Source organism: Parasteatoda tepidariorum, chromosome 12 (assembly GCF_982258835.1).
Source record: "Parasteatoda tepidariorum strain Cologne lab strain chromosome 12, Ptep-v5.0, whole genome shotgun sequence".
NCBI classification, from domain to species: Eukaryota; Metazoa; Arthropoda; class Arachnida; order Araneae; family Theridiidae; genus Parasteatoda; species Parasteatoda tepidariorum.
The window spans coordinates 33822912-33967090 of NC_141766.1; the positions used below are offsets into that span (position 1 = coordinate 33822912).

The 144179-nt window shown below is 27.0% G+C and overlaps 4 protein-coding genes and 1 long non-coding RNA gene across 17 annotated transcripts in view; 2 read left to right on the top strand and 3 right to left on the bottom strand.

Moving 5' to 3' along the window:
• The first annotated feature begins 7240 nt into the window (after nucleotides 1-7240).
• On the top strand, nucleotides 7241-25136 carry BNIP3 (BCL2 interacting protein 3). Its single transcript, XM_043041024.3, has 6 exons — nucleotides 7241-7797; nucleotides 14733-14916; nucleotides 17290-17353; nucleotides 17674-17750; nucleotides 20210-20350; nucleotides 22475-25136. The coding sequence occupies exons 1-6, from the start codon at nucleotides 7755-7757 to the stop codon at nucleotides 22521-22523; spliced, it is 558 nt and encodes a 185-aa protein (XP_042896958.1). The 5' UTR covers nucleotides 7241-7754; the 3' UTR covers nucleotides 22524-25136.
• Nucleotides 25137-25771: 635 nt separating this feature from the next.
• On the bottom strand, nucleotides 25772-66034 carry LOC107450998 (hexokinase-2). 2 transcript variants are annotated; one of them, XM_087155980.1, is made up of 10 exons: nucleotides 65924-66034; nucleotides 40711-40873; nucleotides 39067-39206; nucleotides 37378-37593; nucleotides 34833-34932; nucleotides 32506-32749; nucleotides 31233-31388; nucleotides 29776-29915; nucleotides 27491-27627; nucleotides 25772-26118 (listed from the first exon to the last, which is right to left on the bottom strand). In XM_087155980.1, the coding sequence occupies exons 1-10, from the start codon at nucleotides 65945-65947 to the stop codon at nucleotides 26041-26043; spliced, it is 1398 nt and encodes a 465-aa protein (XP_087012106.1). In that variant the 5' UTR covers nucleotides 65948-66034; the 3' UTR covers nucleotides 25772-26040. The 2 variants fall into 2 exon arrangements, with proteins under 2 accessions (XP_087012106.1, XP_015922437.1); XM_016066951.4 differs by lacking the exon at nucleotides 65924-66034 and adding an exon at nucleotides 65601-65750.
• Nucleotides 66035-82063: 16029 nt separating this feature from the next.
• Nucleotides 82064-94803, bottom strand: LOC107438956 (uncharacterized). Of its 5 annotated transcripts, none has more exons than XR_015430704.1 (6): nucleotides 94082-94803; nucleotides 92418-92564; nucleotides 89121-89241; nucleotides 87940-87999; nucleotides 84352-84880; nucleotides 82064-83442 (listed from the first exon to the last, which is right to left on the bottom strand). It is a non-coding gene; the product is annotated as an uncharacterized LOC107438956 (long non-coding RNA). The 5 variants fall into 5 exon arrangements; XR_015430705.1 differs by having other exon boundaries at nucleotides 82064-84880; nucleotides 94082-94318; nucleotides 94490-94802; XR_015430703.1 differs by having other exon boundaries at nucleotides 82064-84610; nucleotides 84724-84880; nucleotides 94082-94802.
• A 4306-nt stretch (nucleotides 94804-99109) lies between these two features.
• Nucleotides 99110-115055, top strand: LOC107438957 (uncharacterized). Of its 8 annotated transcripts, none has more exons than XR_015430867.1 (4): nucleotides 99558-99694; nucleotides 100159-100233; nucleotides 101148-101242; nucleotides 105438-105563. XR_015430867.1 is itself a non-coding variant. In XM_016051382.4 (4 exons), exon 4 carries the CDS (start codon nucleotides 109999-110001, stop codon nucleotides 113665-113667), a length of 3669 nt encoding a protein of 1222 aa, XP_015906868.1. In that variant the 5' UTR covers nucleotides 99558-99694; nucleotides 100159-100233; nucleotides 101148-101242; nucleotides 109931-109998; the 3' UTR covers nucleotides 113668-115055. The 8 variants fall into 8 exon arrangements, 7 of the variants coding, with proteins under 7 accessions (XP_015906867.1, XP_015906868.1, XP_042896959.1 ...); XM_016051382.4 differs by lacking the exon at nucleotides 105438-105563 and adding an exon at nucleotides 109931-115055; XM_043041025.3 differs by lacking the exon at nucleotides 101148-101242 and adding an exon at nucleotides 109931-115055 and having other exon boundaries at nucleotides 105438-105559.
• Nucleotides 115056-116517: 1462 nt separating this feature from the next.
• Nucleotides 116518-144179, bottom strand: part of Pka-R2 (cAMP-dependent protein kinase type II regulatory subunit) — a 47589-nt gene continuing 19927 nt past the window's right edge. The window contains exons 3-12 of the mRNA XM_016051383.4: nucleotides 141440-141523; nucleotides 140116-140157; nucleotides 138654-138718; nucleotides 138214-138370; nucleotides 134944-135045; nucleotides 133186-133260; nucleotides 131444-131509; nucleotides 128907-128967; nucleotides 122682-122750; nucleotides 116518-121422 (exon numbers count right to left, since the gene is read on the bottom strand). Of these exons, the coding sequence (XP_015906869.1) occupies nucleotides 121292-121422; nucleotides 122682-122750; nucleotides 128907-128967; nucleotides 131444-131509; nucleotides 133186-133260; nucleotides 134944-135045; nucleotides 138214-138370; nucleotides 138654-138718; nucleotides 140116-140157; nucleotides 141440-141523 (852 nt within the window). The 3' untranslated portion in view covers nucleotides 116518-121291. The remainder of the gene's footprint in view (nucleotides 121423-122681; nucleotides 122751-128906; nucleotides 128968-131443; nucleotides 131510-133185; nucleotides 133261-134943; nucleotides 135046-138213; nucleotides 138371-138653; nucleotides 138719-140115; nucleotides 140158-141439; nucleotides 141524-144179) is intronic.

Genomic DNA, 144179 nt, shown 5'->3' on the forward strand with positions numbered 1-144179 from the left:
ATTGCAATATTCTCTGAAACAATGAATCACTGCAAAAAATTTTATTTTCCTTCAAATTTCAACCTTATTTTCTACATTTATTATTGGTTTTCAAATAATGTAAGAAATCTTATTTTATCATATTTTGCCATTTTTTTCGGTCTTCTTTTCTTTCTTTTTTTTCCGGTCTTCTTTTTTTCGGTCTGAAGACTCACTACTGATTATGTACTTATCTTGTTTCTTTTTACCACAGTAATTGGCTTTTGTATTCAGATTTCAGTACCCAATCCTTGACATACACAAAGCACCCCAAGACCTTCTATTCTTAGAATTGCCTCCCTTATCTAATAAGAAGTCACTGATTTCATATTTACCTATATGATTTCATATTAAACCATAATTAACACACTGCAAATTGAATTTTTATGTAATATAAAAATAGATTTATAGTTACTAAATATATAAGATTGAAATTTAAAAAAAATTTATTGTGCCCCCAAAGTATGTAAATCCCTCGACATAATAATATATCCCTATACAACAATATTTATTAGTTTCCTGAAATATTGTTGTAGCGAGATTTTACTGTAGTTAATAAAAAAAAAAGCTGTTAGACTATCCGAATTATGTTTGTACTAAAATATAAAAACCAAAAAAAGTAGTTTGAGAATTTTTTTCTTCATTCATATTCAAAATTTCCTCAAAAATTGATTATGTTAATTTAAGAAATTCCAATTATGAATAACTGTTTCTCTTACATCATCTGATTATTTGAAAAGTTATTGATTGGAAATAAGCCGTGTTTGAAAGACTTTAGCTTTAACGCTGAAAAAGACACCGACGTTTCTTTTGCTGTATTTCATAACTATAAATTATTAAAATGTTAAATATAATATTCTTCTCTTATTTTGACCTAAATTAATGCAAAATAATAATTAGAAAAATTATGAAAATTTGTTAAATGAAAATTCGTGTTCAAAGGGTTAAATATTCTTCATTTTTTTTTACTATACAAATAAATCATTTGGTAAAAAACGGTTTTAAATGTCTTTATATTTGTATATCTCTATCTACCTATATATCTATATCTATATGCCTATGTATCTATATATCTATATGCCTAGGTATCTATATATCTATATATCTATATCAGGGGTTTCCAACTGGCTGCCCGGGGACCGCATCCGGTCCGCGAAGCCCTTTTTTGTGGCCCGCGAACTAAAATGTATTAGTTGTCATTTTTTTGCGGACAATTTTCGTAAAAAATCTATATGGGTTTAAAATACTTTTCTCATTAATAAAAACCTAATTTCTTCGTTTCTGTAAAATTTAGCATACCAACGGTACAAAAAAAAAATTTCTCAGGTTCTGCATCCAAGAAAATATTTATTCAAATACAAAAATAATCGTGTATGTTGCTCTTTTTTACTTCATTTTTTTTTTCTTTTTCTTGTATTTTGTGAATATAATTTAGCATGTGTGTATCAGAAATTCTCTCGAAGAAATTCTCCGATTTAACTTTTTGAAACCGCTCATTTCGGACGAAAATATTTACACACACATTTGTAAATTTTAAATGTAAATATCTATTCTCTGGTGGTTGCAGCAGACAAACCTCAATTTTCTCATTGAACATTTTGTGTGCAACTATGTAGGTTTTAATACCAACCTTTTTAAAGTAATCTTAACAATTAGATATCTGTTGCACATTAATTGTTTAATACGTAGGTGCACATTAAAGTTATTGTAGCCCGAATTTTTATTATTTTTCAGTATTTTTAAAAATATTATTAATGACAATCAAATATTTTTAAAAATATTATTAATAACAAATCAAAACTCAATCCCAACCACGTTGGCAGATGCAAATGCTTATGCAAAGTCAAGACTATTCACCCCTTTAAAAATCAAAGCCCACGATCAAATAACTAATCTTGACATCGATAGGAAGACAGCCACTACTCTCATCAGACTAAGAACAAAACATCATAAAAACATGAAAATTTCTACAGATAAGACTAGAAAATATCAAAACTGTGGCAACTGTCTTAATGTGGAACTGACACCATATCATGTTTTTAACTGCCCTGCAGTCGCTGCAGGCCTTCACCTCTTAAACTACCCCACAGAAGAGGATTTGTATTCTTTTAATGCCATAGAAATAACAAAAACTATTCAAGCACACCATGAAATATGATTCTATAGAGGATACGACACCAACCAACCAACAATTAAATATTTTTAAAAATCTAGTTCTAATTTTAATTTGTAATTCAATACTTTTGTTTTGTACAACTTGGTAAAAATCTGACAGTAATATTTAATGTTCCTTCAAACATAAAAGAGTCCTACATAAAATTTTGATAAAGTTGCGGCCCGCCATTTGATTTGTGTTTTCAATTGTTGCCCCCGGCCTCATGTAAGTTGGAAACCCCTGATCTATATCTATATATCTATATCTATATATCTATATCTATATATCTATATCTATATATCTATATCTATATATCTATATATCTATATATCTATATATCTATATATCTATATCTATATATCTATATCTATATATCTATATCTATATATCTATATCTATATATATATCTATATATATATATCTATATATCTATATCTATATATCTATATATCTATATCTATATATCTATATATCTATATCTATATCTATATATCTATATCTATATCTATATATCTATATCTATATATCTATATCTATATATCTATATCTATATATCTATATTATCTTTATATTGATTTTTTCACTATAATTCTTGTATTTTCTCATTTACCTAATAGATGAAAGAGATAATGTTTAAATATCTTTCTTTCAATTTCCTAATCATACTTTATAAAACATAAGTCTAAATTGATTTTGATATATCATTCACTCAGTGTTAGATATACTAGAAAACACAGATAGCCGATAGTATATCATCCTGATTACATTTCTTTAAGCGAATTAACTTATTCTGCGAATCCATTAATAAATAATAATATTTGAACTGAATTTAAACAGGCACTTTTCAAATGAAAACAATAATGTTAACAGCTAATTTTGGAATTCTATTGATACTTATACTATATGCACTAAACATTCACTACTCATACCTTTATATTTAAAAACACTACCATTACAGTAATTTTTTTAACTCAATTTAGGACACCCAATTATCTGAAACAATAAATTTAAGAATTTATGACCAAGTTATCTTGCCGTTGCTTACTGAAATGTGGAAGTATAGTTTGTCTATAAAAAGTACTCCCTCGTCATTTGTTTGGACCTCTTTCGGTGACTAAGGCTATGAGGTTTTACTATTTCCAGTAGGGTTGTTGGGTCAATATTTAAGACACATTGTGCCTCGAATTGGTGATAAAAAGCGAATTCACGATAGCAACACAGAATTGTTATTAGAAAAATAAATTTTCTTACTGATTAAGTGATCAATATTATACGAAGAAGATTTAAATGGAAAACATTTTTATTTATTTCTGATATCAATACAGAAAAGTTAAAAACGAACATCCTTTCCTTCTTACAATAGATATGTCCAAGTTAGAGATGAACTAGATCAGTGTCCCACTATCATTCAATCAATTTCCGTTTGCACTATTCCTATAGGATAAATCGTATTCATATCCCGATAGAAATGTATTCGTATTGGTTGCTCCTGTATCTGATTGATCATTGATGGATTTCCAGTGGACAGGTAAGTAAAGTTACGCCATGTTATACATCTCTATTTTTACCCATATAATAAAACAATGCGAGTAGGACCACCGGTTAAGTTGTCTTCTTTCCAACAAAAAAAAATTCTATCGCTATTTTTAATATTTCTGACGCACACATAAAAAATTTTACTTTTGTTGACCACATAACTATCAGGCTCCCTTATTTCCCTGAATTACAACTTACTATTAAAAATAGCATTCATTGTCGTTAATGAAGTCAAAAGGCACTTTATTTTATTTTATTTTTATGATTTGGAAACTTGTTGTTTAAACAATTCTGCTCTAGAAATTTCTGTATTTTATAAAATACGTAATTCAGTCTACAATCTGTAGGGGAAAAAAAGTCTACTAGTATTTTAAATTAAAATAGATGTTCATTATAAAAGAAAAAAAGGTCCGTCACAACGGACTATTACTGTACTTTCTCTCATATATTTTTTTTAACCAGGATTCGCATTTTTGACTCAGATTACAAGCAATAGCCAGAAAATGCAACCTAAATAAGGTAACTATGAAAGCATTCAAGCTTCTGGGTGTATATTTAACTTTTTGCATTTTACTTGAGGCATTGTTTCTGATGTTTTTTTTTTTTTTTTTTTTTACCGGAAATTGAGTGAAAACAAGCTTGAAACTTTCTGTGAAATAGTTTAGAAGGTGGGTTTTTTTCAGTAAAAGTGCAAATTACGCAACTGACATAGGTATTTATACAAGTGAAGCGCTGATTTCTATTCATTTTTTCGCGCTGAATCGAATGAAACTATTCACAAATCAATGGAACAAATAGTACAAAATTTAAAAGACTTTTTATTGTATAAAAAATACTTCTTTTGATTTGGACTTATGTACACTTCTTACATGGCTATGTAAAAGCTACATAAATACGAAAATGATATTTTTTGAAGTAAGTTTTCATGCAGCATTGAGATAAAACACGAATAGATAAAATAAATAGCTAATATGTTATAAGAATTGTGCGTGTGCGATCTTGTACTTGCACTTGCATGCACATCTCATTATGCTATACAAACAAGTGAGGTATTATTTCCTATGTATTTTTTTTCTCCCTTAATTGAATGAAGAAAATAGAGAAAGGGATTAGTATTTCAAAAGTTGCAATGTTTTTTCCTACCTATGCATAAAAAGTGCTTTTTTTTTATTGTACTTATTATGAAGAAATTCCTTATAATTTCAAGGTTTATTTATTCTATCAGCTTAAATTTTATCTCTTTCAATTCTACATAAAATTATTACATCGGAATATGTAACTTACATGTTTAGAAAGCTTCCAGATACCAAAGTAAAAAGCGTAGATAAATGCGTGTTTATTCCTTGAACAAAATAATAAATAAACTTAAAAAATTGGAAAAAGGGAAATGCTCCTACAACCCTTTTTTATTTATTTTAATATTTGACACACATTAACCCTTGATACAGAGTTTTTATTAAACATATTTTTTTTTCTTTATTTTGTATCAATATTTTATTCTAGGTCAAAATAAGTGAAGAATATTATATTTAGCATTTTAATAATTGATGGTTATGATATACAACATGAAACATCGGTATATTTTTCTGCGTTAAGGGTAAAATCTACCAAAAACGAAAAAGAAACTCACTTCCAACAATAGTTTTTCAAACTTGCAACGACTTGCAGTTATTTAGATCTAAAACAAACATTTATTCATCATTGAAATTTCCTTAATTTACAAAATCAATTATTGATCAACTTGCAACGATTTGCAGTTATTTAGATCTAAAACAAACATTTATTCATCATTGAAATTTCCTTAATTTACAAAATCAATTATTGATCAACTTGCAACGACTTGCAGTTATTTAGATCTAAAAAAAACATTTATTCATCATCGAAATTTATTTAATTTACAAAATCAATTATTGATCAACTTGCAACGACTTGCAGTTATTTAGATCTAAAAGAAACATTTATTCATCATTGAAATTTCTTTAATTTGCAAAATCAATTATTGATCAACTTGCAACGACTTGCAGTTATTTAGATCTAAAAGAAACATTTATTCATCATTGAAATTTCTTTAAATTACAAAATCAATTATTGATCAACTTGTAACGACTTGCAGTTATTTAGATCTAAAAGAAACATTTATTCATCATTGAAATTTCTTTAATTTACAAAAACAATTATTGATTAATTTTTGAATGAAAAATAATTTCCTACAACTTTTTTTTTTGGGGGGGGGGGGATTTTATATTTTAATACAAATATAACTCCGATAATCTAGCAGATTTTTTAAGCAACTATTAAAGAGTTTTTATAATTAACAAATACTAAAATATATTTTTGCTTGTCAGTAAATATATATATATATATATATATATACATATATATATATATATATATATATATATATATATATATATATATATATATATATATATATATATATATATATATATATATATATATATATATATATATATATATATATATATATATATATATATATATAGTTATATATATATATATATATATATAGTTATATATATATATATATATATATATATATATATATATATATATATATATATATATATATATATATATATATATATATATATATATATATATATATATATATATATATATATATATATATAAGGAAGACCGATGTCCGATCTGCGTCAAAGGTTTAATAGCAGCCCTTCTTACTTGTGAGTGATCATTATTTTACCAAAAGCTTTGTTCACCAATTTATGAACCTGATTTTTTTCAAACAAATATTATCAAGCCAAAAAAGAAACTTGAAAAGCAAAATATGCTACAAGACATATTTATGCATAAAAACCTTTTTTTAATAACTTATAGGACATAATTTAAATTCGCAATTTCCATAAGATGCCCAATTCCTTTCATTCTATATTATTCGATAAATTGATTTCAGAGTTTATTTCGTTGTTATTTCTATCTAGCTATTAAAAGAATTATGTTTCATTTCCATAGTAACTATCGGTTCATTTGAAATACTACGCATTTCGTCCTGAAAAAAGAGGTTTTTGACTTTTTCTAAGAGTTTTTTTTTGAAATAGTAGGAAATAATTTAATAGTTTAAACAGTTTCAAAAATTAATTGATGAGAAAAATAGTATTATTTAAGAAGATATCTTGTATTTTTTATAATAAAATTTTCAAAAAATTATTTGAATTATCTCTTTTTCATACTTTCTTTTCTTCTTTTTTTTATATAAAAAATTTTTCAAACAATACCTTTCAACCCATTAGGCGCCATTGTTCTAATCTTGCGAACACGATTTTTTTTTTTTTTTTTTTTTTAATCTTCAAAAAGATTTTAACTTAATTATTTAATTTTTATCATTAACTTTATAAAATTCAGACGTTCGTGTACATCAAAATAAACTATTATTATAAATAGCTTAACATCAATCTAAAACCATTAAATTGCGATTTTTTTTTCAGATGAAGAAGGTAGCTAATAAAAAATATCCACTCTGTCAAGCATTAATGTCCTAACTTTTTTTTCATCCTTATTGTAACAATTATCGTATTTATTTATCATTTATTTCGTCAAAATTTAAAAAGTATGGGCTCCTCTCAGCTAGGCAAAAAAAAAATAATTTTTTTTAAATGTAAAACGAATTTTTTTTTGCCAAGAGTTTAAGCAAATTATTTCATCGCTTGATAATCCAAGACGCTGTGATAATCGCTTCATGGGTTAAGTTCTTCTATATACGATCTTCAAATTTTCTATTTAACAAGCAAATATGGTGCTTTATGCTATGTTATAACATTTAACTGGGTTATAACAAACAGAAATAATTTATATTTTAACGAGAAAACTAAAGCCACGAATGTTAACCTCTCTATCTCTGTTTTTAAATGTTTATGGGATAGAACGAAAAAGAAAAAGAGCAATGGCGTGATTGTTTGGTCATGTGATCGTGACGTATATCGAGCTGTCATTTAATGGCGTGTTCTCTGACAGTCAAGTTGTAGGTTTCATCTGTAGCAGCCGTTGTTTATTCAAAACTGTAAAGATGTCGCATTCTACGAAGAGCTTGGACGATGAAAATTTGATGGGTATATTTTTATTTTATATGAATTATATTTCAAATCCACTTACTTATCCCTAAAATAAGATATTTTTTGTTTTGATATAAAATGTGCGTATCTTGATTGTTTGTTTTGGTTCAATTGAACTGTCAAAAATGGTGTTGTATACATGGATAAATCGTCGTATATAAAACAAAAACAGCTTTGTCACATTTGTTTTAGTCTATGTGAACTTTTTACTACGATTAAAAGTTATAATTATGAATTATTTTTTATTAAAGAATTAATAAATAGTTAAAAAACTGCAACAGCTGTTCTGTAATGCTGCTTTGTTTACATTTGTGGGAACATATTCTTCTTCTTTTTATAAAGGTCAGTAATTTGTCGCATCGTGATTTTGCTTTAAATGTTTGAGTTTTATAATGTCTTAAGCACATTTTCTCTTAAGTATTATTTGAATAAAATTATTTTAGTTTTTGTATTTAATTGGGCAAATGCATTTCTGAATTGTCAAATTTATAATTTTTAAATTAATCAAATTACTTTTGTAGAAAATTAATTAATTATGTAATTAAATTATTTCTTTGAAAAAAAATTTTTCTTCGTATTCTGCTCATCTTGAAATATGCTATCAATTGTGTACAAAGTGTGACATAAGTATGAACTATTATAATAATTAAAAATATTTTGCTCATTATGAAAGGTTTAATATTCTACTACTAATAAATATTTGCCAAATTTTTATAGATTGTAATTTGTGTTGAAGTTACGTTGTATGAAATAAATAGAATTAGAACTAAATCCAGTCAGTGATTTGTCATCTTATATCAAGGTTCACTAGAATGGATTCAGCCCGAAAAAAAACCATCCAGGTTTTCTGGGTGGGTCCACTTAAAAAAAAAAACACTTTTTAAGCAAGGGTGGGTTTTCAAAATTTACTGTACTAGATTAATACAGTTTACTTCAAGAGAAAAATAATAATATATTAATATCATTTAAGCAAAGACTTCAGAAAAATTGACGATAAATTAATTTTATATAAATTTAAATACATTCAACTTGTTTTGAAAACATACTAACATGACTATTTAGGAGGGAAAAGTGGAGTATCTGTTCTAATGAAGGGTATTGGGACTCGTAAAACCTTCTGTATTTACTTCTAATATTTATTAGAGACATTTATTTTCTTAATTTATTCTCTGTTACAATTATGATTTTTATTTTTATTATTATTCCAACTAAATGGCTTAAAACCGAAAGCGGTATTCTTTTGTTATAAAGCAATCCTATAATATTACGTTATTATGTAAAATTTTATGAAAAATACATTGAAAATGGTATGTAATTTAACCGTTTTGCAATTATTAAGCAGTATATAAGTTTTGTAATAAGTTCTATATTAAATTGTTTCCAGTCAAAACTATAAAATAAATAAGGAAATGCAAAACTGATAAAATAAAGAATACAAAACTGATATTAAAAATTAACTTAACATAATATTACAAAATAATTAGACTAAAAAACGTTTAGCAAAAGTTGCAATAGTAAACGAGCAAAACGATTACGTTTAAATTTTATTCCAGTAGATTCTGGAACAAAATGTGCGTTAATGCAATAAATTTTTTAGTCTTTTGATTGAGTAATTATAATTTTTCTGTAGCAATCTGTTGGTAAGAAATAATAACTTGGCAATCTAAAACTTTCAAAATCATGGTTAGATTGCAACAAAGCAAGTCATAGTTACCAAATATTTAACTTTCGTGCTGGCAGCAAATCTTGCAATTTCATTAAAGACTCTGGAATCTAAATTTAAAACATTTCTGAAAAAGCCCAAGTGGACTGGGTTTCAAGAAAAGGTTTTTTCAAAATCTGCCTCATATGATATTGATATTATCTGTTAAACCTTTAGCAAAAAAGTAGCAGGATATTTCTGTATCGTGATTGATCTCTCGCGCCAACTACAGGTATCAAATAAATTTTATGCTTCTAAATTTTTTTTTTAAAAATAAACATGTAATGATTGCCTGGAAGTGGCTACGAGTAATATCCTTCCTGTTGATCCCTTTCTGTGATTTTTTTTTGTAGTTTCTCACAAATCACTGCCTGGAAGTAATCAAGACTTGGCAATTAGTTTGCATAAAAATATTCCCAAGGAAACAATATGCTGTGCCTACTGTCTAATGTGTTCACAACCTAGATGTTATATTTAGATTATAATTTCAAAAAGTATAAACAAATTTGAAAAATAATGTACTGTACTTTTTTGAGGATCAAGCAAGAGAGCATTTTTCGTTATAAATTACCCAAATTCAAAACCTATTTATATGGAGGAATGAAAATAATTTCCAAATAGATTGTTCATTTAATTAACCATCCATGCTGTTTTGGGACATATCCTGGACTTCATCTGATAAAGTGTATGACACAATTAACGATAATTGAAACACCTATACAATATCAGGAAAATAAAAGAAAAACAAATGTCATAAAATGAAGGAAATAATTATTATACATCTGTATTTCAAGCATTAGATGTTAGTTAATTGACAGTGTTCTTTTGGGTTTATTTACAGCATTCTGTTTTAAATTTCGGTACTTTTTTTTGCGGATAGTATACATTCATAAGCTTTCCCCCTCTTAAACTCTAAAAAAAGTTTGAAAAAATCTCTACTTACATTCTGAAATACAGATTATATGAGAAGGAAAGGACAATAATAATTATTTTAATAAAATTATGTAATATGATTTGTTTCAGTAAGAAAATTATTTAATTATTACAGCATCGGAACATTCAATTTTAAGTATGAAAATTATTCTATATTTTATGCAGTGTAATTTTTTATGGAACTATATTTTAATATGTAATTATATAGCATTTCAGTGGTCATTTTTTTTTATATGGCTTTTTTAGGATTGCTTAGTCTTTAATCTTCCTCTCTCTGTAGCCTTTTCTTTAAAAATTGTTTAGAGAATATATTTACTTGCATGATACAATTTTTGCATGGAATAAATACTCTCATAAATATTAAAAAGCAACTGTTTTACATGTTTTCAGTTGACAACAAAAAACCATTTTAATAGTTATACTCTTCCACTGGAGTAGAATATGTTACTAACCATTTATTTTGCCGTTTTACCAAAGGTTATTGATATATATTAAACTATTTACATATTTCTCTCTGTGAATATTTAACTTATTTGATATAATGCTTGGAATTCTAAAGTCTGTTATTCTGGTTCAGTTGTTGTACCAGCTTGACAGCAAAAGGTTACGGATACATTTATATATTTGCATCTAAAAATTCATGTGTCATAACTTAAATTCTAAGTGAATAAGGGTTATTTTTTTAAATGTACTTATTACTTTTGATTTTGAGGTAATCTTGAACTCTCCCCTAAACATTGTTAGTAGAAACCTTTGTTTTTGAAGTGTCCTTATATTATTTCTAAATGTAATGTCTCTTAACTTTTTACAAGGATGGGGTAAGTATACTTACCCCCAACTTATTGTTTTTTAATATTGATGGAAAACTATTTTCCCTCTGATTTGTGCAGTCATCTGCTAATAACTTCATAATTTGCAAAAACATTAACCCCTTAACTTGTGCGCTTGAGTTAATTCGAGTGCGCTAAACAGGCCAAACTGTTAACACGAGATAATTTGAGCGGCGTTGTTTTTTTATGCTGCTATAATTCTTTACACTCGAATATAATCGAGAATTGAAAATAATAATGTGAAAGCTAAGAAAAAAAATCGTTTTGTTAATATTTATCATTTACTTAGGATTGTAAGCTATAACACTTATTTATTCAAGAATAAAATATAGCCTTTTTCCATGGATCAAACACGCAGTATATCAAAATTGTCCACCAAAAGAAAAGACAGTGTTCTAAAGTGTGTTTTTTTACATTTAAAAAAAAAAAAAAAAAAAAGATTTTTTTTTTGCCCTTTTTTTTTTCCAAAAAATCTGTGCGTTAAGGGTTTAAATACTAATTAAAGTCTTTGTTAGATAAATGTGAGTATCATTAATGGTTTGTTTGTAGTCAAGACGTGGGAATTATTTTCTTTTTTAAGTCATATGTAGGTTCATTTAAGCATTTCTTCTCATTGAGTTTATTTGTAGTAGACTCAGGATTTATAAATTTGGTTATTTGTAAGCACAGGAGCTCATATTATGGCCAATTCTTTGCAATAAATAAGATTTTGTAAATCGGACCTACCTTCCCATTAAAACAAAATGTTACTAAAAATCAAATTAATCTTTGGTAATGAATGAAATTAATTTGTTTCTGTAAATCAATCTGAAAACCAGAAATATTTTAACTAGAAAAAGGAAAAATGTGATTACATATACTTAAATATTATCATTACTAAATGCATATGATTAACATATTATATATAATTAACATTGTTAAATAGATATCAATTTTATTTACTGAACTCCTTACCCAAGAATGATAACGATAAATATGTACAGCCTTTACCCTTTTTAAGTTGTGTTTGAAGAACCTTCTTATATTAATTTTAAGTTTGAATTAAAACTGCAACCGAAATTCAATAAAACAAATTTGAAAAAACTTTACTAAAATTATTTCTAAAATTTAAATGTCTACGTTTTATTTTTCATTGAGTTTTTATTCTGAGGAAAATTATTTGGGGTAAATGTAAAGGAAAAAGTTTCGGCTAAATTAATATCATACAAATGATGGGGAACTGAACATACATAATTTAAAATTATTGTGAAACCTCTCGGGAGCAACTACTCTGTGTTCCATGATAAAATGGTCATTAATGGAGGCTGGTCATTCTTAAGGGTTAATGACTTCAAAATGTTATCGAAGTTACATAAATTTTCGCAAGCAATTTTAAATTTACTCAGCGTCATTTTCTTGGTGCGGAAATGCAACTTGTATTGTCATCATGAAAACCAGATCAATTGATAAAAATTATCCCTACTAATATAATTATGTGTATAAACAAATTTACCGATACAACTGATAGAGCTATTTTAAAAAAGTAAGCAATTATGCTTTTTATTTAAGATTTAAGTTTATATAATAAAAATTAGTTAACTTTAAAAAAACAAGAGCTTTGTTTGTTTAAGATGCTTAGTTTTTCTAAAATAACTTTTTTTTTAATTTAATTTTCATCTTTAAAAATAAATCATTGCTAGCTTCAACTTAAGTATCACTCTGATCACAACATGAGATTCTAGATTTCTTTCAGAGATCGCCAAAAAGAGCTCTCTAAATAAGAGCTTCACACAAATATTTTGGATACATTTTAATCTACTTTTTTGTTTTATTAATGTCTTCTTTTTTTTTGGATATTTTTTGTTTCATTATTTGACCTTTCCCACATTTGGTGCAAAGGTATGCCCGGTCATTGAGAAAGGTTTAGATGGTCTTTCCTAAAAGTTTTCTTCGACGTAAAAGTCTATGGAAAAAAAATTTGCCTCCCAAAAGTGATCGTAAATAGAGGAGGTTGCTATGCAGAGGTATGCTTTCCTAGAGGTTTCACTGTACCAAATTGTCACGAAAAATGAACACTAAAGTTGTGGTTCATACATCCACTCCAAGATTTGCAGATGTTGATCCTTAGTATAAATGTTATTTTGTCCCCTGGAATCACATTAACTTTCATTTATTTTGCATAAAGCAAGTGTGCAAGAAATTGCTGAGAAATTTGCTTATAAAATAGAAAAAACTTATATAATAAAATGGAATACTAATGTTTTAAAGAGAAATATGAAATTGTTAAATAGAAGGTTTATTTTTAAAGGTTTACATATTCTGTTGAATACTATTCAAGATTAGTAGGAAAAATGTAAAACCAAGTGAATTCCTAAATGTGGAGTTTTGTGCGATAAAACATATTGTTGACTAAATGTTTAAGTTGTCAAAAATGCATTATTCAAGATAAAAACTAAGTTACATTGTTTTTCTACTGTTGTAAATTTCATTGTCACATTTAAAAAAGGGTGGGAATTTTTTAATAATTTTTCTATGTTTCGATTTTCTATCTAAGTGTTTTAAAAAAAATTTATTAATCTATTTTCTTACACTCATATTAAGTCTGATCTAAAAACAAAAAGCTTATTGCAATCTAAAAAGAATATTTTAAGCCTTCAAACCTACCATCTAGATAAAATTGCATTAAAAAAAATTGTTTTGTTGCGCTTTAATTTTTCACTGAATAACATTGGGAAACAGTTTTTTTCATACTGTAGAGCCTGTAGCTCAAAGTTTAAAGGAAACTGGGACTAACACTCAAGGGGTTTACATATATTCCTATAATATTCATTTTTATTATTTAGTATCAAATACCTATTTTACACTAAAAGAATTAACATTGTTTATAAACATAGATTTTTATATTCAGGTTAATCAGGTTTAAAATTATATTTTATTTCATAGTGCAATTGAAAATACATGCGTGCGAAATTTTTTAGTAAAGTAATTTTATAATAAATAAGTAAATTCTTTTATCTCTTATTACTAAAGCCTACTACTTTTTGCTCAGTAATTTTTATTGTTTTTATATAGTTCATAATAATTTATTTTTAGAGTTTTAGTTGAAGTAATCGTGGTTGTTAATGTTAGTGATTGAGTTAACTTCAACATTTTATGCTTAGGTAAACTAGCCTAGTAAGTCTATCAAACATATATCATTTTAGCATATCAAAGTAAGCTACCACAAATTTAAGTTCTTAATTTTCTCATTGAAATTTTTTATGGTTAATAATTTTCAGTTGGTTTGAAAATTCAAAACTAAAAAAATTTATTCAAGAATAATGTTTCTTAATGGTTTTGCAAACAGCCCTAAGATTGCTATTATTAATACTGACTATAATTGTATTTTTTACCAAATTTTATTTATTCTTAATTATTTATAAATCTAAAATTACCAAAACCTTTTTAATTTATCTTAGCTTTTTACATGTGATTTTATTCTTTTATAGATTCCTGGGTTGATTTAAATGTAAGTGGCGAGTTGAGTAGAGGCTCAGATTCAAGTCAAAAAAGATTAACTCCTATTTCGTCATTGATCAATAGTGGAAAACTTGAAAAGTTGCTTTGGGAAGCTCAACGAGAAAGTTGCCAATCTTCTCAGATAGGAAGTGGAATCTCTTCTCGACGAGGAAGGTAAATGCTAACAAATATTTAAAGACTATGCTGGTCTTTATAGTCTGAGACTTAACAGCTTAAAAAAAATTGTCTTCTGTCAGAAAATACGAAGTACTTCTAGAAATTTTTTTTACCAATAATTCTTTTATGAATTTTTTGTTGCCTAAATTCTTTCCTTATCTTTTTTTTTTGTGATGAATAAAATTTTTCAAATGTGTTAAATGTTTTTTTACCCAATTTGTTTTCATTATTATATTTGAGATGTAGAAATCAGCCTCATTAAAATGATAATCAAATTTTTTCTTTATGTATTCCTTTTTTTAAAAAAAATATATTAATTTTCAAGTACTAAAACATACGTTCTAAAAAATTAAAATATTTTTATAGTGTGAGTTTTATAATGTTTCTTACAAACACATATTTTATGTCACAATTTTTTTTATTTAGGATTTTTTTAGCTTAAAAAATTTTTTCAGGATGAAAATAAGTATGAACCCAGATTATGATGATTCAGCATATCTGACATCTCCTACAACGCGTGTACTGTATTAATATCAAAATGCCTAATAGATGGCACCACTATTTAATAAAAGCCCTGTAAAAGATAAAATACATTCAGAGCTGTTTTTTATAACTTTATAATCACCATTTTTATTTAATAATTTTACTCATAAATAAATGTTTAAGCACTTACAATATCAATTCGAAAAGATTTCAAATTGATATTTTCATTTGAAAAATTTCAGTTTATGAACATTACCCTAATCCTGAGAGTACCTGATAATTGGAGTTTTATTGTGAGCTTAAGAACAAAAAACATACATAAACCTTACATAATAGTATGTACCCTTCAAATTTCCTATGTTTTTAATGTTTAAATTAAACACCATTTTTGATGAATTTTTTTTTTTTTTTTTCTTTTTCCCTCAATGGTTTGAATTTCTTTCCATAAATACAACGAAGAAAAACTTCTAAATATAAAAAACAATTTTTTAAAAAAATAGTAATATTTAAACAAATAGAGCATTATTCTAAAATATTCTAGGAAAACCTCACATAAACTTTAAAATGAAAGCTTATAAGGACTGAAATTAATACTATGAAAACTAAATTTCTATTGGTCCAGCAAGAAAAGACTTAACAATTCTTGAGTAAAATATTGGCTCCCTATCTGTCTTTTTAGTCAGTTGCAATGTCTATGCAATAACCACCCATCCTTCCTATTTTCTTTTTATTTTGCAAGGTTTTTGAAGTGGTAGGGTTGCTTTAATAAAACAGTTAACGCACATTCATGGCTTTGAATTCATTTATTGAATGTGAATTGGGAAGATTGAAAAAGGGTTTGAAGAATAATGCAGAATTTTCATCACCCTAACTATTCCAATAAGGATAAAAGGAGCAACTTGTAAATGCATGTGTGTGCTACCTTGTGAAGAAGATTGGAAGCTATCTATTAATATTCCTAAAAAAATAGAAATTACTTAAAAGCAACAATTTGAACTAGTCTTCTGTGAGTTAATCTGTTCAAAATGGCTAACTAACGAAAATTGATCATGTTCATGATTGAAATGAAACAAATTAATTCATTAAGTAGAAAAAATTTTACAAAAAGATGGAAGAAATCGCTAAAGAGTTTGGGATTCCAAACAGCAAATTGTCAACAATTATTAAATAAATGAAAAAATAAAAATCAAATGGTTATCTCAGAAATGTTCAATGATGCTAGGTAAAAGAAAGATGTTAAAAAACTGGTGAATTTTCTAATGTAGAAAAGTCCCTTATGATGTGAATTATGCAATGCTAAAGTCTTTAATTAAAGTAAAAGCTGATTCTTTTGAAAAAGAAACAGGCTAATTTTTAAAATGGTGAAATAATTTTTTCTTCATTTTGCTATTGTGCAGTTTAAAGTTATTTAATTTAAATGTGCATGTCTTATTGCATAATTCATCCTCTTTATATTTTTCTGTATCTAATTGTTGTTCCTGTAAGTTGAATTAAATATTTTCAAACTCGTTTTATAAGCTTAGGTCTTTCTAATGGCATTTGTTCTTTAGAAGTCTATTTTTAAAAAATTTTATGGAAATATTGCAAATAACTAGCAATTTTATTCATACCAGTTTTAAATCGTTACTTTCTAAATATATTTTATTCTATTTAAAATGATAATTTTCTTAATAGGATGTTTTCTATCTTTTTATTCGATTTTCAACACTATCAACTTTCTATAAAGTCATAAGTGTTAAACTTTGAATTTAAAAAATATTTAGAGGTAATCATAACTTATTTTAATATTATTTACAGCCAAATCTTTTGTTTTCTATGAAATTTTGAAAAAACATAAGAGCATTTTTTAGAAAAAATTTGAAATAAAGTTTATAATTTTTTTTTCAGCCCAAAATCTCCTCGTACTCCCATAAATGATGATCATACTCTAGAGGAAATGATCCCATCTCAAGTAAATATTTCTTATATTTTTTAATCAATTGCATTTGCATTCACTTATAGAAGTAGAATTCTTAAATTGTTTTAAACCTAACAACTGCATGGATCACAATTTTAGGTCTTTCATATATCCATTTAAATTACTTATGTATACTGCCTGTCAAATTTGTTTGGTTTCAAATTTAATAAGCAAGAAAAGATAAAAACAAAAGAAAATTGTCACTACTTTTAATATAATAAAAATTCTCATTTAAAATCCCTACTATTAGCAGCTATGTTGTTTATGATACATATTGTGAAAACTCTCTTATTTTTTAAAAAAAATTATTTCAGTATTACGGTCAGAGACGACATGGAAGCACAGATTGGATTTGGGACTGGAGTAGCAAACCTGATCAAAGACCACCAAAGTATGCTTCTGTTAAGCATTTCTTTTTTACTTTTTTTATTTCTTATTTATTTTACAGTGAATATACTTAATTTCTTAATTATATTAATTTTTTTTACATGGCAAATTGATCATCCATGTTCTTTACTTATGTGTTTAAAATAGGTTTTAATATGTTCAGTGTATACAATTTATGCAATGCAGTAAATAATATCTATTATATTACTGTTAATGAATTATGAGTTTTTATAAAATTAGTTGCCATGCCTTTATAAAACACTATTTTCATTTAAATGTCATGTAGGTATTTTAATTTTGATAATTGCTTTACCTCTTGAGTTATAAACATTTAAGGAATTGAAGAATTAATGAAATGTCTTCAAAGAATTTAGGTATGTCAATAACAAGTCATAACATGAAAAATATCCAAGCATTAAACATACTTTTGATGTTTACTGAAAACAATTCATGAAAAATATGTAAGAATGTTCATAACAATGTGATGATGTTTTGAATTATTTTTCAAATTAAGGAAATTGTGCAAAAAATTCTGGTTTCAGAAAACTAATTTTTATACAAAGTTTTGTTTCTTTAAGTCAAATGATTTTCTCTCTATGTTAATTCATCAGAGTTTACAAAAACTGTGCAAGTGTTTAAACTATTTCAAGGATGCTTTATTTAACAAAAAATTGTAGCTTAAGTGAAATCGACAAATAGTAAATTAAAAATTGGTTATGGGATCTTTAGCTCTTAAGGATAAGTCTTGTGATAAATTATTGAAAACCTGAATTCAACTTAGTTTTTAATTAAACTATGACAAGTTAAGATTTTGGATTATGAGACATTTGAATATTATACTAAAAATAGCTTTCAGTATAATTATTTAAAAACTTTTATAATATACTGCATGTTATACTGATTAATAAAGGGTAAAGTTTAAAAAAAATTGGTAGATATTTATTCTGTTTATATAATCAATTAGATCTATAAAGACATGCTACATAAAAAAAAAATAATGTAGATTTCTGAACACTGATACCTTTGATGTACGATCTACTGCATATGTATATCAAACTAAGTTTTTAGTGAATTCCACTAAGATCCAATTTTTGTAAGGTATGTTGTGGGCCTAAAACTTTTAACTTGTGTTTAAATTGTGACAGAATAAAAAAAAAATTAAAAACTATCTTCGTTCTGAATTAAAGCTTCTAATGATTGATTACAAGACTGAGTTCCCTTTTAAAATTTCAAAAGAAGGATATTATAATGAGATTTATTATTAGATAAATAATAGACCTGAAAATTGATGCATATAATTATTAAATTTCATGAAGATTCGTAACATACTGAGTTATCGTAACATTTTGTACATTTTTCCCACACCTTTCTTATAGTTAAATAAATTTTCTTTTTTAACCGACTGTTTCACTCTTTTTTTAATATTGTAATTAATAGCCACCTTCTCTCTTTGTATATTACATCCCATGTGTTTTTTGTTTTTTTTTTTTTTGCTTTAAATAATTTGTTTAATAAAACCAACCTGTTTAAAATCCTCTGGCTGTTTTTATTTTGTAATTGAAACAAAAACAAAAAGTAGTTGCATATTTTTACTAAAATGGGCCTGCATGGAAATGTATATTAACTGAAAACTGTTTCTAAGAAGAGTTCTCTGGAAACAAATATCCATCATTATGGCAGAAAACAGACAGCTGCTTGAGAAAAAAAAGTGCTGAAAATTTAGATGTTCTGGCCATTTCATTGTTCTTTTCTATAATAATACTTGATCTGCAACTAAGCCTGTTTTATATTCTTCTATTTAGAACTGTGTAAATAAGGTTTTTAAAATGAATATGTTTAATTCGAAAGAAATTGGATTATGTCCTAGCTGATAGTAATGTTGGAACAACATAATTGCATATGAGTTTAAGAAATAAGAGGTTGTTTCTATGCTGTTAGTATTATCATTAGTGCTAAAGTAGAAAAATACATAATCAAGTTGCAACAAGTGCTTTAAGTAGGAAAATCAATTGATGAAGAAATAGCAATCTAAAACAAGTATGAAGAAGGAGAAAGAGGCTCCCTGAGTGTCGAAATTGTATTTTTAAAACAAGTATTTAAGCTAAAACTTTCGAAATCAAACACTTTATGTCAGTTTATATTTGAAATTTTAAGATAGATATTTTTAATTAATCATTTAATATTTAAGATAATAAAAAAATGGTATATTAAACATAACTATGAGTTCGTTCGGCGCCACTTCACACTATTTAAATTATGCTCACAAGGCATGATCTAGAGATTTTGCAGGACAACAAAACAGCAGAAAGAAAACCTGACAAGATTTTGAATGAAATTTTGACTCAAATGAGTTGTCATGTAATGGAAGAGTAATAATATTTTTTTTTTGTTTAAAAAAAATAACCAAGTTTTAGTTGTTTTTCTTTATTTTCTAAGTGTTTAAAAAATTTTCCTATATTTTAGAGAATGGAAATTACAACACCCCAAACCTACTCTCAGCCTTCGTAATTCCAAAATTGCTAAGAGTAGCCTTTTCTCACCAGAAATTTTGACAATACTTGTAGTATCCCACTTGGTTACTCTTATGATTGGCACTGGATTTGGGTAAGTTATTATTTTAAATAAAAAAGAATCTATAAAAGAAAATAAAAAGTTATTGAATAGTTATTTTTCATTCAGTGACAATGTACTTTCTAAGCATCAAATTTAAGCAATATTATATTATTTTTATTTCTTATTTTGTTTATCAAGTGGAGTCAAATGGTCATAAAAAAAATTTCATCAATTTTATTAGTATGAAAAATTAATCATAATTTTTTGATTTACATCAGATATTTTTTGAACATATTAAATTAGCTCTAAATTTAAATTTCTTTAAATTTAATGTGTTATGTACTCAAAAAGAAAAAGAGAAAGAGCTTTGATAAATTGGTCATAGTGAAAAAAATATCAAAGATTGTCATGAAGAAATTTTTAATTAAAAATATTCAACAGTGACAACTTATATATACTTTTCAAATAAATTTTTTCTTAGTGTCTAGTAAAATACCAATTGAAATGAAGTTGTGAGCAGATATTTCTTTCTTATTCAAACTGCAATAGTTAGTTAGATAGTTAGCAGGCTTTGTTTAAAAAAAATTTTCAACTGAATCATTAAAGGTATTATTCCAAAAAAATTTTTAAATATTAATTAAAATTTTCAATATCATTTCAGAGTAATAAATTCAAAAATATCCACTTTTGTTCCATAAAAATGCTAACATTGTAAAAATAATAATGTTTTCGTTATGCTAATAAGTGATTTCGTCCTTGCTTGTTAGTAATATGAAAATGTCATTATATTTATTTTGAAACCATTATTTAAGCATTATACTATTTATAGCATTAGTATAAACTGTATTAAATAAAATTTGTTTTTTTGCTTATCTATTGAACTATTACATATAGTATAAAGAAATATTTAAGGTAAAGTACTTTTTTAATTAAAAAATATTTGAGAATAATGGAATCATAAAAAGGAATAAAAGTGACAAATGGGCTATGACGTGTTTTTCATACATGTATAAAATTCTTAAGGTATGTTTTTGTTGTAATGATTTATTAATACATTAAAAATTAAATACTTTTTCATTCATTTATTTTAACATGGTGGCACTTTAAGTATAACAATATTAATATTGACATAATGTAGTATAAAATAAAATAGTACATGAGGAAAATATTTTGAATGAACTTAAGCTTTTCTAATTTATTTTTTTGTTAAATTGTTTTGGTTTTTTTTACCTAAAAATGTATTTGGAAAATATTACTAGAATGAACAAAAAGATAATACATGCATAAAAGGCAAATTTGTTTACACTAACAACAGAAAAAAAACTAAAATTTAAATATGACGCCTTTTTCCCATTTATGCCTTTTCAACGCCATCACCATCAATGCCTTTTTCCCATTTATATTTTAGTTTGTTGGATACATAATATAATTTAGCAATACAAGATTTTAAAAAAATGTTTCTCTCTCTTTTTATTTTAACTTATTCAATAAGTACATTATTTAACTAATTTTAAAAACTATTAAAACAGGCATATGGAAAGGATCTATTTTATTTTAAGCAATCTTAAGAGACATCCTGGCTTAACCTTAAGTTTTTCTAATTTTAATTTATTTTATATAAATATCAAATTTGCAATGCTACGTTAATGTTTAAAAATCATACATCTAAATGTTTAAAAAAATGCATTTTTGTAAGATGAGAAATTATAAAAAGGTTGTCTAATATTTAGTCACTATATCAGTTTATGTATTTGCTTTCATATCTCTTTAACTTTTACTACTTTATTTGTTAATTAACTTACCTTTCAAGATTTAGTTTTTAACTTTGCTTTTAAATTCCTCACAACTTTAAAAATACTCGTCAAAGAGAGTTCAATCTTTAATTAAAAATAATGTAATTAAATTGTAAGAAAAGACAAAAAATTTTACCAAGCAATTTTTGGTTACCCCGTAAATATTGTTTGGGATTTTTAATAAAGAAATAAAGATCTTTTAAAATTTTAACTTTTGTTTTCTGTAGTTTTTCTTTGTTTTAAATAACTTAAAAAGTATAATCTGGGCTTTAAATATGCGTAGTTTGTTTTAAACAATTGTTGCTGAATTGATATGTCTAAAAAATACTGTTTATAAAATATTAAAATGCTTAATCTACATAATTTTGTGTTCTTATTTTAGGATATATTACATCACCAAACGTATTGGCCCTCAATTTCCATTGCAGTAAATATTGTAAATTGCTAACCTGTGTTTATTTTCACTGTTTTAATATTGTTTGTATCATGGATACTGTGCTTATTTGTATATGTATTTGTTTTATTCTACTCATTGTTTTTTTATCACCGTTTACTGTTAAAAATATTTATATCATGTGTATAAGTTTCCCAGTGCTATCATAAAACACTAATGTAGTGATGCATTTGCTTTGAGTGTTAATTCTTTAAGATTTTTTTTTTTGTTTATGTAGTTTATTTTATATTTGTCTTGAATTATAATAATATACTCATATTGACTATTATTAAATATTCATACTATCTATTATAAAATTTTCACATTAACTGATATAAAATACTCATATTCATTTTTAAATGTAGTTAATATATTGAAGTGTTTTTATGGTGATATTTGTGTTGAAATTTCTTCTTCATATAATTTTTAAAAAAGTCATTGTGTAAAAATTAATCATGAGATTTAAGAATGGAATTTATTCTGGGATCAATAAATGTTATGTTTTCGAATTGAAAGATTTTTCTTATTTCTTTTTGTTTAAATACTTCTTAAGTTTGTGTAGTTTTATGCAGTTTTTCTTTATAAAGAGAATTATTAAACTTTCTTCTTTATTATCATTATCTAACAAGACCAAATCTTGATTATCCAACTTGCTGCTCAATACTGTTAGAGGATAATAAAATCTAATTTTATTTTGCAGAATATATTAACTGTGATAATAAATTTAAACTCATTCAAACTGAAAACTATAGATTTTTAAAGTTTAATTCTTAAATGCAACATTTCTGTTATGTTATTATGAAAGATGCCAACTTGTTCCACTTAGAGAGGAAATTTTTTGGATTCCAGTGGTAGCAAAATTTGTGTTTTTAATATTTGATTCTTAATTTAGTAGAAATTTAAAATAAACTGATTTTGCACAGCTACATTTAAATAATTTAAAAGTGAATATAAAGGGCCACTTCATAGTGTTATTTAGTGTTCAAACTAAATAAAATTTCTGAACTTTTTTTTGTTTAATTTTCTGCTAATTTAGAAAATACTTAGAGCGGAGCAGTTGGCATACCTGAATTAGTAACCGCAGCTCCTAATTCCTTTTATTACTACTTAGCTGCTAAAGGAAGTCTACATTTTGTTGAAATCAATTTTATTCTTTACTTTATTTAAACACGAGACTGTGTACAAACTTAACTTTCTGGTAAATAATTGGTTTATCAGATAAATATTTTTATTTCATAACATGATTGAAACCAAATCAACTTCTATAACTCAATTCTTCACAAGATCTAATTTATTATTAACCAAACTCTTAGTTCTGTTTAATTGTGCATAAAATTTAAACTTGATATCAAATTACAGTTTTAGCTTTTAATTACTCAATATTTTATTAAGGAAAAAAAATTGTGCTTTACTGGTTAAAATGTTATTTTCATTGCTTAAATCTATTATTAAATATGTAACTTTTTTCACAAAGCGAGTTCCTTTTGTTGATAAGAAAGACCTGTCTATTGTAAGTGTTAATTGTTGTCAGACTTACCTAATAAGCACATTTACTCAATCATTATTCTATCACTCAAAGCTGCCTTTGAGTTTCTGGTGGTATTCTCGTCTATTTTTAGGAAATAGTTTCTTATTGTGAAAACAGTGATGACAATTTGTTGTACACGTACTTTACATAAATTTAGAACTATATCAAGTGATCATTAATGCTTTATTGTATTTAACCCTTTGCTCTTGGAACACTTCCAATATAGAAAGCACACTGCCTATTTACTTTTAGTAAAATACTAAAAGAACTTAAATAATAGTCGTTGTGAAGAGTCAAGATTTGAAAGTGTTACTCTTGTAATATGCAATCTGACTATTGTATTGTGTCAATAAAAGGTATTACAACTACTTCAGTTTAAATAGCAAAATTCGTTGCTTCATTTCATGGTATAATATCAAAACTTTTTGACATAAAAGTGGTTACTAACTATTAAGATGTGACAAATTTAAAATGATTACTATTGTGACCACTTCAATTCTGCTCTTAAAGTCAAAATAGAATTTTTTTAAATTGGTGGTAATTCATTATCATCATTGAAGGAGAAGGGCGTCCAAGTACAAAGGTTTTTTTATTTGTCTGATAAAAGCTGTTCAATTTGTTTAGAATTTGAAAAATATGTTTCAAATTTTTACATTTAATTGGTAAGTAGTTAATTTCATTTGTATAGTATTTATTTTTTACATTAAGTAAAATGTAATTTGCATGTTTGATATAAAAAAAAGAGAAATTTTTATAAAGAAATGTTAAAATTATGTTATTAAAATGTTTAGCTTAGATATTTAGAATTCTCTGAAAAGAGATCGCTTTTTTTTATTGCTGAATGAAATTTGATTTAGTTCTATCTTATATTTTCATTACATTATAATATGTCAATCGACATATATCATTATTTTACACTTTGAAACGTTGTTTTTGATGAATAACATTTGAAAAGATTTGTATGCTATGAGTAACTGAATGAATGTGTGTGATTATATATTTCTTACTATTCCACGTGTTTGTGCCATCGGTTACTTTGTCATAGTACTCATTTTCTTTTAATAAAAGATATGCTCATTTTAATTGTCACTTTCTTAAGTGTTTAAATTTTGGTTTTCCCCATTTTTTCCTCTTATCTCAACTATTGATAAATTTTATAAATCATGCTTTAGTCATAGTCTTTGCACTGCACATATTTGATACATTTGATGTTAGAAATAGTGTGTAAGTATTTGGTTAAAATTCATCTGAAGAAAACATCTTCATATTTTATAAAAGCAGCCATACCATTATAAAGCATCCTTATTATTTGACGATGAAGTACTTTATGCAATTAAATTATAGCTGTCAATGTTGGTTAGGCAAAAGCTTTGAATACTTATTAAGTATAGTTACAGTAAGGTCTAATAAAGAAAATATATGAAATAAATCTCAAATGCTGTTACTAAAATCAAATAAAATTACTGTAATCAAATAAAAATTATGTAGTACTATAATCAAATAAAAATCAATAATAAAAAAATAAAATAATATGCATATCAAAGGTAATTCTATAAAATTGTACTAGAATTTTTTGAAGGAAAGTTGCAATTCTTTTGCATTTTTAATGAAAAGGTATAAGTGATATTTATATTAACTTCTGTCTTATGTATATGTTTTGGGAAAAGTTTTTTTACTCGTATTGATCCTACTTATAGTTATAATAACATGAAACAAAATTTTAAATACACATATATTTTCAAATGGTTGCAATCACACATTTAATGTACAAAATATGTAATACAAGTACTATACAAAAGTAGATTGCAATACAGCATATGATAACAAATTTAAATCCTGTGTCGTGTTTGCCTTAACAATTCTTTTTAGACGATGACTTGATAAACTGTGCCCAGAGAGTTTGGTTTCTGTCACAAATGACTATCTTCGGAGATCGTAAGTCCTTTATACAATGTTTGATCTGCTAAATGTGTACAGTTCACTTCATTTAGCGAGATCTTTCAGAAACAGCAGCCACTAAAGCTGCTCCTCGCCCACTTCCATCTTCAGAAAGCATTAGATCAAACTATAAGAGAAAAGTTATTAAAGCCACTGAACAAAACTTAGATTATAAATATTAGATTTTTTTAATAACAAAATATTTTTATAAGAGCTACATGACTAAGTTCATCAATTAAAGGACCTAAATTCAAAAATTGCAAAATCTAAAAAAACTGAAATCGAAGAAAGGCTTGGTAATTATTTTTTATCAATTACAGAATAAACCAAGCAAATGAAGATTTAGTTGCTTAAAAAAATCTAATCGCTATGGATTAGTATTTAAAAAAAAAGGTTTGGTCTAAGTAGTGAATTTCAAAAGCCAAGATAACTATAAACTGAATAACTTTGCCAAGTTTTTAAAAATGTTTCATAATAGAAACAGTAGAGAAGGCATTTGTCTCCTAATTTAAGAGAAAATTGATTCAAGAGAGTATGATTAAAAAAATTTTCATGGTTACAATAATCAAGTAATAAAATCTTGTCATTTGCCTGATTTATGGTACACCATAATTTGTGGTTTGATTTTTAATAGACTTCTAAGTCTGTTTCATTTTTCTTTACAAAACTAAATTTCCTAAAAAAATACTATTTAGCATTTTTCTCCTTAAAATTTAATGTATATTAAAGTATATGCAAGTTTCTTTTAAAATGATTTTAAAAAATTGATTTGGCTATTTTTTTAATGTAAGCACATTATTTATTAGTTCTGATTTAGCTAAAGCTTGCTGATTCATCCTTATATTTTACTTACAAGTTTTGTGCTTAAAATGAAATGTGTTGTTTACAATTTTAAAAAAATATAATGTGTGAGAATTTGTTTTAATAATTCTGACTTGATGTTAGAATGAAATATTTTCATTCAGTACTTTTTAAAGTTTTAATATAGCTGCATAAAAGTAATTTTCTCACTTTTTTTTAACTCATTTTCATCAAATATTTTATTAAAAAATTGGATTAATCTTGTGGATCAATGTATTAATTAGTATGCAAAAAAATTTCCATCTAGATGGTTAGCATATCCATGGCCTCAAGAATTATCTTTGTACTTATTAAAAATAAAATCATTAATGTACTTCTGTCTTGTTTCTTCCATTCAGCAATTTTGGGATCATTTAAAAAATAGCAGTCCATAATGCCAAGAATTTGAAAAATATATATTAAATTATACACATATTCAATTATAAACTAATTTTAACATATTGAATATCAGAGATATAAAATTTTGAATTTTATAAAGCTAACTTATTGTGATAAATAAATTGAGAATTTAAAAGATAAACTTATTTGTTATTTGTTCTTATTATTTTACAAGCATTTTACTAATTGTGCTGCGAATTAAATTTTAAACCAATTTAGCCATGTTCCTTATTTGGAAGTCTAATAAAATATTTACTTACTTTATAATCTGGGATTGTTAATTCTTCAATTTTCTTTTCCATTAAATCATGGAAATGAGGGTGACATTTGTATACAGAGCCATCTACACCAACAGTTGTACGTGGTCTTTTAATTTTATTTAAGATGGTAGCGACAGCTGCAAAGTACAAAATAAGTTCATTAAAAAAAATATCAAATCATGGGAAGTTTTTTAAACATGTTCTGAAAATTATGCATTGTCGGAATTTCGTTTAAAATATCTATATCATGTTATACCAAGAATTAAAATATAAATAACAATGAAGCTAACTAATGATTTCAAAATAAAATTTAATTAAAAATTCAAGATCATGGGGAATGTGTATCTTTAACACCTTAAATATATTAATGCCGTTTCTAAATTTCTTTACCAAACACTTCTTATAAGAGAATATGGAAGATGAGATTTTTTTTTATAGATCTTACGTCTTATTATCTATCTTCTTACGTCTTATTACGTTTTTTTATAAATCTTTTATAATAGTACGTTTTCACTAAAAATTAGTTCATCTCATCAAGAAGTTCTGGCGCCTTTTAGATCATTGTGTTTTTCACATTTTGCGTTTTACGTAATATTTTTTTAACTGATTGCTCGAATTTAAAAGTTTTAAAAATAATTGCTAGGGAAAAAAAATACAATTTATTATTTTATGATCGAAAATCAATTATACTTTAAATAAATTATACTAAAAATACATATTAAGGGTCAAAAATCAATATTGAAGCTAGGAAGTTGTTGTTGTTAATTTACGTCGCACTAGAGCTGCACAATGGGCTATTGGCGACGGTTTCGGAAACATCCCGGAGGATGATCCGAAGACATACCATCACAACTTTGATCCTTTGCGGAAGGGATGGCACCCCCGCTTCGGTAGCCCAACGACCTGCGCGCGAAGTTGAGCACTTTACGGTAGCACAGTTTAACGAGGACCAATACCGCACACCCTCGGTCCCTACGCAGACTGATCCAAGTGGCCACCCACCCGCACACTGACCGCAGCCAGTGATGCTTGACTTCGGTGATCTGCTGGGAACCGTGTCTTAACGATCAGTCCACTGCGGGACTTGAAGCTAGGAAGAAAAAGAAAAAAAACGATCGCGAAAGCTGACAGTAAGGCAGGCCACACACAGAGAAAGCTAGCGATAAGTAAAAGACTTATGAGAGGCAGTTTCCCATACTTTTGCAGTAGCATGCGCACGTCACCTCTGCGCATCCAAACGCAAAAGTATTGGATTTTGCCACCTGTATGCATCTTACCGTTTGCTTCCACAGTGGACTGATCGTTAAGACACGGTTCCCAGCAGATCACCGAAGTCAAGCATCACTGGCTGCGGTCAGTGTGTGGGTGGGAGACCACTTGGATCAGTCTGCGTAGGGACCGAGGGTGTGCGGTATTGGTCCTAGTTAAACTGTACTACCGTAAAGTGCTCAACTTCGCACGCAGGTCGTCGGGCTACCGAAGCGGGGGTGCCATCCCCTCCGCAGAGGATCAAAATTGTGATGGCATGTCTTCGGATCATCCTCCGGGATGTTTCCCAGACCGTCGCCAATAGCCCATTGTGCAGCTCTAGTGCGACGTAAATTAACAACAACAAAGCTTCCACAGTGTGTTGCCTGCTAAAGGAAGATGGGATTAAGAACATCAAAATTTGCTTAATTACAAAAAAGAAAAAGTTTACCGACCATTAATGGAAACACCTTCAGGGTTCCAACCGAAAATCAAACAATTTTTGTTGTTCTGAGTACCCACCTTTTTAAAAAGATAACGTTTTTTTTCCTCTTCGTCTTAATACTAATTTGTGACCCCCCACTCTATGTACTTTTTTGTCGAGGATTCTACAAATATAGAATGTTCAAGAGTAACAGTAAACAGTGCGCATGCATCGTCATTGCATGCGTTGCTACGGCGACCGCTGCTGTTTGATATTTTTTTAGAATTCTTTTTTTCACTTTAATTTCATTATGCATTAAGTTGGTTAGTTTATTTTTGTGATATGGGACTAGAGAGCTCTAATAAAATATTTCTTGAGTTGTGAATAAAAGAAAATTGTATCATTTGAATGATAGTTTTGTTTTAATTAAAAATCAGAAAATCTAACCTACAGTTCATAGAATAAGGATGATTAATTATGATATTCCTGTATATGATATTCCTGATTAATTATGATATTCCTGTACCTTAAGAGTTATGCAATTGATTTTTATGTTTGTTTTAGTTTCATTATGAAATGATATTTTTGTGTGTAGAAGTTAGTGTAATTTTACCTGCTGACACTAGAAAAGCAGCTCGTGTAGATACTCTGGCGCATACCAATTTTACATTGTTGCAATCAAAGTCGGATGCATAATCTAATCCCAACTCATTCATGACGTTTCTTGTTTCTTCGAATGAGTTTTTGCGATCGCTAAAACAAAATTCACAAAAAATATTAACTAATTGAATTCACAGAAAAAATATTAGCAACATAATTAATAACAAAAACCGAGAAAATTATTTCCCAAGAAAACCATTTTTCTAATTTTTCAATGTATTTGAAGCCCTCTTTGAAAATAAAAAATTATACGTACAAATTTGAAATTTTAAACATGTATTTATTTGATGTGAGCGTTCCAAAAAGTTTTTTAAAAAATTAAACATTAAATTTTTAAAAAAAGAATTTACAGAAGCATCGATTAAGAATCATCTGTCGGAACACTAGATTAAGTTTTTTTTTTTAATTCTCTTTCAATTTTTTTCATATAATATATTTTTTCAGAATCATTTTATTGTTGATCGCATTATTTACAGATTTTGAAAGAAAAAGGTTATTTTCTGCTATTGAACAATGAGCCAATACCAAGTATCTAACAAAACCAATCAACAAAGAATTTTTTTTTTTTTTTTTTTTTATTTGAAAAAATTGCGAGTATTTTGGAAAAAAATTTAACATTTCGACGAGAGTCCTGAACCGAACCCCTAGAATGTACAGTGCGCAAAAAAAAAATAATAAATAAAATATACGGCTCACCCTGAATTGTTTTTAATCTAATGATGGGATCTTCAAGTTCTAGGACTCAATTTTAATGGTTCGAGGAGGTGGTCTCAAATATGATTCTTAATTAGCACAGACGACATTTTAAGTTACGAAATCAGACACAAAAACGTACTTTCTCTGAATAGCGATAAATTTTTTTTTTAGAGCCAGATTCGGATTTCTGATCTCCAAAATATAGGGGGTAGCTGCAATCTGGGAAATATAATCACAATAGTCCCCTTAATATTAATTTCATTTTTTACGAGAGAACTTTTTAAGCAAATTGAAACATTTTTACACGTATAATTATAAATTTCGATTATCCAAAGATAGCTCCATGCAAAAAAATGGCTTTTAGTAAATATTTATTATTTTATAATGATGTAAATATTATCTCATTTAATAATAGTCGAAAAAATTTTGAATTGTAAAGTATACAATATTTTACATTATTTTAAAGAATGCAATTTTAAATGGCAAAATTTGAGCGAAATCGGTCGAATTGTTCCAGAGAAAAAATACAGTTTAAAAATGCGAATTTTTTAAGTTAAGTTATTAGATATCAAAGGGTTTGTTGAAGTGCAATTCTAAGCAAGGTCGGATTAACGAGTGCCTACTTTAAGAATATTTTATTTAAGTATTTACTTACTTAAATAAAACTTATTTACTTTACTTAAGGATTCTTTACTTTATTAAGTATTTACTTACCTTTCAATCATAGAAATATATTTTGTCTTAAATGCCCATGGTGTAAGCAATTGTGTGGAAAATTGTCCTCCAAATAATAAACCTTCTTTAGTAAGCTTTACTAAAACTTGTCGAGCAACTTCTCCCATGTACATTCCAGATATCATTTTTTCAAATCTATAATTAAAAAATAATAACAATTTTAAATTAATAAATTTTTAAAGACAGATCAGTATGTCCATTAAATAACGTGATGTGTTTAGAGTAGGTGTCTTTGTAAATAGAATAGGTGTCTCAAGGTTAAGCGATTTCTCCACTCTCCGCTTTTTCCCCTCTCCAGTTTATTCGCACTTCTCTCTGAAACGTACTGTTGCAAAGAAAAGCAAGATTTTCCGTAATCATGATAACAAAGAAGGGAAAAGTGTGGAGAGTTGGAAAATCGTGTTACTTAGAGGTGCCCATTAACAAAGAGTATACGTGGAGGGCAAAGATATTTGACAGACATGCCCCTACAAAGTGGTTTTAAATTCTAAATTTGAAAAATAAAAATTAAGTAGCTTAAGTAAAACTTACACAAAATTCGAGCCTAAATATATACAGTACAGAACCCGTTATCCGGAAATCAGAAAACCGGAAAACCAAAAAACCGGAACGAAATTCGATAAATTTTCTCGCAATTTTTAAAAAAAAAATTTTTTTCCTCATAAGATTTTACGATTTTTCTTTCTTTTTTTAACGATGTTTACCTTACCATCATTTGGAAATAATCATTAGTGTATTACTTCAGCGTTTTTTCTTATTTTTAAGATTATTTCCAAATTTTTTTTTCTTTTAGTTGGGTTTAACAATAAAAAAAGCGGCTTTTTGTAGCGATTCAGAAAACCGGAAAAATCAGTTATCCGGAATAGAGATGGTCCCGACCGTTCCGGATAATCGGTTCCCTACTGTAATTACTATAACATCAGACTGGTGATCATATTGACCCACATTTGTAAGCAATAATAAATTTTAAATTATACCACATTCGTGAATAATAAATTGTTATTCGTCTTTTCTGTTGACTAACATGCATTCATTTATTACATATTATGCGTATAAATCGCCGAATTTTTTTAGCGGAGACTTTTATTACTATTTCTTTTTACTAAAGCATATATTCTGCTGAGTATATATGCCATTTTTCGTACTTTCCGCTAAGCACATATGGTGTCATGGGATTCTAATCATGCCGCGCTATTTTATACACTACTATTTGTTCACTGAAAGAATTCTTATAGAATGAAATTTTACTTACAATTGTTTTCCTGGGTTGAGAGAAACATTGTCAACTTCTCTATCATATTGAGTTCTCATGAAGTCAAGACAACCATCGTCACCAAATGCACCCCATTCAGTGTTTACAATTACTTGGCGGGGTTCAACTGCATCACTATCCCACAAATCAACATCATTATCTAATTTTGCCATGTATGGTCTTGACTTAGGTCGTCCTTCATTCACGTATACAGTGTCCATGAAGCAAGCATTGGTCCCTGTTCCTGATTGTAAATAATAATTTGTCAGTTTACATTAAAAATGAAGCTTAAAATTATTCCGTGAAAGTTAGCATCAATTGTTTGCTCACAAAGCTGATATTAGCTATACTGATACACTATCCGGCCAAAAGGATCCGGACACCCAGTGGTATGGACTTAGAGGCACATATTAATATGATGTTGGTCCCTCTTTTGCGTTGATGACAGCCTGGAAAGACTTTCCATCAGTTTTTGATAAGTGGTCAAAGGAATTGACTTCCATCACTGCTGAAGTGAGTGCTTGCGGTGAGGATGGTCGATTTGGATCTACGTAATCTGCGCTCTAATTCGTCCCAAAAGTGCTCTATGGGATTTAGATCAGGTCTCTAAGAAGGCCAGTCCAGTTTTTGAACACCCATTTCGTCAAACCATGTCTATGCAAGCCTCGATCTGTGAATGGAGCAGTTATCTTTCTGGAGAAGAAATGGGCCTTCCCGGAAAAATTGCCATAGAGTTGGGAGTGCAGCATTGTCCAGAATGTCCCCATGCATCTCAGAGTTCTATTTCCAACCACAGGAACTAACGGACCCAGGCCAAACCAAGAGAAACCCGCTCGCACCATTATGCTTCCACCACCATAACAACCGAGTGCCCGGATACTTTTGGCCAGATAGTGTAGTAGTAGGAATATCTGATAATTAAATGGGTGGCCAGATATCGTATAATCAGTAGGAATATCTGACAGTTAAATGGGTGGCCAGATAGTGTATAATCAGTAGAAATATTTGATAGCTAAACGAGAACAAAAATTATAAGATAAAATTTGCAAAATGAAAAATAAAGCACTTTCGGTTTAGCGATAGGAATTCCATCGACTAGTCCGCAATTTTCGTAGCTTGAGGAATTTATTTTTGTTTCCTTATACAGAAAAGAGTTATGACTTTATATCTGAATTTGATGCCTTGTTTGAAAAATAAAATGTAGGGGAAAAAATACTCTTATAATATACACGGTATCTTTAACAATATAAACTTAAAAACAGACACGGCTTACCTAAAGATAATAGTTGCAATAAATTTCAATTGTAAAAGCAATTACCGTTTATTTTTATCTTGATTATAATTATTGTAAATATAATTTAACATTTTGGACAGAATTGAATATAATGTTTCAATGGATTCTCAAAGAAAGATTATTCAGAATTTGAACTAGCCGAACTGAAACAAGAATTATTCAGCGCTTGCATTCGCTTGTAGGTGCTAAAAGTTTTTCAATGACTTAATGAAACGAACCAACAGCCATACTGCATCCAGCAGTATGGCTGTCCTCGGCCACCCAGCCTATCATTCATAGGTTCAAATTATGTAAAGACGGCGAATCTATGAACATTTTCTCTTCCACGTTTTACTTCATTAAATTCAGAAATTCGTCTATGAGTCAAAACTCGCTAAACAGCTGGAAATGATCAGTGTTTTAGAACTATCTTATTGAATTGGATTTTTTAGAATACCTTGTATTATAACCCTTCAAATTTTCCCCCTGTTAGTAAATTTTAACTATAAAGATATCTAGAGCCATGATGGCTCAGTGGTTAAGGAATTGAACTGTCATTGTAAAGAAATGGGGTTCGATCCCCAGTTTCGGCTTGAAGACCACCCAGCTTTTGATCGATGAGTACCAGCTTGTCTAAGAATTAAAGGAGCCACTGTGCGCAGTGCAGATCACATTGCCCCAATCATACCGTTGGTCACGAAATTGATTCACCCCCATGATCTCTAGGCCCACACCGGGCTGTTGTAAGAATACTTTATCTTTATAAAGATATCTTCAGGTAAGAATTTAAACTATTTGAAGATTAGACTTCATGAGCACTGGTGTGAATTTGTTAACAATATAACAATAATATACAATATAACATAATAATATAACAATAATTATCGTAATAATATAACAATACTTAAGATAAAAATTTGTTAACAACAATAATTGTCCTGTATTTGTGAGTTGATGCAGAATGGTGAAATTAAAAAAAAATATTTAAAGGTCTAAGTTTTGAGAAAATGGTTAATTAATTATTAATAAAGGAAAATATTGTAATTGTTCGTACCTATTATGAGTCCAATCCTGCATTCTCTGTTTTTGTGTGCGCATGACATAAGAGTTCCTGTGGTGTCATTTATAATTGCTACTACATTCACGTCTATGTCCTAAAATATAATTTCAGTGTTAATTAAAATATTCATAATTTTCAATCAAAACTTAGAACTAATATTCAGAATAAAGCAGTTTTGGATTAATCACAATATTTTAAGTATTTTGGGAAAACTACCTGATATTCCAAAAATAACCGACGACATGAAAAAATCAATTAAACTAAAGCGAACAGAGATTGAAATGTACGGTTTGATACGTTCTGCTTCAGAAACCATAGAATTTTTCTACCCAAGTTTAAAAATTGGTTGCTAAGTTCATCAACAAATAGCTCTACTAACTGGGAAAACTATAAAACAGTGATTTCAAAATATTTACCATTTACAACAACAATGTGGTTTAGTCTAAGGACAAAATTAACAGAAACCTGTTGAAACATTTTAGATGGAAAAGTCTTACATAGGGTAAAAAACAATATTTTATTGTTTTTCCAGTCAGAAATGCCATCTGTGGACAAACTTAGCAATTAATTTCGATATTTGGCTAGAAAATTAACCGAAACGCAGCAACCCGTATGTATATATACAGTCAATTCGCTATAACTCGAAGTACGATAACTCGAATATTACTATAACTCGATTTTTTTATGAGGTCCCGACCCTTTTATCTTCAATTTCATGTTAATTATTCTCGATTACTCGAATTTTACTCCCTTTAGCTCGATTTTTTTTGGATCTTTTAAAGCAGAAAAAAACAACAATCTAGGAGCTGATATCTTGCCCCTTCCTTTGCAACACACACACAATGTCTTTCGCACTCTTCATGGAGAAGTTAAAGCTGTCCCTCTTGAAGTATGTGAACAATGGTTGAATGAAACGTTACCAAATTTACTTAAAGGATACAATTAAAAATAATGTTTTCAATATTGATGAAATGGGTTTATTTTTTAAATGTCTTCCAAATAAGACTAGGATGTTTAAGGATGAAAACTGCTCAGGGGGTAAAATGAGCAAGGAACGTTTGACTGTCCTAGTTGCAGGAAATGCGTCTGGGACAGAGAAATTGCCCTTAGTTGTTATCGGAAAATACCGAAATCCCCGATGTTTCAAGAATGTAAAAACGTATCCTTTGGATTACAAGTCTAACAAAAAGTTTTGGATGACATCAGTTTTATTTGAAGACTATGTAAGAAAATTGGATCTGAAATTCTTCGTTAAAAAAAGAAAAGTGATACTCTTAACGGATAAATGCACAGCGCATAGTGATCTACCTAATTTGAAAGCCGTAAACTTGCAGTTTCTCCCGCCAAACACAACAGCAAAGTTGCAGCCGATGGACCAGGGTATCATAAAGTGCTTCAAACAGTCTTATCGTAAATGGCTTGTCAGAAAAATGATCTTAAATATTGTAAGCATTTGGAAGATTTGTAATTAATAAATAGGCATTAATTAAATAATCCGACAATATTTTGAAAGTCCAAAACCGAAACTAACGGTAAGTCGTAAGTTTCGTCAGTCCTATCAGATTCGAGTTATCGCGAATTCACTGTATATATTTTCTACAATATTTTCTTTACTTGACTTTTCAAACTGTCAATCATTTTGAAGTCAAAACTGTAGTAAATATTTTATCCCAATTTAATATAACTAAAAATTTAGAATATAAAGAAAAAAATCTGGAAATTAAAAAATCATGTTAATAATATCGAAAAATCTAAATATATGCATATTCAAATAATTAGTTTAATATATATATATATATATATATATATATATATATATATATATATATATATATATATATATATATATATATATATATATATATATATATATATATATATATATATATATATATATATATATATAACTCAACGAATTGAGGAAACAAAGTTGATTTTTAAGACCCCTTTCTAAAACTTCCCTTGGAGGAAATTCTTAACAATATACATTAAATTTTTTATGAATAGAAAGTAAACACTCGTGAAAAAAAAATTCAAATTGCAATAATACGCAGGTATTTATTTTGCTACCAGGTATCTCAAAAATATCCGATAATTTAAAAAATCAATTAAAAACATAAGAAGACAGTGACGTACGGTTTGTTTTGGAATAAAAATTATAAATCATCAAATTGTTAAATGTATAAAATTTGATACAAAATTTGTCAACAGATGAACAGAACAGCTCAGAAAAACTATAAAATAATGTTTTCAAAGCAAGAAACCTTGGGGAAACAAGGTGGCTTAGTCTGAGGACAAATTTATCAGAGACCCATACAGTAGGTTTTTCAAGTTAGCAACGCCATCTTTCAACGAAATTTATAAATAATTTTGAATCTTAGTGAAGAGAAAAGCTGGTTAACCAGACATTTATATCACTTTCCATTTTATTCCTTCAAATTGTAGGTTTTTCTTTGAACACGCGTAGTTGATTATTTTGGAACAATGCATATTATAATGCTATAAACATTGAAAATATTTTTTATGCAAAGTAACTTACTCCTCTTCTTTGCACTGCTTCTTGCAGTAGTTCTACAACATCTTGTCCTTCGACTCCTGAGCATTTAAATCCCTTTGTCCAGCCTGTTAACCTGGCGCTAGCTAATCCTTCTTGCTTGCAAGGGAAACTAAAGGTAAATCCAAGAGGTAATTGGAGATCTTTAACATTTAGTCTTTCCATGAAATTGGCTAAGCATTCAGCTATATGATCGAATAACTGGAAGAAAAAATTTAAAAAAATATTACTTTATTTTTAGAATTAAATTAATAAATTAATGATTAAACAAGTTATCTGTGATAAATTGTTTTAGCCATATTAGCTAAAATGGTTAACAAGTTTGAGTCTGTCACCTTTTATGAAGAATTCATTCTTAGTGGTCAGTTCACAGGACCAGTTGAAAATTCCTGGTTCAAGGACTGACCTGTTCGAAAACTGACTAATTTCTTTTGCTGTTTTCATAATACTCATTTAACCCGCTTTTTTAATCCATTTTTTCAGCAAGAATTATTCGATTTGTTTTAGTTATTAATGTTGTACTAGAACTACATTAATCAAAACTGTACACCAATATTATCACCAAAGAAAAATTCATTTGATAGCAAAGTCGAGGCATTTCTCCACAAGAACAAATAATGAAACAAAAACGAAACTCATAGTCTGATTTCACGACAACGTTAGAGGTCCATCATAAAAATCAATTAAAAAGCAATTGATTAAAAATAATGATTACATAGTAATCAATTACAGGTTACCGTGATTACAGATAATCATAATTTACAATCACATTAAGAATGTATTAAAATTTACGATTACTTGTAATTATAAATTTTGATTACTTGTCATCATGATTACTTACATGTTGTGATTACAAATAATCATGATTATTTATAATCGTAAACTACGATTGTTTGTCATCATAAATTTATCATAACTAGTAATCACGGTTTCAAGAATCACTAGAATGATTAATAGATTACTTGTAGTCATATGTTTTTGGAACTCTGTTTTACGTAATTGATATAAGATTTTATGTCAGTTCACTGAACAGCGGTGAGCGCTCCTTTTTAAGGCTAGCTTCACTAAGGCAGGCCACATACTGACGATACAAGCGGTAAGTAAGAGACATACGAGAGGTTGATTAGCATACTTTTGCATTAGCATGCACATACCATCTCTGCGCATCCTTACTCAAAACGTTTAGGTATCAATTGGTTAACATTTGCAATGCAATACGTTAAAAATAAATACAAATATGAAGTATATAAAAAAATCTCCGGAATAAAGACAAATTACATGTATGTTTAAATATAAAAGTATTGCATATAAACTCGTGCAAGACACGTAATTAGTAAGAAACTACAGTGCGTCTAAAAATTTGATCTAACTATTGTAATATACTAATAAAATACCTGATATAATAAGTATTTTATATTTATATAATATATAGTCTAATTTATCCAATCGTCGAATTTATATTATATATCGTTTAATTTAACCAGTACGATACGCGAACGTAAACAAGTGAAAACCGGTTTCAGTCGCGTAAAAAAAATAAAGCTGTTTAGTATCATCTGCTAATTAAGATTTTACATAGAATCTTAGAGTGCATCTAAAAATGTGGCCAGGAACTGAATGCTTATTTTTAAATGATCAAACAACTTTATGATTTTTATAAAAATGGCATTGTACCTGTGTGCCAGTTCCAAGCATTATAGATTCAGGAATTCCAAATACTTCATTTTCCATGTGAAAATCTTCACCTTCAAGAGTTATGAGTAATACTCGAAAATTGGTTCCTCCAAGATCAAGAGCAAGGAATTTGCCTTGTTCTGAAAATAATATATCTTGATTAATTATTTTATAATTATTTAGATTAATTATTTAATTAATTATTTAGACTATTTCACGAAGAAAGGCATGGGAAACAAGAATAAATATATAAATTTCTCATCATCGAACCATAAATGCTCCCATAACATGATAATGTACAATATCTACAATCTGCTTTATATGTATTTTTTTTTTCTTTCAATAACTATAGTATCATCACTTTTTGCCATATCTGTGCCTTTTGTTTAAATTTTAAAATTATAAGGACAAGAATATTTTTCAAAATTAAAATCCTCGAACCTTAAAAATTATATTAGAAATCAAATCATTCAGCAAACGCAATACTGAAAAAGAAGAAAAAACGCATTTTTTTTTTCTAAAAAAAATCATTATTCCCATCTTTTTTCAAAGAACTGTACTGTAAAAAAATCCGAATCAAATTACGGTATAAAGTGCATCATCCATAAAATCTATTTTACGGTAAAAACCATTTTTACCGTAAAATAATATACCGTAATTTTTACAATAAGATTTATTTAATTAGTGTGATTCAGTGATTTTACGGTAACCATTACTGTAAAAATTACGGTGCATCAGATTTTTTGTTCCGTAAAATGGATTTTACAGTAAAAACTTCTTAACGTAATTTGATCCGGAATTTTTTACAATGCAGTCAAATAAATTAAAACTTTAAAAAAAATTGTCTAACATACCCACCTTAATACTAAACGCAGTTCTTTGATTTGGAACCCAAATTTTTTTAAATCTATTTTTCTCTAGATAATAATATAATTAGATTGAATGTAGAATTTACAACATGCTGTTCATTTATAAAATTGTTTTCTTTTCTGAATTATCTTCTATTCTATAAAATCTATTATGAGAAAAACCAATATTTACATGTGCAATATTTACATTTTTTAATAACAGCATAACATTTATTCGCTATTGACGGAGTCGTGGTAGCCCAGTGAATACAGAATCGGACTTTGGTTAGAAGGGACCTGGGTTTGATCCCCGACTAAACTAAGACCAGCAGAGTACATGTAATCTAGGTGCTTGTAATAATATGTGGAATCAAAAGTCCTGTGGTCAGTCTCGAAGCAATACCATGGGTACAGGGATCTAGAAAAAATTTCCTTTAGATCTATGTCTAAATTGAGGAAGTGGCATCACAAATGGGTGGTGCTGCCATCTATCCGCCGGATTCTGATCCATGACGTACTTTCACTCTTACAGTGCTCTCTTGTCAAACGAAAGGAGCTCATTCCTGACTTAATTCGTAAAAAGACCAAAGGCTTGCGATCTTGAATTGTGCAAGTGTCATTAAAAACAATAGCAAGACATTTAAAACCTTAAATTAGTTGAAACACAGTTTATTTTTAACTGTAAATTTTTACTCTTGCATTGAATATAAAACTAAGAGAGATCAATAATGTTTTTTTTAACATGTTAAACATGTTCAATGTGAGTTTCACAATTTGATGCAGATAAATTAAATACCTTCTCCATTTGGCACGTCTGTGACATATGTAGGGAACATTTTTACAGCAGCATCTCGATGAGTGTCATAAGATAATCCTTTGTGAAATTCATGTAACAGATTTACCGAAACTTTCTGGAGTTGATCATTTGTGAGTACTAAGTCTCTGGTAAGGGCTTCAATCTAACAGAAAGAAAGAAAATGTCATATTTGTATGTTAAACACAGTTGAAATGCATCTAAACAAATTTTATTACTGTAATATAATTACTATATATACAAAAAGTGATTTGAAATAAAAAAACGCCTGACATGTCTTGAAGAAAAATAGTTTATTAACTGCTTTCGCCTAATAACAGTTAAGCAACCAGAATTTTATCGTAAAATTTTGGTCCACCTAATGAAGCCACTTAGTTCCTTGCAGTTAGGTTTATATATTACAGCCGTGAGGAGTAATTTGTCAATCTTATAGGTGGTTCGAATCCCAGCGTTGGCACCTCAATTTTTCCTCCATTCCCTTCAACACATGAAGAGTTTCCAGTGTCCTGCACTCCCCAATTTGTGACCATGGACTATTAGAATACGATACTCTAATTCACGCATTGATGGCAGCACCATAAAGCTGCTTAACACAAAAAAGTTCAGTCTTTCAAATCTCTTACAATTGATGGCACCAACAGATAAACTAGTTAAACCTCATTCCACGGTTCATTTGACAGAACACAACTCAACCACAACCTTACTCTAATGCCCATTACCTAACGAACAGCCTAGCTCTAATATCTTGTTGAATTTCTTTTTTACGGTTTTATAACAATGCTAGTTGTAAACAGTTGAAGAACCGTATAGTTTTGTATTCATGGTTTTTTAACCATACCAATTGTAGACGGCTTAAAAACCATAAAAGTAAAAAATGTTCTTTACCGTAAACCTTACGGTAATTGGGTGGAGAGACTGCTGCCGATTATTTTACCGTAATTAGAGAATAAAAATTCCAATAGTGTATTTGTGAATGGTTACATTTCAAAAACTTTTGTGATAGTTTTATTTGTCATTATTTTTACAGCTACTCTTTCAATACATTTAAAATAACTCTCTTCTTTCATATGATTTTACTGAAGATCACGAGATTTACGTTTGTCTCGACTGCTATTGAACCTAATTATTTCTGTTAAAGTAATTATTATTACTTTAAGATATTTCGTATTGATTTTCAATAGATAGACTTCGTTAACATATGAATTATTACATATCTGACATGTATTTTATCCCAATTACCAATGTTTAAAAACTATACGTAAGTTGCACACAAATTAAACCTTTCTCTCCTGTTTCCATCAATCCTCCTTCCTTCGTAAAGCTTAACTATTCTAGTACATTATTCTATAGCCCGATTTTGTGATTTATTTTTGCGTAAATATGCCAACAATTTTTTAATTTATTTTTTCATCCGTATGCAAGTATTTCCTAATTTTTAAAGAAAGTTCTGCATTTTGTTACTACGACCAAAATGATTTTTTATTGTGAGCATGCTAACATTTTCTAATTTATTAAAATCTAATTTTAAAATTTATTAATTACTAACAACGAAAAATTCTGTATTAACTTTCTTCAAGTCACTTTTTAGCCAAGTTAACTTATAGTAATCTGTCAAAATTCTAAATTATATTTCTAGAATAACTAGAAATTTGGTAAAATTACCGTACTGCTTGGTTATGACATTTCTGGTAAAAAGAACCTTAATTCTGATTAATAAAGCCAAATTATACGGTATTTAATTTAATAGGGTATTTGGAAATTTTTCCGTTTATATGGTAAGGGTTTGCCGAAAATTCTGGTTTCTAAAATTATAATTCTCATTATCACACATTTAGGTAACACTAAACTGAAACGTAAATTTAAACGAATAAATCAATTTTATGTCATGCTCTAAGAAATCATGATAAAATTACCAAATTTTGCAGCATTAACTAAATTTTATCACAAATTATAGCACTATATTTTATGATAGATTTAACCAAAAGCACTCTGTAAAATGATAGATTTAAAGCACTCTGTAAAATTTAAAGCACTTATGATAGATTTAAAGCACTCTGTAAAAATTTCCGAACTTTTTGGTGTTCCCATAAGACCATAAACACGATAAATTTTACCATATTTAGATAGTTTTTAGATAGAAAGGCCATACTTTTTTTCAGTGTATACATATTTGATTCACTTTGTAAAATGCTGAAATTGGTGTTCTTAACTTTGAATAGTAAGGAGAATTTTTAAATTTCATAACTGGCTCTGATAAAATGTTGATATGCAAATTAGAGCACATCTTTCGAACATCATACTAAGTCGTGTGATCCGATCAAATCATTGACTCCTTCAACAGGGGGGAAAAAACTAGTGCTATCAATATCAAAGACTTTTCAAATTTAATCTATTAAATTGATTACGTCATACAGATAAACATAAATAATAGCACTTTTTTTTTATCAATGATACAAATACTAGTTTAAAATGTTATTAACAAAATATATTAAATCAATCTAAAAATCTGCCACTCTAGAAATCAAAATTAAGATTAGCTAATAATGAAAATTTAACGCCAAGTAAGAATTAATCCTTTATTTTTTTTTACTTATCACACTTTATCAATGAATTGAATTAAAATTTTTAGCTCTGAGTTTGATGACTATACAATAAAAAATCTAATAATTAAAAAATTTTGTCTTAAGAATTTTAATACATATCAGTATTAAGTTGTTCTGAAAACTAATTACAATCTTAACTCTTAATATCAAAAATTAAGAGCATCTGAAAGCCGAAATACAGGGCAGGGTCAAACATGGATTCGTATTTTCATTATGAATTATTAATTTTTATTTAGTTCTTTATTTTTTAATTTATTTAAATGAATTAATTAATTTCAATTCTAACAGAGTTCTTCAGTCCTCATTTTGGCCATTCATGCCATAAAAAAAAATCCAAGAACTCCAAAAAATAGATAAACAAAACCTTTCTGACGTAAGATTCATATTCTAAGAATCCATTATTATTTTAAATTTTAATGTCAAAATTATTAAGAACATCTGGTAATAAAAATACAGCACAAGGTAAAACATGGGTTTATATTTACATTATGAATTATTCCTTTATATTTAATTAGTTCTTTAATTTTATAAAAGAATTAATTAATTTAAGTTCTAACAGAGTTCTTCAAACCTCATTTTGATCACTCATGCCATAAAAAAAATCCAAGAACTCCAAAAAATAAATAAACAAAACCTTTCTGACGTAAGATTCATGTTCTAAGAATCAATTATTATTTTAAATCTTAATGTCAAAATTATTAAGAGCATCTGGTAATAAAAATACAGCACAAAGTAAAATATGGGTTTATATTTACATTATGAACTATTCATTTATTTTTAATTAGTTTTTTAATTTTTTAAATGAATTAATTTCAGTTCTGTAAGAGTTCTTCAGTTCTCATTTTGGTCACTCATGCCATAAAAAATACAAGAATTCCAAAATTATTGATTAATAATTAAGTGATTCTGAGAGTCAGTTATAATCTTAAATCTTTGATATAAAAATTAAGAACAACTGAAAATATAACAGATAGTAGGACAAAAGTTCACAACATCTGTTAGGGATAGATTAAGTTAAGACTATAAATAGCATCATGTTTACCCTTTAGTTAAAGTCATAATCAAAGCTAGAAAAAGGAAATGAAAATTTTTTCTTTTATTCTTTACCTATTTTTCTCCCCTCTATCGGGTGAACTGACCGAATGATATTTCCCTATCTATACACGTGAATATATACGGCAATCACGTGAATAGTGTCCTGTTTACTGATTATATAATCTGTCTATAATAACTAAATTTATTTTGAATTAGAAAATAGTATATTTTCATCGGTTGCAGTTTGAGATGCGGTAATCATAAATATTGGTCAATCAAATGTTAAATAAATAAATAAATAAAAGATATATAAATAAAAAAATTAATGTTTCTTTTGGTAAAAAAAAAAAATTATTTAAATTATTTAGCTACAATAGCTTAAAAATCAAATTAAGTTCGATATTTAGTTTCCAAAAATTTTTTATACTTATCAAAAATGCCTATACTGTAACAATAAAGAATTTAAAGATTAACTATAAAACAAAATTAGACAATCGTTGTTATTTATTTAAAAAGTAATTAAAAAAAACATATTTTTTATATAATTGCACAGTTTTTTTTTAATTCTACCTTTTTTTTTCAAGTGCACGCATTTTTGATTCTGGACCAGAAATACTAAAATACAGCATTTAATTCTACTCATTAAAAAGTTATTTTTAATTTCCGTTAAAAAGCACCATCTATAGGGTCCGAAAAAGCTAATGTAGTTCCTTATTTATATAATAAAAAAAACATAATTGTTTATTTTCATAATTGAAATAAGTAGTAAAATGGGTGCAGGGAAACGAAATTCAATTATATACATGACATGAAGTTCGTCCTTCTCTAAAGCTATCTATCTTCTAATATCGGTTTAAAACTTTGTCAATTTTGTTCTGATTCATTTTAAAATTTAAGAACAAGTATGTTATTCATGTATTTTGCTTTTCAGATAAGATTTTAAAGAAAATTTTAAAAACGAAATAGTGGCATTTTGAACAGGTATGTCTTAAAATTAAGAGCTTTAAAATTAAGAGCTTTAAAATTAGTTACTAAAAGTTTATGAACGTGATCAAAAATTAATTTTTCATGCAATAGTAATAATATTCATAACAATAATATCTGACATTTTATAAATAGATAGGCACCAAAATAAGAGCGCAGTTGTTTCGAAAAACGTTCTTTTGAGAAAAGTTATTTAAAATTTGTAAAGTTGTTTTGTTTCTCAACCTATCTGCGTAATAATGGAACTATTATTAAAGCTTAGATGAACGTGCTTACATGAAATTTGAAAGACAAATAAAATATGAAATTAAATTTTCATTAAGGATTCTTATGTAAAAATGATTATATTGATATAATTCCAAGCAATATCATTCAGATGTAAGTTACGAAAATCTTATTGTAAGTTTTTTAAAGGCTAAAAAAGAAATATTTTCTCCTTAGAATACATCAAACATAAAGATCTAACTAACATTTAATTAAAACCTAAATCTTTGCTTCGAAAAAAAAAATATAAGACACGTGCCATTTGTGAAAATCGTCTTGAAGTGTGAAAATCGTCTGCTACATAACAAAAAAAAAGGACAATTTTATTTATTTATTTCAATCTAATTAAATAATTAAAATGCCTACAACTCAAACTCGTTCAAAATCGTCTGATAAAAGAAAGTACGAATAAAATATTTTGCAACAACTACTTTTGCTTAATTTTAAATATCGTTTGGTAGTTATGAAATATTTCTGCTAATTCGATGCACTGTTTTGTTTTTTCCACGTATGAATTTTGTAGAAATTGGATATCCTCATTTGTAACTAATCTTAAAAAAATCTTAGCGCTTTTAACTTCAACTTTATCTTTGATTATTTATAAGAAGAATTCGTTCCTCATTAAAGCAGCCAAAGGTAATTTCATATTACATGTTTTTTTAGAAATATTGTTCCTTTCATAAAATTATTGAATAAACTGAATTCTTTGAAAATTAAATTGTATATCTTTCTTTAAATCAGTATAAGATATTGAAAAGAAATTTATTGAAGTATGTTTAGTGGTTCCAAATAAGGTCTTCCGAAGAACCCTGGGGTTCCATGGTAGAATTACAGGGACTCTTCGAGTTAAAATACGTCGCTAAAAAAACAGTAATTTAAAGAAATAAAGCTAATGCCATCTCTTATATTGTATATATTTTAGATTTGCATAAGAATAGCTTTTACTTTTGCTAAAGTAAATTTTGAGTTAAAAGTATTTTAACATTTGCATTTCTAGATTAACATCCTTTGCGAACTCACGGGAAATTTTTCAAGATAACCTGTCCATAGAATATAAATCTTATGTTGTCTGCTAACTCTTTAAACAGCTGATAGACAAGCTTTTTCTAATTTTAGTAAGAATGTATAGGGAATATACAGCTGAAAATATTGTAGTGGTCTTCTGAAATAACAGTATAATAACATATGGAGTCGTATAAATGACAGGCGTTTTTTTATCCTTTCCAAATTCCAACATCACCTGTTGTCAAATAAATATGAAGAATCTGTTGAGGATTTCATGGGAGAGGAATAAAAACAAATGAAGAAATAAAACAAAATTGTTCATGGCTTTCTGACCTGTAAATTGCTTAAATTCCCCAGATAATTACACAAAAACAAATAATAAAAAAACGAAATAGCTACTTTTTATTTTTCAATGTTAACACTACGTTATCCTAATTTTGAAACTTTTTTTTTGTGAATTTATGAGCTTGACTTACGATTGAAAAATACATTTCTTTATCATTTGGTCATACATAATTACTGTTTTCTGCGAACAAAATTGTTTTATTTAGAAATTGAACAGGAAAAACAACTTTTATGAAACTTTTATCTGTATTACAAAGTAAGGTAAAATAAATTTAGCGTGATTTTTTTTATTAAACTTCTATCTGTATAATAAAGTTAATCATAAATAATAAAATAAAATCAATCTACTGTGAAAAAATTTATCATTTCTATCACCTATCATTTCTTTTTAATTTATGAACTTGATTTGCGATTAATAATTTATTTCTATATCATTTGGTCATACATAACTTCAGTTTTTCGCGAACGAAATTGTTTTATTTAGAAATTTAGCATAAAAAAAAATTTTATGAATCTTTTATCTGTATTACGAAATAACATAATGAAATCAATTTAGCTTGATTTTTTTTTATTAAACTTCTATCTGTATAATAAAGTTAATCATAAATAATTTTAATTTAACTATCATGAAAAAAATTTTATGAATTTTCTATCTGCATTATGAAGTTAATCATAAGTAACATTATTGAATCACTTAAGCATGAGACTTTTTTTTATGAAATTTCTGAAGTTCATCATGAATTTCTGAATAACATCATAAAATCAATTTATTTAGCTTTCTAATCGTTCATAATAATAAGAAAAATTTTTATTATTTGTTGTGTTCATCAACATATGCATTGTTCTCATAACAAAATCCAATCGATTAACTTTTCAATGCATCGATAATGTAGGAACAATAATCACTACATTAGCAAATTTAGTACTGGTGCACTTACTTTTTGACGTGCCATATTATGTACGAGGGCGTGTCGCAAATCGCGCGCCCTAATATTTTGTCTCCTTTGCCGTCAAAAATACCTCACGAAGAAAAAAAAGGTTTTCTATTTCAACTGTATATTCTAACAGTCTTAATATTAAAAGAAATGCTTAAGATAGAAAATAACTTATCATGAAAATTTATTACATTATCATTATCATTGTTAATATAGTTTCTTGAAATTAACGGTTGGAATTTAAAATAATTGCTTCGTTTCTATCACTTAAACTAATGTCAAACAACTATTTTTAATTCCAGATCAAATTATGGTAATAGGCCATAGTTCCGAAACTTTGGATGCGTCATCCGTAAAATTCATTTTATCGTAATTTTTACAGTAATACTTACTTAATTAGAGTGATTCAGTGATTTTACGGTAATTATTTCAGTAAAAATTACGGTATATCACATTCTTTGTTCCATAACATGTTCGGTAAAAATAGATTTTACTGTAAAAAAGTACCGGCATGCTGAGTGCTGGTACTTTTACTATAGTTTTACCAGTACTTTTTACCGGAATTTTTTACAGTGCAGGCTCTGAAGAGAAGTGTTGACAGGGGAAAATTATTATACCGAGTTAGCATAATATTTTTTGGTCATAGTTAACATAATATTTATAGTTAATATTTATTAATATTTACAGTTAATATTTATAATTAACATAATATTTATAGTTAATATTTATTAATATTTACAGTTAATATTTATAGTTAACATAATATTTATAAAGGAAATGCGACCACTTTTTTTGCCACCATCCCTTAGAAACATTGCCTTTTCATTCATATTCTACTTTGAAAAATTTATTCACTGCTTAAATAATAATTACACATTGGTAAAAATATATATGTTTATAGGTTTAATTCTAATTAGTAATACAAATATTTGCTTTGTTAGGATTATTCTCACTAGGTTATTCTTAAGAATCTTTTTTTCGTAGGGGAGATATTAATAATTTTCTGTGATTTTAAATTTTAAAACTACTTTTAAATAAATACCTTTCTTTAAGAAAAAAATTCCACCTTTTAATGTTCATTTTATCATAATTTTCAGTTTAAATTATCAAAAAAAGCTTTCAAGTTGTTTATCAAATAATCATTTTTTGTTAGTTTACTTTTTTTTTTTTTTTGAAAAAAATAATGCACTGAGATTGCCTTTCAGCATGCCTTTAATTATTTTTATTGACTGCAAATTTTTCTCTTATTTTGATTATGAGAGAGAATTACTTTTTGAAATAAACACATAAAATAATATAAGAGGGTAATTTAAAAATTGTTGAAGGTAAAATCCAGTTATAATATAAGCGCCCTGCCTTTTTTTGTTCCGAGGGAGAACACTGTTATAGATAACACTATCCATATAAATGTATAAATAATAAAACTGTATATTAATACTAAAACTATGTATTAGTATCATGTAATCATTATTTATTGTTGAAAAGCATTTGAAGCACAAGTATTTCAGAATTTTTTGAATTTCATTAAGATGATAAGATGCTGCATAAATACAAATCTCTTTAATTTTTCACTAATTAAAAAATTTTATCCTTTTGTTTTTATTTAAAAAAATATGTGTAAGTGTCATAAGTAACACGTAAAAATTATAAGAATTCATTTTATCTGAAGTGATTATTCATATAAAAAAAAACTTATAAAGCATTCTTATAAAAAGAATTGATTCATATTCAGCTATTTATATCCATAAACTAAGGATTTATCACAGTGTTAATTATAAAGCATTCTTATAAAAAGAATTGATTCATATTCAGCTATTTATATGCATAAACTAAAGATTTATCACAGTGTTAATTATAAAGCATTCTTATAAAAAAAATTGATTCATGTTCAGCTATTTATATGCATAAACTAAAGATTTATCACAGTGTTAATTTCACAATTGAGTTTAATTCAATTCATCACTTTTTTTTAACGCATTACCTATTTTACCAGTTCATATAATTTTGCACTTTAATAAAATAACAGAATAAGCAACATTTAATTTAATTTATAAATGTGAAAGTTTTCTGACCCTTGAAGTATAATTTGAAAATTGGAGTCTTAATTAAATTTGATTTATTTAAAGAGAAATCGTCACACGGAAAAATATTCTAAACGTGCTCTAAAACTTCTACATTGTGAAGGTCGTTGTGAAAAGTGTCCTGCTCTACCATCCTCAGTTGATGCTTTGACGTCATATGATCTGACTATGATCTCTTTATACGATTCGTAGTTCTTTTCAATAACCGTAAAATGTGGAACTTATGATGTAATATTATTTGAAAGACAATGTCGCCTCATAAAATTGGCGACGAAAAGTTGAATAAGCAGTTTAAAAGTGCAGTTCATTTCTTAAGTGCAATTGCCAAGCCTTCATGTTAAGTAGCTATTGTATTTCGTAATCTGCTTGTTCAGTATATTTTCTTTTTACTTTTTTTTTTTAAATCTGAAACTACAGTCAAATAATTTACCGACCGACGTATTTAATTTGTTTCCTTATCCCCTTCGCACGGCAGAAAATTTATGATTGCAGTTTTATTTATAGAAACAATGACAGCCATCCTCATATTTTCCTATTTAATTAAAATAAAAATTAATTAAAATAAAAATTAATAAAAATAAAAATTAATTAACATAGAAATAAATTAAAATAAAAATTCATTAAAATAAAAATTAAAGTAAAAAATAATTAAAATAATAATTAATTATACCAGTTATAAAATATCTTATTGTAACAAATATGAGGAAAAGTATACATTTTTTTATTTAAGGGGATACCGAGCGAAACAGAACGTGCATCATTCTGCATATGATTCTAGAAGAAGTTTTAGAAATAAAAATAATAATAACAAAACGGTATTTCTTAAGAACAGTTCATTTCTTAAGTGCAATTGCCAAGTCTCCTTATTAAGTACTGTATTTCACTATAGTTGTAGTCGCAATCTGCTTGTTCAGTATATTTCCTCTTTACTTTTTTTAAATCTGAAAATATATTCAAATAATTTACATTCGATACCAACCGACGTATTTCATTTGTTTCCTTATCCCCTTCAAGCGGCAGAAAATTTATGATTGCAGTTTTATTTATAGATACAATAACTGGTGTCCTTTTATTTTCCTACTTAATAAAATAAAAATTAGTTATAATAATTAATTATGTCAATTATAAAATACCTTATTGTTCCAAATATGAGCAAAAGTATACTTTTATTTTATTTAAGGGGATACTGAGTGAAACAGAACAAGCATCATTCTGCATTTGAATCTGGAAAAAGTTTTAGAATTAATAATAATAATAATGGGACATTTTTTAAGTGCAGTTAATTTCTTAAAAGCAATTGCCAAGCCTCCTTGTTGAGTAACTACTATATTTGGCAATAGTTGTAGCCGTAATCTGCTTGTTCAGTATATTTTCTTTTTACTTTTTTTTAGAAAAATTGAAAATACATTCAAATAATTTACATTCGATACCGACCGACGTATTTAGTTTCCTTATCTTTTTCCCACGGCAGAAAATTTATGATTGCAGTTTATAATCGAAACAATAACTGGCGTTCTTTTATTTTCCTTTTTAATAAAATGAAAATTAATTGGAATAATAATTATTTATACCAATTATGAAATACCTTATTATTCCAAATACGAGGAAAAGTATACTTTAATTTTATTTAAGGGATTCTGAAGAAAGTTTTAGACATAAAATAATAATAATTTTTTCATCAACAAACTTTTCAAACGTATTTGAAAACAGAGATTTAAAAAATAGTTCAGTATTTTAGTTACAAAAAAGTATTAATTTTCAAAAAGTGTAAACCGATCGAGACAGTTTCACAAAATGTGGGACATTTGAATATTTAGTTAATCTTTTTTATATATAATCACCAAACTGAAACAAAATAATTTACTATTCTTCAGTCGGTTTGATAACTTGGCGTTTTGAGTTAAAGATTTGAAGTTTTAAAATCATTTTAATGTGTAATAAACTAAATGAAAATTAAAAATAATTAATTTAAAAATTGGTTTATAAACATTCTGACAATTCATTCTAACTCAACGGAAAGAAATTTTTAAAATTAAACCGCGGTACTGCTTGCTGTCAGCGTTGGAGGTAGGATATAATAAATTAGGATAGATAGGATATAATATTAAAAATGCTTTTATCTCATAAAAAATATTCGAAATTTAATATAATTGTTTCTCATTTGCACTTTGTCTACTATTAAACAAAATTATTCAAAACATTTTGTCTTTCAAACCAGCAACCTAACAACAATTGTTTGTTTTAATCTACAGATCATAGATGCAAAATATTAAATGACAGAACTCTGAGAAAATGACTAGCTGATTATTTGATCACATTTGGGAGAATTGCATAAATAATAGTGTTCTACAACAGATTTCAAATGTTTGTAAATTTAATTAAAATAGTTTCGATTTAAAAATAAGCAATTTAATAACTTCTATTACGTAAGCTATTATTTTATTAGTGTTAACTATTTTCATATTTTTTATTTATCTATTACGCAGAAATAAAATTAATAGATTAATAATAAATTTAAAGTTTTTTTTAATAAACATTTAGAAGTTTAATTTGTGTCAAAATAAAACATAATTGCTAGCAAAATATGTTTCAGAAAAAGAAGCATATGATTTTTAATTTTAAAAAAATCGCAATAATAAATAAAAATAAATAGAAAAGAAACGAAATTATGTTACGAACTAACAAACAAATTCTAGTTGGCTTATAACAAAAAAGCATAGTGATAAAATACATATAATTGTAACGCTCTCTAATTTATCGCATTTACATTAGAAAGACTTGAAAATACGTTTAATTCATTCATAAGTTAGTCTGGATTGTTTTTTTTTTACTTGTAAATTTTCCTGTAGGTAATTTTACAGTCAAGGTCATGAATGAAAAAGAAAATACATTTCCCAGTGGATTTTTCCTTTCGTAAATCGAAACAAATCTAGTGCTTTTATTCCGTGTCTTATTATCTTACAGTTACCATTATAACAATTTCAATTAAGCTATGAATAATGGCAGCTAAATTTTCACAGTAAAAAAAAAGAGTTATTATTAATTTATATAACAAACATATTAAATAAATTGACATTAACTCGAATGGGATTAATTATTTAATACGTTTTATTCACCATTAAAGTCAATAACTTACACATTATTTTTTCTCATTTAAAGAAGAACTTATTTACATACGTGGGCATACACACAGTAAAAAAAAAAAATTGATTTCTCGAAACGTTTATTTTCTGATCGAATGCATTTTGAAATTTAATTGAAGATGTAACACATTCCATTAAAATGTAAAGAATTGCAAAATGATAAAGTAAGAAATAATATATTATACTTTTATACTTAACGTAACAGCTATTTTTGTTTTATTTCTTCAGCTTTATTTCTCTTTTCTTAAATTAAATCATTTTGATGAAATGACCGACTTTAATTAGAACAATATAAATAGGATTTGCATATTTTTTTAAATACTTTAAATTGAAAGGAAATGGTTTGATGATATTTTTTTTGAAAAACAAATTATTCCATGAACTTAGAAAGAGGAATATAGTTATCAACCCGTTAAAAAATAACTTAGAAAGAGGGATATAGTTATCAACCCGTTAAAAAATAACTTAGAAAGAGGGATATAGTTATCAACCCGTTAAAAAATAACTTAGAAAGAGGGATATAGCTATCAACCCGTTAAAAAATAATATTTTAAAATTTTAATTTGTAAAAATGGTTTGTAATTACTACTTGAAAGTTGACTACACTGTAAAAAATTTCGAATCAAATTACGATATAAAGTACACGCACTTTAGATGCATCATCCGTAAAATCCATTTTTACCGTAAAATATTATACCGTAATTTTTACAGTAGTATTTATTTAATTCGAATGATGTGGTGATTTTGCTGTCATTATTACTGTAAAAATTACGATGTGTCAGATTCTTCGCTCTGTAACATGTTCTGGTAATACTGGATTTATAGTAATAAATTCCGACACTTCTGTACTTTTCATCGTAATTTAATCCGGAATTTTTTACACTGTTCATGATACTTAAAATCGAGGAAAATAAGTTTAATAATATAAGCGAAATCTATTTACCACTTTAAGTATTTTTTTTCGTAAAAATATAACTAACATAATATAATATTACATAGGTTTTGAATTTTTTTTACATTATTTAGTATACTTGCAACTTGATTTTTTTTAATTTTTCTTTTTTTTAAGTTTAAAAATTAATAAACATATAACGCTTTGGAACAAGAAAAAATATGTGTATCATGTGTATTTGTTAATAAATTGAAAATACTACAATCTATTTTTATGTTTATAACACTAGAATAAGTTATTATATTTATTTATAATCACTCAATAAGTTCTTTGAAAAATAACATAGTTTAAAAATAATCTATAAGGAAAAAGTTTTTTCGTCCCAGTTTTTTTTTTCCCGGTTTCAATTTTAAAAGTTTTTTTTCGGTAGGAATTTATTTTTGTTCAAAAAAGAAGCATTTTACGAATTTTATTTATTACGTATTAAATTTAACTTTAAAAAAATTTATAAGATACCTTTTTATTTAGGAAAAAATTATTCTACATGCCGTAAAAAATTTTTTTTTTAAAAAAGCATAAATTTAAAACATAAAATTTAAGTACTATATAGCTTAAGAAAAAAACGAATATTTAAGTGATTGACAATACGATAAAGTCCATGGAACTATAGCACCGCCGCATCCTAGCAATTTTTCGATAGTAACGAAAACTTCAACAAAAAAAATTTCAATGCATCCTTTTTTGAATATAGTGCTTTTTGTCAATAATTTTGCATCGCTTTTCAGTTAAGTTTTGTTAAGAATTTGTTAATTTTAACAAATATATAACTTTTATGGAATTGTAAAAGTGAAACTAAATTTATATATATATATATATATATATATATATATATATATATATATATATATATATATATATATATATATATATATATATATATATATATATATATATATATATATATATATATATATATATATATATATATATATATATATATATATATAAAGTGAAACTAACATCAATTTGTAAAAGTGAAACTAAAAAACGCTAGGGTGTTGCCAAGTATTTTGTATTTGTATTCACAGGTGTATTTTTGTTAACATTATTTTTGTTCGAGCAAAATCTAAATTTTTTGACAATGTGAGCTATTTTTAGAAAGATCATAAAAATTAATTTAACGTAGAGTGCTATGATGTCAGCAATTTATTTTCGTAAACAATACATTATATTGCAAGCAAATATATAACTTTTTTGCTCAATGTCAACTATTTTTAGATTTTAATTTAAAATAAATAATTAATACTTAAATTAATTGTAGAATAAAATAACAAACAATATTTTGCACTCTCTTTACCACTCTTAAAAACTTAATTGTTGTGTTACCTTCACCTTCAAACTCAGAAAAAAATTTCATTTTATAAAATGGCAACACTAAAAACTCAATCACTGACGCAAATATGACGTAAAAATATATATAATATTCATGGGATAAAGTAGCTGGAAGGCAGCCCTTGAAAACTGTCGAGAAGATAATATCTTTGTTTATCACCTCAGTACCACGTGTCCGTCTGCAAGGCGCCATGTTTTCGCTTTTGCCTTAAATACTATTAGACGTAAGACGACGCGAACTGAATGCAAATAACGTTTGTACTAGAAATAAAACAACATTAAAAAATAACCATAACTAAAGAAAAGAAAAACTAGGAAGCAAAAGACCTTGTAAAAGAACTCAAACTTCCTTGTCACCTCAGGAATCTGAACAACTAACTCAATGAAAGATTAAGACTCCAGTAAGACTAACAGAATGATCGTCATGAACTATTTTCTTTTCTTTCTGTCAGATTTTTTAATAAATTTGTCAAATCTTGTTTTCCCGCCTCATTTATTGCGTAATACCAGAGCGACAGACAACTATTAAGAAAAGAATATATTCACATACCCATTATCCTTAAGTAGAATTGGAGTAATCCGGATTGCGTTTTTTTCCACGTGCTGAGTTTGAAAAATTAATTCTGATTTGTATCCAGCTGACATTTTTTCCTAAGATCTAAATTTAGCATGAATGCATTTGATGAAAAGATTGACGCAAGAAAATTGTTAATAAATAAAGAAATTTTCTTACGGAATTTTCATATAAGGAATATATATATATATATGTCTTCCTGTCATAAAGTTTAATCACCTACATGCAAAATTTTTAATGCGAGTATTAAACTGCTAATATTTGAAAACGAGTAATAAATTCATGGTTTGAGAGAAATTATTTTAATCAAACATACTGTACATCGAGGCAGTAAAATATTTTCTTGATTGCATTCATGATTATCACTTTTAAATCGCGATTATATTGATGCAAATTTATGCCTCTTTTACAACAAGCACAAAACCATTTCTTACATTTATTTTAAGAGAAAATAGTATGTTTATTATTCCGCTAACTTTCTTTTCTTTCTGTCAAATGTTTTTTAATAAATTTGTCAAATCTTGTTTTCCCGCCTCATTTATTACGTAATAAATTAGCAACAGACTGACTATTAAAATATTCACGTAACCATTATCTTTAAGTAGAATTAGAGTAGTACGGATTGACTTTTTTTTTTTTTTTTTTTTTTTTGTCGTCCACGTCTTGAGTTAGAACGACTTAATTCTCATTTATATCCAATTGGCATTTTTTTCTTAAGCTCTAAATTTGGCATGAATGTATTTGAAGAGAAGATTGACGCAAGAAAATTGTCAATAAATAAGGAAAATTTCTTACTTGGGTAGAATAAATAAATATATGTCTTCCTGTCATTAAATTTAGGCACCTACATGTAAAATACTTAATGCTAATACTAAACTGCTAATATTTTGTAAATTCCAATAAATTCGTGGTTTGAGAGAACTAATTTTAATCAAACATACTCTACATCGAGGCCATAAAATATTGTCTTGATTGCAATCATGATAACTAACGTTTTTAAATCTCGATTATATTGATGCAATTTGATGCCTTTTTTACGACAAGCAAAGCTTTTGCTATATTTTGATTGATGTAAAAAATTTTAATTATAGCGTTTTAATTATTCCTCGAATTAGCACAAAAGCTTCATTTATGTTTCGAGAATATTTCTTTGAAGCATTTGTTACTTCAAACAATGTTAATATTTGGGGAAAAGTAAAAACAAAAATCCAATTTTAAGGAAAACTATTCATAATACAAATGAAACTGCTTGATAGTGTTGACAATTAAACATTTCTCCCTACAGAATTCGTAAAATTTCAGATAAATGATTATGGTTTTTATCTAAAAAAATATTAATAAATTATTTTTATTTTAATGTAATTCATTTTTTATTTTAATGTAATTATTTTTATTTTAATTAATTCATTTTGAAACAATAATTTCGGTAATTTTAATAATACTTAAAAGTTTTCAAGTTTTTTTTTCGAATTTGTAAATTTTTCCAGAATAAGTTTATAAATAGTAAACAAAATAATAAACAAAGTAATAAACTTTTTTAATAAACACATTAAAATTTTATTATGACTTAAGGAAAACGCATTATTCTAATGCTATATTACTTTAATAAAAAAATTATTTTTGAAATGATAACATTGCTGTTACACTGATTAACCCTAGGTAAAACAATTAATGTTCTTCAATCTATTACCTTATGTGCGGTTAAAGCGCATTCTTTAATATCTTGACATAGTCATTTAAACAACCAGCAAATATAATTTTAAGAACAATCAAACTTTTCCTTATTTACTTTTTTAACCAATAAAAGGAAACTTCCTGAAGTTATAATTGAAAACATGATTTAACAAAAAAGATAGGATAAAATAAACAAATATATTTATTGCGCGTCTCTATTCATAAACAAACAAAAACTTATTAAATTTGAAAAAAAGATCAATTAATTTAATAGTTTTAGAAAATTATATTTCTGAAATTTGTAATTATAGACGATATTTAATTATTCAAAAGTGTATCAAGTTTCAAAAGTGTATTAAACAAAATTATATAATGTTGAAATTTTAAGAAGAGTATAAAACAAAATAACTACAAGTTCTCATTTTGTTTTAGGATTTTTTTCTTACATAGGATGAACTAAAAATAAATATTTATTATGCTTTTATCTTCATAAACAAATAAGAACTTATTAAATTTGGTAACAAAAAGGCAATTAATTTAGCATTTTTGTAAAATTACATTTCTGAAATTTGTAATTGGCCAGAAAGTAGAGGACATTTAATTATTTAAAAAACATTGTTTCAAAAGTGTATTAATCAAAATTATATGATATTGAAATTTTAAATTTTAAGAAGTGTATAAAACAAAATAGCTACAAGTTCTCATTTTTTTGGATTTTTTCTCAGGAGGGATAAAACAAAATAAAAATATTTATTTTGTATCTATCTTCATAAACAAACAAGAACTTATTAAATTTAGTAAAAAAAGAGCAATTAGTTTAGTTTTTTTTTGTAAAATTACCTTTTTGAAATTCGTAATTAGCAATAAAATAGAGGATATTTAATTATTTATAAAACATTGTTTTAAAAGTGTATTAAACAAAATTAAATAATACTGAAATTTTAAAAAGAGTATAAAACCAAAAAACAAGCTCTCATTTTTTAATAATTCTCTTTTATAGATTGTTCTTATTTTAAAACAAATATTTCCAAAAGAAAATGAAAACATTAAAAAAATATTGTTCTATCACGACCCACCAACAACTTTACAACTCAGAAAAGTTTTAGACCTTGGGCATAAATTAATTATAAGATGTGATTGATCAGTTTAAGTAAAACATGACAACTAGAGGATTAGAAATTCAATGGCAATCCCAAAATAATCTAATCAAATTGTGTTAACTCCCTTTTACAAGTTTATATTTTATCATCGCTCTTCATAATCAGTCTGACATAAATTAGTCTTAAAAGGTCACAAGCTCTATACCTATAAGTACATATTGCGCCTAAGATAAATTAATGTTGAAGGTTTTTTCGCTCTTTAGTAATTATTAACACTTTTTCCGGGTTTATATCATTAGTCTTACGATTCAAATAATCCGGAAATTCGCATAATATTCAAAAGTAGTCATTGAGATCTGAATAAATTAGTAACAAAAGATGAATAATTTGAATAAGATGCATTTTTTTGTTTAAGAAATTAATGTATATTTTGATACCGGTTTAAAAATTGTTATATAACTAAATATTAACAATATGTTATTAGAGATTAGAACATAAGCATTTAGAATTTTTAAAAAAAATTTTTTTTTTCAAAAGTCAGTTTTGAAATTTATACGATTAACTAAACATATACTTAGAAAAAAGTATGGTCAAAGCTACCAGAATATGGTAAAATTTACTGTGTTTCTAGCTCTATGGAAACTCGAGAAAGCTCGGTAATTTTCACTGAAGCTCTTTAGTACGGATTTTGGTAAAATCAACAATAAAATTTGGTAAATGTGATTAAAATGTAGCAATATTATTATGATTCCTTAGGACATGGTATAATGACCATTTATTCGGTTTAATTTACTTTTCAGTTTTGTATTTCTTACTAAATGTGTGAATAATAAATACTATAATTTTAAAAACCAGAATTTCTGGTAAACTATTGCTATATGAAAGGAAAACATACCAAATAAAAGGTTTAAATGCCGTATATTTTGGTTTTTAAAACAGGAGTTGTGGTTTTTTGCCAGAAATATCATTACTATACTGTAGGGTAGTTACACCCGAATTTTTTCCCCGCTACTTTCGCTGGAATTAATTTTTTCAACTAATATTTCAATGAAGCAAATTCATTGAAGAAATTATTTAAAAAATAGATTCTCTAAATTTTGCTTTAAATTGAAATTTAAAATTTACGAAGAAAGTTTGCTTGATAAAAAAGAACAAACCATTTTAAACCGTCCTTTTTAAATTTTAATTAAATTTTCAGAACAAACATATTGTCTTTTCAATGCTTTTTTTTTCATTTGAAGCATACTACATTGTGTACTTATCACTATTTATAATCAATCAAAATAGGTACTCTGAGAAAAAAAATATGGTCAAAATTACAAGAATATGATAAAATTTACCATGTTTCTGGCTGTATAGAAACACCAAAAAGCATGGTAATTTTTAATGATTTGTTAAAGTTAACAATAAAATATGCTTTTTTTAACAAATCAGTGATAAAATTTGGTAAATGCGGTAAAATTTTGAAATTTTATAATATCTAACAGCAGGACATAAATACCATTTTATTGGTTAAATTTACTGATCAGTTTAGTATTTTTACTAAATCTGTAGTAATAGAGCTATAATTTTGAAAACCCGAATTTTTGGTAAACCGTGATTAAACCGAACAGAAAAATTACCAAATGAATGGTTTAAATACCGTATTTTTCGGTTTTATTATCCAGAATTTTTTTTTCTCTTTTTACCAAAAATTTCATTATAATACAGTACGGTAATTTTATCATAATTTTTTTTCCGTGTAGAATGATGAATACAAATAAGTTTTCCTAAGGATGTAATTAATTTTTCACCCCCATAATGAGAAACTTTTTTAATTACAATATATATACTTGTCTGTAGCTTAAAATTAAGCATATTAATTTATTCCAACTTTATTTTAAACTTTCTGAAAAAGGTAGAAATGATGCTCAGTAAAAAATCTGTCACTTTCTGACAAACTAATGCTCTGATTATTTTTTTTTAATAGGAACAACTATACACCACGGGTGATATTATTATAGCTGAATATAATAAGTCGGTAAAATGGTTCATTACATTTACGTGATCTGAAAAAAAAATTTTGATATTATCAAAATCATAAATATTTAATGAGCTTTTTCGATTAAGGTCAAAGCTACTTGAAAAAAATAAAAATTTATTCTTATCCAAAACTTTCAACTTTTTCAAAAATATCTATCTTTTCTAAATTGAATAATTTTATTTCAAACTATAATTGTTTGATGTATTTCAGAAAATTTGCGTCATCGATTTAATTCTAGAATATTATAAAATGTCTTATCAATTAATCACTTTTTTTTCCTCAAGGATGAATTGGTGAACGCTTCATGTCAAAGCTGATGAACTCTGTGATTTCCACTTTAAAAAATAATCTTTCTACATCATTATGATTCTACTTGAAGGTCAAGTATGAATGTTAACACAAGCATTGTAAATTGTAAATAGAGACCTGCTTTATCAAGTCAATCCTATATCTTGTAAAGAGAGACCTGCTTTATTGCGCAAAAAGTAGTGAGATATATCTTAACTCTTCTTCGTCTAAAAATAAATATTGCCAATCATTCTATTCACTCACTAAAATATTATCTGACTACTCTTAAATCCGAAGTATCTGATAAGATTTTTATGATTAATTTTTTAAACACGCTAGCTCAATTTTTTTTAATCCACTATCTTTCAAAATATTATGTAATTTTATTTCACTGACCGAAGCAACAGCGTTACATTTAAAAAAGAAAAAAAAACAGTAAACATTTAATTTCCTAAAGATTGTAGATGGAATTTCTGGAATTGGAAAAAAAGAAACAATTTATGATCCTGAAAATGGTAGTATGTTTTCAGAACACAAATTTATCAAGTAATAAACCCGTTTTTAAGCAGTAATAACCCGTTTTTCTCAATAACAGTCATGATATTAACAGGTTTTTTCTTCGCTTATAGTAAAAGTCACATTTTACAAAAAGTGTAAAACTTTTCACCACGCTTTAGCTTTTGCTTTGAAAAAGAATAAGTATAAAAATAAATATTAAAAAAAATGATTAAATCTATAAAAAAAAAGTTGAAATTTTAACTACAAAATTTATTTTTAATATTATATGTACTGTTTTTAATATTATATGTAAAACGCTGTTTACTATAATTAAATGTTTACTTCCTAAAAATTATTTTTTTATAAATAGTAACACTGATACTCAATCTTATGCCAAAACACTTTTATGCGTAGTAAAATCAAACAAACATGTTGTGAAACAAAAGTAAATTCAGACAAACAAGTTGTGAACTAATAAAACTTTTAACCTCTATAGTGAGTTCAAAAACAGCAAGTTTTTGATTGTTTTTGTTTTAGCGTTCATCAATGAATATCGTCTAAGGCAAATGAAAAGTATTCACTTGACCTTTCAAAATGTCATGGACAAAAAATATTTGAATGAAAAATGTAGCTCCTACAAGTCGCTTTTACCCTTTTACACTTTCGACTTAGCAATTGGAAAAAAGTCTCCATCTGATTATGTGTTAAATTGCATCCTAAAAATAACAAAATTTGGATATCAAGGAACCAAAATGTAACAAATGATTCAAACAGAATCTATTTGTGATACATAATTTGTGGTACAGAATCTATACAAACTGTGGTTCGCAAGGCAATTTAACAAAAGGCTAAAACAGTGCCTATATGTTTGATCGGCTAACTATGGCTCGCAAGCCAATTTAACAAATGACTAAAACAGTGAATATTTTCTTGATCAGTGATCGTCAAACTGTGGCTCGCAAGCCAATTTAACAAATGACTAAAAGAGTGTCTATTCGCTTGATCAGTGATCGGCAAACTGTGACTCGCAAGCCAATTTAACAAATGACTAAAACAGTGACTATTTGCTTGATCAGTGATCGGCAAACTGTGGCTCGCAAGCTACATGTAATTAAATTTACGATTTAAAAAAAAACTTATATTTGAATTAAAAACGGATAGCTGCGGTTTTGGAGTTGAAAAGTTGGCTTCATTTGCTAGATTATTTCTGAGGGATGATGCTCAAAAGATGCTTTTCAATAGCATTCTGACGGGTTAAAAGGTGCCATTAAAAAGAAATAAAATAAAACCTTTATTGGTGTCAAAAACTCAATTTATATGTGGGGGGGGAAGAAAGCTGACCCTCCAATAAAAACGCCGTTTTGGGAAGAGTTGTGGATGACATATATATTTTCCAAAACGTATATTTTCAGAGACTTATGACTTGAATGATTTTATAGCAATAAATGACTCAATGGTCAAATATAGAATAAGTGGCATATTCAGATATATGATCGCAAATTATATATGCTCAAAAAATGTTTTAATTTCAAATGAATTTTAACTAATGCCATGTTACATGAAAAAAAGAAGTTGGAAAATTCAAGAAAATAGAAGTACGTAAGACTGGCCTTTGAAATTTCAATTGAATAAGCCTGCGTTAAAAATGGTACTAAATTTAAACTTAACTTAATCTTACAAGCTCTTGATTTCTAAAGCTTGATTTTATTCATTACAACCAAAATTAATTTTAATTTATTTATAAATTAAAATCTAGTTATCTATCTTTAAATTTAGATTATATCTGAAAATAACCTTATATTTCAGTTAAATACTGTCGTTCAAAAATGAAAACAAATATAAATATCAATTAATTTAATATTCAATTTAAATACAAGAGTATTCTAAATCTAGATAAATATGGGAATTGACTCATCAAATGTTAATCAACTCTGAAATTCTGAGAATGCGTGTTCAAGCCAACCAGGCATAAATATACATTCATGACATTTCCACAAAGAATTTGAGTATTACGAAACAGCAAATATCTTTTTAGTTGTTGATTTTATGAGGTAAAATAGAAAACGTTAGTTACGAAATAAAACTAGCCAAGCATGAAATAAATGCCGACGCAGACACACCTCCGTTAAATTCACACTGATTGGCTCAACAAGTGGATGGGGATTCTAATGAATTCAACCCGGTGAATAAAATGAATCACTGAATATTCACAACATTTAAAACCTGTCACAAATTCATCTTTGTTAAATTAATGACATTTATTTCTTATTGGAAAATAGAGGTTAGAGAATTTACACATTAAATGTTATATAACTTAAGTGGATGGGGATTCTGATGAATCTGAGTAAAATTATTCAGAAAATTTTAAACTTTCCTTTATTTTATCTTTAATAGATGAGTAGCATTAATTTCTTATTGGAAAATATAGGTCAGAAAATTTACACATTTAAAGAAACATAGATAATTTCGCACAGAAAAATAGATAATTTCGAACAAAAAATGTAATAATAATATACATTTTTCTATAGCTAAATATAAAATTAGGCATGGCATAGTAAAAAAAGTATTATTTAATTTGAATTCTTCAAATTGTAAACAAATAAATTAACATTTGCTGTAGAGAAACGAAAATATTTAACTTTTCAGATCACTGTTATTTTAATCGTAATTATGAACTTATACAACTTTACAACATGATATTCATCAGGAATCTTATAACATATAATTATGTTAAGTATTCTAACAGTATGTAACATTTTAACAATTTTAAATATAAGTTATACACATTTCTATTATTAATGTAAATTTATTCATTTAAGTAATACATTATCTCACAATCATTGAATTTCATTTTTATGTTTATCATTTATTTTATAACATTCAAAATTATGACTACAAATTTATTTATGAGTTCAACCGTTCGAAACATATTTAAAACGTTTTACTTATCTAGAAATTAAATTTGATTGAAATTATTGCTTTGCAAAATGGATATATTTATATAAATTTGAATGAATTGCAGTCAGACTTTAAAATAAGTTTGACAAATTTTTTTTTTTAAATAAATGAAACTTTTCTCTAATTTAAAGTCCTTTATCATATTTCTTATCTTAAAACATATTCTAATTAAATTTTTTTATATGATCTTTAAGTTTCACTTAGATAATATAAAATTTTTAAACAGTCCATTATTATGCTAAGTTAACAATATCTTTGACATAAATCGTATCCTTTTTTTTGTTTTTGTTTCATAAAAATGTTTTGCTTCATTTCATTTTGTTAAAAAAGATGGAATGAGCTAATTTCTTTCAAAACTGAAAGCATTTTAAAAAATAAAAAAGCAGAAACTAGAACTAAATTAAAATTATAATGATTTAATTTTTATAGCATAACTGAAATTTAGAAAAAAGTTATTTTAAATCATTTTATAAACAGTTTTAATTTAATGTGAAAAGCCATTAATAAAAAATTATAAGTAATGCGAAAAAGAAGTTATATCACGAAAAAAAATAATTAATAATACTTAAAAAATTATTTAAATTAAAATCTTCAGAAAAATATGAGCTTTAAAAATGAACACTAAGTTAATAGCACTATTTGCAATAGTTAATAAAATATATTGCAAATAATATTTTTCTTATTTATTTCTTGTTTTCAAAAACTATTGTTTATTTTTTTAAAAAATCTTTTTTAATTTTCCAAGTAATTTTAAAAGGGTAGAAAAACTAATATTGATGAGTTTTTAAATTTATAGCATAACAACCTAACTAAAATTGAAAAAAAAAATTTAAAATAATTTTTTTTCCTAAAAAATCTTTATAATTTAATCATAAAAAACATATTTCAGAAATCATATGCAATAAGTAAAAAAAGAGATAGGTCATATACGAAGTTATACTAAAAATATTATAACTAACCTGCTTTAAATTCACAACAATTTTACAAAAACTTAACTTAAAAAATAAAAATTATTTTAATTTAAACAATTGAAACAGTTATTAAAAGATATAGCAAAGAAAATAATATTTTTTCTTACTCTTCTTCTGTTTCCAACAACCATTGTTGCTTTTTTTGTAGTTTTTTTTTTTTTTAGTGAAAAGTATTTAAGGTTTCATTAATTACGCGACTAATCAGGACCGCTATTTGTTCTGGTAGTGGAAAATTTCAGAAACGCGGAGTTCTAATAAACTTGCTAACTAATAAACTTGATAACTCTAATAAACTTGATATGATAAATAACTTGCTTTAAATTCACAACAATTTTACAAAAACTTAACTTAAAAAATAAAAATTATTTTAATTTAAACAATTGAAACAGTTATTAAATAATATAGCAAAGAAAATAAAAGTTTTTCTTACTCTTCTTCTGTTTCCAACAACCATTGTTGCTTTTTTTGTAGTTTTTTTTTTTTATTTAGTGAAAAGTATTTAAGGCTTCATTAATTACGCGACTAATCAGGACCGCTATTTGTTCTGGTAGTGGAAAATTTCAGAAACGCGGAGTTCTAATAAACACTTATTGACGTCACATAAAAGTAAACGATGATTGGAGGAGATGAATATTCTTGTATTGAATGCGATAAGGAAACGTCTACTTCAGAAATTTCAATTCCAGGAGGAAGGAAACTAAAACTGTCTTCCCTGCTCAGCTCTTATGATGTGAGAGGAAGTTCGTAAAGTGATAGAATAAAAAATGAACGTTTAGTTTTCTGTGACAGTTCTGTAATGAACTGGCTGTTGAGTCTTGTTAACTCAGCTTGTATTGATAGTCATTGGGGAGGTGACAATCTGGCTATGATTTGATTACGTCTTATAGTTTGGCGACTGATTTTTGTAACAGCTGAAACAAATTATATATGAGTTGCGCAATTTGAGGCGTGCATAATTTGGCGAGGTAAATGAGTGCTGTAATAAGTGTATTATTGAACTATAAATATTTTTAAAAAAGTAAAAAAATAATGCTTTTGTGATTGACGTTCCTTTTCTTTTTGTGTTTTAGTCCATAAGGAATATTATTTTTTAAGCTGTTTCAAATATTTGAAAAATAGAGAATTAACCTTTAATCGTTTCATCCTTCTCAAGAAATCAGTTAAAAAATAAAATAAAATAAACTTTAAAAGTACTTTATTTTGTTTCAGCACAAAAATTTTAAAATATTTCCGATCGAAAGTTGTTATAATGAAGACAGAATAAAGGGATAAATGCCATTTTAAAAAAAAATGGAAAAAAAATTATAACTATTAGAGAATGCAAAATTGTATAGGAAAAAATAACGAAGAAACTTAAGCTTTGACTTAAATTTTGTCAGTCTGATTTTAATTTGATTCAAAAAATTGAGCGAATGATTTTTGCAACAGCTGAAACAAATTACATATAAAGCGCACAATTTGAAGCGTGCAACATTTAGCAAGGTAAATGAGTGCTGTAATAAGTGTATTATTTTACTATAAATATTTAAAAGAGTAAAAAAAAATCGTTTTTGTGATTGACATTCCTTTCTTTTTTAATGTAATTCATAAAGAATACTATCTTTTAAGCTGTTATAAATATTTGAAAATTACCGAATTAACCTATAATTGTTTTATCCTTCTAAAAAATCAATTAAAAAATAAAATTAAAATAAAAAAAAGCTTTAAAAGTGCTTTGCTTTGTTTCAGCTCAAAAACTTAAAAATATTTCCGATTGAAAGTTGTTATAATGAAGACAGAAAAAAGGGATGAATGCAATTTCAAATAAATAATGGGAAAAATGATAACTATAACAGAATACAAAATTGTATAGAAAAAATAAAGAAGAAAATTAAGCTTTGAAATATTTTTTGTCTGTCTGATTTTAATTTGATTAGGAAAATTAAACGATTGATTTTTGCAAAAGCTGAAACAAATTATATATGAGTTGCGCAATTTAAGGCGTGCATAATTTGGTGAGGTAAATGAATGCTGAATGAAGTGTTTCATTTAACTATAAATATTTAAAAGAGTAAAAGAATGTTTTTATGTTTGACATTCTTTTCTTTTGTATTGTTATCCATTAAGAATATTATTTTTTAAGCTGTTATAAATATTTGAAAATTAGCGAATTGAACTTTAATCGTTTCATCCTACTCAAAAAATCAGTTAAAAAATAAAATAAAAATGTAAAAAGCTTTTAAAGTGCTATATTTTGTTTCAGCGCAAATACTTAAAAATATTTCCGATCGAAAGTTGTTGTAATGAAGACAGAATAAAAGGATAAATGCAAGTTCAAAAAGAAAATGGAAAAAATCATAACTATAAGAGAAAAAAAAATTGTACAGAAAAAAAAGAAGAAAATTAAGCTTTGGATTAATTTTTGTCTGTCTGATTTAAATTTGATTTGGAAAATTAAGCGACTGATTTTTGCAACAACTGAAACAAATTATGTATGAATTGCGCAATTAGAGGCGTGCATAATTTAGCGAGGTAAATGAGTGCTGTATTACTGAACTATAAATATTTTTAAAAAAAAGTATTTTATGATTGACATTCCTTTCTTTTGTGTTTTAATCCATGAGGAATATTATTTTTTTAGCTGTTATAAATATTTGAAAATTAGCGAATGAACCCTTAATTGTTTCATCCTTCTCAAGATGTCAGTTAAAAATTAAAATAAAAATGAACTTTAAAAGTGCTTTATTTTGTTTCAGCGCAAAACCTTCAAAATATTTCGGATCGAAAGTTGTTATAATGAAGTCAGAATGAAAGGATAAGTGCAAGTTCAAAAAGAAAATGAAAAAAATGATTACTATAAGAGAATACAAAATTGTAAAGGAAGGAAAAAATAAAGAAGAAAATTAAACTTTGGTCTGCATGATACTTAAAAGAAATTTTACTTTTTGTTTAAGAGGCTGCTAAATATTCCATAATCACTCACCCAAATAATTTAAATATGATTTCAAAGAGAATTAAAATAATTTCTTCAATATTTAAACATTAAATAGTAACAATACATAATTATAACAAAGCTAAACATAGTATCCCAAACTAGGCTACGCACACTAAACATTTTCTAGAGCAGTAAATAAATGAAACTTTTTTACTCTTAATTATAAATAATTTGTAAGGTGTTTTCTATTTAGGAGTAAAAATTAAGCATCTTTCATGTTAAAAAATAAAAAAGTGGCTACATATTTTTCATTTCTTGTTTTTACTTCAATTTAGATTTTTTTAAAATCACGAATGTTAAGAGATATACGAATTCAATACAATTTGTTTTTAAAATAACAACAGAGAGAAGACAGGCAAAATGGCCACTTGAGTGTTCGTTACGTTGGAATGTTTTAATATTTTAACAAGCTCAGCAAAACTGTAAATGTTGAAAACGTCAGTGACTTTGAAGTGACTGACAACACTTTTGAGTTTTTCAACTAATTTAAGGCTGTTTTTCTAAGGCTCCGTCGTAATATGAAATGATACTTTTGACGAATAATATGCTATTTTTATAACTTCTGTGAGTTTGCACTGTTACTTATAACTGTTAGGTCAAGTTTAGCCTATCTAAAGCCAGCACAGTTTACACTTATTTTGAAAATGGTGCAAAACGTCAATATGGAGAAAAGCGAGAGTTTCGAAAAAATGAAAAGAATTTGTTCTAACTTTTTCCAATGCTGCATTACCTGGGCTCATAAGAATTTGCAAAAACTGAGACTAAGAAAGTGATTTTTATAATTTTCATCTAGGTGAAAAAATGTCGCTAAATTGATGATTTTAAAAAAAAAATTATGACTTTCAAAATATTTAAGTTATTTGTCTGTTCTAAAGCCCAGACAATTCTTCACGGCAAGATTATATAAATAGTTCAAAATTACAACAATTCTTCACGGCAAGATTATATAAATAGTTCAAAATTACAACAATTCTTCACGGCAAGATTTTATAAATAGTTCAAAATTACAACAATTCTTCACGGCAAGATTATATAAATAGTTCAAAATTACAACAATTCTTCACGGCAAGATTATATAAATAGTTCAAAATTATCGCATTACTTCAAATGTAAGGCAATTAAACTATGGCTTTTTTATTTTCCTTGGTGACAGAACTTCAAAAAACAGTTTTAATAGCTTTTTCGAATGTCTGATTTTATGTTAACAATATAAAAATTCAACAGCTATATAACAGCTAAAAACTACACTGTTTGATTACGCGTGATTATTAAAAAGATGTGTATTTGAAATCACTAGACGGTGATAAAATAAAACAAAAAGTTGGGAAAAGGGGTTATTCAGAATTGCCCAAACTCTGAAGACAAGGAAATTTGGATTATATATTTTTGTATTTGATGAAAAAACATCGAGTTCAAGTACAAATTTAGCTAATAGTTCTATCGTTAAATCTGTTATTAACATATTGTAGATGAAGAATCATCATTTACTTTATTGTGTAAAATTAACTTTAAATACTTCTCAATAAACGCAAAATTTACTTTTCATAGATATTACTTTAATTTGTATTTATTAAATATTAAAATTAAACTTTACCGCACGTTCAAAATAATCACAATGTCATTTTAAAACTAAAATCAACGTATGAATTTTAAAACAAAGCTATTTTTAAAAACTCTATCAAGATTCGAAACTTGATAGGTTGGACTTACTTTTGGTATATATTTTAATAATTTTCCGGGTTGAAAAGATACCGTTAAAGTTTATCACACTTTAGAATGGCTACTTTACATATTTTGATTTATTTTTCCCATTTAAGAAATCAATAAATTCAATAAAACGAAAATATAACTAGATTCCTTTATACTGTCTTAAAAAAGTTGAAGTTAAAATTCTTTGTTTAATCTTTAACTAATAGAATTTAAAGATAAACACATGTTTAGAGTTAAATTTCTCGTATATTTCTATAAATAGCTCCTTTTTTAGAGATAAACAATTTATATCGCCATTTTCTATTTTTGTTTCGATCTTATCAATATTTGTTCATTTTTTGCGAAAACGCTGATCAGATTATTGCAATAACCAATAGACTTAAATCATTTTTAGAGTTTTAGTCAAATACAAAATTTTTCCTTGTCCTTACATATTATCATTTTTAAAATCTATTACTTAATTTTTTTTCTTCTAATTTTTAACTCCTACTTGCGTAATATTTTCAAGTGTGTTTATCACCATCAAATAGACAGATAAGAACCGATTAAATTAAGATTTTTTTTTTTCTCTAACTTACAAAGAAAGTCAAATCGCGCTGAAATTTTGTATACAGTTAGAATCTAAGGCTAGAAAATAATAAGTGAACTTCTTTATTTAGTATAGATTGTTTAAAAAGCAACTTCTACAAAAAATATGAGACCAATTTTTCAAGTTAGCAATCGAAGGTCTGTGTTAGGTGTAAAAGGTTGCTTTATTTAAGTATAATTTTTCTAAATGTGGCGATGTAAGAAATATACTTCCAAAGTTAACACAACTAACAAAATATTTGATAAATAAGTTCACACTACAAAAAGTTTCAAAAGAATAAAAAAAAAATTCTGAAAGAAGAAAAACATTTTTTTTTATTTTTATTTTCTTTAGAAAACAATTTCATACGAATTTTTATAATCGTTTTTTATTTAAAAAAATTATGTATTACGGACCAAATATTGTAATAAAAACTCTCATTCTAATTTTGAATAAGCTATGAACAAACTTTGTATTGCAAACAAGTTTTTTTGGAGTATTATTTCTTTTTCAATTTCTTTTTCGATTGATAGAAAACGAAGAATGTCGGTCGTTCCTTCGAAACAAAATTTATCTGCTTTAATTTTGTGTTTTTTTTTTTAGGGGGTGGGATTTCTTAAAATTGTTCTATCTAATAAAATTGTATCCCTCGTTTGACGAAAACTAGATGATTCTTTTCAAAATAATAATAGCAAATGGTTAGTGCCACAGTTACACTTTTAGTGCAATTACTCATTTTATTCTTTTCATCTAATTATTTCAAACCTTTATTTAACTTTAAAACCATAACAGTTTTAATTTATTCGATGAGAAATTTTCAAATGAATTTTCTTAATTTACCCTTTGATCATGTTAGATAGCCATGTTAGATAGATTTTACCTTTAACTCAGAAAAAGACACTGATGTTTCATGCTGTATTTCATAACCATAAATTATTAAAATGCTAAATATAATATTTTTTCTCTTATTTTAACCTTTCTAAAGCCAGTGCTGTCTACGCTTAGTTTGAAAATGGTGCAAAACGTCAATATGGAGAAAAGCTGAAAATGGCGCAAAACGTCAATATGGAGAAAAGCTGAAAATGGCGCAAAACGTCAATATGGAGAAAAGCTGTAACTGGCGCAAAACGTCAATTTGGAGAAAAGCTGAAAATGGCGCAAAACATCAATATGGAGAAAAGCTGAAAATGACGCAAAACGTCAATATGGAGAATAGCTGAAAATGGCGCAAAACGTCAATTTGGAGAAAAGCCACAGTTTTGCGAAAATGAAAAGCATTCTAATTTTTTAATATTTAAAAACTTACTCCAATGCTGCATTACCTGGGCTCATAAAACTTTACAAAAACTGAGAATACGGCAGTGATTTTGATAATTTTCATCTCGGAGGAGAAATGTCGTCAAATTGACGACTTCTAAAAAAGTTTAATAACTTTTAAAATATTTAAGTTATTTGTCTGTTCTAAATCACAGATAATTCTTCACGGATATACATAGTTTAAAATCATTGCATTGCTTCAAGTGTAAAGAGCTGAAACTATGATTTTTTTTTTATTTTCCTTGGAGATTAATTCCTATTCGTTGAAAGATATGTTTATTCAGAGAAATACGTTTTTGCGTCTGATTTCGTAGCTTAAAATATAGTCAGCACTAATTATTTAGCATATTTAAAGTCACCTCCTCTAATTATTTAGATTGAGTTCAAGAACGTAAAGATCTGATTACTAGATCAAAAATTGCACAGGGAGGTCCGTTAACCTTATTTTTGCCTATATTAACCTTATTTTTGCTTTATGTGAAGATGAAGATGTTTAAGTTATGAAATATCACAGAAGAACTTACATTTCAATTGTCAACTGATTAAAACAATTCTCCACCCCTAAGTGCAATTTTTTTTTCAATGAAACAAGCATTCAATCTTGTTTTACTCAATTGAATAAAAAACTTTTTCTAAGAAATAATCTTATGCGTTGCAAAAAATGATAGCTTTTCTACTACTTTCGGTAAAAGTTAAATTATTTCCAATAAATAGTATTTTACTCATGATTGATTATTCTTTTCCTTCATCGTAATTTTCATATAAGAAATAAATGCCTTAATAAGCACTGCTGGTAATGATTAGCTAAAAATAGAACGAATGTGAAGACTGTCAAATGCAAATATTTCTTTCACTTTTAATATTTTGTCTTAAACATAACTTTGATTCCGATCTTTATGCAAGAACTGTCTGATTTATATATCTAGTTTCACTTTCCTTAGCTCTGATTGGATAATACTAAACTCGGACATTCTTTTTTATGGCATGTTATTTACTCTATTTAAAATCGCTAGACAACTGTGCATGTAGTTGTATAATCCATAAAAAACATGCGTTCAACTTTTGATCTAAATTTAATTATTTCTATCTTTACAGCTCGAAAATATTGTACTCAATAAGATCAATCAAATATAGGCACAGAAAAAAATTTTAATTTAAAAAAATATATATTTATAAGTAAAAACATCTTTAAAAAAATAGAAGGCTTTCTTAATTTAAAAAAAAACATCGTGTAAATCTAGTTCAATAAGTTTTAAAAGTTTACAATAAATTGTATTGCCGACGTCTTATTTAACAACCTTTACGAATCAGTTTAAATAGTTCAGGGACAATCTGTTTAAAAAAATCAAAATTGAAAACATGATATGCTTTTTCAAAATGCAGAACACAATCATCACAGCAATGCTAGTTAGTGCAAAAAGAAAGTTATCAAATACATAGACGAGTTTCCGGACTTCTTCGATGAAAAAAACAAAATGTCTTAACTTTCTACAGGGTCATCTACTATTTTTGATTTTACTAACGAAACTTACCTCTCCCACAATGGAAATTTGAAAGCGACCTTGATCGATTTTTGAATTATTACAGATAAGAGAAAATGTGACATTTACGAGTTATAGTATTTAAAACAGTAAAAAATAATTTAATTTTTTATTAAATATGGTAAAAAAATGAGCAAAGCAAATTATAAGCTTAAAATATTTTCAAACCATTAAAAAACAGAAATTTACTTGTACGAGTATTAACTGATCAGAATTGAAGAGACCCCAAAATTTTTTTAACTAGATGTAAAAGGATAACTACATCATAAACCATTCCATGAAATCAAATTTTTTTATCATTCTTTTTCTTTATTAAAAAATAAGTAATATTCCAAATAACTTTTAACCTTATTTTATTAAATATGATAAAAAAAATGCGCAAAGCAATCATAAGCTTAAAATATTTTCAAACCATTAAAAAACAGAAATTTACTTGCACGAGTATTAACTGATCAGAATTGAAGAGACCCCAAAATTTTTTTAACTAGATGTAAAAGGATAACTACATCATAAACCGTTTTCACGTACTATAGAATCATAATGGCTCGAGGGCCTCAGATTTATGCTATAAAATGTGGACAGACAATATTTTAAGTTATTATAGATAAGAGAAAATGTGACATTTACGAGTTAAAATATTTAAAACAGTAAAAAATAATTTAATTTTTCATTAAATATCATAAAAAAATGCGCAAAGCAAATTATAAACTTAAAATATTTTCAAGCCATTAAAAAACAGAAATTTACTTGTATTAACTGATCAGAATTGAAGAGACCCCAAATTGTTTTTCATCATAAACCGTTCTATGAAATCAAATTTTTTTATCATTCTTTTTCTTTTTTAAGAAAAAGTAATACTACAATTAACTTTTAACCTTATGATCGGATTTTCACGTACTATAGAATCATAACGGCACGAGGGTCTCAGATTTATCCTATAAAATGTGGACGGACAATATTTTAAGTTACGAAATCAGACACAAAAAAAGAACTTTCTGTGAAAAGAAATAAATATCGCTGGATTCAGATTTTTGACCCCCAGATAGGGTAGCCACAATCTGAAAAATATGATCCCAATAGTGTACCCTGTAAAAAGTTCCGCGCAAGTTTACAGTATTAAGTATCGGTACTTTAGTTAGGTACATCATGAGTAAAGTACGTTTTTAACGTAAGATTTTAACGTTTAATTTTACAGTATGCAAATTTTTACGCGAATTTATACGCAACTTTTACAGAGATATTTTTTTAATTAGAGTAATTCAGCAATTTTATGGTAATTATTACTGTAAAAATTACAGTATATAATATTTTTTGTTTCATAACATGTTCCGGCAAAAATGGATTTGGGTTCCCCTAGGTTTGGGGCTCTTAATGTTAATTTTACTTTTTATGTAATTTAACATATCTCCGGGACTAATGAAGCTAATCAAAATAATTTTGGCAGTTATAAAACATGTTTATTCAAAGATAATTCCTTGTAATATATATATAGAGAAACTATTTTTTATTATTTAATTTACTAATGGTCAACAAAAATTTGAAAAGTAAAATGCACAAATTTTTACACCAGTTTAATCTTCGTAATTTTAAATGACAAAATCCAAAGTTTGAATGAAATCGGTTCAATTTTTCTTGACAAAATAAAATTTAAAAATACTACTTGCATGAGAAAGTGAAATACACATAAAATGAAATTAAAATGAGGGGGCCCAAAATGTCAATCTCTTGCCTAAACTATTGGGGCTAAATTTTCCAGATTGCGGCAATTCTCCATATTTTAAAGAATTCAGAATCTGAATCTGTCGAAAAAACAGTGAGTTAGAGAACGTACGCTTTGTGCTTTTTTGGCAACTTTGCTGCTGCTTCTTTCTGTGAAGTCTGTGGCTTCATGGTAAAGCATCAGACTATAGAGCCAAACTATGGTGATGGGGACAACTTGTATAAAAGTGGTTTTTGTTGAAAAATACATTATAATTTCTTCTTTCTTTTGTTGATGTTATGTTGTTAACGAATCAGTTTCTAGAATTTTCGGATTCTCGAATGTTCTGTTCGAGAAAGTTTGACACAATTGTATATAAGCTTATGTAGCATTCAGTTCAGTTAAATAAAATCTTAAGTTGAGATTAATACTCTTGCGTTCCTTCGCCTTTAGTAACCGCAAACTTATCTACGTGACAATATTACTTTTTTTCTTTTTTACAGTCAGGGATAAGAGTAATCAGAAAGTAAAAAAGAGGAAATCAAAGAAAGAATTTACAATATATATATATATATATAATACAAATCGCGATATTGGATTTTTAAATCGTCTGAATAAGAATCGCAGCATTCAACTTTTCAATCAGATAAATACGAAAATCGATGTTTGATAATAAAATCGCGATTTTAAAAATTCATAAATACAAGACGCAATACTGGATTTTTAAATCATGTAAATAAGTATTACAATTTAAATAGCGTAAATAAGAATCGCAATGCGCAACTTTTAAATCAGGTAAATACGAAAATCAGGTTTTAAATCAGGTTTGGTTTCACGCCAGAAAACAGGAAGCAGTGACGTTTGAATTACGAAAATACGAGCTATCCGGCGAACGGAAAAAAATTACGGAAAATTTTATTTTCTGTGCGTAAAAGCGGAGAAAAAAGTTAAAATAAGTAAAAATGCGGAAGGGTTAGCAGCTAGGACGTAGTTTGAATTCTCTGTTTATCTTTGAAAATCGTAAATAAATATAATTATTTTATTTCAACGACTGAATTTCTAAAAAAAAAAGGGATATTTATAAGAAATTTTTATCGGAGTTTTTGATAAAAAGGTTGAAATTCGAGACAAAAGCGAAAATCCGCTAAAAGACGGAAAAATCTCGTCCCTGTATAAAGATCAACCAGTTTTATCCCAAGGAAATGAATTTTAGAAAAACTTCAGAGGGAGGAATGAGGACTACAATACTTTCGCTCCGCAGAAAATTAAATTCCTCATAAAATATTTTAACTTGTTCTAAAAAAATTTTCCGCGGAAATTAGCGGGAAAAATGGAAAAATCTGAAAAAATGCGGAAATCCGCGGAAGAATCACATCCCAGAAGTAAATCGAAAAGCTGCTTTATTTTATCTTTTGCTTCACTCTCGCTATTGTATAGAATTGCTATTGTATAGAATGTGGTGAAAAAAGGTAAAAGTTTACCAATATCGTTCAAAACAAATGCTTTAAAAAACATCTATTTTATTTCCTTTGTTCCTCCAACCTTACTATATATTTTATGAACAATAGTGATATAATAATAAAGCAATTTATTTTAATTTTTTAAAAAAAAGTAATTAAATACATTTCTTGTTTTCAGCGCAAACTAAAAAATTATTGTTGTTAATTTACGTCGCATTAGAGCTGCACAATGGGCTATTGGCGACGGTCTGGGAAACATCCCGGAGGATGATCCGAAGACATGCCATCACAATTTTGATCCTCTGCAGAGGGGATGGCACCCCCGCTTCGGTAGCCCGACGACCTGCGCGCGAAGTCGAGCACTTTACGGTAGCACAGTTTAACGAGGACCAATACCGCACACCCTCGGTCCCTACGCAGACTGATCCAAGTGGTCACGCACACTGACCATAGCCAAGAATGCTTGACTTCGGTGATCTGCTGGGAACCGTGTCTTAACGATCAGTCCACTGCGGGACAAAAAATTATTGATTTCAAATATATGGGTCTCATTTTTCCTTACACGTATGTTTTCTGAGCCATAGCGAAAGATTGAGGAATATAATTGTATTACGAAAATGCGTGCATACACATTTCGAAATAGATTCTGAAATTTTTATTTTTTCGCATTTCAAAAATTTTTGTCAAGATTGATCTAAGAGCGATGTAAATGACAATATAATCAGTTCGAACAATTATCTTTGCTTGTTAGAAATGTAGAAGCAGTTTACACCCATGTCTAAATTGTCTCCTAAAGAATAATCTTCGAACACGTTTTCAACGGGTGAAATCTTATCATTGACGTGTATTATCATTGACATTCGATTCATGCTTTGCATTGAACTTTTTTTTAAGTTCATAACTAATCTCTTAATCTGATAATTCAGAGAACCTGCAAGTACCTACAAAAACTCGTTAGTACTTATCATTAGATGAAATAAGAAATTAAAGATAAGATTTTTGTAAGAGTTTGAATCAAATAATCTTGAACTTTATCATAACAAGCAGCGTACTATTATAAGCAAACAAAAAAATTATTACAATAATTTTTACAATACAATTATAATTATAAAATATAATTAATTTTACAAAAAGTAATTTTCAAAATATTATTTCATATTATAATTTAAATTTTCTGCAACTATAGTAAAAAATCAATTTAGTTTTGTTTTACCAGACTGTGCATCAGCTAAGGCGGTGTTTGAGGAGTTAAAATCCCTCCTAGAAATCATCTGTAAGAATTAAATCACCTGCCGATGAATCATAAAAGAGTTTTGATTTATAAGAAGCTATTCCATTATAATGTAAAAGGCAAATAAATAACAATAATCCAAAAATAAACAGAATGCAAGTAAATTGAAACGTTTTTCTATCTTGCACTATGAAAAAAAAATGCATATGTTTTCAGCGCTTTTTTCTTCAATTTTAATGTACCAAATCGCTACATATTTCACCTATTAGGAACTGTACGACGATGATTTACCAATTATCCAAAAATACAAAGAACCTTAGTAAATTGTTTTTTAAAAAGTCAGGCTATGAAAAAATTCCAGAAATTAAAACAGTTGAATCTATTATGCACAGTGAAGATGAAAGTCCAAATTTAATTATTTAAATTATAAAAAACTATTAGTTGAAGAGATATGAAGTACCCAAAAGTGTCAAATATTTTAATTGGAAAACGAAGTTTTAAATCATTTCCCAACAAAACTGAAAAATTTAAAACGGTAACAACTTACTTCTGACGTAATAAAGAAATTAAAAGTTTAGCTCTATATCAGACAGTTTCAGTTAGGTGGTCTGCATTTACCTTTTATGCAAGTTCATGCAAATAATCCTATCTGAGATATATTTGTTTTGCAAAAAATAATCCAAATTTAGCGTGCATACAGAAAATAGTGACACTTATACGTCGTAATAAAACACATGTGCTTTGATTTAATTTATTTACTAATTATTATAATTAATATGCAAAATTTATTATTTCGCAAAATATAGAGAAGTATGTAAGCTTTTGCAGCCGAAAAATATTAAATAAACAAGCAGAAGACAGACACCCATGATCAAGAAAAGTAAATCGAGTTTTTAACTTTTTCTGAAATATAGTGTAGAAACATAGATACGTAAATTAATATTAGTTATAAAAAATTCCCCGCAAACCCCCTTTATGCACCTCACAAACCTTTAAAGGTTCGTGAGCCAACAATTGTGAAATTATTAATTCAATTAATAATTCTTATTTTTGCATATTTTTATGTCAAACTATGTATTGAAATATTTTTTGAAATGTTACAAAATTGTATCCAAACTACATTTCTTTTACAAAAAACCCTAGACTTTTTTAAAAAATATCAAAATTTTATGCCATTTTCATAATTAGCATAGAGGGCTGAGGGCACTAGCTACTGATGGATAAAATTTTACTGCAATGTAATCAATAACTATTACAAACTCCCAACAGGTAACATATTATTCATTAAAAAGATCAGTGCGGACTTTAACATATAAACTTAGACATTTAAACTTTAGTTCCTTTCCGATAACCCAAGATTGTGCCCCAAAATTTGCTTTCTAACTAGGTATGTACTTTATTTACGTTGCACAAGAGCTGCACAATGGGCTATCGGCGATGATCTGGGAAACATCCTTGAGGATGAAAAAATGACATGGCATCACAATTTTGATCCACTACAAAGGGGATGGCTCCTTCACTTTGCAAGCCTGATGATTTGCGGGCGAAGTTGAGCACTTTATGGTAGAACAGTTAAACAAGGACCGACACCGCACAACCTCAATCCCTACACAGGCTGATAGAAGTGATCACTCACCCGCTTACTGACCACAGCCAGTGATGCTTGATTCGATGTTTTACTGTGAACCGTATCTTTATGATACTAGTCAGAAATCGGAATTAATCGAGAAAAAAAAGGTGTATTTATTCAGAGAAAATTCGTTTTTGCGTCTGATTTTCTATATTAAAATATTGTCTGTAGTAATTAATTTTATTTTATTTTATAACCGTCGTTGAACAGCCGACCCAAATTCATGGGTTTACGACTACTTACGTTCAACTCCGTAGCCTTGTAATTTTGAACCAATCCAGAAGACAAGGAAACTCTTGGATCAGTACCCCCAGAGGTATTGATTTGTTGTGGGAACATGGAGGACTTTGAGACTCGACAGATTTAACGTGCATCAGTCACCATTTACTACACGGGGAGTCTTCGGCCGGCGAGGATCGAACCCACGACCTCTTGGATATGGGCCCAGCGCCCTACCGACCAGGCTATCCTGGCCCCAAGTAATTAATTAGCATATTTGAGGTCATCCCCTCGAACCATTAAGATTGAATCCTAGAAAGTGAAGATCTGATCATTATATTAAAAGTTATTTAGGCTGGGTTTTATTTTTTAATTTAAGATTATGAGAAAATGATCACTTGAATTTAAATTAAGTACAAATTCTTGCCCAACCTAATTTTAAAACTAGCTTTTTTCAACATCCAAAATTTTAAAATTTGCTTCAAAATTTTCGGGGGAAATAGTCGTGTAAATTTTTATTTTTACAATTTCAATCGTATGCTTGTTCCTGAAAAGTTTCAAACTTTGAAATTCGTTTCTTCTCAGAATTAGTTTTCATGGATATAAACTATTCTTCTCTCTTGGTCTTCATTTATACTATTCTCAGAACTATAATCAAGACTAACCATGGTTATCTACTTTAAAGATTACTAAAAACTATAAATTTGCCTGGTTTGGGAGATTTTTCAAGGAAGGGGCAGTTACCCAATTCCAGGGTTGGAAGTTCAAAATATAAATATTAAGGGCAAGATTGCCTTAAGGACAATTTAAGGATGCTGATTCTCTAACGGGAGCAGTTTGTAATACCAACATGGATTCTCAGATATACAATTGGTAATAGTTTAAGTAGTTCCTGCACTTAAATGAAAAAAAAAAAAAAAACATTTTCAAAAAACTCAGATTTTTTTTAAAGTTATGCAATCTTTTTTTATACAAAAAAAAAAGGGAAAATAGTCTAAATATAAAAAATCGTTAAGTAGTAACAAAATACAAGGATTCTCTTGTGAAAAACAGTAGAGTATGATATAGTGATGAGGAGGGAGTAGAAAGATAAGAACTTTTGATATATTTCTCCCACATCAAATGCTTTTATGCCATCAAATCAAGAGTAATTGTCTCTAATACTAGAAAAAGATTAATATCCTACTTGACGTGCTATGAAGACTTTGACGTTTATTTTGTTATTTACTTTGCTTCATGACATGTGGTGTGCCTCGGCAAACACCCAGTCCCCAAGTATGTACCTCGACAATCCTCCTGACCACTCCAAAACAAACTGAAGTGAGGTAAATCCAGCCAGCATAACCGGTTGTAAACCCCCCTCATACTCACTTCCAAACTGACTCGCGTGGAGAGAGGACGCGTTCCTCAACCCTTCTTTACAATTATCTAATCCTTTACAATGTAAGTTTTCATTATATGTTTTTGTGGTAAATTAAATTTTTCTTTAACTTAAACCTTTCTTTATTCTTATTTATTTTTGTAATTAATTTTTAATTACGCAATTTAAATATAGCATGTTATTAACTTTAAAGCACACACGTGCTATATGACATATAACATAATTTTTGAATTTGAAATTTCTTCAATAATTTTTTTTCTTCCTGTTAACTTCAACAAAAACTTGGAAAAATCACGAACATTTCAGGACATTTGTTGAAATGCTTACTAAGTACACTTTCTTTTTTTTAAGGAATTTAAAAACAACTTTGAGCCCTGCATTTCCTACACCACTGAGTATTTACCTAACCAATAACCTAATATGTGACTAGTATTTTTTTTTTCCATTTAGTTTTAAATATCCTGGCAGATCTTTAGGATATGTGTATAGCTCATAGCATTTTTCACATGCATGATTTAAAATAAAAAATTCAGAATTTTTGGACAAAAAAAAAAAATGAATACACATATTTCACATAGATTACCATTACAATCAAAATGAGTCTACTCCCCACTTATCAAGCTAATTGAACTATTGCAGTTATACATAAATTATAAAATACAGTGTATGGGAAACAGTAAACAGGGTATTCCTGATACTATTTCCCAGGGACATTGTAAAAGTTATGACTTGCCAAAACAAACAACTTTCACCATACAATATGAAATCAGAGAGCAAATAATGAGCAGCAAATGCAATTGAAAACGCTTGGTGAAAATGAATACAATAAAGATAAATAAAAAAAGGATAAAACTTCTTTATTTCAAAATAGTGTTTTAACTTTAACAAGAAGTTCTAAATACTGCACTTAAAGACACTTCAGAATAAAGAGTTTTTAAAAGATATTTAAACTCTTAACAATATAATATACATACTTATTTAATATATACATATATTACAAAATTTTTAAAAAGTACATATATAAAATGTGAACAATTTCTATTAAAATTGTGGAACTTAACACACCACAGATTTAAAAAAATTAAATGCAAAGTCAGGTCATACTTTAAAATTGATGTATGAATGTGTATATGAGAACTTGAGATCGAAAATTTAACAATTATTAAGACATTTTAAAGAATAGTTTATCAGTATTACATTTTTAACCCTCTGAGAGTTAGTCCAGGATTTTTCCAAACTTTCAGTTACGTTTCTTACACCAAAAAACTGGTTTCTTCATGTTATATAATGAGAAAATGAAACATACCAGGAAAATATCTGTATAATTTTACCCAGGGGCTCTACACTTAAAGGAATAATGAATAAAAATAACATATTTGAAATTTTTTTAAAAAAACTTGACACACTATAAGCTTTTAAACAAAAAAAATCAAATAGTAAGTTGTTTGAATTGATATTATAGCTAATATTACTGATAACAGTACCTATATGAGGTAAAAACAGAAAACTTGAAAATAACACTAATAGATTTTAATTATATAGCTAAATTTTTAATACAATTTTAATTATAGAGAAACAAATCACATAGCTTACAAAACATTATAAATCAAAAACATACACTGAAGCAAATGAAATAATAAACTAAAATATGAAATGAAGTGATAAGTAATTACACATGACAAAATTATTAAGCTATGAAATTAAACTAGAAAATTTATTATGGAATGTTATCTAAGCAAAATGCTTATACAATCTTTCATGTGGCCCATAGACTAGCATTAGTGACAAAAATAAACCTACTCCCCACTTATCAAACTGATTGCACAGTGGAATAAATTATGCAATATTATCAATGGGGAATAGTATATAGTTTGTTCCTGACATTCACTGTAAAAGATTATAACAAACTTTCATCATATGAGGTCAGAAAGAAATTTTATAACATAGTTCAACAAAATCATTTACATTTTAAGCAATGGTTTATCAGAGTGAGCTAAAACAATTACATTTTTTTAATAAAGAAAAAAAAACACAGTTAAAATTTTTAAAAAATATTGAACACAGTTCAACATGAACCTTGGTTATTTTGTGACATACATCACATTTTTAAACACTATAACTGCTTTAGTAACAATGCCAGACATGCTATATTGATGCTGAGCTGGTTCCACCTTGGGTTTATTAACAAATTAAGAAAGAAAAGTTTTTCTAAACTTGACCTGCATTTAAAAAAAAAAGGAGAATTGGACAAAAGATTTTATAAGAACACCTTTCAAACTTCAAAAGGAAAAACATAAAAATAAGTATGAAATAAGGAATTTAATTTTCCCTTTTCAACAAAGATATACACCATCAAGCAACACAAATATATATAAAATTCTAATTTTATAAATAGATAAACAATCTAATTGAACAATCAAAACAGTATATAATAACAATAAAACAGCTAGCAATTATTTTAGTAATAAGTAAGTGATGAAAATCATGTAGATATGTGTTTTTGTATTAAGATAGTTATTTTCACCACCCTTACAATTAACACAAGAGAGCACTTATACTGTGATTTCTAGAAATAAAAAGCTTTGGTCATTCATGTAAAAACAGCAGTTTCAGTTCAACAATTTATAACCAACAAGTTTAATACAAGTTTTATTTCCCATATACACAAATGTTTATATTATTTTGTTGTTACAAATCTATAATTTAGATACTATTGTTAAATATGTGCTATTATCCACATTTAAAAAATAGTTACATCAATTTTTAGTAGCAGTTTATAAAACCAACCAATTTATTTTAAACTAGGACAAAGCCGGCACATTATTCAGAATAAAATATAAAAGTAATTAACATACTTATGCATTTAAACAATAATTACTTACTATTAAACAATAATTAAATCACAATTTAAACGATAATTATTCATTAACACACTTCTATCATATTACAATAATTTAAACATAGGGGACAAAGTTACACAAATGTGTACCTAATTATAATTCTTGGCACAGATTTTCAATAAAACATTTTTACAAACAAAACTATTCTAAGATGTTGAAAGATTAACTTAATTAAAAATAATTTTATTGGATCTATAAATAATATTTAAAATACTGAAAATTACTTACATTTTCGAGGACGCAAAGAAGTCGCCATTCCTTCAGAGAGTTTTAGTCATTCAGAGTCCTTCAGAGAGTTTTACAAACAGGGATTATGAAGTCCACATATGTGGACCTACGGAGTGAAGAGGTTAAGTGAAATCTAATAGGATAGTGCTAAAATAAAAACAAGAGTAGTCCTTCAGAGAGTTTTACAAACAGGGATTATGAAGTCCACATATGTGGACCTACGGAGTGAAGAGGTTAAGTGTAATCCAATAGGATAGTGCTAAAATAAAAACAAATAAGAGAGAATAATTAAAATAATAATAATAAGATGACATTACAAGTTAGAATAAATAATTTGATCACATTTTGATACATATAGGCAAAATTACATACACCTTCCTCTTTGGTTTACTTGCAGAATTGTACATACATAAAAGTAGTGATGAGTCACAATTCATTTACTGAAATCACCAAGAACTCCAACTGTTAAAAGCCTCTCCATTTGATATCCATTTACACCAAATTCACTCTCCCTTTAATAAAATGTTCACTAAAAGATAAAAATTCAAATGTGAAAAATGGGGAATAGTTTTTAACTTTACAAAGAGAAAAAAAAACTAAAAAGATTTCAAAAAAGAAAATCTCATTTTCTAAAAATTTTTTCTTGAGGAATCCTTAGTACAAGAAGAACTTGAAAGATCTGTGGTCCATGTTCTAACAATATGGTTATTGTACACATGTTCAATGGTTATATTTTTTTGTATACATGAAAAAAAAGCTCAACAATTGGTTTTCTATAGCTTTTTTGAACTGAGTAAAATTTATTTCAAAGATTGTAAGTTAAATTGACTAAAATCAAGTTAAAAGACATTTTTTAGCACTAATTCATTTTATATGTTTTAGTAGAATGCAATAGAAAAAAATATTAAACTATGAAACATATCTTTTTTATTTAGTATTTAATATGTACTTATTTAATATTTACTCGAAGATTTGAAACATAATTCTCATTTTTACTTAAGAGGATTGTTATCAATCCCAATAAGCCCACAAATTTTCTATAATATAGTAATATTACTTTAATTAAGTTACATATAAGAACTTATTAATTGATTAAGTTACAAATAAGAACTTAAGTTTATTATATGTAACCTACCTCAAGGTTTTTAATTTGATAAATTACGTGCTTATAAGCTTCACACCCAAATTTATATTTGCAAGAATTCTTTTATTTGAACTGTTAGTGTAAAAATAACATTAAGAATCCATAACTCTTGATAAAACTACTGGGGACACCTTTTTTAAATTGCAGTTGCCTAATATATTTTGAAGTTTAGATCAATATCTTTGAATAGTTTCAAAATAAAATATGTTTTGGTGAATGTAAGACATTGTTATGAAGTATTAAGATATTTTTATGAAATATTACATATTGATTCAAAATGATAACATAAAACCATGTACAAACAAATATAGAATCTTAAATTTTCATTAAACTTTTAATTTAAAAAGTATCTTTAAAAAAATTATAGGTGCAAGAAGTGGAACTATTACAAATAAAAATTTTTTTAAAAAGATAGTTAATTATATGAAATTTAAAATAGAAAATGGTAAAAATAAATTTATATATATACAGTTTTGATCATCAGAAGGAAATCTAGGTGAAAAGATAGTAGAAAAATTATGTACAGGCACTGGTATTATATTATATATTTAACAATTGAAAATGTCAGATTCATATACAAAAAAATTATAATTAAAAAATTAACATTCAGCAAACACATTATTGGAAAGCAATAAATAAGAAATGACAGCAAAAGAATATACAATTTTACTTAAAACAGAAACTTTAAAAAGTTTCTAGTATAATTTTGCAAATGAAGCACTTAATTAACTATTCATATTAGTTTGAGATCAATGTATAAAAAAAACTAATAGCAATGTTTCATAAAAAAACTGAAACAATTAGATACTATTTCCACATACCAATATTTAGTTATAACTTATAATCAAGTTCAAGATTTCTATAATCAGATTATTTGAAATCGATGGATTTAATCTCAAAATGAAAATAACATTGCTTAACATTTTTGCACTAAGTTAATTTTGAGGAGAGTCCCTAATTTATCATTTAAAAAATCTATGATATGACTACTGTATTGTTAGTTAGAATGGATAATTTTTAAAAAGGTTAAGAGAAACGAATCAATAATTGTGATATTACAAACTCCGCCCTTAAAGATTTGTTAGTGCAGAAAATTATAGATAAATAAGCATAATAATATATGTATAAGTAAGCAAATTAATCACCATAAAAATTTTATAATGTAAATTGTTAGAATTGACTTTCTTTTTTTATAAAATGACAGAATTACCAAAATGTTTAAAGCAATAAATCTAAGGCAAGACAAAATACCTAAACAGTGTATATAATTAGTTGGCAATCCCTAAGCCTGAACTATCAAATTTTACAATTTTTAACAATATTATTAGCTAAAATAAGAAAATGCTGGATCCATAATATAATTCCTTTATTCTTCAAGTTGATTATTTTAAAACCTAAATTTGCATTAATAGAAAAAGACTCAAATATCAAGTCAAAAAGTTAAAAATTAGGACAGAATATTTCAAATCACAAAAACCATGAATATAAGAACAATTACCAATCTTGCACTGCAACTTTTTTATCTCAAATCTGAGCAATAAAAATATGCAAAAAGTTCTAAATCTGATTTATCTGTAGAAAAAGTTATAATTTTTAGATCTATAGTAAAAGGCAAAATTGTGCAAAAACTATGGCGAATCTAAAGTAGTTGCATTCTCGGTGAAAACAGAGCAATTTAAAAAACCGAGAAAATGAATAAAGTTGTATACTTAGGCAAGTCCGAAATAAAAACATTTCCACCAGCAGTTTCTATTTGAAAGTGCTACTTAAGTTGAAGTTAAGCCCATACTTAAAGAGACTAACTTTAATAGTAATCTAACAGTTGATACAATAGTATAGTAGACAGTTCTTAAAAATACTTAGGATATATATTTTTATTAAAACTGACACTATTGGGTGGACTAACTGACACTATTGTGTGGACTAACTATTTGCGGAAAGCACACTTAAAACAAATGTTTATGCAATGTTTCTATATTTTGATAAAAAATTAAAGTAACTAATTTATTGGAAATAAATAACATTAAAATTACGAGTTATCAATTCATAGTTCTTACAGAGTAATATTGCTCTAAGTTTAAGTTTAGTTAACCAGGATTATCTACATTAATTCAAAATCAGACTTTTTAAAAATGTAACTAATTTCAAAAGTTGCAATGCTTTATCTAAATACAACCTTCCATTTTTCAAAAGTTTAAGTTATAAAAGACAATATATTGTAAAAGAAGGAACAATTAGAATATATCAAAAGAATAAACAAACAAATGAATCAACCATAAATATTTAAAATTTGTCAATAATCCTTTTCAAGAAGTAATCAAAAAAGCAAACTGTTGCCTAATATTAATTACAATAACATTAAAAAAGCAAAACAAAAATTAAAAGAATAATTAAAGCTATAATTAAGGCAAGCAATTAACATAAAAAGATGAAGAATGAAATACTTTTTTTATAGTTTTTTGAAGCCAATATTTCCTATCATCCTACATCTTCAACTATCCAGACTGAAAATAAATTAAACATGAATTTACAGATCAAAAGAATGATTCCAGATGAATAAGGCAAAATAAAAGATAAAATGTATGGGGTAATTGTTCTTAAAAAGAGATAGGTACTTTCTCTACTAAAAGACTTCTAATAGCTATCTCAAGGTTAAGAATATAAAAATATCTTACCATATTAAGTAAGGAACAACTCTTAATGTTAAAATGTACAGTGTGCAAAACTAAAAGAAGAACACATTAACAAGTTTTGATCTAATAATTCTATTTTCACAACCTAGGATTCAATCTTAATGGTTGAAAGGACTAACCTAAAATTAGTTAAATACTTGTGCAGACTATATTTTGAGTTACAAAATCAAACACATAACAAAAATGTACTTTCTTTAAATAAACATTCTTTTTAATTTTTCACTCTAAATCTAGAAAATATAGCTCCAATAGCTTAGGCAGGAGAATGGCCAAAATGGGCTCCTTAATATTGATTACACTTATTGCGTATTTCTCTATATATCTAAAACTAATTTAGATAATTTAATAATTTTTGCAGACAATTATAAAATTTGTTTATTCAAAGATTTCCACATAAGAAATAAATTTTTATAATTATTTTATGATAATTACTTATTTATTTTAATAATAGTTAAATTTTTGAGTTATGAGAGTGATTTAACTGGGTTTCTTGGCTTGCCACAAGTTTTATACAAAAAGCATGAAACTAAAAAATTATGAACAAATTGACTGCGTGTAGTAGGCATGGTTTTATATTGCTGGAGACCGACTTAATGTTAAGCAAATCAAAACTTCAGACATTTACATTGATATGAACATTACTTTAATAATGAATAAGATACAGAGCACAAAGAGCATGACGACATCAAAACAAACACATTAATTCAGAATGACAATGAATATGAGACGATCACAGTAAAATTCTGAATAAACAACAAGCACTTAGGAACGGGAAGTAAAGCAATAGCAACAAGCATTGAAACATTTCTAATTAAATTCTCACATAATTTACATAACGTTGACGCCAACACAATTTTACAAAAAGTAAACTATTATGATTATCTCTGATATAAAAAATATATGTTTCTCCTTAAAGAAAAAATTGTACTTACCAGATAGTTATAAAACAAGAGAATCATTGACAGTGTCAAGCAATAGGGGATCATTAATATGATTTGTAGGATCCATTCCGAATTAGATAACCATAAAGCAATATTTATCTGGTAAAGGTTTCTACAATAAAAATGACATGTTATAAAATATCAGTAAAGATTCTATTTAAAATAAAAACAAAAATAATTTTGTTATACCATCTACTTATTATTAACTAGTGTTGATCAATGAACATTTTATCCTTTTTTAATAACTTTTTGTTCGACAACAAATAATGTGTCAAGTAACAGCAAGATATTTAAACACCCATTTAAACACTGCATCAATTATTTGAAATTAAAAGAGAGGCAAAAAAATTCTACATGTGATGGCCCAGCCTTTAGAATCGCTTGATGAGAAACTGTTGGTTGAGTTGGATTTATGGTTCTTGTAATGACACAAATGAATCTTTAAAGCTTGCGCTGGTGTTTAGAAGACACTCGGAAAAACATTGGCTATAAGACACTGCAAAATTTAATGTCTACTGAATTTGTGTAAAGCTCTGATATGTGCTAAAATTATCCTATTATTTTTTTAAAAATGTAAATTATTTAGTTAATGTCAGAAAATGGAATTTTATGTTTATATTTTGCAGGAATATTATAAGATATAGGGTGACCCGGGGTGATTCATGATCACTTTTTTTCTGGGGTAAATAATGATCACCTAAGTTATATTTAAAAAAAAAATTTTTTTTCAATTTGAGGCACGGACAAGAATGCTTGTACACTTTACTAAAGTATAACTACATTTACTTAATAATAGTTTTTTGTTTAATCTAACAAAATAAGTATCTTTTAAACTGCTTTCTGTATTTTCCATTTCAAAGATGGGTTTCATAATGTGCACATTTCTGCAAAGATCCCCTTCCTTCTCTTAGTAATAAATATTTTGAGTTACTTTCTTTTTCTCTGATATAAAAATAGCGTAAGCTTTTGTTTAACTGTTTCAAATCTACTGTGAACATTATAGTTGATTATAGGACACTATATCAAATGCTTCCCCCTACAGATGGGGTAATTATTGATCACTGGGGTAATTCCTGATCATTGTCTTCTTATAAACAGCATAAAAAATAGCTAATTGTCTTTTCTTAAATAACAGATCATATTTATTAAGCGGAACAACTATAAAATATATTTTAACTGCAATCACAAAATTTTTTTTTAACTGTATACAAGACAAATGTGTTCTGATTTGCACCATTTCTAGTTTGTCTTCCCTTGCTTCGATCTTAATTTTATGTGAGTACATTGTTAGAATAATTTTTAAGTTTATAAATTAGCTTAATAAATATAGTGAGAAATTATAAGCCTAAAATGGATACTTAGCTTCTAGTAAGCAAAATTAGTGAATTTCTTTTAATGATTGAAAATGAAAATTTCAGTGTGAGAGTTGCTGCCAGAGCTGTTGACATACTTTGCCTAACTTTACACTCTTACTTAATGAAGTTAAAAAAATCCAACTAAAGTAACCCATGTGGGAACTCTTTCTTATATTCCAGCAGAACATGAGAATGAGTTGGCTGCTTGCCTCAAACGTATGCCACAATGCAAAGATTTAATCCTTATTTGCGCTAATCTTTATTCCTTTATTTTTAATCTTTAAAAGTGTTCATCTTTATTTCTGCTTTTAAATAAATCTTTTTATTCACTGCTTAAACGTATATTTTGGTTTATTAGTTTGATTTTGATGTCTTATTTGTTAATTACCATTGTATAATTATTTTTAAACAGCCCCTTTACTATAAAAACTGGTGATGAGTAATTACCCTAGAATTGATCGAGAATTACTCCAGAAATGATCAAGAGAGGGAGTAATACCTGATCACTAAAAATTTAAAATCTTTTAAATTCTAATTAGATATTCAAACATAAGAAGGTAGCATAGGACTCATCTCATATAGCCTCAAACTTCCAGTAAATATTAAAATTCCATCTTGAATAGTTTTTTCACAAAATAGATGTTTGCATTTTTTTCATCAGGAATTACCCCAAATCACCCTAGTATTCCAAATAAAGTTTATATCATTTTTTATTACAGTTTATGCTCTTCAGCATTTTTTTTAAATAAAAAACACATGCATTTCACAATAGAATATATGTTCATTGAAAAAAAAGTGGATTGAAGGCAAGAGAGAAAAAATTACTTCTTAACTTTCCTTTTAATCTTAATTTTTTTTCTTCATGCTTTTAAACAGTTTTACAAAAATTACAAATAACTACACATTTAGATTTTCTTTTTGATAATACAAGAATAGTTTTACTGAATTTTTATTCAAGGCAATATTTACAAAATACTGATTCTTTTAGCCAATTTATTAGCTTATAAAAAAATTATTAAATTAGAAAATTTAAACATTCTATTTAATATCTGCAATCCCTGTGGCAGAATTTTTTCGAGCTATCAGCGACAAAACGCTCTGGCACTATTATCGCTCTGCAAGATACTTATAATAATAACGAACATATATGTTACTAATTTAAAATATCAAAAGCGCTGCGCTTACAAAAAAAATTTTTAATTTTTTTTTAAATTGAACTTGTAATAATTTTTTATTCCAATATTATGGGCGATATTCTCACATTTTGTTGGGGGTGGGAGGGGGAAAGCAAAAAGTATTTCCTTCTTCCCATTTGTAAACAATCATCACAATAAAAAAAATAATTAAAAATCATGAAATCCGTAGTAGTAATTTCCAAAAAAAATATTGACAAAAAAATCCGCGAAATCCGAAACGGATTTCTGAAATGGGTGTTTTGTTTTGAGATTAGCTTGTTGCAATAAATGATATCGTATAAAAAAGATTGGGCTTAAAAACTATGAAGAAATCAATAGCAATAACTGAGAAAAATTCGATAGAATTATTGCCTTAAAAAGTAAATACTCAAAAGCACGATTCGAATTTTTCATGTTGTTTGAAAAGCATTGAGATATTAAAAATCCATGTGAAAATCAATAATAAAATAAATAGTAATATAATCAATAATATAAAATCGAAACATTACATCGATTAAGATACATTGTCGTAAAATATTACGTGTACATTTGTGAAGAAAAAAAAATGTTAAAACTCTTCATAAGAAAAATCTTCTTGCAAGAGCTTTGTAACGTTCTGCGAAAATGTTGCCGTGTCGCTGCAATTCTGCCACAGGGTCTACAATGAGCATATTTATTACACAGACTAAAAAAAATTTTATTCTATTTGCTTTGCTGCATAACTATAAATTCTCAATTTAAAAAAAAAATTTACTTACCAACTAGTTACAAAATATACTAGTCATTATCAATAATTGATTCTTTCAATGGGTACATTCTAAGGATAATACTCCCACAATAAAAGATGATCAAATCATTTTCTCATAGATTTTTCGAATGTTCAAAATATCCTGGATATTTATAGCCTAAAAAATAGACACATCACATATAAATAGTTCACAGTTGGATTCAAAAGTTAAAAACACACTATAAATAATTAAGTTTAAATTATATTATCATATTTATATACTTATATCACAGTTTCGATAATATAATAGATTGAAATCAGAGAGAACCCAATATAGGCCTTGAAAGGTTGACAATCGAGGTTGCCAGTTGGAAAATTACGTAGATTTAAGAGTTAATGAGAACACCCTTACTCATTAAATTAAACCTGCATAACAGTCAGGAAAACTTTTTTTTTTGGATTTGCCTTACCATTAGAAAATGATATGTTAGAAAAAAAAACTTAGAATTAAAAGTAAAAAGTTTGTTTCATCATTCATTTAATCTACACTGCGGGAATATTTTGAGAAATATTAACAATGATGCTTTCATTGTTGGATTATGACATATTTCAGATATATTTTTTTATAAAAGCAAAATTATGTTCATGCAAAATTTCTTTTATAAATAAAAAATACATATTTTATTATAAAATTATCTATTATAAATATTTTATTACAAAATTATCCTAAAATATAAAACACCAGGTTTTAAAATATTTTTTTAAATTCACTATGTATTATGTGAATGTTATTTTTTAAAAAATTTGTTTACTTACAAAAAAAAAAAAATTTTTTTTTTTGCTACCCTTATTTTTTTTTTCTCTTTCAAGCATTGTCAAACAATTTTGCTTGGGGCTTTTGTCCCAATTACTCACCTAGACAGGATTATCAACCGGAACCTTTTATTATATGAATTATGCAGTGCTGTAAATAACATCCTCACAACATGCAGGAGCATGAGGTTTGAGGGCCAACTCACCATAAAAAAAATGCTGAGTTAAAACATTTTTTTTAAATATTTTTAATTCACTTTATAAATAATAATAACCCTTAATAAACTTTGAAGATAATTACTACCTATAAGATAATGAGTTATTTTCTCCTACTCTAAAAAAAAGTTTAATTTTCTAATGATAAGTGCATACAGTGTTTAAATTTAGTATCTTAATTTTACCTTTTAATTGCAATTACTTTTTTTAAACCAAAATGAAATTAATGATTATAAATATCTGAATATCTTTTTACCACAGTGTTTTAGTTTCATATTATATTTTTCATTGTAAGCCTATGATAGGGCACATTTACGAATCTTGTAGGATTATGCACCCAAGTCTATGAACAATACTGGAATAATAAGTTGTTTTATTTCATTTAGTCATTAAGTAATTAGTTTATAAATGTAAACAATTACTTTCATTCAACATTTTATGTATTTTTAATTGTTTAATTCTTAAATTAAAATATGCTTATCTTAAAGAAATATTTATTCTTAGTTTTAGATTTGGAAATTTGAAATTATTGTACAACACTGGTGAAAGGGATGAATAAGGCAAAAAATCTTGATAACTCCTGGCCTACAAAGCAGGGTAATTACTGAATATAGAGTAATACATATTAAAGCAATTAATAACATAATGATAGAAAGTTATATTTACAACTCAAGAAATAATCAATGGTATTTGCTTTTCTTTGATGCAGGATGTTCCAAAATCCAGCTAACAAATTTAGAGGGTTGATAAGAGACAACAAGAGAATGAAACTTGACCAATGCGTCCAGTGGTATCTCATATTTGTTATCATGGTAATTTTACCATCAAAGTAGTGAAAAGTCTTCGGGTTCAGGAACCACTGGACGCTCTGCTTAACATAAAACATAAGGGTCACAAACCATGCTGGGAGGATGAAAATAACAAAATTTCAGTTGGCAGGACAGGTACACTGCCGTGCAATTAAAAAAACAACGCAAGTGCTACAGGATTTATTTCGAGGAAAGTAGCTGGTAGCTGAAACTGATAAAACAAAATTTGTGATTTTTTTCTTATTTTTCGCATTATGTAGCTTACCATAGAAAGATGCCAAATATATAAAAATCTCATTTTCTTTCGCTTACGTTGATTTTTTAATTGCATAGCGGTACAGGCATGAAAATATCCCCTAAAATATTTATTCATCAAAAGGATGTTTGATATTCCAATGATGACAGGTTTTTCTTTTCTTTATGCCTCGTATTTGCTTTGAAAATAGAATATTGGGGATATTTCCTTTAAAAAAAAGCATAAAGGTCAAACATAAACTAGTAAAATTAAAGAAAGCGGGTTGAGAAAACGAAAGAAGAGCGAAGTTGTAACAGGGAGAATATTTTAATATGGCTTTGGCTGTCTATTTCTGTAACAAAAATAGAAAGAGAGGCACAAAAAATGAAATATAGGAAAATTGTGGCAACAAAATTTACCGTTCTCACTGCGAGCACTATATTCTCATTGCATGCAAAACTATACAGATGCAAATTCGGACTAGCGAACAAGAATTTGACTGGCGAGTTTTGTTCACCAATCAGATTCTCATTTACATCTGTCTGCACTTTCTATGTCCCGCAGTGGACTGATCATTAGGACACGGTTCCCAGAAGATCACAGTCAAGCATCATTGGCTGCGGTCAGTGTGCGGGTGGGTGACTCACTAGGATCAGTCTGCGTAGGGACCAAGGGTGTGCGGTATTGGTCCTCGTTAAACTGTGCTACAGTAAAGTGCTCGACTTCGCGTGCAGGTCGTTGGGCTACCGAAGCGGGGGTGCCATCCCCTCTGCAGAAGATCAAAATTGTGATGGCATGTCTTCGGATCATCCTCAGGGATGTTTCCCACATCGTCCCAATAGCCCATTGTGCAGCTCTAGTGCGACGTAAATCAACTACAACAGCAACAACAACAGCAACTCTAGTGCGACGTAAATGAACTACAACAACAAGCACTTTCTATTTGTATGATTCACTATTTGTATGATCCGCATGAACCGTTCTAAACTTGCAACCATTGAACGAGCTGGGATATAAAAGCGACGTCATTTTGACGTCCCGTTTCTACACCTAGGGAAAACCTGTAACCTCGCACTTTCAAACGGATTTTGCCAAAGGGTTGCGATCTTTATTTTCCCTCCCAACTATCAGTGCTCGACTTCGCGCGCAGGTCGTCGGGCTACCGAAGTGGGGGTGCCATCCCCTCCGCAGAGGATCAAAATTGTGATGGCATGTCATCGGATCATCCTCCGGGATGTTTCCCAGACCGTTTCCAATATCCCATTGTGCAGCTCTAGTGCGACGTAAATTAACAATAACAACAACAATCCTCCCAACTATCGAATGTCTTTCATTTAACAATTTTGCTGGTGAAGCGATTCGAACGTTCGACTAGGATACGTTTAAAGCTAGGAATAAATTAGATTTCCGATTTCAAAAAAAAATTTCACCCAGATATTTTATGAATACATTTCAGACATAATTTTTTCTCTCACACATTTATTATTTCATGTAATAAATTAAGTGAATAATTTGCACAACTTATAATAAAATTTGTAATAATCTTACGCAACTTTAAATAAAACGTAATGTTTTAATAAATATTTTAGCTCCAAATTTTTGTGTATTCTTATTTCAACTTCCTCGTAATGCTTTTATAATATTTTTAAAAAAAATGCTTAATAGTTTAAAGAAAAACTTGTTTTTTAGTAAAATTTTGCAATTTTTTCTTTAAAAAAATAAGCGAGTTATAACTGAGATTAGTACATAATAAATAAATAAGATTACTATAACCATGTCGCATAAAATATAAGTAAGAATTACTATAAATTGTATGCTTATTTTTCATCCATTGTACAATTTTCTTTAAGAGAATTGAAAGAACGGAAGCTTTTACAATATAATCGTTTTTGAAATTATTTTAAAGTAGTTGATTACTTTAGGTGCGTAATTAAAACACATAATTTCATTTATTTTCTTTAATTTTCTGTTCACCTTACGTATCTTGCGTATGCAAAAATTACAAATGCGAAGTAAAAAGATATAAAGATATTTTACTCTTATAGCTATAAAACCGAAATATACTGGATAGCTTTTTTTTTTTTAATTATGGGACATTTTAGGAACAAAATTTTTTAAGATTGACATTTAAAAATTTTCAAATTCCCAATTCTAAATTTTTTGTTAGAAATTATGTAAACAAAAAATGCTTGAATAAGAAAAACTTTTTAGTTAGTATTTCTTAATCTGTTGTTTGACATTAGACCTTTTAAAAATACTCATTTAAAAAAAAAATGACAAATTGCAATTTTTTGGGTGAAAAAAAAACCAGCATAGTTCTTTTCTCTGTTTTGAGGTTCTTTATTAAATGTGAGCTAAGTTATTCTAAAGATATTCAGTTATATTCATTTGTTATAATTAAACTAGCATTGTTTGGCTCTATTTAAATAATATTTTAGATTATTCTAATGAATGAGATTAATTCTACTTAAAAAAGTTTTTGACGAATTTATGTGACATGCGAAAAAAAGAAATTCATTCGAATACATTTAGTATAATTCATTTGCATACGCAATGATAGATTATAGAACAAAAAATAAGTAAATAAATAAGAACAATTGAAAGTGTTTTGTAATTGAAAATATCTTAAATCAGAACTATTAAAAATACTTTTATCGTATTTAACTACTAACACAAATATGTAGTATACAAATTAATGACGTTATTTAACTAACAAAGAAGTTCGAAGTGCGCGCAACAGTTCAATCACATAAGCAAACATATTAAAAATTTTCAAATTGGATTTTTAAGAAATAGGGAGAATATTAAATATGAAATCCAGAAAACAGAACTAAATATAAGCAAACATTACAAAGAAGATAAACAATATCAATCAGAAGATAGATTGATGTCCCATCTTCAGTAGGGGTGCAAAGTTAATAAAAGAAACAATTACACATAATTAAATATAAGATGTTTATAACTCAGAATATAATCGCAGCTGAAAGAACAGTACTTAAGGTATCAAGTTCGAGGAAAATATTTTTTTTTAAACACAGTAAATGTATAATCAAACGAACGTGAAATGTACAAGCATGACATTTTACAACTACTACTACTACGTAAAATGTACAAGCATAACATTTTACAACTACTAATGTTCAACTCCATAGCCTTGTAGTTTTGAACGCAATCCAGTAGACAAGGGAGCTCCTGTCAAGCATTGGGAGAAATTTGCCTTCATTGAGTACGTTTTGATGGAACTAACCCGCATTTGTGTTACATGGAGAGAAAGACCACGAGAACCTCCCACGGTTACCCTGACGGCAAAGGGACTCTAACCCGTGATCCGTCTACCACTGCTGAGGATATTTCGCGTCAGCACTGCGGTCGGTGCAAGCCGGATGCTATTTTCAACCTGGTTCACGTCATTGAGAGGCGAACGCTCTATCCACTGAGCCTTCGCGGCTCGTTTTAGACTATTGTCCCGACCATCCATAAGAGATCAACAAAATTTTGAAAAAAATGTGAGTCTTTTACTTAATACTACATCAAATTGCAGCCAGTGGATAAAGGACAGATACGAAATTTTCCAATGTACTACCTCAGTGATTTTTAAGTTATTACTCTTCCTAAAATCCTAGAAAAGAGTGTTTTGAATTTTTCCAGCATTTTAAATAGATCAAAGCGAGATATTTATCAAGTGTTTAGGAAAAAAGAGGATTTGATCTCGTCCGAAAAACGAGATGTGGACAATCGTGTGTGACGAGTGCTCTGATCGATAGGAAAATTCAGAGAATAGTGTAAAGGGAAAAAATATTTTTTTCTATTTGGCATATTGACACATGTCGATTTGCCAAATTAAACACCCTATCACTGTAGTAGTATCGAAGGACACTATTCATAGAGAATGTTAATAAATCATTCTGAAAAAAATTCCCCGCAAGCCATGTCTTAAACCACTTTATTAAACAGGAAAGAATAAACGGACAATAAAATCACATGTTGTGCGGCAGTAAATGGATAACTGCATTATTCATTGATGAAAAGAAATGTAACATAGATGGTCCTGACGGTTGGAACTCACATTGGCATGACCTCGAAGAGGAGCCAAGGAGTTTTTTCAGCAAGTAGCAAGGAGACAAATCTCTAATGGTTTCGAGAGCATTTAAATTTAATGGAAAAACATGACTGCATTTCCTTAAAGGAAAACAAATATCTGAAACGCTTCAAGGTACACAGAGGCAGCATATGCTCCTTTTTTCAAAACTTTCTAGGTGGAACTTATTGTATATTACAAAACAATACATACATAACGATTTAGAAAAATATCCCTTCTCAACAAAATGTTCAGGTACCAGATTGACCTGCCCTAGGCCCGACCTAAATCCAATTAAGAATGTTTAGGGCATTTTAACGGACCAAGTATGCATAAATGGTAAACAATATGGCACCGTTGAAGTTTATTGAGAAAGCATGGTATTTTATCCCAGCAGCCAATTAATTCGATTGACGTTGGTAGGTATTTTATTTACGTCGAAATAGAGCTGCACAATGGGTTCTCCGGTGCAGGTGGCGAAATCATCTGGTGTTCATTTGATGCTCTTTTCACCAGGCGGGTTATCTCTTTGTTAAAAGTGGCATTCTCTCCATCTCAATCTAGGCTCTCTTGTGCTAGGCCTCACAGATTCGAACCGAAATCTTTCTTAAGTAGTAATCCGCTTCGGTAGCCCGACGACCTGCACGTGAAGTCGAGCACTTTACGGTAGAACAGTTTAACGAGGACCAATACCGCACACCCTCGGTCCCTAAGCAGACTGATCCAAGCGGTCACCCACCCGCACACTGACCGCAGCCAGTGATGCTTGACTTTGGTGATCTGCTGGGAGCCGTGTCTTAACGATCAGTCCACTGCGGGACCCTTTGATCTTTACAAAAGTTGAAGCTATTTGCATTGACCGAATAGTGTGGCCATCACGTAGCATCTATAATTATTAGTTTGCTTAAATCTGTGCATGTTAGTTGCACATTGCATGTGTGCTTTACGAAGAGATATACCGAAGTAAAGCAGATCGTTTGACGGAACGGCTAGACAGCTCAGCCAGGGAGGCTTGACAATTACTAGAACCGTTATATTTGAAAGAATCGATGTTAGAAATACGGAGTCGTATTTAGATCAGCTGTGTGGCATCATGTTTTGAAGCTTCTTATGCGGTGTATTTCGCTTCTTTGAACGCTTCTCTTCAAAAATTTAAGGTAGGATACAATCTTAGTACTTTTGTGATGATATAACTGTTATTTTATTCTATATTCGTTTCTGTGGCATAGTAATCTATCTATGTTGTATACTTAATCTATTGATTATTATTGTAACTGTTGTTATAATGTGCTGTTATAAAGAAAATGGCTTCCCGCAGCTTCTATTGCATTAGTTAAGTTTTAAAAATACAGTGTTAAGATCTGTTAACCATAAGTTGTGTCACATCCATATCTTTTAATTTTTAAGACTGTATGCTCATACTACTGATGTGTTTTACAGTCAAAGTTATTAAACTTATTGGTAATGTTTACACTGTTGTGATCCTTATTCAGTATAACGGTTTCATAAACCGGCGTCTCTAGAGTTATTAAATAGTACGACATATGTACCGATTTAATGCACTTAAAATTAAATTATTTGTTGTCTATGTTCTTATTTTATAATCTTTATTTATTTTTAGTTTTCTAATGGAAATCGAATAATTTTGGAATGTTTCAAGTGTGATCTGCAAATATTAATTTATTCTTTTTTCTCTGTAAGTACAACTTAAGTCTCATTGTATATAATATTTAATCATTTTGCAAATGATGTTTGTAAGATCTTGTAAGTTCTTACAAACTTTATTCTTTTGATTTCTAGTAGTCATTTAGCTGGATCTAGTTGTTTGTTTTGTTAATGTTATATGTTTGGTTTGGAGATACATTTAAAATTAACGTATTTGTTTTAAGCAAATAGCATGTATACTATTTTTTAAAGGTCTTTTCATTCATTATATTAGTTTTCATGAAGAGAACTATATATATAGATATTTTTGAATATTATTATTTTTACATTCTATTAATAAATTCAACTTCTTAACTATTATAAACCTATCAACATTGATGATAATAGGGTTGTGGCTATATATGTTGTGGTACATTATTTATGGCAGCATGAGGAGAAAAAAAATTAATGTTTTTATTCCTAATGCAATTTATTAAAATTTATTTGTGAGTGAGTAGTTATAATCTGTAATTATAACTAATTTTTATAAAAATGTTGAGCAAAATTGATTTACTTAAAAATACGTATTGAAAGTTTGTATGCTCATTTGATATTCAAATACAGCAAAATCATTGCACTAAAGAGATACACTATAAGTTTTGTGGCATTGGAAATTCCAGATATCATAGATTAATTTTTTGAATCGTATATTTGAATTCTTTTAACAATCTAGTTTAAATAAAATAAGACTGAAAAACATTGTCTTACAATGATGTTCTTTATCAAATTACGGCTTTCGTTGGAACGTTGTATCTTAAATGTTTTAATGCCTATAAGAATATTCAATCTGCAGACAAAGCATATTAAATTCAATATTAATACTAAAATTTTATAATTAAATCTGCAGAAAATATGTCAAAATGAGACACTTATGAAACCTTGATTTCTCCAACCTTCCTTTTACAGAGACGATTATGCTCCGGAGTAAATCCGGATTTTTGCAAACTGCGATCCGGAAATCTTAGGTCCAGAAGCTTCAAGAAATCATCGATCACATTTATGTATAAAAATTCTTGTATATTTTATTTAAAAATATTAGAACTAGAATTTATACTTGGCATCTCTTTTGTAAACATTTTTTTCTAGTAGAATAATAAATGTGATTAGAGATAAAAGTAAACTTGTACATAATTATTAATTTAAACTGTGCTACATATAATTTATTTAAAATTACATGTTGTGAACTTATCAATGATTTAAAATTATTAGACATTAATTTTTTGAAATGTGTCGTTAATAATTTTACTCAAGAAATTTTCAGGATTTTTGAGTTGCTCACAATCACCCCTGCTTTTTTACCTTCTCATATTTTCCTTATGTGCAACTTCTAATCTTTCTAGTTCCTTATAATTACATTAAATAATTACACTTCTAATATAATTCTGTACACGTTAATGTTTTTCAGTTCACATCTTTCCATTTCCACAATGACTTACGAGTATTTTTCCGTAAAATCAATCACTTTTGGATCGAACCTCCTTTGATTTCAATACAGTACAGTTTGGGTTTCTAATGAAAGTGCAATTTTTTGTTAATATGCAAATATTTCACCTTTCTGATAAAATGTTAAGGAAACAGTACTGTTACGGCATTATTGTTTTCTTCATGAAACGAAATATCTTAAATTTTGTATTCCGTGTCCTTTATCTATGCTCCGGCAGATTTTTGCTTCTCATTATTTTTATTTACAATTATAACCAATAAGATAGTTGATGGAAAGCTAGTATTTTCTGTCTTTTAATATTGAACAAGTGATTTTAAGGTTTCACTTATCAGCTGTTTTCTTAAGCCATATAGACCCTCACTGTCATACTTATGTACTCACAGTAACCTTAATTATTAGTTGTAGATAAAACAAAAATATTTCTAATTTATGAAAACTATTTTGTCTCTTAATGACGAACCGAGAAAAGAAAAACTTAATATGTTCCTAACTTTTTCATAAAACTAATAATGTTTGTTTCCTATAAAGTCCAAATTCTGTTTAAGGTTGTTACAATTAAAAGAGTTAATAATTTTTAACTTAATTTCTTTTAGAACCCATCAAATTTTCTTAAAAAATTATTTGCATATTAAAATTAATTTTTATAAAATATTTTCAATTAAATAAGTGTGGCTTATATAACTAGTCATGTATTTTACTTATAGCCAGAAATAAATAATTTCTTTATATTAATAAAATATACCATCCAGAACCAAAATCATTCTTTTTTCCTTGTTGATGTAAAATGTGACAATCATTATTTTTGGAAGAGACTTTTTGCCTTCATTAAAAAGTTTTGCAATTTAATATTGGCTAAAAAAAAATTAATAGGTTTCGACTCAATTTTCTTTATGTATTGTATCCAGGGTAGGGTTTTTGACATGACACTTCAAAAACCTGTCATAAACTGTCAAAATCCATCAACTGTCAAAAACCTCGGGCAAGTTTCTTTTTTGACATTGAAGACATTTTATTAGATACTAAATCATGCATGATACTTGCATTATATACTTCCATAATTATGATTTATATTATTTATCACATATAACAAAATTTCGCCAAAATTATTGAAACTTTCAATAAGTTTTTCTAATGGTAATCTTAATACTTTTAGACCCGTATTATGACTATTCGGTTTACATTATAGGTAATGACTATGAGTTGAAAATTATCAATCTAAATATTGATTTTAATCCTTTTACGTTATTATTTCTGCAATTTTTTTAGTTAAAGCAAAATTAAAGTGTTCACCAATAATTGTCTGATCTCAACGTGTATTTTTTTATTTTATTGATTCTTAATATTTGCCATTAATTATATTCAGGGAAGCAAAATATGTTTGACTGCACGAACAAGGTTTTGGAGGAAATTCAAGCAGCTATGGGGAACTTTTTGGTCTAAAAAAATCTTACAAAATTTTTTGTTAAAGAATGTGTTGCTTTGCAAAACTTTTTCTTGTTTATAAAACATATGTCAATTTGTGTATTTATTAGTTTGAATTCCTTTAACTTATAAGTGGGCCCTTAAATTTACTTTACTTTAATAAATTTCTATTATTTCAATTTATTTTGATTTCTATTATTTAATGACACACATGCTTGTTTATTCAAGTATTGTGTAAAATCAATTGAATTTTATTTCTCTTTTACACTTAATTTTCCAAAAATATTTTAATGTACTGGAAAAAAAATTAAATTTTTAGGGAAATTTTTATTCAAAAAGAAACTTTGTTTTGAGGAAATATTAGGCTACGAAAATATTTCTACACTCCTGCTTATATATACCTGAATATTTTCAGTAAATCTTGACTCTAATATATTCCCTGATTAACAAACCAATTATAATTTATTAAAAATATAAATGTTTAAATGAGTTAATAATTTTTTCAATCAATCAATTTAATTAAATTACTATTAATATTAAGTGTATTTATTAGAAAAAATTTCCTAGTTATATATTATGAATAATAGCTTTAGTATGTATACTTTCTAGACTATGCAGCTCAACATCAATACAAAGAATTGTTTCAAATTTGGTAGAATATTAATTTATTCGTAATTTATGCATAGAAAACTAAAAAATGAGTTTATGAAAAGTTAAAATGCGAGTAAATGAGAATTGAATTGATATATTATGAATAAAGGACGATTGTTGAGATTTTTTTTAAGAAACTGATTGTTTTTGTAGTCTAATTCTTATTTTCAATAATTTAACAAATTGACTGATTCGATAAATTTCAGTTTTATACATTTTTATTTATTTAATATTTTCTGCACCGAAATTCGGGTTTTTGACAATAATTGTCAAAAGAAAAAGAGTTTAATCTCAAAAATAATTCAAGAATATAATTGACTAATCACTTGTAATTTTATATGTATGTTTATTTATAAATTCTTCTTATTCATAATAGCTAATAATCCTCCTTATGCTAAGATTTAGGGTTTTTGACATGACTGATAAAACCATGGTTAAAACCAGATAAAACAGCCAATTGTCAAAAACTTACCAACCCTGATTGTATCTGGTGTCTTTGCTGTAGAAGTGGTCATCTGCATTGCATATCACTTTTGTTTATCCTGTACAGCTTTACTGTTGAGATTCCAGGATACAAATTAGTACAATCAGTAGAAGAAAAAATATAGTAGAAGAAAATTTTAGTCTATAACTTGGTTGTAATATATTATTTATCTCAAAAACTTTTACAAATGTCATGTTAGACTTTTAAAAATTGGTAAAATTACTTACAGTATGCTCTCGATATGTCTAAAACCTTGTTATGTTGAAATATATTTTTCCCCTTGCCATTACATATCCACATAATGTTAATTTGAATTCCTATGTCAGAGTTTCTTCTCAAAACCTTGTTATGTCAAATATTTTATGAAATAGGAAATGAATTTTTTCAGAAAAATTACAATAAGTTTAGTGCACACCAATTATTTTCTATTTCATACATACTTATTTTTATTTTTGTCTTACATTAAAAAATAAAATTATCATTACTGCATTTAGTCTCATTACATACATATTAATTACTAGTTATTTTTATGTTTCATGACTCTACTTTTTAGAATGTTATCTTAGAATATATTTTTCTACCGATTAGAACATTTTTAGTTTTGAACTTGTTTTCTCAAAAATTGTCATCACGAACTTTGAAATATCGAAAGTCTACTGTATTTTATCATGTGTGTCCTTAAAGCCAAATTTCATTCACTAAAGGGAGGATCAGGATGTTTTAAAATTGATAATAAAATTTGAGGAAAGGGAATAAAAAAGACGAGGTCAGTAAACTTTTGCCACGGATAAAAAGAAAACTGTTAAGGATGCAATTTTTATAATTAAGTTAATAAAAAATTTTTAGAAAATAAAAGAATGTTTAGATACAAAATTTTAATTTTTGTTTTCTAGTCAAAACTAAATGCAACACTTAATTGTTAATTTACTTAAAAATTAAATCCATCCAAAAAATTTTATTTTAAATTTTTTTTAGCTTATTTATAATTTTTACAATAAAAAATAATGTAAAGGTGATTGGCAATTTTTACAGAACATTCCTTATTTTTAGAAATTTAATCATTTAAATCAATACTAAACTATATAAAATATATGAAATTGATGCAAAACAAATATTTTTTTAAACTTCTAACACTTAAAAATTGTTGTATTTTCTAGTCTGTAAATTTTTCATTAAAACCTATTTTTTGTTCCAGAATGGCATAACAATAAACTAATTTTATAAGCGTAGTATTGTATAAAGGGAAAGTTCGAGACGTATCTCTATTGCAACAGGACATGTTTGAAAATTTGCAACAAGTGAACAGAAGTCTGAAAGGCATATTTTTTTTAAAATTTACAAATTGTACTAAATAATAAAATAGATCAACTAAAATATTTAAGTGTATTATTTTTATCTTTGTTACTGTTCCTTAATTAAGAGTTCAATGCAGCAATATTTGCTATTGGACATAATCACAAGAAAGCAAAAAATTAGTACCTACTCATTTACAAATTGCCAAAATTCTGTGAATTTGTAATCTGAATATGAACTTAACTGAATTTTAGAGCTGACATTTGAATAAAGAATTGTAGACAGTTCTTAACTTGTAAAATATGCTATATTATTAAAATGAAATTTTTTATTTTGGTGTCGGATGTAAATTCTTCATTTTGGATATAAGTTAATGATAAAAATTATAAATATTGAAATTTAGTTTAATATTTATCTTTGTACTATAAACATTATTTTTCTTCCATTAAATAGCTTCTTAAAATTTAAATTGTCCTCTATTTCCTGTAAGAATACTGATGTGCAATAGAAAAATTAACACAGACGAGAAAAAATACAAAATTGAGGTTTTTATATATTTGGCATTTTTCTATGATTAACTACTTATTGCAAAAGTTTTTTTTTTTCAGAATTAAATTTTGTTTTTATCAGTTTTTTGAAATTCTATTTTAGCATTCATACCCTTAGAAATAGAAAGAAAATAGTTATCAAGCCACTTCTCAAAATCTACCATGAGGCACTTACATTATTTTTTCAACTGCACAGCAGAATAAGTGGATCAATATCTTCTATAACATTTTCCACCTTGTAAAATTTAGTTGAAAAATCTTTAATTTTAAGTATGCAGTGTATATTAACAATGTAAATACAACTTATATTTATGAACTATTTCCTTAAATCTAATCATTTTAAAAATCCTAAAATAAAACATTAATAATTGTCACTTAAAATTTTTTCTATTTTATAAATGAAATGGGAGAAAATATGTAGGCTATATTATTGATATATACTTTTTACTTGTATTTAGTGCCATAGCTATCAGGGGACAAGAAAGAACTTATGTCCTCAGTTGTAGCCTTTATGATGTGCCAAATTTATGAAAAATAATTAAAAGTGAATTCCAGAATAAATTTTATCTCTTTTTCCCAGTCTCATTTGCTAATTACAGATCCAATAACAACTTCAAATTTTTATCCATTTACCTAAAAATTGAACAGATCATGTATTTTTATTGTAGTTAACCTTGCATGTAAATTATTTTTTGCAAATAAACAGGACAGAAATAAATAATAAATATTTATCATTCAATCAAAAACAATAATTATCTAAGTGTAATAGAAATTATACTGATCAATTTTAAACCAAATGGAATGAGCGTTTTTACATTGTCGGGATACAATGATTTAAAGTTATGAAATTGTATTCAATGTGAAATTAAATTAATGAATTTAGTTAGATAATTATTGTAAAGAATCTAATATTAATTAAAAAGAAATTTAATACTTGGGTGGAATTTCAAAATTATGAGAAAAAATACAAAAAGTTGGTAAATGTATGTGTAAACTTTAATATAAAATAATTAAAATGCACACAAAAATATTACTAAATAGATAATTAAATACTCATAATACTATGAGATTTTCCTTGACTACTATGCAGTCTTAAATTTTGCATTACGTTCCGAGGTACACATACGTGAACCTCCATATTCTCAACTATTATATTTTTAAATAATAAGTAAATATAAATTTAAAAGCTATACAGTTCACAGTGCTATGGCAAATTTTTTTTTCCCTCCAAATTAAATTACATAATTAAAATCACGTTTTTGAGTACATGGATTTAGCGTCGTTTTTGGAATATCACTTCTGTTTATGTGGAATTATACCCTAATAACTGAAATGTTCTGCATCCATTGGAATGCGAAGAAAGCTTAAACAAAGGAATGTTTCAGTGATTGTAGAACTATAAATTTTATTGTAGCGAGTTTTTAGAAGCTAAGAAGGGAGGTCTATCCATGGATGTAGAATGAGTTAATGAGGAGGTTTTCACATTATTTGTTTTAAATGAAAAATTTTTCTCACATAATCGAAAATCATCAGACAGTGTTTTTTTTCCACATTATTATCTGAATTGCATCTTTAATTAATCATTGATTAAAATTTAGTGCAGGATTTAAAAATCTACTGTTCAAACTAGATTTTTTTTATCTCCTCATCTGAATAACCGAAAAAAAGAAAGAAAAAATTGGAAAATAGCCTTGAAAATTTTTTAAGTTTAGTGAGTAAACCCATGTGCTAAATTTATTACTTTATCTATTAGTAAGTGTACAACACTTGCATCAAGCTGGAATGATAAAATTTCAAACTCTCGATTTGTGCATTCAATGTGCTGTTAAAAAGATTTTTTTTACAGTTTAATTTTTTCAGTGTTTTCATAAAAATATATTCATATCACTGCAGTTGAAATTAAATATATTTCTCATTATTAAAAAATGTGAAATAAGTGAAAGGATTCATTCTAGATCTTAGAAAAGACAAGGTGCTAGAATCTAAAATAGGTGCTATTTCTCCTTTAAAAAAAGGTACCCATCACAAAAAGGGGTGATTGTTCTCAAATATTTGCACAGCTTTTAAGATACCCAAAATATGCAAAGTACGTAATTTTTTCCAGGAAAAAAAAATCTAATATTTAAGAGAATTAGCTTAAATTAAAAATAATTCAGAATCATCATATATTTGATGTATCAAAACTTTACTTATAGTCTGAAAAATGTCGCTAATAAAATCTCCGTTATTTTATTTCTCCAATGTTGGCAGGTATGTTAGTATATAATCAAGAAACGACTAATGAAAAAAAACTATGTAATAAAACTAATATTGAAAAAATAATGAAACTGTTCCTGAAAAAACTATCTGGATTTACGACAGAATCAATATGAATTCAGCATGTTAAAAAGCTTAACTCGATTCCTTAAATTTGAAAATCACACTTGTCGTAATAAGATTATGTAAGAATATTAAAATAAAAAAATAACAAGTAAAAATGGCTAATCCTTGTCGTTTTCCAGGAAAACGACAAGAATTTTCTTAGAGAAGTATGCAAATCAAACACAGTGGAAAATGATACTCTAATTTGAAATTCATGTGTCGTAATGTATTGAAAATATCAGAGTTTGAGAGATAATGTGGAAAAGGCCAAAAAGAAAAAGATAAATAACAGTAAAAAAAACTGATGTCAATTATGGTGGAATTTTCATGAATCTAAAGCATTAAAAAGTGATATTTCAAATTCAAGATTTAAATGTAATAAATGTTATAAAAATGAGAAAAACCATGTACAAAAAGGTGAGAAAATTTTGAATGGCTGCCGAAAAATTTAAGTTTGTGCCTATACATAATACAATGTCAAGTATGTATACATAATACATACATAATGTATGTATACATAATACTTTCTGAACAACATAATATCTTGATGTGAAATTATGATAGAATCATCACCAATCAAACATTGTATTAAAATTACTGAAATTTAAAAAACCATGAAAAGCCTGTCATGAAACAATGAGAAAATGTAATAGAATCATCACTGCAAAAAAGTGATAACTTAATTTCAAAATTCGCGATATGATCAATATATAGGAATTTAAAAAATCGTTGGGCAATGCTTTAGAAAACAATTCCTTTTATCAATTAAGCAATATCAAATTTGTAATTCTCATGTAATATCATTGAAAATAAGATTTTGAAAAGCCAAATGAAAGGGGCTTAAAAAAAAGTTAGGCCTGTTTTTCAAAGGCTCTGTCATATAATGAAATGATGCTATTTTACGAATGATATGCTATTTTCATAATTGCTGTGAGTTTGCAACTGTTACTCATGACTGTCAGGCCAAGTTTAGCCTATCTAAAGCTAGCACTGTGTATAAGCCACACTTTTGTGAAAATGAAAAGCTTGTTATCTAATTTTATAATATTTAAAAACTTACTCCAATGCTGTATTACCTGGAAAATTTGCAAAACCTGAGAATAAAAATTTGATCATTTTTATTTAAGAATGGGGAGGGGTTTTTCAAAATTGTTTTAAACTAAATGCAAATTCAGCCGAGCCCTAAACCTAAATGATCTTAGTCTATAAAATTACTTATAAGAAAAAATGAACTTTTTTTTCTGTGAAAATTATAGTATGTTGCAATTTAGACAAATAGTTAAAAAATGTAAAGAAATTGGTGAAAATCAGGATTTGGCAATGAAGTTTTTATGCAGTGTTGTGGTGCATTGTCCACCATTCTAGCATCCCTTAATGCGTATACTTGCATTTCCTATTTTAAATAATATTTAAACAAATAAGTGTTTATAAGTTGAAATGCATTTAATAATTAATCAATTGTTCAATTATTTTTTGCTTTTTTTAGGTGATGATAGTTTGCATACAGTTTTGAGAAATTATAATTAGAAATCCAGAACCTAAAAAATAAAAAAAATGGCTTTAGGTCTTTATTGCAAAAATCTTGGTATTGATGAGGAAGTTTTGAATGGACAGAAGACTAAGGTATGTGAAGAAAGTAAAAGTATCAGCAATGGGGTTATGTGGGAACTTAGAAAGTATAAAACAGCAAAGAAGCTTGGAAATAAAGAACTTGTTGATTGGTTAATAAACATCTTTCAAGTAAAATGTGAAAACACTGAAGCTGTACAAGAAGAACTTAATAAAAAATATGATACTCTAATGAATATTCGGAAATATTTATCTAAGTCACCTAATAGATATCGTGGCGAGATTGATCGGCTTATGAACTGGAATTTTGACTTTCCTCCTGATATGGGTATGGATCCAGTTGACGCTTTTGAACCAACTGTTTGTGCTAGTCTTGGTCCTAAATTGCTGAAAGTTTTGAAAGAGAAAGGAGGAGATGATGATGACTCAATGGATATGTCTGGTCATTCAGATGAGGATGATGAAGAAGCTAAGAAGCGGAAGGCAAGAGAAGAAATAGTACATCTTAAAAGAGATTTGGGTATTGCTAAAAAGGTTATAACTTCTTTAAATGATAAAATGGCTGATCTAAATAAACGATGTCAAATGTTAAATGATTTGAGTAAATCTAGCGTTGCTGAACGAAGGCGAATTGAAACTGATATTGCTAAAGTTAAGGTAGAGTGGAGTAATGCAATGGTAAATTGGCATGATTGCATGGAGCGCTTGAATTATGTCAATAACAACAAAGGGAATTATTTAGATGTGGGTTATATGGTTAGACGTAACAAAACTAAACAAGGTATATTTGATGAATTAAACTACGAGTTTGAAAAGACATTAGAAGATTTTAAGCATAAAATTACTAAAACTAATACATTTCTTGATAAAGAAAAGAAAAAGAAGAAGGTTGTAGCAAAGCAAAAGAGTTCAAGTACAAAGAAGAGAGGTCGACAAGACACTGAAGAGACTGAAGAAAACAAAAAGCCTCGCTTGTCAGAAGAAGCTGATAAATCTGCTGATGCTTCAACTATTTCACTTGATACAAGTACAGCCTCTGTAGCAGATTCTAGCTTTGTTGCACCCGATGCTCCAGCTCCTCAGGTTTCTGATTCTGCCACTAATGCAGTACCAGCTTCTCCTGCTCCTAATACTGTCATGACCTTGGAAGACTTCATGAATTCAGAAAAATTGGACGAATTTAAAAATGGGAAATTCATTAATGCTTTGCGAGCTGTATATTATGAATTGAGCAATATGCCAATTCCTTGTCCTGATGTTCATGAAGTTATATTCTCAATTCTTGATGAATTGGAGCCTTTGAATACAGATAAACTTCCTTCTCCATCATTTGCAGGAAATATATTAATGGAATGTCATATGGCAGCTGCACTTCAAGCTTTTACCGAATTTCTGAAAGTGAGCAAGGTATCAATCTGTAACGATGGCCAAACAAAATTTTTATTTGCTGGTACATCTTATGATGTAACTTTAGCTGATGGGTCTACTTTAAAACTTGGAGTGAGAGATATATCAGGTGGCAGTCCAGATACTTCCTTAAGTGTGTTGAAAGATATCTTGAGTGACATCATTAATATTAAAGTTGAGGGTAGTAGTCCTACTGATTCAATAATAAAAACAGTAAAAGCTTTTATGTCTGACCATCAATTATTAGACCGAAAGTTGATTGAAATTTTATTTTTGTATAAACAGCAGATATCACCTCTTGTTGCAAATAATTTAGAAACTTTGCCTGATGCATTTCGCACTAAAGCAATCATCTTAAACAACTTTTGCACTGGCTTATACTGCTTATTAGGGCTTGCTAAATTAGCTGATGCTACAGTTTTAGCATGGGAAGGAATGTCTTCTGGCAATAATGTAGATGCTTTTGATGTTGGTTTTATTTTAAGTAAAACTGTTCGACAAGCATATGCTTTTAGCGATAAAGTTGATCCAAGTAGTGAAGATGAAATTGGGAAAGCTTTTAGAGAATTTGTTCTTAAAGAAAAAAAGCTTGAATCCGTCCCTTTGGCACCTCACAATGGTAACATTTTTAATGTTATCTTTCATAATAGTGCAGGTATTTGGTTTTATCATGAAATTGGATTATTAACAGAGTTTTTTGAAAAAATGAAAGAAAAAGAGGTTAATGTTGATTCTCTTTCTAACCTCTTCAATGAAAAACATAGCTTTGCTTTTGCAAGAGCTTTAGGCTTGATTGGAAAACTTGTAGCTGTACCCTTATGGACTGTATTAGAAGATGATATTGTTGAAGTTGGATTGAGATATAACTCTCTATTAAAAAATATTGAAAATTGGGCTAAAGATTCCTCTAAATTTATGAAAGGACAAGAGCGCTTGTTTGAAGATGTACCGGTTTCACATGATGCTGTATATGCCAGTTTAGTCAAAGATAATGAGGCCACTGATGTTTTGACTAAAGAGTTACTTGAACTTTTGTTTACAGCATTCGTATCGTACATAAAATTTTTCATGCAGGGAAATAAAACTTCTGAGAAAATCAATGGTGAATCAGCAATGGAAGTAGACAAAGATTTTAAGACACAAATTCATGAAGATTTTGCCTCATTTGATAGAATTACTCTAAATATCCATTCATCTCCCACATTTGCTCTAGATGCACTTACATTATATAGCAAAACAAGAAATGGAGCTTGGCAAGATAAATTGTGTAACAAGGATAACATAAAAGTATTTGATTGCATGGAGAAAGATAATACTAAGCAGTTGAAATCGTTGTATAAAAGGAAGATAAAACTTAGTGATTTAAAAGGTCAGTCTTTGGACAAAAATGATACCTATAAATTGATTGAAAAAAAGTACAAATTAATAGACGACCTTGTTAAATTTGGTGGTCTTTGGAAGAGTGAAAAAGAAATTGATGCCCAAATGAGAGAAATAAAAGAGGTAGATAAATTGAAAGCTCTGCAAGCACAAATTCGCTTCCGAAAATACATTTTAAGCGAAGAACATGACAATGGTTTGTTGGATTTAGCTTGTGAAGGGAAGTTTTTCAATTCTATTAAACTGCGAGACAATTTAAAAGTTATCATCAAGAAAGAAGCAGACTTAGCTGATGTGTTTGAGCTAGCTACAGCTACTGATGATGAACAAAAACGTGGGCAAATAATTGAATCTTGTAAGAATGCTCAAGAATTAGTTCCCAAGGAGGATCCTGGCAAAACTGTGCCAAAAGAAAATTTGTCTTGGCTTCTGGGTAAACTTGTATGTCATTTGTTTCTTTCAGAACAAGGAAAAGAGTGGATTACTGGTGTTTGCATTGCAAGAAGAAATTTGAATGGGTCTTGTTCATACTACATAAGATACAAAAGTAAAGGCATTCTGAGTGTTCCTGATAGCAGAATAGCTGATGATTTAAGAAGTCAGAACCTGAAAGTTGTAGATCCGGCAGTCAATGACCTTGTTGGATCTAGACTTAGTCGAGCATTCATTAAAGACGATGGTGAATTAGAATGGCTAGATTGTAGAGCTGTGGGAGTTACTAATCGTGGATCAGACTTTATTGTAGAATTTGACATGTATGGTGGTGATTTGCAAGTTGATGATGTTAATATTCCTGAACTTGAGACACTTACTTTTGCTACCCAACTACTTGATGAATATAGAACTGGCCACCTTCGATTGCTTTAACCAGCGACTTAACTTACTCATATTGAGAAGTTAAGTGCCTAAAAGATACCTTCTATGTGAATAAAGGGGTCAAGCACTGTCTGTAAAAATCACCGTTTCGCTTCAGTTTTTACAATGTACAGTTTTTTGCTGTTTTATTACATGTCATTTGTACCTATTTATAGGTAATCCATTTCATTTTTTTAGACAACCTGTGAATAAGCATAAGTTGTCATAGCGCTTTTATCTCATCATTTATCACTCATATGTGTTTACTCATGACTTTTACCAGTGACTGCATCTCAGATTAATTTCATACATTCATTTTTCCATTTATTTTTAAAACATTCTAGTTATTAGTTAATGTTTTGGGTTTGTTTTTATTTTTGAATAGCTTCTGTTTAAATTTGCAAGACTGTGATTTTCAAACTGAATTAGCTAAAAATAAAAAAAAATGGCTAGTCAAATTCTTATGTTTTTAGAATTAAGTTCCTTTGATTTATTAGAAATAGTTCCTTTACAGTGAAAATTATGTGCATGAAACTAAAATCCATAAATATTTGCTTGTTAAGTAGTACCACTTGTAGATGAAATCTGACAGTAAATAGATTCACATTTAATAATACTCATATTATTCATTTATTTGTTAAGTTTTTATTTTGCTTACTTAGTTGTTTTTAATGTATTTTGCTGTTTTAACTTAAAAATTCTATTTCATTTCATAAAATTTTCCGACTTATAGTCAAAATAATAACTTTATTTTTTTAAAGATAAAATCGAATCTGACTTAATCTGAAAGCTGTACCATACAATTTTATCCTATTGCATTACTAAAAGTTACCTTATAAGAAAATGTTTAAATTTTATGATATGATGGATGTCTTAAAAGTATGGTAAAGTGACAAGTATTCTGGTAATATTTGAAATGCATTTGTTGAACCACTTTGCTATGGGAGTTGTGCATTTATATATATTTTTCATGACTGAAGCGATTTTAAAATTTTAGAATACAATTAACAGTGTGGATTTTATGATGGCATATCTTCATGTCATGTTATACTTAACATTTGTATTCATGTGTAGCTTCTTATAAGTATATGTATTGTCATTTGTGTAGATTTTCATTGTATGTGATTTTAATTGGTACCATAGGTGATGGTATTAAATTCTTTTTCATTCTGAAAAAAAAAAGTATGCTTTAAAATTTGTCATCAATGTGTAAAAGTAGTTGTAATTTTTAACATGTAAGTTGTGTGCTAACTATAAAACCATTTGCTTGTTGAGTTGAAATTACATACATACCTTTCTCTAAAATTGGGCCAAATGGATTTCTTGTAGGAGCCACCAATTTTCCATACAACTTAAATGTAATACATTCTCATCTGATAAATAAATGTTCTTTGAATATAGTTTGTTTTTTATTGTATTCTGAGTTTTTAATTTTTTTTTTATAATTTACAATTAAATAAAATTAGACGTTACGAAGATAGTTTAGTCATTTTTAGTAATTATTAAATGTTATTTCATAATTAGTATACTTGTATTAAATTTCTAAAATTTTTTTAATTAAATTTCCCGTACTTCAAGATATCTATTCTAAAACTGAATTAGACTTGCATAAAATATGATAAATTCAGTATGATACCAGAATGAAATTGAGGCACTAGAAAAACGGGTGATAATTATCTATTAGACAAATTGCAGTAAATTAAAAGCTCAAGTTTAAGAAAAGTACTTCATGTTATAAGAAGTCTGCTATTAAGACAAGTTTCCATTAAAATGCTAGTTTATAAATAGTAAAAATATTACTAGTTTCCTATTATAGAATTTTTTGGAAAATAAAATTTTTCTGTTTTGCATGAGTAATATATGATAAACTGAAAGATATTTCTTTATTTTATGGTATCAAAAGTGATATTTATAAAGAAAACATGTTTGGGTGACCATCAGACAAGTAATCTTCCTCCCAAAGACAAGTTGTGTTATTTGTTTCACACTTGAAATGAATGTACCTCATTTCTTTTGACAGCTTACTATTGAAATAAATTTAATTCATTGTTCTCGTCAAAATATTCAATTGCAATTTTCATTTCCTAATTTTCGAAAATTTATAACAGGAAAACAGTTCAATTTAAAAAGACAATTTTCGCACAAAATTCATATGAGATGGTATACATTTTTACTACAAGAGTATCTAGCTTTAACTCAAAACTTTTACAGTTGGTGATGTTACTGATAAACAACATTTATTTGTTTATCTGTAACTTGAAAATCATCACACAATTTTTTCTAATTATTGAAAGTCAAATTTTTTTTGTTTAATAGGTTTACTTTCTGCAGTGCCATCTGTCAAAAAATTATCTAACTAAAACCAAGAACACAAGGAGGAAGTTTTCCTGTTACCAATTAATTGATCAATAGGCTAATTTTGGACACTGACTCACAAGTTTTATTTATTTTGTAATTTTTAAAAGGATAAGTAGGTTCTAAGATGGCTCTTTTTTAAATATTAGTTCTTTTTAAACTACAAAAAATGTTGATGAAAAAATTTACCTAATTAAAGTTCTACAATAAAGTCCCGTCCCTAAAAAGTGATAATTTTTGTTACGCAGGGAGTGGCAGTTATGCATTACTGCTCTTTAGTGTTTTCTTTCTTACATTTAAAAATTAATTTTATTACTTTAGTTAAATTTAGTTTTATGAGCTAAGACATTTATATTTGTCATTTAGCTAAAATCACTTTAGTCATTGAAGTTTGTTATGGGAATGAAATAAAAAAAACTTAAGCTTTTTCAACACAAAAAAATTTCCAATACACTTATAATTTATTTGTTCAGTTATAAACAAATTAATTTCACAAAATAAATAAAATAGCAAGCAAAACAAGTTTATTTTGAAGTTATAACTCACATAATGTAAGAACTATGGGATCTTTTTATAAATAATTTAAAAAAGACAGTTTTGTTTGTTAAAAGATACCATAAAACTTAACTGGTTGTGAAGTTTAAATACTAAAAATCTATGCATATAAAACATTTAAGAAATTCTCAAACAAAAAGATACAAAAGAGCCATAATACGTATCACAAACAAATTTGTACACAATTCTGAAAAATACTATTCATATACATAATTTTAAATATTCTAAAAGAACTCACCGGATATGTTAATATTGAACATTTATAACTAGCAGGGATCTTGGTACCTTGACAAGAAGTAGAAAGTGAGCAAGTTATCTAATTGCAAGTCTGTAAAGAATTTGTCACTTGGCTGCAACAAACGGATTAGAAAGGAAGATTCTGAAATCTTTTTGACATGATTACCAAAAACAAAGCTAAAATGAGAATTACCACTAGTTTTAATTATAAACTTGCCACCACTTTCTTCTTTTTACCAGGATGTTATGATCCCTATACTACAACTATATGAATAAAATCTTTCTACAACACAATTTTTCAAAATCAACACAGTCTACATGAACCATATTTTAATTCCCATGTTTTGGCTAAATGACTTCAATATATCTCAGAAAAAAAAGAAACATTTCTTAGAACACTTAGATGGAACATATTTAATATTTAAAACTAATGTTCTTAAAAATAAGAAATTAGCCAATGCAAAAAATAATGCTGATATCTTTAAATGATTGTAATATGAAATATAAATTATTTAAGTATAATATATAGTAACACATTTGAAGAGAGCTTAGGAGTTTATTCCACAAATGAGTAAATGCAGGTTTATAATACTTATTTTGCAGCTGGTGATGCATATACCATCTTTTTTTTTTTTTTTTTTCAAATTTATCTTGGAACAAAATTTTGGTAAGATTCACATGAAGGTAAAAGAATTAAAGATTTCTTTCTTAGAAACTAAAAACTTTGGTTCCTCACGTAATCAAAAATTTTTTGAAAGGAAAAAAAAGTTGCAGGATAATGACACATAAACATGAAATGAAATACTTTCTTTTGGTGACAGTATGAAAAACAAATGAAATATGGAAAAATTACAATGCTTGAATAAAGTTGTAATTTTTAAAATAGATAGAAAAATGAACATTAACTGATGTGCACTATATTTAAGCGCGTATGATTTTAAAGTTTAATATTTTAAAATTTTTTTAACTCTATAATAAAAAAAGTTTGAAACATTGATAGACATATTAATAGAATGTTGTTGGATTTTCATTGTAAAATATTATGCTAGCTGTTCATCCTTATAGTATCTTAAAGAGCAATAACTTGAAAATAGCTAAAATGTTCAGTAATTTGTTCAAATAATTATTAAACTTAATAAGGAAATTCTTATTTCTTAATGAAAATTATTGATCACTTATATATTGATATTATTTATGAAATTGTTTTTAAAAAAATGCACTGAAAAGCAAAGTATATTTAAAACAACGTTTGAGTTGTAAGTATTGTAGAGTTATAAGAAGACTATTAAATTGTCATAAATATAAACTTAAAACACTTAAACTCGTCCCAATTGAAAGAAATGCTAAGCAAATATGTTTAAATACTTTTTACACTAATATTTTAAATTATTAGCTCACAATGTAGAAAAGTTTAAATTAACAATGGATTTGTTTGGAATTCTTTATTTACAAAACTGTAAGTTCAATCAAACCCAATTTAGTGACCAAAATAGTCTTTTGAATTGTTTAAGTATTACAAAAAATGTTAGCAATTTGTTTATAGGGATAATCAAATTACATACTCCATTATGATAAACATTACATGCCCTTAAGTTCATTCAAAAACACCAAATGCAGTTTGAAGACAAGCAGAGTGTACATAGAACATTTCAACAGATATTCATGAGTTTAAAGAAATCGGTGACAAAGTAAATGCCATTGAAGGAAGCAAAGTTAAAAATATAAGTAGTCTGTTATTAATTAGATTCATAATATAGTCCTCTTAATTGTTCTGTCGTTATACTTAGAGGAAACAGATTAAAATGGTTTATTTTAGGACAAGAAACAGTATTGCTGAATGTCTAAAAGTACAATCAATGTGTAGTAAATAAAAACTAATGAATTAAATTATGTCAGTGAGATTTAAGTTGAAAAGGGACAAACATAAATTGCAATAAAATGAAAATAAATTGATAATGAAACATTTGTGAAGTAAACAAAATTTTGTATGACTTAGGGATATATATATTCTTTATATAAATTTAAGCTAATTATCACTGACATTTTAAAAATATATAAGTAGAGTGATAGAAGCACCAATAGTCAGAAGTTAAAGTAGGAAAAAAAAAAAAAAAAACTATATTTTCCATAAATGAAACTTAAGACTCCTGAGAATTTCAAATAAGTTACCAAACTGTATTATTTATTTGATAAAATCTTATACAAAAATGGCCTTCACTTTCAAGAAGCAACATGATTACAGGTTCTTAATAATCTCAACATGTATTGAGCTAACATAATCAATAGTCATAGTGAATTTTTAACAATTTTCGTTGCCTATAAATATTAACTTCACAAACTATTTCAGCATCATAGGTTATAAACGTAACAGTGAAATATATTGCTTAGGGCAGATATAATCTTATTAGTGTTTATATCAATTAAGGATTAATTGCTAGTAAACGTCTACATCTGCAATATAAATGCTATAATTTCACAAAAAGGTATAAAAGGACATCTTTGTCTTATTCAAGCATTCTACATCTCTATTCTATTTATGAAATAGATGTCAAATTTCAAAATAAAAGTTTTGATTTAGAAGAAGTTTGAAAAATTATTACACTAATTTGCACAAAAAAACTGGAGCTATACTTAAAATAGAAATGCTGATATTTTATTCCTATAGTGACAAGAGACAGTTTTAAATTATGTTAATGTTACTTCAGTGAAAATATAATTCACAAGATTATATAAAATATAATCATTTCATCAAGTTACACTAGAATTATATCTAATTTTGTGTTTAAATGTTTTCATGTACATTTTATACACTTATTTTACAGGAATGATTTTTAAAGGAATTTTAAAGGAATGATTCAATGAATGTTAAATTAAAGTTACTATAAAAACTAATTGCACCTTATAAAACAATAATGTTTAACCAAGGATTTTCTTTAACTTGAGAAAAAGCTTTATAATGAAATTCTAGTCTGAGAATAATTAAATGAACTTTTAATTGAATAATGAAAAATATTCTCTTAATAAACTCATAAATATTCTCTAATTAAACTTTTCATTTTGAAAAAGTACTATTATTTCTATCATTTACAGTTAAATAAAAATGATATTACTCTAGGTAATTTAGTATTAACTTTACTAATTAACAGTTGCTTAATATAAGCTTACCTATTCAATTTTACAACATGATCTGACTAAAGAAAGGCACACTTATTTAGATTAGTAATATATTTTCGTGAAGTACTTCAATTGCAAGATTATCAGCTAAATTTCAGATAATTTGAAATAAAATGAATTCTAAAAAAAAAAAAAAAAAAAAAAACTATAGCTGCAAGGGTGTCATTATTATGTATGCATAGGTGCAATAAGCATGATAAAGAAACTCATTTTCTTAAACCTAATAATTTTTCTAAAAAAATTATACACATGTTTAATCAGAAAAAAAGAAATATACTAAAACTGAACAATAACATATGAATATTACAAGTTCGACATTTTGGCAGTTCTGAATGGATGTAAACAAAAACATTTTTCTTTCAGTTTTATGTACCAGTTTAAAAAATTGAAACACAGTTTTAAGACATAATGTATTTCATACATAGATATAGGATATGCCTTTAAAAAAGTTTAGACAATTAGAAAACCAAGTAAAAATAATTTATTTAAAGGAAACAATGATTTCATTTAGTTATAAAAGTGTTAATATTTGATAAAATATTTCAATTTTAAATGATTTTGTTTTTTCAAGAAAAGGAAGAGAAAAACTTTGTAATTTCCAAATATGTTTTAAAAAAAAAAGGAATACCAGGCTTTATGAAGTTATAAACATCAATACAGCGTTCCACACATCAAGATCATAACATTTTTAATAAGTAAAAACATTCAAATTCAGATAAGACCAATTAAATTGGTCACTGAATACATGCAGCATTTGACACACAGATGTTTATTTTATCATAACACAGTTAACATCTCAAAAAAAAAAAAAAGGTAATGTTATTATAAACATAAAAATTTTATGGCAACAAATTTTAAAAACGAAGCATTGTACCAGTAAATCGAGTATCAACCAAGTCTTGGTTACAGCTTTTGCTTCGTGCATACAGTTACATTTTAATATGACGCCAATATCTGATTTAAGTATGTATGTATACAAATGCATAAGCATACACACATATACTATACATATATGTATATACATACACACATTTACTTGCACAGATTACACCACCTACGTAAATTTTTGAAACAAGTTAAAACTTGTTATTCTTGATTATGAAAACAGACTAGAAATTGTTCTAGTATGCATAAATGAGCTACACAACATATTTTTTTTAAACATTTAGTAATGCACTATCTGTTACAGAAAATGAGACTAGATTAACATAAATGAGACATTTTATAAGAGGTACTTGGTCTGACCTCAGATATGATGTAGGGCATAATAATGTTCAACCAAATGTTTAAGGATGAAAAAAGAATGAAAACTAGATCATCGTAAATCACTAATGTTTGCTTCTGAGCCAAATAATTCCACAACTTGCTTCCGATAATGATCAACATTACGACTCATTATAGTCATACAGGGTCCCAACAACCTTTCAAAAGCAGCAACATCCAAAACTAGGTAAAAATTTATAGGCAATGAGTTAAATGTACAAAATAAAATGTTTTATTAATATATAATGATGAAATCACTCAGTTTACTAATAAACTATTGCATTTGTTTATCACTAAATACAGAAAACATGCAGGATATATCTTTGGATAATGATTAAATATTTTCAAATAAGTTGCTTTTACTGTTATGAAAATTAATTTTTATCAGTATGAACTCTTATAAAATGTTCTTTAATTTCAATGCAATTTAAGCATGTTATAAAAAACAATAACTTTAATGCTAAAATCTAATATAATTCTTGCTATAACTCAAGCATAGTATAAAACCGTTTTGTAAAAAAAAAATATATCAATAAACTTTTATCAGTCTTTACATGATTCTCTATTTCTTATTTCTTTCAAAATTGTAGTCATGTTCTAAGTAGAACACTGATACCCTCAATTTATGAGTATACAAAAAAAAAAAAAAAAACTACATGCTCAGAAGCAAATACAAAAAGGTAATGTTTTCATAAGCATTGTACTGTATTACAATGGCTTATATGTAATACAATATGTAATTAATGTCAAAGAGAAAAAATTTGAAATTATATGGTAGGTTTGAATTGTGTAGAACAATAATGATACCTAAAAAATACATACTCACTAATGTGAGTGTTACTTATTTGCAAAACTTGTTTCTTTGGTTAAGGATCGAAATCTAGATTATTTTTTTGTGTAATAAAAGTAAAGCATTCCCCGCAACAGCCAATAGTGGGCCAGGGGAGTCATGAAGGATAAGTCTCCACAATTTTGTGACCAGCAGCATGATTGTGGCAAGGTGGTCAGCACTGCCCATAGGCCGTCTTTACTTCCCATCTATCTGTATTTGAGTTTGCTTCAAGCCGCCACTGGAGATTGAACCCCAGATCTTCACAATGACATCCCAGTGCTTTGACATATATATAATTACCCATGTATAATTAGAAAAAAAACGGCATTTGTTATATTGCTTTTATGCATTTAGCGTAACACTCACAATGCGGCAGTTAGTGTTTACGGTATAAAAGTTATTTATGGGCAGTTTTTCCTCTATTCTGAGATTTTGTACTTCCTTTAAAGTCAATTCGAAAATGTTACCTCTTGCAGTCTAAAAAATTTTTCAGACACCCCAGCATAAAAGTTTGATGACCTCTAATTTAAATAAAAGTTTAGATTCAAATTTAATACAATACTAAACATAAGAGCACAAAATTATTATAACACACTTGAATATTACTTACATGCTAATTTAACATTGCCAACTGCATATACTGAAGCCGCTCTTGGTTTTTGAGTGACGAGTGCCAATTCTAAAAATAATAAACTTGTATTAAAAAAAAAAAATTATACATTATAGCTGTTGACATAACATTCGAAATTATTGCACTAAATACAAAAATTGCCAGATTACAATAATTATATAGCAGCAAAATTATATGGTTTTTATGCTGCAGAGCAGCAAGTTTGTTCTCATTTAATGAAAAAATATCAAAAAATGATTTTTTTAAAAACTATTCTTGTTTCATTTATACATAAAAGATAAGGACAAGTAATAGCAACAAGTTTTTTTTAGGAATTTAATAATTAAGTTAGCATTTGATAAATAATTTTCACATAAAGTGAAGAATAGTAATTTTTAGTTCATAAATCTTTAAGTATACTATTATAGTGAAATATGAAAAAAAATTACAGGACTTCTTTTGTTTGTTTAAGTGTTGTATGGGAAGTGTTTAAATGGGAAGGGTTTTACTAGATGAAGCTAGGAGTTTTAGTTTTTCCCTAAAAGATAATTTATTTAATTTAAAAATGTCATATGTATGTAAGTATTGCATTTCATAAATTAAGTTATAATTATAATACATACAATATCAATAATTTTACAAGCTTCTTTTACTAAATAAACATAAATTCAGCATATTTCCTAATGTGTAAACATCATATGGGTATATTGCAATATCTCAAATGATTTGATATTGAGAATAATTTTATTCACAATTAGAATTATTCATATGACTCAGAAATATAGTACAAAACAAATAAAGTTTTGCATAGCTTATTTATAAAAACAATAGCTAATTTGTAATGTCTAAAAGTGAGCTTTTTTTGAATATCACTTAATATACAAAATGTTTTAAAATCAGTACAATTCACAGAGCATCAGAACACTTTCACAAGAAAAAAACCCAGTTAATACCTTGTATTCACTATACCGATATACCTACAGGGTATCTGCTACATTTTAGATTTTCAAATCCATAACTTTTCATGAATTACCAAAGTTACTATTCTCTGATAAACACAATAATAAACAAACAATATATATATATATATAAATATATATATATATATATATATATATATATATATATATATATATATATATATTTAAATATATTATATTATACATATATTTATAATCTAAATTTGACATCAAAATAAGCTAGTTGAGTTATTTTCTTTTTTTTAGAATTCGAAAAGTATCTTTTCGACAAAAAATGTTTTCATTAATATATTTTCTTAACTAACTTGCATTTATCCTGTGATTTTCTTTTAATTATACAGGGTGTGTAGCCAAATCTTTCAACAAAAAATAAGCACCTTTTCAGTACTTTTCAAGCACTCAAAAAATATTTTAAGCATTATATACATTAACAAATTGGAAACAATTTTCAAAAACTTTACATGATCATGGTAATTTTTTGACAAAGAACTCTTTTCTTGATAACATTAGTCATTATAAAATGATAAGAGATTTTTTGATTCCATATGAAAGGGTCGAAAATGAAGCATGAAATTGAGAAAATCTTTCAAAATGCAGCAAAGCTGCACTTGCTAGTGTAATAATTTCACCTAACTCAGCTTAGTAGACGCACAAGCGAACTCGCCAAGTATTTCATCAAACATGCAAAATGATTGGCGTTGAATGATTGTGAAAACGTTGAATAGAACAATGAGAAAAATCACGCTATTGCATAATGCATGGCTAAAATAGACATGGTAAAGAAAAAAACTCCCAATTTAGAATAGGGAAAATTAAGCACTATTTAAAAACACCCAATGAAAAAAGCACCTTTAACCACTTTTTAAAAACACTATGCACCCTGTTATATATATTGCTTCATAAAAGCATCTTTTAGGGAAAATGAATTAGACAAAGGTGATGAATGTAGGAAACAAAATTTAAATTATTGTTGGGAAAGACAATATCTTCATGATGTTGTATAATTACTGTAAGTTGCTACTGGCACACCAGAAGTTAAGAAATATATTGATATTATTTGCAAATGAGTTTAGGTCTCATGACTGTAAATCAAAGTTGCTATAAAAATATTGTTTTGATTGTTTACTTTTTCATTCTGTTGAACCAGTTTTCATGCTTATCTAAGTTATTTTCAAGACCAGCAAAATAAATATGAATAAAACTCATTTTTTTATTACTTCAAGTTAACCATTGGTAAGAAAAAGCTCAACTTTAAATGATGAAGTAATTCCAAAATCATTGATGAATAAAATGTAAACAATGTATAGTATAGATAAGTTTTCACAGTATACCAATTATTAATTGACAAAACATATCATACATACAATGGTTTTTTTTAAAAACAAAAACTAAGTTATACACTTTTTTAAAAATATTTTCCAGATGATTTTAATGAAATTTAGTACTATAGATTCTAGTAGCAAAGAGTGTTAAATTTTTTTAAAACTTGGACAATAACAGGCTAGACACTTTTCAAGTTAGCTTTCATGTGGAATGTAAGAATCACAGTTAAACCATTGTTCAGCACTTAGTTCTACACCTGTCAGTTGTAACTAGTGTATGAAATCTTTCAGTAACCTGCTAATATTTACAAATAAGTTTAACTTTTACAATAGAAAAACAAAGCTAATTTTAACAGAATATAAATAAAAATATATAGATTCTTCATAGTTCAGAACTAGTTTCTAGTACGTTTTCATATTTATTTCAGTTATTTTTAGGATTAGAATACTTATTTTTTAAAGCTAAACATATTTTTCGAGTTCATTAAGTTCAAAATTTTCACGCTGATACTAATATTCATAATTTTAAATGATTATTCAAATGCTAGCATTAGTATGAAGTAATTTGTCAAAGTGATTAATTTTCATAAATTTTTATCAAATTTTTATCCTATTTTATATCAAAAAATATAAAATAGGATATAAAAGATGAAGGTCTTTGCAAAGTACGAAATTATTGAAGTGTATGTTATTTGAATTAAAGAAAATGAGACAAACAAAAATTGATTATATAACATAAAATCTGAAATAAATTAACTATACTAATTTAGTTTCATAAGAAAAATGCTACTGTAATTTACAAGTGCCATTAAAGGTTAGAATTCTCTTACTACTTTTTACATGTATGGTCTAAATTTATATATTATATTAAGTTATTAGTATCATTGATTTCTTGCAATCACAAAATGCTCACTGTTAAAAATTGAGCCTGTGCTTTATAATTAGTTACAATAATTTGCTGCTAACTTAGATAAAGGAATACCCACGATTTTGGTGGCACCTAAGAAAAATATCTATATAAATAACTTTATGCCATTTATTTATGAATATATACACTACTAGCATGCAAAACTCTTTGGAGAAACTAAATACTATAGATTGTTGATATGTAGTAAAATAATGTATTATTCTATTTCAAAACTTGTTTAATATGCTTGAGCAAAAAAGAAAAGTCACCCCTTTGAAATTCCCTTTAAATTTAATATAATTTTCAAATCAGTCCGGTATTAAATGAATAGTGTTTCTCATGTTTAAGGGTTTTCATACATCAAAGTAAGTATTGAATGAATTTCTTTGTTTATAGTATTATTTGGTTAAAATAAAATTTTAACTAATAAGTATAGGCTTTGCATATTTATTTACTGAGTCCTAATCTTAATTATATATATACAGTAGGGAACCGATTATCCGGAACGATCGGGACCATCGCTATTCCGGATAACTGATTTTTCCGGTTTTCTGAATCGCTACAAAAAGCCGTTTTTTTTGTTAACCCCAACTAAAATAAAAATTTTTTTTTGGATATAATCTTAAAAAGAAGAAAAAACGATGGAGTAATACACTAATGATTATTTCCAAAATGATGGTAAGGTAAACATCTTTCAAAAAAGAAAAATCCTAAAATCTTATGAGGAAAAAAAATTTTTTTTTTAAAAAATGGCGGGAACATTTATTGAATTTCGTTCCGGTTTTTTGGTTTTCTGATTTCCGGATAACGGGTTCTGTACTGTATATTATATACTATTACAGTAGAGCGCCGATTATCCGAACTGCTCGGGACTGAATGTGGTTCGGATAATTGGAAAGTTGTTTAAAATCTAGTTTAAATGATTATTATTTATGCACTAACTTCCCTCCACACTTTTTCCAGGTTTAGGGGACTGGCAGTATGGTCTGTAATAGCTCTATTTAAAAAATTTTTTTTCTTTCAATTTTTAAGTATTTTTTTTAAAACTTTTTTTTATTTTGAAATTTTTTTAAATCAGATTTCAGCTTTTTATAATTTTTTTTTTGTTTATTACTGATTTTAACACATTTTTCTTTATTTTTCATTGCAAAAGAAATCCAGCAAAGACTTTTGTTTCAAAGAAGACGGTCTTTTTTGAGCAGCCATATCCCTCACTCTTTTTAAATAAATCAACTGAACTGGAACAACATCATTTTGACGCTCTAGCCAATTCATTGCAATATCTAATGAATTGCATGCTTCTATGTGAGAAGGTCCACTATCTTGAACTTGATCTTCCTCTTCGTCTGTGGAGTTCCGAATTTCATTCAAAATTTCAGTAACAATTTCATCATCGTTTGAAATCGTGGAATGCTTTTAGTGTCTTGACACCAGTATTTTATCTCTTCTGCATAACGTGGCATCTTTTCCTCCGGAAGATCTACTGGTCTACAGAAATTTAAATTTTTTTTGATAAGTTATAAAGTATTCTAAACTTAAAAAAAAAAAAAAAAAAAACGAATTCAGGCACAGTTCGGATAATTGCACGTTCGGATAATTGGAGCTCTACTACTTTAATATTGACATTTATTTTCATAGAATTTGTTCCTACATGACCCGAAATATATAAAAAAAAGAAAGAAATATTTAGCCAGAGCTATGGGCAAAAGTTCAAGTTTTATCTGAAGTTGATTATATTAATGATTAAATAGCAAGATTAAAAATTCCAAAATCAAATGCAATATGTTGGCTTGATTAAAAACAATGGGAAACAAACTAAAAATAAGCAGATTAAAATGCTATCTACAGGTTGACTAAAAACTTTTGCATGCAAGTGTATATATTAAGCGTGAGGTTGTTATGGAATTTTTAAGGAATAAGAAAAAAAACAAATCTGTAATAAAAGATATCCACAAAACAATAAAGTAATGTTATAAACATAATTAAAATTTAGGGATTAGGATATTAAATTAAGAGATTTCATTAGATTTATAAAGGTTATATGTTCATTTCTATTCTAAGTTTAAAATTATTCATGGAAGGTTTTAGCAGTTTCTAACATAAGATGTGATATTTGTTGATTTCTTTTCACCATGTTTGACAATTTAAGATATTCTTTTAGAAGTTTCTGCTTCAAAACAATTTTAATTTTTTCACATCATTAAGTATTCTTTGGACAAGACTCATCTTTTGAAAATTCTCTTGCTTAAATTTACAATTTTGTTAAAGAAAAGAACTGTAGGAAGCAAATGTTAAAAAAAGAAGAGAAAAGAGATCAAAATGAAAAAAAAGTCCTTATAGATGCTAAACAGACACTAAATTTGGTTGTGTTATTTACTAATCAAACCTTTTATAACTAGTAAGGTACAAATATAATTTTTACAACCTTGATCTTTACAGATTCATCACATCTGAAATTTTTGGTGTCAATACCTTTTTTGCTATCAATTATAATAGTTTTGATTATTCAAAAATTATTTAAAAAAGTTTTATACTCTTAAAGGATATGCAAAATACAATTGCACCTTTTCATATACAATTTATACAAATACTACATAATATAACATTTTAAAAACTCAAGTCTATAACATTTGTACAATGTTTTCCAAAGGAGAGTGCCTTTGCCTTAGTCACATAGAGGTCAAAGTGGAGGGTAAAAGAAACCAGAGATTAATTTTAAATATATAACTTAGATTTATCATTACTTATAAATTAGTCAGATTGATACCTCTTTTTAAACCAATGTTCTAAATTTGTGCTTCAATGAATTCTGAATATACTAATTGAGTTTTAGGTTCAAATTTTAAGGATAACTGCATTTTTTAAGGATAACTGCATTTTTTAAGGATAACTGCATTTTTTAAAGATAACTGCATGTAGATGATGCCAGTTCCAAATTATTTTTAGAACTGGAATAATCTACAGTATTTATTTAAAGTTAATACATTGATGGAAGAAGTTATGTATTTAATTTTACCTCCAAAGTATTGGCCTTTTGTCAGTGTTACTACTTCCATTTCCTCTTTTTTACCGTCAACCTAAAAAGAAAAGAAAATCTCAATTAATCGTGCACATCTCAATGAAAACAAGGGCAAGAAATGAAATGCTAAAAGTGATGTGCTGTAGAGAGTATTAAACTTTTTCTTTTCCATCATTAATTTCACCATGATTCTAAATGAATAGTTAAATAAATCAGAAAAAAATTTAGATTAGTTTAGAATCTATCTGTAAAAATAATACATATATACATTGAATTTACAAGTGGTTCCTAACAGCTAAGAAATTGATAACAATACTAATAACAAGTATAGTTATAGAAAGTTTAATTTGTTTTAAATAATTATTTCCTTCTCTTGTAATCATAAAATAAAAGATAAGTAAAATCTCAATTATCCAATGTGTGTTAAAGCATTCTGACTCAAGTTTCTTCCTTATTACAACTGTTGTAATCCAAATACTGCTGTGAGAACTAGTCTGAAATTTGGCTACCTGGGAACAACAATAAAAAGAGAATACAAAAGTATCAATGTTTTATTTTCCAATTTCGTTATAGGTACCACTTATTACTCATAGTTTGATGTTAACACAGCAAAAAAGTTGACTTGAAAAAGGTCAGCCAATTATCTGATTATTACTATTTTATAACAAACGTTTTTTCTTGAGATTATCAGGGTCCTACTGTGATAAAGTATTTTAAAAAAGACCAATTTATTTTATCATTGCCAAATCAAAATATTGCGTATGCAATATTATACATATATGTATTTAATGTGAAAAAAATCTCTTAAAATTCAATAGCCAAACCTTTTTAATGCAGGGGAAAAAAGACAAAGTAACCAATAGTTGTGAAAAATTAGCAGGGATAGGCTAGATAAGAAGAGGTGGGAGCTAGAGGAAACAGCCTCCTGGCACAGCTTCGGAATGGTTCCAAATTCATGTTATATAATTACAAATGATACTCAGAAAAAATTCATTTTTTCAAAATTCACTCTTGATGTCATTACCCACCCCATTCTGGATTCATCACAATATTTATCATAAATATATCTTTACATTTAATTTAATATATCTCATAAATAAGCAATGAATGAAAATATTCATCTAACCTATTTTGTGGCACGTACTGCATTTGGAAAGAGTTCTAACAACGTCCTTAAAATACAAAGTGTTTTTAAAAATACAGATATCTGATGACCATTGCTAGTAAAATACAATTAGAGGTAAATACCAGTAGTTATCACAAAGATAATTTATTGTCTTATCAAACTTACTGAGAATTTAATTAACAAAACATTTATATATATATATATATATGTATGTATGTATGTATATATATATATATATATATATATATATATATATATATATATATATATATATATATCCCATGTAAACTTTCACTTTGATTTTTATTTATGATAGTTACTAATAAAATTATAGTTAACTAAAGTAAGACTTTTTTGTGCAGACATTTGCTAATTAAGAGCTCCATATCACCATTTTTTCTTCAATTGAGTTAACAGACATTTTTAAATTATAGTTGAAGTTCTCATTGCACTTTTATTTACTTTTAATAAATGTGGAAACAGAGAATGAAAAATACCTTTAAAACTATCGTTTGAATTGATCTAAAACTACAAACTACATTAATAACAAGCATACTGCTAAATGTTGATAAAAATGCAATGTAAATTTATAAAGTTATCAAGTTTGAAAAATGTTGTTTTCAAAAAACACTATTTAGAACACTATCAGAATTTTCTTCAAAAATTTAAGGCAATAAAAATCACGCAGTTATAAATTTGCTTATAAGCAATTTAGTAGTGTTTGTTTGCTAGTATATGTTTTAATATGTTTTTCTATGTTTTTTCAAAATTTTAATTTTTTGTATAAATCAACAAAAATAGATTTAGATGCTTCCAAATTTTTATAACATGAAGAACTAAAAATCAAAGACTTCATTATAATATCTAAAAAGAGATATGCATAATATAAAAAATAATATATAAAAATAAACTCTAAAATTCATCATTTCAATAGTTTTCCTTTAAATTAATGCATCTCTCAAATATTAAGCGTGAGGAAAAATGATGATATATTTCTATAAAAAGTTATTAAATATTTATTATAATTGTTTTAAGAACAGTAATTTAGAAATATTTAAGTGTAAATTGACTGAATTGAAGCAGGAAGAAAGATTAATTTCCTTTCTACATTTTTTATACAAAAGGAGAGCTTAAAATAATGATAAAAGAATAGAACTGTATAAATATAGCAGTATAAGTATATGCCATGTATTAAAACTATTTATTGTTTGATTGACAAAATTCATGATGAAGGATAGGTTATTAGAGTATTCTTATATTTGGAAATTATTAATTTTGAAACATGACCAAATATAAAATAAGATTATAAAAAGGAAATTTCAGGATAACCATTTATTATGAATCATGCGTATAAAGCAGATTAATTTTCAATTTAAAAGCCTTATTGAAAAACATAAAAATGAAATACCTCTTTTAACATTGTTATTTTGCAATCACCATCTTCAATGAAAAACATTCCATCTGCTTCATCACCCTATTAAATAATTATTTTAGTATATGGATTAAAATCTGAATACATAAATAAAGTTTATCATATTAATCATATAATGGTCATCACATAAGTTTCCTTACCACTATTAATTCTTTTTTACCTACACTTCCTTATAAGATAATGTCAAAGAAATGAACAAAAGATATATAAAGCAATGAACAACTTATAAAACATGAACAAAAGATAATGTCAATTTCAATTCAATGGTTATAATAATTAAGCACACTTTTCACAAGAGGGAACATTAATGTGAACTACAGCTAATTTTAATTTAATTGATACTTATCTTATATGCAGTGATTAAGCACTACTTATGCAAAATATTTTTCAATTTAAAAAATTTGAATAATTTCATTTCATTGCCTTTTAGAACATAAGACTACTTAATAAATTTATGGGGAAAACTATCATTTGCAATTATTATGCTATTTAGATTATTTGCTATTTCATGTATAAGAAAATTGGAGTTAAGATAAATAGTTTTTCATAAAATTAGTGTGATCGGTGTAAAATAGTTAAAAAAGTTACTTTAAGTAAAAATAAATAAGTTTAAAGTACTCCTGTTTAGACATTTTTTTTGTTGTGCCCAAATGTACAGTACATTTGGGCACAACAAAACACTAAATAACTAAAAATCCTTAACAGAGCAAAATAAAATTTAGATAGTGCTGCCGTTTGTAAGGATATCATCAAGTTAATCATTCAATTTGAATTTAATTACCTTATTTATTTTAAAGACCTGGAAACAATTAAAAAAATATTATTATTATTTTTTTTGGAGTTACATTTGCTCAGTTGACTTTATGAAGATGCAAAATTGTTTTTTTTGCTTAGAAAAAAAATTATTTTAAGGTATTTATAGAAAAATTTTAAAATAATTTAACTGGGAATAAATATAAACTTCATTGTCACTGCTTTAAGTTTAGATCAGTGTTATGCTTTTTGAAAATCGTGACAAAGTTTCTTCCTTTGTTACAATAAATACACTTGATAATCACATAACTCTTTTAGTCATTTTGAAAGAACAAACACTGTTAATGATACGCTAACATAAATGACTTTTACACATCAAACTAGTGATTAGATTCAACCAGGTTACACAGGTCAGTTATTAAAATAGAAATACATAGGAAATAATTTATTTAATACTAAAATAAATGAATATTTTTATAATATTAATTTCTTTCTTTACCCTTAAAAAATACAATCCAATTTTTAAACATGTAATTTATGTACACACGAGGTAACAAAATTAAAAACTATGCCAGACAAAGAAAAAAAAAGAGAGTGAAAATATAAATATACCAGATAAGTTTAACAAAATAAAAATACTATCTTTTTTTCCCATTTCATTTATAATTTTTTAGCAAGAAGATATGCATGACAAGAAAAACTTTTATATCATTTTTGGTGAAAATTAAATATTAACATACATATTGTGATAGTCTGAGCAGCATCATGACCGATTAATTTAAAATAACTATTATTCTAATTCACAAAACTCAAGAGAATCTAAAAAAACTATTTTGATTTGACAACATAACTTGTTCAAGCTATTTATGTTATGTGAGATGGCTTAATAAAAACAAGTGTGTACTATTTGTACAGTCAAATTCTAAAAGATTTGTAACTAATTAATTTAAATTTAAAAACAATACCTGTTTAATAATTAATTCCCCATCAGAGTAAGCTTTTGGCATAAGAGCATCACAAAGATTCATTCTTTCATATTGCTAAAAAAAGTTAAAACATAGTTAATCATCAATCATAATGATTTCACTACAATTCTAATATATTAAAAAATAAAAATGCTGATACTAATTATGTTGTAACAGACTCAATGCCAGAGGTGCAGGAAATGTTCAAATCCACAAACAAAGTTTAGGACAGCACTAGGAAAATTTCATTCAAGATCTTCCTCTTACCTTTCACATGTAAGATTGTTATCACATTTTGTAAAAATTGTTAAACAAATTTATTCTAATGAAAGAAAAAAACATTTCATCCTAAACCAAGGAAACTGTGATAAAAAATTATCAGTGTTGTCATTGATGACATAATTTGCAAATATGAGAATCTTTTTTTGCTGAAATCTGACTCCCATGCTCATTTAATTAGTAGGCATAGGACCACTTGCAGTCTTTCTTTCTTTTTTTTAAAAAAACAAACAACATTAGAGAAAAGATGAGGGTCAAAATTATTTTAGTATCTTCAAAATAAAATTTATCCCCTACAATTCCCTTCTTCCTTTATAAAGAAAAAGAGAATTGTAGAGAATAACTTAGTTGGGAAAAAGGCAAAGCTGATTTTATTTTTTCTAAAAACTTTTTTCTTTTTCTTTAAGTCTTGTTGAAATATAATAAATTCTATATCGAATTCTAAACATTCACTAAGCAAAATTATGAAGAAACACTTATTCAACAGCTTCTCAATTGTGTCAATATTTTTCCTAAAAATTACCAACCATTACCTTTATTTTACCAATTATAATTTGTAATTTATAATTAGTTCTGTTTAACCAACCATCACAAAAATGCATGTTTTTAGTCAAAATTTAAAAGGGCACTTAAGGAGAAACAGTTATTTTAAGAAAATGAAAAAATTATTGCATTTTTTGAAAGTTTATTCTTTTAAGATTATTGTATCAAAATATTTATTCGATTTTTGAGAAAAATGTGAAAGTTACAGCATAATATGTCTTGCGGGGCACTAGATGCAGGATGCACTATGACATGTATATATATGAATACACAAGTGGGCGACCTTTGTGCTAGAATACAAACTAAGGTTAACAACGTTTAAGAGCACAAAAAATATTTATAAATGCAGACAGCTGCTTCGGATGCTCAAAGGGCAACTTTCATCAGTGCAACAGAAAGAAATGAGAGAAAACAGGGTAAATATAGAGAAAGGTTTATTTAAAAATCCTATGTGCAATGGAAACTACATTCATATAGCTTAAAAAAATCAAAATGGGATCAAATTTTGATGATTTTTTTTACAATTAATAAGAAGAGCAAGTTAGGGAAAATTTAAAAAAATAAGTTATAAACATTATATTATATAAGCACTTATTTTTTCATATTTTTGTATGCACAACATAAGGTTAAACTATGTAATATAAGATAAAAATAAAGATTAAAATATGTACAAGAAGTTAAAAAAATGTTTCAAGTTAATCCTAATCATAGCAAAATTCATTAAAAAATCTTACGTTTTTACAGGCTTCTATTGTGTTTCTCCCCTTAATTAGTATTTTATGGTAGTTATTGTTTTAGTTTATATATATACATATATATATAAGGTTAAACTATATATATATATACACACATACATACACATATAATATATACATCTATATATATACACGTGTGTGAAAAAATATCAAGTAGTAAAAATTAATGTATTGCACTTACTTCTAGTGTTTGTAACATAGGAACACCTTCCAGGAGTTTTTCATACTCTTTTCTCTTTTTAAAAGCACTCTTTAAAACTATTCTTCGAAATGTTTGGCGATCCTAGATAGAAAATTTTATTTGTATAATGCACTCTTTACTTTGATCATTAGATCAAAAGTAAGAACGAAATGTTACAAAACAACAAGGAAACATTTCCCTGAATATATATAACTTCTAAACACTATTAGCAGATACCTAAATGAAATACAGTTTCCTTTATATTGTATTTTAAATACGAAAATGAGTTTTAGGAAAAAGAAGAAAAAAATTAATTTACAGAAATGTTAGATATCAGTCATGAAAGTTGGAAAAATTATTATTAGAAAAAACTTGAATGTATGGTTTTAAGTATCTTCAAATTTTTTTTGTAAACCTTACCTTTAAAATCAGTAAAAATATTAGAAAAAATCCTACCAAATAAATAAAGTCTTTAAATATGATAAACCGTAAACAATTTTTTTAAAATCAATATTATATGATTAATGTGTCCATAAAATAGGCCAGATAGATTTAAAAATGCTTTGCTTAGTGGAGACAATGTTTTTACTTTGAAGTTGAAAGAAAAAGGAATTAATAAAACTAGTTAGCAAAATTTTCTAAACACTAGATTTGTTTAATGGTTGAAGAAAACTAAGTCAATGCGGCTTATTTAATTAAAGTCTGCGAATTTTAAATGTGCCTACCTATTAGAGATATTTCAATTCCATATAAAAAGGTAAAAACTAACAGGCAATAAGTAACTTAATTTACTTTTTTTATAATCATAAATTTCTAAATGGAATTATAATATTCAATATCCTCTTATTGTAATTAATTTAAGAAAAAACTTCATTAAGTCAATTTATGCAGAAAAATAATAGTTTCTTTCACTTGGAAGATATTAATTCTTGTTTTTCTCAGAAAATAAGACAAATTTTGATAAGTTTTAAACAGGGTTGGGGTTTTGGACATCCTAAACTGGTTTTGGACAGGACACGTGGGTTTTACTGTCTTAAACTGGGTAAAACTGTTCTAAACTGGGTAAAACTGTCCTAAACTGGGTAAAACTGTCTTAAAGTGTCCAAAACCTTGAACTTTAGTAAAAGGTAAAAATTCTATAGGTGATACCATTGTAGACATAATAATTACATGTATCAATAAATATTTGATATTTTTTAAAAAATTTACTATAACTTATTAAAAGAAAATAATATATTATAATAGGAAAAGGTTTATAATATTTGAAGCTCCACAATTCATTGAACAACAAAAGTGAATAACTAATCCTTTAAATATAAATATGCCTTTAATACTGATAAATAATATTTTTGCATAAGGATAAATATGGCAATATTAAAAAATAATAATTTTTCTTAAAAAAAATACTAAATTTGTTCAAAAATTAGCCTTTTATTTTTCACAATATTTTTTTAAAAAAATGTTATAATTTCTGCATCACGGGATGATAAAAAAGACATCTATTTCAAAAATTTTTTTTAAATATGAATATATTAGTTTAAATTGAAAATACAAAATAACTGAAAAATGTATTAACAGTTTTGAATGGCATAACATCAGTTTCAGTTACTGACACTGGTGATATATCACCACTATGCTAAAAGAATTGAACATGAATGAAATAAAAGTATTCTTGAATAGTACTATAGGTAAATAAACCTGTTTATGATGAGCCAAGCACTTAGTCCCTAATATTTTAACCTGTATGGCAAGGCCAAACTTTAGTTATGTACTATTGAATGAGAGGACCAATTGAACTTGATTACTGATTAATCTTCCTATGTTTAAATTGAAGAGTCAAACAATATTAATAAAACATTATACTTTTAAAAACAAATATTCTCTGATATATTTAATTATCAATATGTTATTAGTTCTATGTTTATTTTACCTCTTAAATATTGTTCAGATAAAATTGTGGTATAATTTGAGTAAAAGGGTTTTGGACAGTTTAAGACAGTTTTGGACAAAGGGGTTTTGGACAGGACGGTTTAAACCAGGGTTTAAACCGTGGATTAATCCATTCTGTCCTAAACCTTGCCAACCCTGGTTTTAAACAATGCATAATTGCTTGTTAAAATTTTCTTTAGCAACGAAACAATGTAAAATAAGGTTGTTCTTCCCAGCTGGCACCCAACCAAAAAATAAGAGAGAGAAAATAAGAACCAGCACCGATAAAAACCTTGCGTTGGGTGGGAGTTTGAGAGAAAAAGGTTGAAGAATCTCAAATTTTAGGAAAGCGAATTATTCTTCTATTATAAAAATAATATCAACCATATTTAGAGGAAGAATTTACGCTGCGACTGATCACATAAATCTGTAAAACAATGTAATACAAAAAATAAATTGAAAAATTTAAGCTAAAATTTTATAAAAAGAAAAAAAAAAAAAGATTTTGGGCAATTAATTTTGCACGCAGATTTCTTCAGCCCGCTTAATAACAGACAGTTTTAAGCTAGAAGTGTAGCTCTTATTCTTTCTTGAAGTCATTACATTGATGAAGAAGGTATATGTTAACAGGGATAATATAAGGAAAAATAATAATGAAACAACTAATAATAACTACTAACGAAATAACTAATATCAGAAATAAGAAATAACAATTTTAGTGGGTAGAATGCCCTCTCGTCCAATGGAAATAACACAATATGACTCAGCTTAGAAAGAAAGGTGAAGAAACTGTTTAAAAGAGGGATGTACCCCACCTCCTCTACTTGTCATTTCTACTGCAGCTGTACAGGAGGAATCAATCGGTTATTTTTAAAAGGGTTGGGGAAAAGAAAAGATAATACTTCCTTATCTGTTCACTCCAATTACAATTGCCAAGGCGCTAAGTGGATTTCTAGCTTGTGATCTTTCTATAAGTTGGGGGTGGATACAAGAAACATACCTTTTAAATTGGTCTCCTTATGCAATGCTTTTTTAAAATTATTATTTTGTTCATTTATTTTCTTGCAGGCTGCTGCTGAAAGTTGCTAAGAATTGGCGATTGTTCTGTAGCAGATCGCGATACAAGCAAATATTTCATCTACTTCATTATTAATTGTCTTAATAAAGTCTTTCTTTCAGAAAATTATTTCGTCTTAAACAATTTTGATTGATAAATTATTTTGCTACTAAAAATTATTCTGTCACAAGAGCAGCATGTAGGAAGAAACAACCCTTTTTTCTGATATCGCTGCTGCGCTTTCGCCGAAAAATACGGTAGATAATTTTTAGAAAAAAACTTACCATGGCCCATAATGTACCATCAGATACTGCTTCGATTGTAGCTGCCCGAGGCATGTTGTACATTAATGCTAGTTCACCAAAGCTGCCTGCATTATCGTATTTCCCAACCAGTTTATTTTTTTCTTGGTCAGTGTCAACATATATATGATAAACTCCACTAAATTGCAAAGATAAAAATATAAGTTAAAATTTTAGCATGTATTCAATTTATTAGCTTATACAATAGTTTTCAAATCAGTGTTGAATTTTAAAAGAAATTGCATGTTCATGATAATTTTAAATAATTTCCACATTCCAAAAGGATAAAAAAAATTCTTAAAACCAGATTACAAAATTTATTTGTTTTAGAATTTAAAAAGCTTTCTACTTTTATAACTAACTATATGTTAAGAAAATATTATGAAGAACTTGAAATGCTAAAAATAGAAAAGGGAAATTACCCGTCAATGATATAAAAGTAGTCACCATCGTCATTTTGTTTGATAACAACGTCACCAGGTTTTACCTAAAGTATACAGCAAATTTAACTAAATATAAAAACATAAAATGTTTAAGATTCAGTAAAAAACAAAAGAAAGAATAAAAATTATATGCATTTTTAGATAACAATCTAGATAGTTTTAAAATAAAATACATTGTAATATATTTTTCGAGATATCTTTGTTAAATTTTTTAATTCTAATTTATAAAAAAACTTACAATAAAATGTTGTTGCAGTATGCTTGGTGCATAGTTAAAACAAGTACAATGCTTGGTGCATAGTTAAAACAAGTACAATGTTTGGTGCATAGTTAAAACAAACTTAGAGAGGAACTTAATTTTCAGGTCAATGCACGCATAACAATCAATTTTTAAACACTAAAGCTAACATTATAGACTAAAAAATGGAAGAAATATTTTAGGAAATCTGATTTTAGCTTGAATATTTTTATTAGATATAGCTCACTATGTCCAATAAAAGCACTCTTGAAATGTGCAGTTCAATTCTTTCAATAGTCAAAATTTAAAACATTTTATAATACTCTTAATGTGCATTTTGCCATTACTAAAAACAAGTCCTTTAATAAAAGCAGGAGCGTACATTTCTAGACTTTAATTACATCAAAAAAGAGAAAAATCGCATATTCCTCATAATTAGCATTATGTTGGTGAATTTTTTAACTTTGGACATAGCTTACAACGCATGTCTAAGATAAATGGAATATTTAAGAAACTTCAATAATTCAAAATGCATATTTAAGAAACTTGGCATAGCCTAAAATGCATGTTTAAGAAAATGAATACATCAAAAAATATGACAGATAATATTTAAGAAAATGAACATAGCTCAAAATGGGACTTTTCCATATTTAACAAGTTAAATCCCTAGATATCCCAAATTTCGACACCAAACCAAATCCGTACTGTAGTATACCAGAGAGTAATTTGTAGGCAAATCTAAATAAGCTTTTCATTATAATTTTCACACATCTAATGTTTTCAAATATTCATTTGATGTAAATATCCACCAATTAGGGTGAAACTGTAGAATTTTGCTTGACAGATCGATGCATCATTGCAACAATTTCATAGATATTTAAAAACAAATGGTAAGATAGGGTTCAATTTGAATATTGAAAAAAGATTTTCACAATTAATAAAATATAAGAAAGATTTTTTAGTCTAAATGAGGTCAATTAATTTTAGATCATGAAAATTCATGGATACAGTTAAATAATTAAGGAAAGTCACAAAAGCTTAAATCCGATAAAATAATTAAGTTATAAAGTTATTCTGGGTGTTTTCTAAATCTGCTTTTAAAAAAATTTATTTAACTTCATGATATCTTTATACAAGGATAAATCATAGTTAATTTTAAAAATAAACTTAAATTTTGAAAGGGCAAGAATGTCATAAAAATACCTTTCTTTCCATCATGGCATCTAATACATCCTGCATCTGTTCCTGCAAAAAAGAAATAACATGAAATTAAAATTATTATAAGAGTATACTAGTTCCTTGGAATACAAATTTCAGAAAATTAAAGTGAAAAAAAAAGAAGATTGTGACAGACAAATATATATATATACAGTCAAACCCCGTTATAGTGAACGAAATGTTCGGTCACGTGCCTTGCTATACACGGATAATGTTATTTTTTGTGGATATAGTGAACCAAAAAAGTGAGGAAGTTGGATATAATGAACTTTTTTCTGTCTTCGGCAGATTTTAAATTTTTTTTTGTAATAATTTTGAAATTTCTATTTAAAAAAAAATACATATACCAATTTTCAAAACCATCTATAGAGGGGAATGTAGCGATAAGCATTTTTTCTTGTTTGCTTCCTTTATATCACTTTCCCATCCCTAAATAAACCAAGCAGATGTTTCCAACCCAGGCAGACGATGAACCTGCAAGGTGTCAGTGAGATCAATATGCATTTTCTGTCAGAGGGAATGAGTAATTATTCATTATTGGTCAAACGGTTGGACACTAATATGTGTTGATAAGGCCCTCATTTCAATTCCTTTTTGCTCTCAGTTCAGTTAAGAAAATCCTGCAAACAAGTGTCTTAAATTTAACTATGCGAGCAGTAAACGTAAAACGTTCTCCATTGATGATAAAATGGTCATAATCAAAAAAATTTAAAATGGATGCAATCAAGCTGATATTTGCAGGGAATATAAACTATCCAAATCTGCAGTTTGCAACATATGGAAATATAGGCAATTAATAATTTCTGCTCATGAAAAAAATTTAGATGGCAGAAAAAAGTTGAGAAAAGCAGATCACAAGAATGTTGAAGAAACATTACTGAAGTGGTTCACCAATCGAAGCCGCTATCTTCCAGTATCTGGACAAATGTAGATGAATTTGCTAAGCGATTTTATGAGACTACTTTTATGTACTCGAATGACAGGTTAGACAGGTTTAAAAAGCGGAATAACAGAAATTCAGGAAAAATTATCTGAGAGTCAGAGCCATGTCTGATGTTGAGGATTGCTCATCAGTACAAGATTACAAATTTTTTTTTGTACGTAAGACAAATAGTAATGAAAAATAACACATTTCTTGCTACTACATAATATTTTTCAGTCCTTTATTTGAATAATGAGTAATAAAAGGGAGGAGTTTCGGAACCATTAGTTAAATTGCCTGCGTAACGGATATAGTGAACTCCCGGTTATAGTGAACAGAAATTTCGGTCCCTGGGGTTTGACTGAATATATAACAATATTTACTTACTTTATCTAAAGATCTAAACAGAAGAATATTACGAACAGCTTCACCAAGCCTTTGCCTTTGTTCATCTGATTTTGGAAAAATAAGCTAAAAGAATAAAATAATAATCAATATTAAATATAGGAATATTTAAATTAAAATGTTACATAAATTACAGTCACTGTTGTAACTGAAAAACTTATTTCTTTATCCAGAGCTGAAAAATACAATTCAACTTTTATTATATACAAAATCTGTAATAACAGGGAAAAACAGACAGACTTGAAAACAATGAAAAAGATATAGCTTAATAAACAGAGGAAACATACATAAAATTTTAGTTTTCTTTCTTTTCTTCAAAAAAATCTGTAGAGCATACTGAATGGGCATAAATTCTTGAACAATTTTTATTTTACTTTAAAATTACAAATTTTATATGTAAACTAAATATGAAGAAATTTAAAATGCCACACAATTTTTCCATTCTTTTAATTCAATTAAATACTTTACATTATTATTTTTTAATGTTCTTAGTGGTACCCAATTTCAATCACAAGGATTTTTTATTTTCTATTAAAAATATAGAGCATCATTGTAATATAGCTTAAAATATCATGACTGTGAAAGGTACAAAAATTAGCTATAGTCATTCTTTTACAAATAAACTTTAAACAACGTAACCTCCAGACATACCTGCTAAACTTAGAAAGTAGAAATTAAAAGACATAAATTTTTATATTTAAACAATAAAAAAGTCTTCAGTAACTATTTTTTTCATTTTCCATAGGATACTAAATGGATAAAATATTTATAGAGTTTAATTTCTCCTCATTAATTTTAAATTTTGCTGAATGAATGCTAAACTGTAAAATTAAGTTTCTATAAAGTACATTTAACAATAGTGCTTAGTTAACGTTAAAAGCTGTATATAATATTTGAATATAGTTCTATTAATAAAATATAAGTAAAAACTCAAATATTAATGTTAACAAATAAACATACAGAAATATTTAGTAGCTGTAACAAAGGAAATTTGAAAAGCAACACATCTTATGACACAGTCCTTTTAAGTTAGTTCCACAATTGTAATAAATAAAATAATATATGTGTGTGTACATATGCGTACATTATAAAATCAAAATGAGTTTGATTAAAAAAAAAAAAAAAATCTGTAAACTGAAATCAAAAAATTTTGTGTGTTCATTTTTTGTTAACATTTCAAATAATATGGAATTATTACTTCGAGAAAAATACCCGTAACTGTACATGAAAAAAAGTGCATGCAGAGGCACATTTTATCCTAGATTAAGGTTATTTTTTGAATGTAGAAAATTAATTCTAATTTTGATAAATGAGAAATTTGTATAATTTTTTTTAATGATATTTTAATACAGACATCCTCAAGTAAAAAAAAAAAAAAATCAAGAAAATTACAAGTCAAGATTTGGCATTAAACTTTATATCTTCCATAGAACTTATAAAAAGGGTGAAACTCTGAATTATGATTTCAGAATAGCTGCCACTCATTGTTTGCAAGAATTTAATTTCAGGGTGTATCCATAGTCAACTTTTTTTTTACTTTTACACAGTCAAATTTCTGTGTAATTTTCTGGAGTATAGGAACAAGATACTTAGTTTAAAATGCCTTTTTTGCCCAGTTATTTTATAACTATATTCTAAATTTTGTTCCAGTTTAATTATCATAGTCTGTTTATAAAATTGTACTTAGATTAATATTTCTTTTAAAATCAGAACATAATTTTTTTAATTAAAGTGTTTCACTATTTTCAAAATTCAGCAATTATTGACTTGTTGACTTAATTAAAATTGTAAATGCATTGTACAAAGGGATTATTTCAAATTTTTTGAATAATTAATTAATCTCCAACATACAAGATTTGATTTCATTTTCCAAAAATAGCAAATAGGTATATGGCCTCCAAATCTGTGACAGGAAAGACTACTTAACCAAGTTTCTTTTATAATGTTATTTAAAAGTTTCTAAGAATTCTGAAACAACAAACTGATTAGATTAGATAAGATACTTGCAAAGTTAGTATTGTTAATTGAATCTTTTGAAAATTCGGATAAAAAAGTGGAACTCTGCAGATTCGAGGAACAGTGGCACACCTATATTAGAGACATACTGGGGCAGGGCAGCTGTCTCAAACTGATTATTTTATCTGGTCTGTGACCGACTTTGCTCAAATTTTGTTATGTCAAATGATGTCCTTTAAAATGATGCAAAAAATTTATACATTACAATTTAGAATATTTTTGACCATTATTAAATAAAATAACAAAAAATAATAAATATTTATTGAAAGTTATATTTTTCATAAAATTATCTTTGGATAAAAGAATTTAATATTTGTGTGCAAATGTTTTTCAATTCAGTTAAAAAGTTTTTGAGTTATGGTGAAATATGCAAAAATTAAATTAATATTAAAGGGTTCAAACTTTGGACCGCTCTCTTGATCAGACTATGGGGAGCATATTTCACAGATTGCGACTACCTCCTATGTTTTTGGTGTCAGAAATCTGAATCCGTCAAGAAAAGGTACGTTTATTCCGAGAAAGTAAGTTTTTGTGTCTGAATTTGTAACTTAAAATATCGTCTACACTAATTACTTAGCACATTTGAAGTCATCTCTTTGAATCTTTAAGATTGAGTCATAGGATGTAAAGATTCTATAATTAGATAAAAAATTATTCAGGACAGTCAGTTTTTTATTTTGCGCATTGTACTAGTGAAATGTCTTTT

Coding starts and splice junctions, on each gene's coding strand:
- BNIP3 (XM_043041024.3), top strand. CDS start 7,755: ATGTCGCATTCTACGAAGAGCTTGGACGATGAAAATTTGATGG. Junction 7,798..14,732: donor GGACGATGAAAATTTGATGG/GTATATTTTTAT, acceptor ATTCTTTTATAG/ATTCCTGGGTTGATTTAAAT. Junction 17,354..17,673: donor AGGAAATGATCCCATCTCAA/GTAAATATTTCT, acceptor AAATTATTTCAG/TATTACGGTCAGAGACGACA.
- LOC107450998 (XM_087155980.1), bottom strand. CDS start 65,947: ATGGTTGTTGGAAACAGAAGAAGA. Junction 37,594..39,066: donor TGCTTGGAACTGGCACACAG/GTACAATGCCAT, acceptor TTTTTCTTCCAG/TTATTCGATCATATAGCTGA. Junction 32,750..34,832: donor CAGGATTGGACTCATAATAG/GTACGAACAATT, acceptor ATTTACAATCAG/GAACAGGGACCAATGCTTGC.
- LOC107438957 (XM_016051381.4), top strand. CDS start 109,999: ATGGCTTTAGGTCTTTATTGCAAAAATCTTGGTATTGATGAGGAAGTT.